Source organism: Strongylocentrotus purpuratus, unplaced genomic scaffold (assembly GCF_000002235.5).
Source record: "Strongylocentrotus purpuratus isolate Spur 01 unplaced genomic scaffold, Spur_5.0 spur5_scaffold_7, whole genome shotgun sequence".
Lineage (NCBI taxonomy): Eukaryota > Metazoa > Echinodermata > Echinoidea > Camarodonta > Strongylocentrotidae > Strongylocentrotus > Strongylocentrotus purpuratus.
Genome location: NW_022145613.1, coordinates 13,852,457 through 13,996,635, shown reverse-complemented (window position 1 = coordinate 13,996,635; position 144,179 = coordinate 13,852,457). Strand labels below are relative to the sequence as shown.

General features: G+C 37.6%; 4 protein-coding genes and 1 non-coding gene across 9 annotated transcripts; all 5 read left to right on the top strand.

Annotated features, from left to right (window-relative positions):
• Window positions 1-81,703: 81,703 nt before the first annotated feature.
• On the top strand, window positions 81,704-86,622 carry LOC585933 (gastrin-releasing peptide receptor). The gene has a single exon (XM_030974844.1). It carries the CDS (start codon window positions 82,284-82,286, stop codon window positions 83,436-83,438), a length of 1,155 nt encoding a protein of 384 aa, XP_030830704.1. The 5' UTR covers window positions 81,704-82,283; the 3' UTR covers window positions 83,439-86,622.
• A 2,488-nt stretch (window positions 86,623-89,110) lies between these two features.
• LOC585953 (solute carrier organic anion transporter family member 4A1) lies at window positions 89,111-109,485 on the top strand. Its single transcript, XM_785757.5, has 12 exons — window positions 89,111-89,431; window positions 93,443-93,764; window positions 94,502-94,810; window positions 95,754-95,964; window positions 98,385-98,484; window positions 102,718-102,839; window positions 103,512-103,766; window positions 104,394-104,589; window positions 105,368-105,539; window positions 105,969-106,150; window positions 107,096-107,160; window positions 107,783-109,485. Exons 2-12 carry the CDS (start codon window positions 93,573-93,575, stop codon window positions 108,064-108,066), a joined length of 2,088 nt encoding a protein of 695 aa, XP_790850.4. The 5' UTR covers window positions 89,111-89,431; window positions 93,443-93,572; the 3' UTR covers window positions 108,067-109,485.
• A 4,214-nt stretch (window positions 109,486-113,699) lies between these two features.
• On the top strand, window positions 113,700-135,806 carry LOC763758 (solute carrier organic anion transporter family member 5A1). Of its 5 annotated transcripts, none has more exons than XM_030974014.1 (10): window positions 113,700-113,832; window positions 125,700-126,514; window positions 126,882-127,013; window positions 127,770-128,009; window positions 128,530-128,697; window positions 129,300-129,504; window positions 130,210-130,369; window positions 131,323-131,492; window positions 131,998-132,062; window positions 132,602-135,806. In XM_030974014.1, exons 2-10 carry the CDS (start codon window positions 125,794-125,796, stop codon window positions 132,943-132,945), a joined length of 2,205 nt encoding a protein of 734 aa, XP_030829874.1. In that variant the 5' UTR covers window positions 113,700-113,832; window positions 125,700-125,793; the 3' UTR covers window positions 132,946-135,806. The 5 variants fall into 5 exon arrangements, with proteins under 5 accessions (XP_030829874.1, XP_011672649.1, XP_003723873.1 ...); XM_011674347.2 differs by lacking the exon at window positions 113,700-113,832 and adding an exon at window positions 116,031-116,634; XM_003723825.3 differs by lacking the exon at window positions 113,700-113,832 and adding an exon at window positions 116,031-117,125.
• Window positions 114,557-114,629, top strand: TRNAR-CCU. The gene has a single exon. It is a non-coding gene; the product is annotated as a tRNA-Arg (tRNA).
• Window positions 135,807-136,945: 1,139 nt separating the features above from the next.
• Window positions 136,946-141,960, top strand: LOC583853 (pyrroline-5-carboxylate reductase 1-like). Its single transcript, XM_783746.5, has 6 exons — window positions 136,946-137,142; window positions 139,041-139,105; window positions 139,538-139,717; window positions 140,467-140,679; window positions 141,130-141,222; window positions 141,725-141,960. Exons 1-6 carry the CDS (start codon window positions 137,067-137,069, stop codon window positions 141,926-141,928), a joined length of 831 nt encoding a protein of 276 aa, XP_788839.1. The 5' UTR covers window positions 136,946-137,066; the 3' UTR covers window positions 141,929-141,960.
• Window positions 141,961-144,179: the final 2,219 nt, after the last annotated feature.

Genomic DNA, 144,179 nt, shown 5'->3' with positions numbered 1-144,179 from the left:
AATTGAATCTGATTTGTTTTTGTTTTTGTGTGACTCACACTGGAGAGAGTAGCTTTGATGGTGACATCGATTTGCGTCCACGAACTCTGTTAAGGATATAATTATTAGATATTGTTAAAAAAATCGTAGAGATACTAAGTTCACATCAGTGTTAGACAAGTAGACTAGAGCTAGAGAGAGAGAGAGAGAGAGAGAGAAAGAGAGAGAAAGAGAGAGAAAGAGAGAAAGAGAGAGAGAGAGAGAGAGAGAGAGATAGCGAAAGGGGAATATGTGGCTTAATTGCACAAACATTGTTTTAACCGAAATCTCTAAATGTTATTTTAGGAGTTATATTATGGATCACTTTTTTGGAGTGAAATTCACTCTGAAGAGAATGATTCATTCAACCAATAGTTTGAATCTGTCTTTCTTTCTTTTTTTACTCACACTGGAATGAGTAGCTATGTGACACCGATTTGCGTCCCTGATCTGCGAACTTTGGTTATCAGACTGTAAGGGAGTGAAAAATCGGCTTTGTAGGGCAGTTTTCTAAAGGATCACTTTCTTTTGAGTGCAATCCAATCTTAAACGAGTGGTTTCAACGCTATTGGGCAAAATTAGGGGGAACCACTGGGAAAAGAGTGATTGAAATACTAATTTAGAGTAGATTCAACTTGAAAAGGAAATGATCCCTAATGTGACTTCTAAATAGAGATTAGCGCTTCCCTGCATTAAGGATATATTAGATATTGTTAAAAAATCGTAGAGATACTAAGTTCACATCAGTGTTAGACAAGTCGAAGAGAGCTAGAGGGAGAGAGAGAGAGAGAGAGAGAGAGGGGAAAATTGCTTTATCCTCAAACATTGCTTTCATCGAAATCTCTGAATGTATATGAATCCACAATTTGAGGAAACTCAATCTAAAGAAAATGATTCAACCAACAGTTTGGTTTAGATTTCACTGTTATTTTGGATGGATTCAACTAAAACAAATTACGATCCTAAACATGACTCCTAAAAAAGTGGATCCCCACTCTTCTGCATTACGAAAGTATGTTATTATGATTACAACGAAGATTTTTTTTTCAAAGAAATTGTGTCTTGAAAAAAAAAATCGTTGAAACGAAATAATACTAAGTTCATATCAGTATTAGACAAGTCGGAAAGAGAAAGAAAAGGATAATGTTAAAAGTTTCTCACTTGGATACTACTTTTAACTGAGGACTCTAACTCTCATTGCCTTGCCTGGAAATATAGTACATAATATTAATGAGGTACATTTTCAGCAAATGACGTGTGAGATGTCTGATCATTATGTATAAACAACATAATGAGAGAAATGCTCATATAATTATAAATATAAAAAGAGGGAACACAGATAAAAGATACTTATAACTTTGGTAGGAATATTATACATAATTATAAAATATCGCACAGATAAGGAAATATATAAAGACAATAATGTGAAAAGTGACGGAAAGAAAGAGGGAGAGAGAGAGAGAGAGAGAGAATGGAAATGGTAGGGAGAGGTAGAGAATCAGAACGAAAAATAAAGCAGACGGAGGTTGACGAAAAAAGAATTACGGAGGAGAAAGATTGATTGAAGTAAACAGAGAGAGAGAGAGAGAAAGAAAGAGTGTGTGAGAGAGAGAGAGAGAGAGAGAAAAGTAGACGATAATATTATTCGCTTAGGGACTCGCACACTAATGCGCCAACTTCCGTCACGTTTCCGATACGGATGGAAGAAATATCGTATAACACAACAATCTCTCAGGATAATTACTAGAAATCTACTTTAAGAAGGCTTAATTCTGATACCAACCGGCACTGAAGTGTCATTCTATCTCAAGAGAAGTACCTATTGTTCTCTCTTGTCTTATATTCTTACCGCACACCGTCATTGATACTCGCCGAGCTCAGCCGGTCGATAGACGGCGAAGAGCCGGGCTCCCGTGGAACGTTAGGTGCGGTCATGGTGACGGTCGTTATGTCGTAAACCGGTCGTTCTGCTTCGGTAGTTAAGAAATTAAAAACAGCAGCTGATGTCGAAATGTGGTGTAAACAAACTCATGAAATAAATTCCGATTATAATGTGAATTATTGCAGTTGAACTCTTTAGATTAGTTTGTAGCTTGTCGTAAACTTTGAAAAAAAGGAAGGGTTGTAAAAGCCATTATTTCTACAACATGTGCATGTTTTTAGGCGTACGATGAATAAAGAATAAAAAACCGTGACGATGCGTGAATACCTTTGTAAAAATCAGAAAGGAGGAAATCAAACATTACCAAAAAAAGAATGTTCCCTGCATCTAAATTTAAACCGCCAAATGTTCACGCGATCCGATCCCGGAAGTGATTTTCTGGGAAATGTATCATCAAAGATGGGACAGAAATCGGTCAATATTTTGTTCGTATTTCAGCAAACAGAAGTCAGTCAATATTGTGTTTGTATTTCCACTAACATAAATTAAGGGAGAAATGCAAATATATTTACGAGAGTTATTCTCTAACCATTGTGAAAGTTTACAATTTCATCTTCCTGCGTCTGCAAATGACGCCTCTTCTTGCATTTGATGTGTAATTTGCTGACGTAAAGTATCACGTGACTGGCGCATTCTTTGACCCAGCGTATGAATGTAAACTCGTACGAAAAGTAAAATATACAGTTCAGACTTAATAGCCTGATTGAGGGTAGGTAATGTGACAATCATTATATTTAAGAGAGTTACTCTCAATAGTTTTCCCGCGTTATCATAAAGCAAATAAGCAAAGTGTTTTATCAACGAAACACAAAGAAATTATTCAAGAAATATTAAGGTTATAAACATTCATTTAATTACTTTTGTCTTTTATATACTGTTTTAAATGTAAATTGATGTAAATATATAAGATGACCATTGTGTGACATAAACCACCTCGGTGTGAAGATGAGGGGGGAAAAAAAGTCGGAATTGCCGAGAAACAGTCTTGCGGATGAAGACAGGTTGTTTGCAACACCGTAATGAAATAAATAAAACAAATTGATGACAAGGCTTGATTGGCGTAGATAACAATGCAATAAAAATGATGCCTCATATCCAACAGTCATTATGGTGGTTGTGAGATATTTTGCAAAATCAATCCACATGAATATTGTAATCATTAGAATCATGCTTAAAAGTTGCTGCGGTGTCAATTTTCATATACATGTAGTATTGATCAATACTTTAATGGATGTGCGATTAACAGCATTCGCAAAAAAGAACACTCTCTTAGATGAATACATCACCCAACGGTCCTGAATTTGCATGTTCACCTTTAACATTACTCAATTTCCGCTGAAAGGGCGTTTCTTCAGGCCATTCGTATGGAGTTTCTGAATTTGTGATAGAGACCGGGGACATGTCTTTTCTTTTATGACGTCGACTATTAAAATTGAAGTGCCCTTTTAAAAATGTCATGAACTCAAACAGTTGTGTGCAAAAGAGAGATAAATAAAGAGAGAGAGAAAAGAGAGAGAGAGAGAGAGAGAGAGAGAAACAATAAATAACAGTGAGAAATGAAGAGAGATTCAGTGCGGGTGGGTGGCTTAAATACTACTGGCTTATCAAGTTAAAACCACAAAATATATCAACAACGCCATCAATAAACTTCTAGAAAAAAATTGCTTCAGTTGGAGCTTATCATGTTTTCGAATTTCAACATGAGACGTAGACAAAAACAAAAATGACAATACTGCAAGTAATATAAAACTGTATGTAGAGCCAGATTGTGTCTTTAATCCATTGTTTACCGAATTTTCTCGTATTGCCTTATAAATACAGACGAGATAGAGTAAAAAAACAAGAATACAAGAAAGAAGATGAACTCGCCGCGGGCCATTTTTGTTTTCGAGATTCCAACAGTTGGTATTACTTCGATTGAGATGAAGTTGGTAATCCTATTTTCAACATCCATTTGTGGTATTGGGTCTCACACCTGTGATGGGTATTACGTTACTTCATACTCTGAAAGAACAGGTGTATGTTCCGAAGTCAGATTACAAGTTCTTCCCGCGCCTGAGAGCCATTCGAATTGTCTGACAGGTACATCAACCTGCCGCTCCGTAGGTAGAAAGTTTGCGCATTTAACATTGATTTCTTAAAGGAGCTACACAAAGAAAATTTACTAACAACTCATAATTAGAACAAATTACATATGGATGGAAAGATTTTCTCTTGAAAAACACGAACAATTTGCTGAGAAATTATACAGATATCATAGAAAGGCGTAAAATGCAATTTTCAAGACCCTCCTTATAGACCCCCTGAACGTAAGTCAAACACACAATCGTAGCGAGCTCTAAATAGTGACGTCACACTCTGGACGAACAGCTCAGTGCCATGTAGCAGTATGCAGCTAGCCAGCCGTGTCCCGTATGTGACGTCACAAATATTGACGCTCTACACAGGACCGCTGAAGGCAGAAAATCTGGATCTCAAAACTAACATTTTTGAGAGTTGATTACTGCGGGCCTCAAACATATTTTGAACAGAAGAGTTGTTGTATTTGATCGGCAAGGCTTCCCCTTCGCAATGATATGAGTTTTGCATCAATTCAAAAGACTTTTGATTCTTCGTGTGGTTACTTTAAGTACCAGACTCCAGATATATTATAGTATTTATTATAGTCGCTTGATAGATGAAATATTTGTTGCCATTTCAGATTTGTACGATCATTCGAAATTTCGATTAAATCGATATTTGCTCAAAAAGTATAATGACAATAAAGAAATGTTTTTTTAAGAGTTCAGATGAACATATCTTACTTAACAATAAGAATGTCAAATTCTAGATTTCACATACTCTAATCGTAGTTTCGAGATATTTCCAGAGATAATAGCAACTCCTCAACAGCTATATTAAAAATAATTAAAAAATTGTACACTAACAATTAATTTAATTGTTTCAATAACGTTTCGTCTTATTTATTTAGGCTTGCGACGAACTATACGCTACGTGTCCGTTGCAGAAACTTCCAGTTGTATCCACTCTCAAGATATATACTTCATGCAAGATATAAGATGTCATGACAAAAAAAATTGCTTTTCCCCATAATCTAAACACCATAACAGGTGTCTATATTAAGGTACGTCATCCAGATAGACTTACAACTATTAATGCGAAAGCCTTGCAGTAATGCACAAAGGACTACGTTATTTCCTTTTCCAAGAAACTTGATGTATTTCTATTCAGATTAAGACAATCGTGGTCGTTCGTGACGCGAGCATTACGTCGAAAACAATGCTTTTATAGGATGAAATCAAAGCCTTGATAGGATGCGAGAATCGTCCCAAAGGGAGGTATTGTATTATATTGTCAATTTAGACGAAATCCGACAACTAACTCAGACAGCGAACGCTCTGACAATATTTTTGCTATTGGGCCAAGAGTACTCAGGAATTCAGACACACATACAATTTTTTCTAAGAAATCGCAATTGTATGCAAGGTCACATTTTCATTTTGCATGCGACTAGCCCATTTATGCTGCCATTGCTTATAATTTTGAGGTATCGGAAATGCCAACCATGTTCACTTAAACAATTTCAACTTGAACAATTTAAAAAATGTAATACATTTATACTGGTAGCTGTGGATATTTCTTGTGATAAATGTTATGCAAATTATGAAATAATGAATCGCAGCGATTTCCTTATAAATTTTGTTCATATATTGAAGAAAATTGAAATACCATGAAGAAACGATAGCCATTCTCAGGTTACTGTCCGGGGTCAATTTCGAACAGTTATCGAATCTCTAACTATACCTTGACCCCAACACCACCGCTAATCAAGTTTCTATCATTACCTTAGCGTAAGCTCCTAATAGCATATTAGTATATGTCTTTAAATCCATCAGTGCTCTATAAACCGATGAAGAAAAATAAAGTTCTGTCTATTAACAATGTAGCCTACAAAGTGTCCAATCATGATGTATACGTTTCGTGCATTATGTTGTTCAACTGCATGAACATCCCAAAATACAGCTTCCTCTTTTTTCCTAAAATGGTTTGGAAGTTTAAAGCTTTTCGATTCTACCTGTTAACGTGAACGATTTCTAAATGGGAAAAGTGCTGTAAATCAAGCCGGAGATATGATATACCTTGTCACAACTTATTATCCATTCTAGGTCATACGTATACCCCCAGTTCATTATGTTCGATGGGGCATTCTATAATGACCTGCGAATCACGGAACTTAATTAGGCGGTGATATACATAGTGGCTGGAAATGAAGCGTTGAAATCTGGTTAATGTATAAATCATGTTTGGTCTCATTAACGGCCTGACATCTGGTAATTTCATTTAAGTGTGTTCTTCATAGCTACCGTATCACATAAATCAAAATATCGGATTCATTTTGTGTGTCCTTTAGATAATATGTTCACTTGAATTATCACTTTATTATTTCATCCACGCCCCAGGCACTGCAAAACGTTGCTCATTAACTTTAAGTGATAATTCTGTTTGTTGGTTGAAAGTTTAAAGTGAAAATTGTTTTCTGAGACCTACAGAAACAGAACTTCACCGATCTATATCTCTGATTTTTCTGCTTTCGTTCAAATCTTCTTCTGTGTCAAGATTTAATCGTCCCTTAGGCTATTAATGTTAACTGCTAATGATCGCGACACGTGAGAGTCTCCATTTCCCCTCTTGGGTACATGGCGGCAATGACGATTGATGTCTCGCTGCAGGACATCACAAGTGCGGGTGACCCTTAAAAGCTTGTCATCCATTACACCACGACAAAGTGTCTGCACTGGCATACTGATTGGAGGGGGGGGGGGGGGTAGTTGCCCCACAAAAATTCAAACGTGTTTTATTTCTTATTCGATACCAGTGATTTGCAAATGTTAGTGAAATGACATGATTTTCCGGGGTTTTCCCTCACTTTTTTGTAAATTATACTTTTTTTGGCGCCCCCAGTTTTTGCTCATTATACCACTGAGTGTCTGTAGACATACTGTCGCGGAGATTATACACCTCGTCAATTTTCTTTCCGGCGATTTGTTTTTTGCCGCTTCGTGATGGTGTCATGATCGTGGTTACACCCTATTAATATTCCAGGGCTTCTTTGGAGGTACTTCATTATTCGCTTTGTCCTGTAATGACTTGGATTAAAATAGAACGACACCTTCTTATTATTGCAAGTTTTTTAATCTCAAATCACAACTGAAGTATTATGGATAGCAAACTAATCAAGAAAATCAATTGCTAAATGTGTTGTGAATTCCCGGGTTTCTGTAAATAGATTCGCATAAAGTTACGGCCGTTACTTTTGTATCTGAGCGTAGAGCAAAAATTATCAACTATATTAATAATTATAGGCATTTCTATAGCGCCGTCTATCTAGAAATTCTATTCCGAGGCGCATTAATTATTACCGCTGACATTACAGCGCTCCACCATTTCAAGGAATAAATTCCTGCCAGGTACCCATTTACCTCACCTGGGTCGAAAAACCAATTAATCAAGCAAATAGTTTTGACTATTACCACTCCTTTGAATTTTAATTTCCATGTAAAACAAGCATTAATAGACATATCTCTCATCTTAAGAGTGATGAAAGAAAGAAATCAACTGACACATCTCCACGGTTAAACGTAATGACGAGGCTAGATACTGATTATTATTATTACAAACAAAAAAAATCTGAACATGTTTGAAACTTCAGGTAGATAAGAACACAAAATAGTTTATTTTTGTTTTTTGTAAAGAAGTTATAGAGATATACGCTGAAGTTAAAGAGATATCAAATGAAGTTATGAAGACCAACAAATAAATAAAGAAGTTCTTCGATTATATATAAATATAGTGCATACACGGACCTCACCCCATTTTATAGCTAAATTGTAAAGGAGAAAAGTAATTTGTTTTTCGCGATAACTAAATCAGAGAGAAAGAAATACAGTTAATTTGCGTAATTATGCATATCTACATGTATACCGAAAAGGAATGAACGTTATTGGAGACGAAAATACCGGAGGTAGAAAATTCTTCGAAATCAGAGACATAATCATATCTCTACGAAGATTACACACGCAGATGAATGTATTGTCCCACTCTACCTATTGCAGCTGGAGGAGATAAAGAAGTATATGATATCCATACTCTAGAAAGGGTCACTGATAACGATGTTTAACCTATGTTTCTTTGGATCAAGGCAGGATATCTACCGTACAAATTACTTCTCACCTGTCAAGGAATCTACTCCACTGTAATTGGTAATCTTAGATTCTATAATGTCAGATGCTAATTGGCTAAGCTTACATTAGCTTGCACGCTCCTGACAAGGCAACGTCCGTGGTCCCCGAGTAATTTGACGACTCCTAATTATCTCACATAAATCCTGATTAACATCATTTCAAAATGCTCGTATCAACTCGCAACTCGTAACTCGTAAGAGAGGACGAAGAACGGATTTTGTTTCCAGTCAACTCATCCACCTTTTATAGTTCTATGTGGAAGAACATCTTTTTCGTAAAGAGGTGGTTCCACATGCTTTTACTATTTCCATGTCTTTGTTGAGTGTCCAAAGAAATGTGCAATATACGATCATGTGAGGCAGATAAAGAGAAATGGACCGATGACACATCCTTAGGGAACTCCATTTTTAAATGTATTGGCCGATAACACAAACATGAGCATATAGTAGGTATGATGCGAAGTTTTTTTTAACATAATTGTGAGTAACATTTTATTCTCTAAAATATGTAGAATATAGATTTTGAACCAAAACTACCCTGCTGGGACCATATAGATTCAGTAAACTGTAAATTGTTTATCAACAAGGATGCAACGAAATTAATCCTAATTTCCACGTTTGAAAGGCAACGAAAATATATTGTTATCTATCCAGGTACTCATGAATGGTAATTTCTCTTTTGATGATATAACTCGATTTGGAGTTAACTGCTCGATTAATGATATTTAATAGATGTAGGCCTACCTTCAAAATAAATAAACAAGCTGGCGTCATTATGAACATACAAATTAAAAAGAGGAGGGATTATCATTTCTTTATTCAGAGGTAACTCTTCTAGAGTTTGATGTTAACATTGAGTAGACACACACAAAAAATCCCTCCGAAATTGAAAAATAATATTTTTGTCTGGTAACCAGGCTACGTAAATCCTTGAACATGGAAGATGATGATAGCATTACATTTAATTGGTTTGTCCAACATTCGCGAGTTGTGTTTGTATTCAGCTGATCTGCAAGCCTTCGTTAAAATTCCTCGTCTGGCCTAAAATTCTAGGAGAAGAAGGAAGAGGGAGGAGGAGACTTCCAAACGGATACAGGTGAATATCATTAAGAGGGAAAACGTAATATCCCCAGGGTGGGTGGTGACAGGGGTTAGATCGGAGTATCTTTTAGAGGAGGGGGGGGGGGGGGGGGGGGAGGTCGAGAGGGGCATATCGTCTGAAGAAAAAGAAAACCTAGACAAATATGTGTGTGGGGCCGGGATGTTTGTAATTCTCAAATCATGGATATCAGACTTTCAATGTATTTGACCCCAGGTCTGCATCCATGAAGACAAAGTATGGTTTACATCATTATCATGGGCGATGTGAATAGCTCTCTGCAAATATTAAAGAACATGAACAATATTCTAATAATTCACTTTACTTCATGTGCATGAACCATCCTTTGATACACACAATACGTGCGGTTTTCTCTTTCTTTTAAATGAAGTGGTTTCTGTTACTGGTATCGAATTTCTGTTATGAAAGTTACATAAGAGATGAAAGACAGAAGAGGTTAGGATTATTAATACTCGAACCTGAGTCCCTAGATGACGAAGAGGATATACCACACTGGTGATGGAGACGTCAAAATGGCTTTAGATATAAGTGGAAGAGACGGTAAAGCATCTCGTTAGCCACAGACAAGATCCCCATCAACCCGGCAGGTGGAGCTCCCGGGGAATTTTCCGCCCAGCGTGTGGCCAGCGTTCCCCGTGTCACGATCGTGCATTAGCCGCAATCTTTGCAATTAAAACCGCGATGTGGTATTCCTAATATCTTTCAAGAATTTCTTTGGTCTAGAATTCGGGATCATAATACTGTCGTGATTATTGCTTGCATGATGGCAGCTGCTGCATATTCAAAACTATTTTTTTATTTTGTTGATTTTAAAGAGTTTCGTAAGAAATGTCAAATGCAAGTACTTCTTCCCAATCTTTACTAGATCCCTTCACTATCTTAAGGACAGAATCGACAAAAAATAAAACCAAAATGCAGTTAGTTTTTGATAGTGACGCTTTGCTACCTGACAGCAGGTCTACGTGAATGGACCTGCTATGAAATATAAACTGGTATTCCAGTTTATATTTCTTTGCGAATATACGCTCTCATCTTTTTCATACACAAGGCAGATGAATATTTATTGACTTAAATATGATGTCTTCAAGAGATTGATTGTACATCGTTGCACCCGTAAATCATAGAACATTTAGACATTTATGGGCAGATAGATCTGAAGTCCTTGACAGACTATATCATCGCGATGAGGTCAGAAATCAGGTATATACTAGGTATTACACTACATGTGATCATTGCACGGTAACGACGACAAAATATTTTTCATAGAACCCCATTGACGCCACTAAGTAGCCTTATTTGTCCAGCTATGTCCATGTGTCTGTTGTCATACCTCAGTGTTTGCAATCTGTTTCTACCACTTTCCATAATTATGTTTATATTGTGCTAGAAAAAAACCGAAATATAGAATATTAATCACTTTCTACTAACAATAAGATTTTATATTCAACATGATTCATAGCAATTTTGTTTTCGCAATGCATTTTCATTTAACACCACTCCATAACGTTAAATTACCATTAATTTAGATACAGATTTATTCGATAATTCGATAACGCAAGCACAACTACACTTCCCCGGGCCTGAAGACGTAAGTGGGTCATTGATTATTTGTGGCACCCCATAAAACATGATAAAAGAAATTTAATACAGATGGACGGCTCATAAACGATCCCTTTATGGCATCAGGAGAGCCAGTGAACCATCAACTTTTCGTCAAAATGAACGCATTCAGAATTATTGACAATAACAGGCAGACGACCGTAATAATACAGTGCGTCCCAGAAAAAAAACGAAACCGAGAAGTATCGATGTTTTATCATAACTTAATCACAACCATAATTAATAAATGATACATATTTGGAAAGCTTAGAGTCTCCTCTTTCAGTTGATGCTACTCACGTGATACATATTTCACGCATGAAAAAAAAAAGAAAAATTCATATTTCTAGAATGTTCATTTTCTGCTCTTTCATATGATACCTCAATCAAGAAAAATGAGCCAGGAATAACAAAGTTCTGTTTGTTTAAAGTAACCCTTACATATTCATAATTTTAAAAAACGAATTCGTTTTCACTAGGTGCCTGCCGTAGCAAAAAGCAGATTTGACAAAAGACTTAACTCCGTTTCGTTGACAATCAGCCATGCATGAAGACTCTCGTCTACGGCTGATTATCAACGAAACGGAGTTAAGTCTTTTGTTAATTTCGTTTATTGATACGGCAGGCAGCCGGTGAAAACGAATTCGTTTAATAAAATTATGGAAATGCAAGCACTACTTTAAACAAACAGAACTTTGTCATTCCTCGCTCATTTTTCCTGATTGAGGTGTCATATGAAAGGGCAAAAACTCAGCTGTCTAGAAATGTGAATTTTTCTTCGAAATTCAGATACCGCCCGCCAAATGTCTTTTTGGTTTCCTTCCTTCAAATTGCTTTTAATCACTCATGCGGGAAATATGCATTATCTAGTAGCATCACATGAAAGAGGAGACTCTAAGCTTTCCAAATATGTATCATTTATTAATTATAGTCGTGATTAAGTTATGATAGAACATCGATACTTCTCGGTTTCGTTTTTTCTGGGACGCACTGTATAACATAAAATTCGATCTTCCGAGAAGAGTAATATCTCAAATATCTCTTGTATAATAATTGCAAATCCCAGTCGGAAATCAAATGAACAACTGCCTTTAGGGCTTCCAGTATTTTAGTCCAGACAATTATTACTGACATTACACTGCATAAAGATGGGAGTGAAATGCGAGATCGTTTTCAGAGATTTGTTAATGGCCGATAATAGCGTTGGTCGGATGTCTATAATTAGCTATGCTCAAACAAACAGTGACTCTTGCTGAATGAAGAGCATCGATGAATATCTGAAAACAACCATTAATAGCTTTTAATAGCAGCATAGATTAAGAAATATATCTCTTTGTTTATTGATGGCATGCATACTAAAGAGGTAAACATATGGACGTTTGCCTCTTTATAGTATCTATCTGCCTGTCATAACAAGTTCATTTAAATATTTTTGATTAAAATTTACTTGAAGTATTAAACACGTTTCCTAAAGTTTAGAAAGAGGAATTCACTTCATTGCTTCCTACAAACAATATGAAGATGTGAATTATTGTTATAGATAGCACCTAAAACCATAAAGATAAATGACACGGACAGCTTGACCAGATGCACCTGTTTTTGCAATCTGTATATATATGTTTTCACTTTATTTTGTCTCAATTCATGTTTTTATATTGTTGTATTTATATGACTTGATTTGCCAAATAAAATAATAATAATAATAGGGAATAAGAACGCACATTTTACGGGGAAGGGAATATATGGAACATAGAGTGATAGCAATTGAGCTTGATGTCCTCAAGGGTCATGCACTTTGTCACATTTCCTTGGTGCCAAAACGGAATATAATCATTCAGATACCCAATCATATTGTTAAAAGTCGTCAATAATATATCATCCTTTGTCAGAGTCACTTTTGCTGCACCTGCCTACCAGGTACCAGGCTCTATTTTGATCCTACCAGCCGTGAAAACATAGTGAAATGAAGATGTCAATCATATCGGGCGAGTGAAAGCTTGCTCGACAAAAAACAAGAAGTCCCCCAGATTTTTGTTACCTCGTCTAAGGGCAATTAAGAAATATGAACGACCATCATGGTATTTCCTTTGGCGATTCGAATATTTCGAATTCAGGTCGAATTTCTTCCTGGTGAGACCCGCAAAAGACAAGAGAAGTAAAAAGGTATTATTTGTCTTGAACAAATACAGGCTCTCCGTGGTCGCTCGAGCAAGAGATATCTAAGTGATTTCTTCTGTGTGTCTTTTGATGTTTGTTTTGAGGATTTATGGGTGATGTGGGTTTGAAAGAGCTGGAGGTAGGCACGTGTTCATCAGGGGTTAAATCGTGAGCGGAGGAAATGGCAGGTGACTTAATTTTTATTTGGATGATGAAGATATAATTTCGCTTCGAGCGAGGTTTTTTGTTGTTCTGAGGCTGATCGGAGATTTTCTCGGGTATCTGTTGTTCCAGATTGTTAAGTCGAGCAGTAAGAGAAGATCACGCATGAATAAATATTTGCAAGGTGAGAGTCCTGAAAGTGCGATGCAGGAAAAAAATTGAAATAAGTATCTAGAACAGTTTGGATCGTCATGATTTAATTGTTATTATCATTATTATCACAATTTTCATTATTATGATGATTATTATGAAAATTATTATTTTTATCAAAACGTCATTTGTTATTACTTTACTATTAATATTTTTTTTTCTTTATGAGTTAGAGCGTTTAGAAATCCAACTACTTAAGCTGAGAAAAATAATTGATAAGAAATTTATACCTGATTTTTATATGTGAAAAAGGGTTTTATGTGTCATATATCAGTTTTTTTTTTTTAATTTGTGTATATTTTATGGGAATTGTCTTGTAAGAAGTGCGAGCATTTTCTTGATTGGTTATCACCTAGCTCATCTATCAATAACAGTCATGTACCTGTCTTAACATTCGGTACTTAATGTTGTCTTCTGTGGATGGATTCGTAGCTAATACACGCACCCGACTTAGGTAAGAGGACACCACCAAAGTGGGCCATTAACACGGTTCGAGCGGAAACCTGCCGGATTGTGATCTGATCGATTCTCTGATTAAGGAACTTATCCCGTTTTCTCTCTCATCGAGAGTGGATTACTGTTCCATTTTCCAAATAGGATAATTGGATGGAATAGAAGACGCCGAATGGGTTTGTAGGTGTTCAGAAGAGATCCTCTACATGGGCGTTATCCATGAAGCCGTTTACACTTTAACCAGAGTTTGGTAAAAATAGTTTTTACCGATATTGGTTAAAAAAAAGAAGCAAACATGCAATTTGGGTGAAATCTTCGAAAAATGGAAATTGAAAGAGCGTAGAGTAGCAGTCTCAGTAAATTCGTGTGCTTGAATTTTAATAAAACCGAACCCCTAGTTCCAAATTCCCAAAAGGTGGAATACGTGTCATTTGTCCGAGGGTTCGATTACTTAACATAAAGATAAGATAATGTCATGAAAGTGCCAAAACGTTTGTGATATGCACATGATTTAAGCAATGGGTTCCATGTATTTATCTGTGCTATAGAAATTATAGAATCACCATCTTACCACTGATAGTCACCGTTTTATAGCAACCTGATCATTGAATAATGGATAGCTGTATCCTCTACACCGTTATGACAAATCAGTACAAGGATATAGGTAGACAGTTCTGTTCTGCAATGGCTCGACTCCAGCCCCTTGAGACACTCCTGTGGTTACGATACTGCACTTCTGCGCCATTAGTATGAGGCATGACCCATAGTAATTGGACTTTATGTCACCGCATACTCAAGATCTACGTAACATCCGCAGTAATACGGGTTCATTTTGATCAAATGTCTTTGACGAATCCAGGAAACGGGTATTTCTCTAAGGGTAGACAAAATGGTCTACGATATTTTGACCAGTTATTAAAAACAGGCGCGTGCATAGCATCACGTGATTAGCAAATAGAAGTCACTTTAGTTAGCAACATAAAAGTATAACCTGATTTGTTCACGTATTTGTTTTCATTATATACCTTTGTAGATAGATAAAAATGTCTAGGACGAGACCTTTGATATAATCACTGTGATATTCCTGCTGCAGGCATAATTAGATATTGCGTATGATATCAGGGCACATACAGTTGGCAAATGACAAAATCTAACGACATTCATGAGACAAATTTCAATTGTCATGGCGGGTATTATATTTCCTTGAAATCAATAGGTTGCTTCCGAAATTCATGAAGACCACTGTATTCCCTTACGCTCAGTGTACTAACCACATGATTGGTGCTTTCATAGGGTGGGAAAGGCATGTAATACCTCCCTCATTAAATATAATGGAATAGAATCGTATTGTATCTAACGGATTGATTTCAAGGGAATCAAGATCACAGGCCATTCACCAAACTTGAGGTTGAATGCCCTCCTGGCCCTAATTCCATGCTGAATTGAAATTGGAGCTGATCATGAAGTCATTATAAGCTTAAGCCTCGGTCACAAATGCCATTACGAACTGCTACGAACGCCGCACGAACGATTTTCAGACAATGGAAATTCGGGAAGACAATGGAAAAACAGGGATATTCGTACGAAATTATCGTTCGTACGAACCTTTGTGACCGTAGCATAAGATCCAACAGCTAGATGATATCATATTTCCCCCTATAGTCTTATAATTTGTTCATTAAATCCTGATAGATTGAAATTGATATTGACGGTACTCGGTTGTTGAGCCCAGGCGCGTTTTTTTAATTATTTAAAAAAAAAAAAAAAAAAAAAAAAATCAAAGGGGGGGGGGGGGGGTTACACACATAAAAATACCGAAGGGGAGGTTAACCCCCCCCCCCCTCCACCCCCCCCCCCCCCTTGGATTTTTTTTTTTTTTTTTTTTTTAATTATTAAAAAAAAAATATTCCCATGGCTGACCTTAAAGGGTGACCTTACCCCCCCCCCAACGGTGCCAAATGTCAAATTTTCAATTTCGAGACCCCCCCCCCCAAAAAAAAGTGTCTTCTTACCCCCCCCCCCCCTTTTCAGCATAAGTCCGGTGTGTAAAGTCAATATGGGTGGATCTATTTCTTTGTTACGAGCCGAAGATTTGGGAACACGCATGTGGTCCCTCCGTTCCCGGAGTGCGGGGGGGGGGGGGAATAGGTATTGGTTTTGAAAGCAAACATGTCGAATGGAAGTCTTGCATACTTAAGTTTTGTGGATATGTCTTGATAGAGCTCACTCAATGTGTATCTGTATTGATTGACTACCGTTACACCTGTTCCATACAAAGATACAGGTGTGTTTATATGTATGATACGACGTAAACAAATCCTTATGGAAGCAATCGTCCTTAAAACTTATTCTTCAGGAACGCCACCGACCCGGTTTTCTATGTTTGACAGGTGGTCGTATTTGAATAGGTTTTATTTTCATTGGACTGTTTGTATTGAGTTGGTACATTAACCCCGGTTTTAGCCTCAATATTTATTTTCTCATTATAAATCTTATTTCGCATCCTGTATCCTTAAATTATTCACCTAGATGGTGGTAACCATTTTCCATGAGTTCAGGGAAAGAAGGGTAAATTCAAGGAGATATGTAACTCCGAACGAACCATTCACCATTCATCAACATAATAAGATGAACAATGCTGACTGCAACACTCTATTTTGATCCGGTTTTTAATACTTCGCTCTTAATTATACCGATTTTAGCACTGTTTAAGACCCTATTAACTAATAGTAGACGATATTTTTTTTGGATTGAACTCAAGTTTAAGAGGAACGTAACTCCAATCAAAACAATTACCACTGATATCAGATGAGAGAGACGGTGTGGCGTTTATCGGACCGTCGTCTGACTCTCGTGACTTTTGTGATGCGCGTGGGTTCGAGTCCCGCGTTGAGTAGACAACAAAAAAATAATTAAAATGGTTGTCACCGCGTTGTGTGTAGGTGCGCCTATCCCCTCTGTGCTCGAAACAAGCTCAGACTCAGAGGGAAACCCTCCGTTCCTCGGACTGAGCGTTAACTGGTGGCGATGTGGGTAGGAGAGTCACAACCTGTACTTATTAATACACTTCTTGCACAGAGTAGGATATAAATTCGGTGTTTAGTGTGCCTGCATACACAACTGTCGATATTCTTACATAAATTATCTTCTTGATAGGTCGCAGATAATGGCCCTTTGAAGTTTAACAGAAAAGAAGAAGGAGAAAATTCCTACTGCAGTACTCAATTAAGTTCAGGTCTTTAACACTTCGGGCACAATTATTAAAAACGATTATATGTCACCTTTAACTAATATTCGATGATATTTTGAGCCAAACTCGACGTTTCTCCAGACATACACAAAATAAAATAAAGTAAATATAAACAAATGAAGCCGGTAATCTACTTAATTTTTCTTAAGACCCTCCCCATCTATGGCTATCTCTCACGTCATACTCATAACGATTTTAATGACTTTGCCTCACATCCCCACAAAGTTGGACCAACTACACGATGTCACTCCTATCTTTGTTAGATATGAAAGGAGTTTTTTCCTCCAGAGATGGAGTTTTACGATACCTTACGTCGACAGCTTGGCACTGCTTCCAAATTAGGTTATTCAATGATGACCATAGCAGGGAAAAATATCGGCTTCTCAAAGTTGGGAAATCGCATCGCGTTGAAGAAAAGATTGATTTTCGAAGTGTCAAACATTGCATGTCCAGACACTTTGGTTATTCGACCAGCCGCAAGGGGCCTCTTGCAAAAGGAGTTGCGTTTAAAACACATCTTTAAGAAAATGAAATGTAACTTGACTTTTAACCAAATCAGCATTGCGCTCAAATGCAACTTTCCATGCAAGAGATCAAGAACAAGTTAAACAAGTTAAGAGTACAATTTTGTATACAAGCCTTTATGAATCTTTCATAAAGTAAGTTGAAAAAGATCAATGATTACAATTGAACATTTCAAACTCTTTCGGGGCACTAAGTGCCACTAATGATCAGAATACTTGTCTGTATGAATCCAACTGCAAACGCGACTGTTTAATTGCAGCATCATGAAATTAAAACGTGACAAAGACATCACTTTATTGTCTATCATCTTTTTTTAATTTTTTAAAAATTTGTTTTAATTATTATTTTTTCTTTTACAATAGTTGGAGTTTTACATGAAACATTTTTGAAATTACACAAATATTACATTGATTTGATCCCTTAGTGTTTTTCGTATACGTTTCAAGATTTCAAGAAATCATTTCTAGGAAAATATATGACGTAGGAAGATACCGCATAAAATATCAAGTGCTATAATAAATAGACCAATTTGGGTTGAATAGCGGGTACTTATCAAAAGTGATATCTTTTCGATCAATACTGCAATATGAGCAATGATTCTGTGAGCAGTTGACGATAAGGGGGTAAGTGAAAATAAACCATGGAAAAGCCCTGAACAAATAAATATCATTTACATGGTTCAATTGATCCGTATTTACTCACTCTGCTCGTTTTTTAAACGTCACAAAGCTTTGTTTAAACTATGCTCACCGTTTTTTATGGATTGACAGAACCATGAAAATCAGGTGCTAATATCGTTTTTGAGTTTGAAACATATCTCTTTTTCTTCTTTTCTTTGTTAAACCTTCCAGGGAATTTTATTTCAAATATTTACAACGTTCATAATAACATAGAAACATATGAAATGAAAACATTGAAACGTATTTGTTTTGATATAAATATCGTCATTTAGTGAAGCTAAAATAAGAAACTCGAGACCAAAAAGTGATGACAATATTTGTGTTCGCGTTTGCGCGAAATACCCATTTAATCCTGTTTGTGAATAGATATGACGTTGCTATGAGTGCCCTAGGTAAAATAAAAATTCCAGACAGCTTCGGAATTAAAATGGGCGAAGCGGACTGGATTTCCGATTATTAGCTTTTTTTAAAAGCTAAATATAGTAGGAAAAAGATGGCATTTAAAGATTTTCAGTAATGTCTCTCCGTTAACATTCGGGATCTACTTGAGAATGATATGTTCATCGAATATTGCATAATTATGTCCACAATATATTTCTGCTCAACGTCTGCACCCCGATGTATCTATCGCTTGACGAAATAGGATAAATTTTTTCAAACATTTCCCAATTCACCTATAGCACTACAAACACGGAAAAGGGGTTAAACGTAATAATCTTTCGGAATTAGATTTTTGTTGTGTGCCCCATGTTTGCTTGACATGGCGACACCCCTCACCCATCTCTCTCTCTCTCTTTCTACCCATCTATCTCGGTTATGACATCCCTTTGCACTTTCGAACTTCTTATTATATGCCGTCTTGACTTTTTCTGTTTAGATCTGCTTTTCTTCCTGCCATCAATCGCAGTCAAACACAGCTGCTTTTCCCTCCTATTGACTTGGCTATGTGTCAAGTCTGGAGAATATATTTATATTTGTCGTCGGTTGCTTTGACGCTACCGTACATGCCCGCGATGAAACGCGAAGAGCGGTTTTGCAATACCTGTTGGCCTAATTTTGTAACCTCTTTCGTACGGGATACCGAAGAGTTAGATATGAGTTAGCACAGTGTTCGGGCAGTGTTTTCTGAAACGGGAGTACAGGGTTTGAAATAGTAAAGTATGGAATTAATGACATTAATCATTTTTATGTACGCCAAGTTTCAAATGGAAAAATTGGATAATCAGTAAAGACAGAGTTGGAGGTTAAAGGACGAAAGCATTAACAGCTGCAGCAGTCTGTTGCTTAGGATAATGTTTAGCCTGGATCTTCACATAAGGTACACCTACAGGCGAAAAGTAGCAAAAACCTAACTCGTAAGGAATCTAAAAATTAAAAAACAAGGAGAGAGTTTAGCTAAAAAGGGAAATTAGCGGGTAAAAAAGTGACAATCGTCTAAATGAGATATAAGTCTCGCGTCCGATATTCCGATATATTCTTTCTGCGACTTCCCCATTGTGGAACCTCACACTTAGTGAGCGGGATGGCACCTGGGAATATCTAAAGTTCATTGAGTCAGTCCTGGAACAGGTAAAGTAGTTGACCTCAATGCATCATTTCTTCTCGTTAAACAATTGCTCATCCTTACCTGGAAATCTAAAGATCGAGGTAAAGAGTTTTAAAGGCACCTGCGGTCAGAAGCACGACTCGAGTTTAGGCCTCTCATCGAAGATTAGCCCTATTTTCAATTTTGGATGTGCGTTTTTCGTGTCACTATGCCCCAATTAGCAAATGACGTCACCAAATGATGATTTAAATTGAATCGAGCCACAAGGGTATTAACTCAGTACTTAAACAAAGAGTTAACGCCCTCTTTGCCCCCGAACAGGTGATTTAAAAGCTTTCCATTAATAGGTTTCAGTACAAACAGTAACAGTTAATGAGTACATAATATCATGTCATTTTATACATATGACACAACATTACAATAAACGTACAATCTTAACAGTTGCAGTATAAATGCAAACGCATAAACAGCTACATAATTTCCAAATGTTTCATGTTAATAATCACTGAAGAATATGAGGATATCAAAATGAAAATAAGGAAGTTTAAATGAACTGCAAGTTTCACATGAACGCTTCAATCTAGCTTAAAACGTCAAAGGATGCATCTTTTTATTTTGTTATTCATAATATAAACACGATGAAGATTTTTTTTTCATTTCCTAAATGCTCTTTTATTGATGAAAGATGAATAATTTTGTAAATTGGCAAGATTGAAATATAAAAAATTACCTGCTTTTATCACTAGTGCGGCAAATGTAACGTGGCAAATTAGTGTGACGAGGAGTAATGGATGTATGTCGGTTTGGAATTTTGATTGTGGGTAGAACATGGATGCTTTTTGGTGTGGCCAGATTAAGACGACGACGCTTTATCAGACACTTCATGACGATCTGTTGTCAAGCGTTATTGAAGCATTGGAAGTGAAAACACTAGGCGTATCTTCCAGCTGGACATCATCGTAGACCGACAACTCACGAGACCAACGGCCCACAAGACCGACGATGTCAATGTCGTGAACTCAGCAGAAAAGTTGCTGAAGGCTTTCGGGGAAAGTCGGTCTCAGGAATCACAAGATAACTTCTCAGAAGGGCTTCAAGACCAACATTTTCAGTCTCAGACATTTTCGGTCTCAGATAACTTCTCAGAAGAAATGTGAGACCGACATCAGTCTCGTTTCTCGTGAGTTATGAGCTGCCAAGTTTTAGTACAATTTTCCTCCTAAATGCCAATTCCTAGTGTTATGCAGTCGGTGCATGGCATGCGAAAGCGGACCATTTTATATGGGTCGATAGACGATAGGAAAGCTAAAGGTGTTTTAATATTATTCGAGCTTTTGACGACGATCACGTATTAGCATGAATCATGTATATTGTCCTGGATTCTGTCAACTGGGTGTTGCCTGAATCCAAATGATTAGTAAAGTGTAGACAAAATAATAATGCAGTAGAGAATGAAATAATCATGTCATTCAACACGTTCACGCCCATCCACACTTCCACGCACTCACAAACCATTCTCTTCAACCACATAGCTTATCGTTTTACTTGCCAGAATACTTACAAGACAGAAAAGCACATATCACAGAAGCGATTCCTGGCAGTATTTATTCAATTTCCCTGAAATTGTAAAATGAGAGACTTGGGGAATACATTTAAACCATAATTGGTGAAACGCAAGTTGATTTCTGTGGAAAACTTTGGTTTTGCGGTTTTCTTACGAGAGAATTCTTGAAGTAGTGTACCGCTTTGATTAGATCGTCAAAACTTGATGATAAAAAGGAAACATGCCTGCTCTCGAGAAATTCTGGTAGCTATTACTGATCAAAAGAAGACACGTGCCTTCACATTTTCGCCTTATCGTTTCATAATATGCCTGTACTAAACTAGGAAAAATATCACCATCCTTAATCATGTACTGCTTTTTTCTACCGATACAAGTTCAAGAGTACCATATTTTCAGATGAAATACAAGCAATATTTCTATGTCATTGATGTACTCACTCGAATGTCTCGTTTAAAGGTTAAAACCTTTCAGTTTCCTTCCTTCCCCCTCTTCTCATTCTCCGAAAGATCCATTCGACCTTGAACTTCCCTTAAATTTCTCCAACTTTATTTGGTCCATATTTGCCTAACCATCAGCGTCGCTTGATAACAAAAATCCCACCACATTATATCAACGGGACGGAATATTTGGTTTCACTCTTTTGTTCGTTCCCCTTTGGGCAGGCACGTTTTATACAGCTGTAGAGCTCCCAGCGACATCACGAAGTATCGATTTCAGATGTAAAGACGGAGATCGCGATAACTTAACTGACCATTGGAATTTCAAACGAAAGATTATTGGATGAGCTACCTGGCGTATTTTAAAGACCGGATCTCTGTGGGATTTTTCCTTTCGAATTCAGATATGCCATGTTTTCATTAAGTTTGTGAAAAGGGAAAATAACAAGTAAATGAAGGCCTGTATCGGATTTGTATTCTAAAAACAGTTGTTTAGCAGGTATTACCAATTGATCTCCCGGGTATTCGTTTAAGTTCAATTCCTGATAAAAAAGCCCTGCTTATGATTTCTCATTTGAATTCGCCATTCTGAGCCCTGAATCCCTGAATGCATATAAGGTATCACCTATTAAAGCATCGTTGGATGACGTCCAAAGTGAGAATAAGAAGACAAACTTACAGGACGGGGATAATCATGATTATTCATGATGATCTTATAGTCATTTCATTTGTGACCTACTGTAGCTTGATTTTAATTAGTCAAAAGAGATTCTTCATTACATCTCCAGCACAGTAAAAAAAAAAATGTCCGGGAGAATGAATGGTCAAGACAATGATGGGAAAAAGTTTAGGAAAAGGTTGATTTAACCCTTTCGTTGTCATCAAAACCTTGTACACTCGAATTCAGATTTACCATGTTTTCAGGACGTTTGTGAATGGGAAAGGAAAAAAAAGGCAATGAACGCCTGTATCGTCATTGTAAGCCTTGAAACCCTGAATGCGTGTAAGGTATCACCTATAAAGAATCGTTAGATGACGTACAAATTGAGGATAAGAAGACTAACACACAGGACAGGGATAAGCATTATACACTGTAAAAAAGAATTTGTTCATTGGTAATTTTTACGTATTTTTTCCATGTAGAATTTACTTGAAAACATTAGTTTTGCCACTTTCGCAATAAATTTAAGTCTTGCTAACTCAAACTTTCATTTTAGTAGAACATACGTGGAATATTTAAGTAAAAATCAAATACATAAGAACTTTAAGTAATTTCAGCTTGTATTAATTTAGTAATTTTAACTCAAAATCAGAAATTATACGTATTACTCAAACAATTTATGTTGATTATTCTTATCAATATTTACATAATTTATGAATATTCATAAAGACCAAATTAAACTCTTTTTTAAATAAAACAATTCTTTTTTGTGGTTGAATGAAAATTTAAGGACTTTAAAACATTTACTAATTCATTTAACATGGCTAAGCAAAGACAAGACAATTTTTAATTGTTACCCAGTTCAAAACAAATCAAAACTTGATATTTCAGGAAATTGTCAACCAATTTTCCTTTTAAGATGCTACGATCAAGTATATATAAAATTTGGAGCCTTTCAATATGTGTCGAATTGAAGCGTATGTAATAGTTTGTGATGGTGGTAGATATATATAATACGGTGAAATCTTAAATATAAGTAGTGATAGTGATTAGTGATTAATCTTAAATAGAAGTAGTGAATGATTAGTGGATGTTACTTGTTAGATTAGATGGGTACCAAATCGTGCAATATGTAATCCTATCATAGCTTTTTTTAATTATCTTAAATGATTACAATACTTAAATTATTTACGTTAATGTAACTCGATTTAACTGAGTAAAAATTTATTCAGCAAAATAAGTAAATTCTACTTAAGATGCCGTAGGTAATATTTACTTAATAAAATAAGGCAATTCTTTTCCTCAATTTTATTGAGTTATTTCGACTATTATTTTTTTACAGTGTACTTGATGAAATTACAATCATTGCATTTGTGACCTAGCTTGTCTTAAATTGGTCCATAAAGAATCTCCATTGAATCTACAGCACAGTAAACAGAATGTCTGCGAGACCGAATGGTTAAGACAGTGAAGGAAAAAATATAAGGAAAAGGTTGAGTTTACCTTACGTTGTCAAAACCTTGTAAACTCGAACTGGTAGTAGAGTTGCGGAATCATTCGTTGGCTTATTGTATTGTTTAGAGTGTATTACTGATCATTATATTGTTCGATAGTACATTCGCCAGTCTTTTTTTTGAAACTTCAGTAATAACATGAAAAAATTGGAAGTTTTGGATAGATTATACAATTAAGTTTTTTATTTCTTGTTTGGGATACAAAATCCGGCACATTAACGATGTAGCGTTCTTGCACTATTGTCCAACCACTGCTGATAGGGGGTGCGTACCCACCACTTTTTCGCGTTATGTTTTAAAAATGGGGGGAAATCCCTTGTGGGTTCTCGGATACTTAAAGGCGGAAACTGCTTTTTCAGAATAGTGCAAAGTCAAAGTTGCTCCTGTCTTGACACAAACAAAAGGAACGTAAGCATAAGAGGAGTAAGATTACAAGGTAATTAATGAGATCAGTAGTTATACCATATAGTACTTAAAAAAGAAATGGAAAATACATGAAGTCGTATCTGTTCTAGGGCAAATTTTTTAGTGCATGAGTTGGGGTATGTATTTGAATAAAGAGGAAAATGTCAAGCAAAGAAATACGTGAATAGATCGTGAACAAGACATAAACATCGCATGGTACTCAGTCATGTAATTTGATTTTTCTCTCTTGTGAAATAAGCACCTCGCATATGCACATACTTTCGATAATTACGTTATATCCATACAATTTCCAAAGTAGACGAGAAGTAGCATGGAAGAAGGGAGGGGGGGGGGTGGTATAGTCCACGTCTAAGAAGCACTTAGTTTTTCCATGACTTTCCCCAATTTTCCTTTGCAAAGGTTACTAATATTGTACTATTTTCTCGTCCCAAGGTGAGACCTTTGGCTTTCAAAAATAATTGGGCTTAGGTTTTTCAGTGTGGATATCACGGACTTGAAAAGGGGACTCGCTTTTTGCAATGGATTGTCCTCAAATTTCACTCTAAGGAGATTAGAATAAACTCATGAGATGGGATTAAAGCTCCGTTTGTTACCATGGTTACAACCCGAATATTTGATACCATATCTTGAGAAACATTGTTCTCGCCTACTTTGCTTGGCACAAGAGAAATATTAGACCAATAATTGTTTAAATGCCTTCTACGGGAAAAGACTTACATTCAGGAAATTCCACATCTAATGTAACAAATCCTATTCTCTCTTGTTTTTCTTCTACTTCTACTTTATTTTTTCTCTTAACCCTTATTTTCTTTTAAAGAGATCTTTCAATGAGTTGTATGCAGTGACATGCCATTTGATACCCAACTCAAGTGGGTCTATTCTGGAATGCTACATCTGTTGAAAGGTCTACCCCAATTTCTGTACAGCGACCTGAACATTTGATCCGACCTGTCAAAAAGTAGAAAACAAACAAACAAACAAGATTTCTGTTATGATTCATAGATTAATTCTTAATACAGGTGCAACTTCAATAATGACAGCATACATGTTAATTATAAACTAAGAGCTAAAACCCCGCTTGAATTTCACATGTAAGCCTTTGTTTCTCATGCTACGAAGTTCGATAATGAAGGCAGTACTACTATTTGCATGAAAATATTTACAATTATATCATGGGTGATAACAGTCGGTCAGGAGTGCAGGGTGATGAAAATGCCCTTTATTTTCAAAAATCTTAGGCCAGCTCGCGTTAGGTCAGTAATTGTATTGAAGGTACTCAGCGGTCCGCATCATATTACTCTGACCCACCTGAAAAAATCAATTAAAAAATCATGTGGTCGTTACACGTGATATCCTCAGTTTATCTTTATTTTTGTTTTAAAAGATCTTCTCTTTTTGCCAAAGAAAGAAAGACATTGGTACACCGAAAAAAAGAAACAGTAAATACTTAAACTAACGTACAAATTAAGAGAGTTGGGAATGTGACATCAAAATGACGAAATGCACAGTGCAATAAGTGGACTTCGTCAAAGCGTGCGTGTGCGCGAGGAAAGAAAAGTGCGTGTGCGTGTGTGTTTCAGCCTCGATGGGAAGTTTGGATCGCGCGCTCCAACCTCATCTCCCCGATATCATTAACTGCCTGGTAGCGTTGAGCTCATCACCGGTTCGCCATGTCCCTTCGGAGAATGGCAACCATCCATCACCTTCACAGTCGGTGAGACGTTCAACGTGGAAGGTTCGCGCACGGCGTGTTTCACAAGTCGTCAGCATCGGAAGTGGACGAACTGCAGGACAAGTCAAGAAGTCGTGTGGTATCCCTGACACAGCCGCGGTGCCTGTTTCCAACATTTCAAGAACTCACCAGAAAATATTTCAATTACTGCACATGCTGCATGTCATCTGAGCCTTCACTTAACCAACAGTTTAATGAACGCTTCATGCATCCGAACTGGACTTACGACAGATACAACTACACTGTATATAGTTATTCTACTCCTTGATATTCATCTGAATGTGGATTTCTGTAATCCGACCCTCAAATACACTCTTGAAGACGCTGACCAATTGCAATATGATAGGTTAATTTCTTTTATGTTGCAGGAAACCTATTGCTCGGTGAACTAAATCGATACTTATGAAGTTCTACTAACGTCTCACGAGCCGGAGTAACACTTGTCAAAGCACAGAAGTGTAATAGAAAATACTCGTTACATTCGGATCATATTACAGGTAAGTGACGTTCTTCTTTGACAGTGAAAGTTTTTTGATAAAAGCTGCAATATATTCAACTCAAATGTTGATTTCGAATTTCTTTCTCAATTTTGCAATTATACATAATATGTATTTGAACTCTTCATTATTTGGGAAATGCATACTGCAATGTTTGCTTTCCAAAAAGGCCCCCCTTTCCCACTATGCTTTTAGGTCATTGTTCTGTAATTCATACTGTATTTTGTTTCAATTTTCTTTTCTTTTAATCATTACTGTGTAATAAAAGACTGATTATCTAAATGTTATTAATGATTATCTATGTATTAATGAATTCATTGCTTGAAATTATTTTAATATCGTATAGAAATATATGAACTCAAACTCTTAACGCCCTAAAATGATGAATAACAAAATGAAATCTCTATTAAACAATTGTTCTTCACCTTGGTCTGAAAGCCAATGAATGATATCGATAAAACCTCAGTCGATTGGCCAAATATGTATCTAGTGGATAAATAACAAATTACTTAGTTTGAAAAGTGCTGCAGGATATTTCATTCAAAGGTGAGGTGGAGTAACAGGGGAATAAAAGATAACTCAAACACGTATTACAAGTTACCTTCCACCATTCATTTGTGTACATTTCGTTAATATATATACTGACGGAATGTTGATACAAAATGAATTAATAGAACTCGAAATTCTTCTTATTCAACTGGATAATAAAACAAAAATCAACCTACATTTTCGAATCATTCTGACACGTGTCTTTTGGTGAACTTTATTATCCCCAAATACCCAAAGGCTTCCGATCATATTTTCTAAATATATCCTCGGTGTTATGACATCCTTGTAATGTAACCGCCTGTAGCATAGGATAGGGAATGGAATACATTGTAGTACATTCGTTTAGTGCTTTTTATGTGAAACATTTGCGTCACTTGTGACGCAGTGATGAAATATAGTACCTACATTTGTAAAAACAAATGTTTTGGTTTGTGTGGACGTGAGTGCATCTACCTCTATTTGGATCTGGGTTATGTTTGGGTAAAAGTATTTTGGATTGATGACCTTAGGCATGCAAGGGACCTTATTGTTTCTAAAAAGAAAAGACCTGAATCATACCTTTTGGGAAAAGTTGTCCGCCACTACATCACATTGACATATGCAATTCGGCCAATTTGAAGTTTCCCATACGTAAAGTAATTACAACTATAAAACTTTATAACCTTTTTCCACTTTAAACTTCCACCAGACTGCGTCTAAGTTTTTTTTCCTGGTTTTATTTAGAGTAGTTTGATATTAAACCAAAAAAGATTATGTACTGCCCTTTAGGTCCTAGAATCTGGGTCGGTCTGTCGGATTTTTGTTCATCTTCAAAACTTGGAATGTCGCATAAATCTCGCTGGTTTCTAACTGGTGCTAAATGGTATATATACACGTACACGAGGTCGGGGTCTACTTGTTTTAATACTTTAGCAGGATTTCGACACTAGGGCTGAAGACTAGTGAGAATTTGGGGATAGGTTGATGATTTTATGCATATATATCCCATTTAAACAAAACAAAATACTTATTTTTGTTTTGATTAAACATTTTTTCTGTAAAAGACGGCAACAAGGTCGCAAAGGGCAATGCATCATCTTTTTGTAAAGCCTTAAGCTTGGGTTTCCCTTCAACGGACTTCTAGAATTGTATCATGTTCATAACAAGTATCGAATCGCCTGTTGATGTTGCACTGAATGTAAGAAAAAACACATCCATCGGCACGTAAGAGAAATGATCAGCTTTTGGTAGAAAAAGTATCATATTTATTTATAACGAGAATGATAATAACGATTCCAGTGCTATCTAAGATTAAATTGTAAAATGATAGATATTTTCCTGCCTAGAGGTTAATTCCAAATAATTTCCTGATCATTGACGTCACTCCCTATACAATTTCTTTCAGTCGAATTTTAAAGAGACCTTTGAACATGTATTTATAGTTAAATAGAGCCTTTAACGTGCTTGGAAAAAAGAATTTCTCATGCTAGCTTCAGATTATGAAAATCCTCTACCATTTGTCCACAGTCATGGGTAGAATATTGATTACAGACAGAAATCGGTCACTAGACATTTGCGCACTTACTTGGCTTACAATTAGGCGTTAAAACCCCTGCATGAAAGAGGTCGAGCTTAGATGGCGTTACGGAGCAGAAAGGGGGGGGGGGGGGCAGCACTTTTGGATTTACAGTCTGCAATGCATTATCTCACCGAACTGAACTAATTGTCACATTTATCTCATTTAAAGCTTACTGGAGATATGAAATAAGTTGGCCATATTATGATATCAGAGTTATTGAATAAGACCTTAATGTTCCCAAACTAGAATTTAAAACAAATTTTTAAAAGGAATTGACAAAACATCGGGAGTTTAAAAGTCACTCATGTGTTCTCATCTCCACTGAATAGCTATATGATGTTAATTTGCGCATTCCTTCCTTCTTTCCCTCTCTTTCTTTCTTCCCATCTCTGTCTTGATCTTTCATTGTCTCTGGACTATTTTCTTCTCGAAGTCTCGATTTTTTTTTAAATTCGAAATTTCTTCACATTTTACAGCTGCAAGATTTGTAATGATACATACAACATAATCTTCTTTCTGTAAGTCATGAATTATGAAATTCGAGATCCCACATTAAGGTGAATAACCAGGTCAACACTTGTGTCAGTGATTTCGTTATCCCTTCTGTACATGATATGTCATCAGAGTCAGGTTTACTGCAGATTCAGAACAGTTATAATTTCACAAATATTGTATCAATATTATTAACAGAGATTCACTCGCATTAGATATATTTGCACAAGGCAGCAGATTGTCATTTCACTTTCTTGTTTACTGAAATCCCAAGGCACATTAATATTTCACTTAATCCGGTTCCTCTGTCATCGAGAAAAGGTCGTCGATTCTTGTTTACATATCTTTTATGTCAAAGCAACAACAGTGATATCAAGCTAGTATAAGTATCTAATAATTTTAAGTGTGTACGTTGGTGTCATTCTTCTGAACAGCCACTGAGTTTTTGAATGAATGGTTCATCCTCCAATCTTGGATTTCCATTATTTTTGGTATGCGTTAGCTGTTCGATTGTTTCAATTTCCGTCCGTTATTGCATTGTATGGATTCAATTGTCCGCGTCGTTCTCTGTTTGAATACTGGATGAAGGATAACGTGATTTATATTCAGGAGGAAAACCGTTTTTTCGAAGCGTCGCTCCCTGTTTTCAAATTGATAATCTTGAAGTCAACATTGTCACCGCAGAATACATTATGGTGGATTATGGAATCGATGGAGCCCGAATTATGCGGTCCTTAAAACAAATGGAAGAACCAAAGAATAGCTTTACATGCAGGCATATCGAAACTCATTGTCCTTTCGTCATCGAGTAAAACGCAAGGATGAAAAGAAACAAAGAATCGTAATTATCGCAAATATTGTAACGTGAAGCAAAGTACTTATTACAAGTCGTACAACATTCATAATTCCAGTTTTGCCTTCATCTCAATTAATAGAGCGTGATACGGAAATAATTGTGTAAACATTACGCCAATCGTGTGTGGGTCCTGCATGTGGGATTCGTTGGACCTTTAGAAAACACTCTTTATCATGTTTAAATGAAACAGAGTGCACGATAGGCAAATCTCTCCATAGGCATAGGAATGTTTTAATGGCTAAATTCATCATCTATTCTTCTTCTTCAAAGTATGGGTTTGAAGGTGTGCTTGGGGTATCAGCTTCGCAAAAAAAATTGTCTTAGCTCCAACTCTCATGGGTTATGCGGCCAAGGTATGCTCCTTTCATCGCTCCGTGGAAAATACAAGACATCGTTGTCAACTCTTGATACTTTGTCTGCTTTAGTCAACAAATGTAACGAACAGTGCGTTGCCACAGTCGACACTTTTCATACTTACAACTATATTTAATATAATTATACAGTCAAAACAATGTGGTAGCTAGTAAAGGGTTTTAGAAGGCGTTGATTTAAGAGAGTTTAAACTATAATTGAGGAAACAGCAATACAATCATCAAAGTCTCGAACACGCCCTTCGCCGTTCCAAAACACCCTTCCCGGAGTTTGGTTTCCACTGGCGGATCGATGACGTAACAAAGAGGTCGCTGATGACAAGAGTACGCTAATCAGACTCCCGTTACCACCCGGACCTAACCAGTACACACGAATCGATGTGTTTTGCAGCTGAAGGTGGATGAGGGTGATATGTCTGGATTAAACATTAAGAACATGTTTAACGTTCACGTACAGCATGGAACATTTCTAGAGCAGAGACTCGATTGTAACGGGATAACTGACGCCTTTTGCACTTCGGTCACACCGCTATCAACCGATCCAACGGTTAGGGTAGGGTATGACGGAGGTAATTACCCTTAACCACGTTGCATTGATTTGCTTTTTACAGTTTATAAGGCCTGGACCCATCCATTTCTCGTCCCTGTAGTATCTGTGAAGATGGACTCTGTCAGGATATTGGATGCACCAACATAATTCAATTGACCCCTAAAATTTTCACGTAAATTCGTTCTTAATATCAGAATTCCTCTCTTAAAACTATCATAAATACAATGTGATTTGTCACAAAACTGCAGACGGGATAAATCGTTACTGAGCAAATTACAAACATCAAGAGGGGTATTTCACTTGCACACTTTGCACACTTTGTAAAAATTGGTATGGATTGACTCGATTAAAAGCGTGTAGGAAAGTTATAGTTTTAAAAACTATTAAACACCGACATCACAAATAAATCCTGAACATTTTTATACAGCAACACAAGACTAGATTATTTCGTGATGAATGTAGGAATGAGTCAAAGCTGCCGTGCTATTGCTAATCATGTTAATCAGTGTTTCAAAATATCCAAGGTGTTGTTTGCTCTGTGTTTTTAAAGACATATTTCTGTTAATGATTACGGTTTTATCTGCCATTATATCCATGACAAATACCCACACCCACTACCCACATACTTTAAAAAAAAAATTCAAGTCGTTGCAAAGATTATTTTTAAGATATGAATGTGTTAGCAAAGAAAATAATACTAAACTGGAAGAATTGTTGAATATACTTTAATTTTTAGCCTATGTTATGTTTCACTCAATAATTGAGTTATTACTGTAAATATGTATTACTATTATGGAAATAAAAAACCTCGCTTGAGGATGAGAGAAAAAAAATCCATGACAAATGTATATTTAATATATTTTGCAAATTCATAAATCTCTGGAGACGCCTGGCATTTGATATGTACCCAAATTACTCAGATTGTCCTTGTATGGACATGCAAACTAGGTCACCGGAAAGTATAGTAGACAAAAAGTCCCTGTTTTCCATTAAAGTGGAAGAGGAGCTATTTTGAATGGAATTTTGTTTACACCAAATGGAAAATATATGACGTCACACACCATGACCGCATCGGCAACGGGAAATTCCCCATTTTAGATCTCAACTGTGAAATATCCATAACTATCTTTTACGTTGTCTGATTTTTGCCCAAGGTTCTACTAATATGTTACTGTACTTTGTGTCTGTGATGTCATCCAAGTCATGTTTCTGTGAAGGATTCAATCACCTGTAATGATGCACTGGTATTCTAAGTAGTTGAAAGATAAGTAAAAACCCCAGAAAGGTATTTCATGATTGGCCATAAATACAGGTTAGGGTTTTCACAATCATCTTCAACAGACGACCGCAGACGAATGTGGGATCATTTGATCGGATTTAAACCTTGTTCGGATATGGTGTGGTTAACCGCGGCGGGTCTTTTTTTAAAAGTAATATACAATGACGTAAGTGTAATATGCTTCTTATTTCTTTATCTTATAACGCAGAGCTCAGTAAACCAGCGTAGGACTTCATTTCGTGCGTAGTTGCAATTCATTTTTACGTTGATTCAAGAAAGAGATCCCAAACAAACAAAAACCCGCCGCGCTTTACCATTTTAAATTTGAACGAGCCTCTGCGTTAATTATATTCTATCATTATTTAGAGTTGTCGTCGAGTGCTTTAAACATATAATTTGAAGATGCAACGGTCGTGGGTTTGACAGCGTGTCCACACACAAAACAATTTATCCCGAAACTCTATAACGAAACGTCGTATAAAGAATCATCGTATACATTTCAGAGTGTCCACACACAAGAAACGTCGTATAAATAATCATCGTATAAATTCCAGGATGTCCACACACAGAAGAAAGTAATCCTGAAACTCTACAGCGCAGTTTGCTACTGCGGTCATGAAATGGAAGCGGAAATGAGAGGTCAGGTCTCCTTTCGCGCGAGGTCACGTTAAGCCCCGTCCAGTTAGTTACACTAGTTACACTAGTTACGTCCATACACAATACCTTCCGTGGTTAGGCGTGATTAGGCGTGATTCTTTATTGAGTTCTAGTTCGAAACGATGCCCAAACCTGTGTTTCGTTATACGACGTATCGTTATACGACATATCGTTAGTGAGCGTCCACACACACACAATTTCATCGTATAACTTTCGCGAAACTGTATAACTATCGCGAAACGGTATAGCTAATCACGCCTAATCACGGAAAATGTTGTGTGTGGACAGGGGGTGAGTCTCAAATATGGCACTTATGCCCTTTAACAAGGTATGTATGTACATTGCCTCGTTGCACCCAGGTGTATGACTGGGAACTCGATAGGACGCGATCTTGAGTTGTTATGGGAAGCATCTGGGCATCTGTAAAAGCGACTAGCCAGCTGCCTCTCAGTATTCAAGACATATAGTAATAAGCGCTGTACGGATGTAATATTTGTTTTTATTCTTACTAGTTCAATTTCAAGTCACACGGGGAATAATCCTCACGAAATTTGCATTTGAACGTAAAGGAGGCGAAGAAGACTCATTTCATAAATAAGCCATTACTTTGATGACAGTCAATACCTGTGAAAAGAATAAAAACACCGTAACCGCAAATTAACCAAATTGGTTGTGCAAGTTGTATTGTAACAGCGAAGTGACTGGAAAAGGTATGAGCATTCCTGTTCAGTGAGTATTAACTACCAGGTGTGTCTGGGAAGGATAGCAAATACCGGCCGAAGTCAACAGATGAATCCTCCTCAATATTGATCAGTGTGATACAGCATGATATGGTATGGCTCAGAGGAAATATCGACTGATAATCATCAGCAATGTGAGACCAAAGCGGACCAAAGTCCTCTCCTTTTGGGTGAATCTGCCTCTTTTGGGTGTATCTGCCTTAAGTTACGTGAATTGCCTGAGCGCAGCATACAAGGTACGAGTAAAGTCGTGTATGGTATGTGTAATTGGGTTTTTACAGACGTGTATCAATCAGATATGATTATTCACGTCTGGGAACCGACCCGTTATCGTCACCATCCGAAAGGCGTGACTCAGTTTCGAACCTGCGTCCTGCTGAATCAGTTTGTTAGTTCAATTGTTAGCTGGATTACAGGATTACGAAGCCACGTATATAGCTGCTGTGGCCTCTAAGCAGACTTATGCCCGCTGCACACAATGCGTCATTTCACTTTCGTAATGACCTTCACTTACCCGAGAAGGTAATTATCCCATACGGCATTAATCCAACGCATTGTTTTCACAATTCATGTTGCAGTCACTTTCTTTACGATGTCAATCTTACGTCCGTTGAACACGATACGTCATTTCACATGCGTTATACCTGCATTAATCAAACCTTGTGAGTGCAATTAACCCATACACCAGTAACTCAACGCATTGTTTTCACGGTTCATTTTGAAGACGCTTTCTATACGATGTCGCTTATAATTATATATGCCCGTTGCACAAGATGCATCATTTCACTTGCGTTATACCTGCGTTAATCAAACCTTGTGAAGGCAATTAACCCATATACCAGTAACTCAACGCATTATTTTCACGGTTCATCTTCTATCCGAGGTCGGTCTAATATTTGCCCGCTGCACAAGAGGCGTCATTTCACTTGCGTCATACATGCGTTAATCAAACTTTGTTACGGTCATTAGCCTATACGCCAGTAATTCGATGTATTGTTTGAGCTGTTTGTTTTGCAATCACCTTTTCTACGATGTCATTCTCACAAGGCGCGTCAGAGACTGTATAAGTCACTGGCGCTTTCCTACGTCAGCCAGTTAACATCTCGGGTGCAACGGGCATTAGGCCATGTACATTTCCTTGTGGAAAGGACTTGGGTGTGGAGCTCGGCCTGTTCTTCGCAGTCCTGATGATCCAATCTAGATTAAGTCTAGAAACATCGTAGGCAACAAAAGGCTGCACCGATTGGAACTGCCGAAAAACTTTGTTGTAGGACTGCTCTAACCCAAGACTACTCAACTTGGACCAATTCTTTTTATGTAGATGTCCTGATTAAGAGCACTTACGTTTCCATTATGATCTCAAATATTTCCCTTTATGTACTGCTACGTGTCTTTCCTTATATCAGACAGGCCTACTATAATGGTGCGGTTTTCAACAACGCTCATTTGAAATAAAATTGTACAACTGGTATTAATTCGACACCTAAATATATATCATAAGTCCGTAGGATTTTTCACAATCTGCCTTTAAGTTTTCGCGCTGTTAAAACAAAATAATTCCATCACGAAGAAACCAGTCCCCACCTCATGGACAAGGGAATCGACCGATTACTTAATGGCCGATTGAAACCGACTTTATAAGACATTCCGCAAAATGTAACATTTAGAAAGTTTTCAGCAACCGTCTAAATCTGGTTCAAAAGTTGTTTTTTCCCCGTTGCTTAAGAATCTGGCCATGTTACAAATTAGGCAGTTTTCGTGTTTAGGTATATGGTGACGTGGAAGCCGCTCGTGGCTATCATGGGTTGAGCTATATAGTGCGTCCAATTAGATGAAAAGTCAACACTCGGGTCTTGGTAATGTGTAGATAAATGACATGAAATTAGTCTCGATTTTCCACGTCGACGCAGATTATGTGACAAGAACACAACATTTTTTTCTGGAGGGTACAATACGGCATTTCAAACCTAATTCGATTTTCGTTGGGCTTTCGTAAACTAATTCCGTAGGGAATCAGATTGCTTTTGTAATTCTTGTATAATTGTATATTTGTTTTGAACCCGAGTCGCTTTAAGGACCTATGTGCAAGAGCTCTGTTTTTATTGTCAATCGGTCAGTTTTCTTATTCGTATCTCTTTATAGTAGTGATAATTGTCAACATATTAGAAAACTGAGTTAGTATGCGGGGGCACCTTTTCGTGTGGTAAACATCGGAAAAGGTAAATATTTTCGGAATGGATTGTTAGATTTTCTGTCCGAGTAATGCCAGATTTTTAGATGAAAAAAAGAAGAAGATCATAGGATCTCAACACACCTTGCAGTACGATTTAACGGTATATCCACATAATCCCTGGTATATATTCTTGTTGGATTAGCGACATGTGAGTGTGCTTGAGGGATAATCTTGATCAATGCTCTAGACCCGCGATATTGAGATCGCAATCTAAGTTTAATCCTCGTCTGGATGTTGCCATGGAAACTTGATTGGATGCGACTTATCTTCATCTTAAAGGAAGCTTGTATTACCGAGACCTTGACTGCGAGTCTACTACAGGTATATTGTCATATGACGGGGTTTAAGGGATGCTTGAAGACGTGTTAATGACCGCACAAATCTGATGGCTTCACGAAAAGTCACGATCCACGCACGAATGTTCCGAAATTTGTACACTTTCAGAGGCTTCTTGTACTGAATACGATATTTGCAGATTAACTTTGAAGTGACATGTTGGGCATGCGTACATCTCTCCGAAGGACCAGAATTATCAGACAACGACGGTTTCCTCTACGGTTTTCCTGTAGTTTAAATGGCATTCCCAAACCCCAAGGTTTGCAGAGTGGTCTTTGGCTTGTGTAAATGGGCGTTTTGTCAGATTTTCTTGCACTCTGCTGCGTTTGAAAGTAAAAAGTCCCAATTTTAAATTTCCATGTAATAAGAACCTGATGAGGTTAGATTATGATTTTGAAAATGATTTTCTTAAAATCGCAACCGATGGTAGTGAATGATGTGAACAAAGACACTTTTTAATATAGTGGAAATGTTGTGCTCGTATCCTCTTCAAGCTTCCAATGCCCTCCCTTGTGTCTGAAATAAAACGCCAACTTCCTTTTTTGGTATCTTACCTTTTTCCCGGACCAACCAAGTGCCGACTCACACCAGGACGGTGACGAACGTTTCTTGAACTCACGAATAATGCTGGATAGTGTGAACGCGAGTCTTGACGATGAATACATAGGCCTATCGGTCAATTATCCACTGTGTGATTGACATTGTCTCGTGTGGTGATGTTATTTGCAGGATATTATGACATGAATCATAGGCGTTTCTATATGAAGTAAACAACGGTTAAGAAAGTAATATGGTCATATTTTCCCCCGCTAGGCAGAGAAAAACGCCTCGACATATGCCTGCATACCGCTCGACGCTGTCCTCCGTTGAACTTTAGGAGAAAAGATGGGAGCTTTACATGCAATTAAAATGTCATTATCACTTCTGTCTTATCATACTCTTTTTCTGACTTCTTAGTTTTTCATTACGGTGAATGCTCATGTTTATTTGTTGCGCGTAGGAGGGTTTTATTTACTGTCATTTATAGCATTATGTGTTTTTTTAAAGAAGATTATCATTGGAATACGCAGGATTCCAAAAACAACACATGTCATCAATAACTTCTTGTTTTTGTCACGTTATGTGGTGTACTTTTTACGAGAACAGTTATAAATATGCTACTGGAAAACCAATTTTTGTTGTTGTTGTAATGCTAATATTTGATATCCTGAGTATAAAAACACTTTCCCTCCTCCTTTTTATGGTTATGTGCCCGTGATAAGAATTAAAAAAAAAAGTACGAACAAGTTCAAGTAAATCCATGACCATAAAGTGATCGCTTAATTAAAAAACGAAAACAAAACTTTTTTAAGCAGGCAGCTTAGAAGAGCGAAAACAGATGAATAAACCACCATAAAAACTAAAACGTATACAAGATTTAAAACTTTTCCACTCTCCACCCAAGAGATGTAAATGGGTACCCAGTAGGAATACATTATTCGATTGCCAGAGCCATGGCCGCTCGGCTAATGCCCTGGAATAATAAAATCGTGTAATGTGGTGGTTATTTTACCTGACAGCTAAGAAAGCAATATAATTGCTTGTTAGTGAGCAACCAGAAGACCGACGGCTTTAGGTCCTGTCCGAGGGACCTGGTAATGAGGATGAATGCCTTACCAAAGGGCATTAGCGCATCGACATGGTTTCGAACCCGGGTCATCGGATAACGAGACCACTGCTCTACCGACTGAGCTATCGCGCCTATCGCGCCTAGAAACATTAGTATTTAGCGCTACATAAATATTATTGTTATATTATTAAAATTATTACCATCATTATTATTATCATTATTATTATCATCATTATTGTTATCTTTATTATTATCATTTCAATGTTATTATTATCATTACTTTAATCATCATTACTATAATTATTTAGCTGTAAAGATACAGGGTAACGTGAAGAAAGAGGTAAAGTCAGTCAAGGAAGAGAAAGGGGAACATTATGATAAAGATATTCCAAGAAAGACGAGGAAAGAGAGACAAACAGACATGGGAAAAGGGCTTTATAATTTCTGAGAGAAAGATATACAACACCAAATTTGAACGATCAAGCCAGAAATAATGGATCCAGCGCCAGTGAAATGGCCGCCATGGCTTTCGCCCTCGTCGTCCATGAAACCTAATGGTGGATTCCTGTGACCTGAATATAAAATCACCATTTACGTGATTCACGCGACATTCGACACTCAATCGCGAGACTAAATTCATCCCTATTTTACCCGAATTAAGAGATTATTTTCATAGGAAAAAGAGTCACTTTTCGAACGTGACTGGACTCGAATTTACCCGTAATTGACAAAGAAGTCCCAGTCTTGAGTGATTTGTCAAAGATAAGATTTCTCAAGACAATGTGAAATGCAAAAGATTTAATGACCACATGACGTTCAATCAGATATGAATTGAATAAAATTACATAGAGTAGTCTATTCGTCGTACGGGATTTTATGCCAATTTTCGGGGAACATGCGCATAGTATAACCTAAAATTGGGTCATATTAAGAGGTTTTGACGCTTTAGATTTCCCGGTTCCATTGTGGTAACCATAAATGATTTACGAAAATATCACCAGTCTTTGAATTGAGATTTCTAAAATGTGTAACATTGGATATAGTTGCTTACACGTAACGTTAATGAAAACTCCAGATAACGTATTTATTTGTGTTTTGTATAATGAAAAAATAAAAATTGAATGAAAAAGAGCATTGTTTACGAAAAAGTCAAACATACTCACAAAGAAAAAAAAATCAATAAGGAACTAATAGGCCGGCATGCAGATGATATACAGGGTAGAGAGAGAGAGAGAGAGAGGGGAAGTGAGGGAAAGAGAGAGAGAAAGAGAGAGAGAGGAAGAGAAACAGAAAGAGAGAGCTGAGGGGAGAAAGGATAGAGAGGGAGGGTACATGGTAAAGGGGGAAGGAGATGAGGAAATATAGGAGGCAGAGGGGAAAGGAGGAAGGGAGAGTAAGGACGGGAGATAGAGAGGTGAGCGGCAAGGGGGGGGGGGTGCAGGGGTGGTGGAGGAATGAAAGTGCGAATTAGGTGGAGCTGTAAGAGGAAATAAGAGAGAGAAAAATAGCGTAACAGAGAATGCACTAAATATACACTACATGAGATCTGGGTCAGGAATTTACCATAATGATACAAGAAAGTCCAAAAAATCCCTTTTCATTCTTATTCTCCAGAGTTGTCCCAACTCACCTTGCATTCCTTCGTACTTCACCAGGAGCTACAGAAGCATTTTCATTTTATGGTTCACCTTGATGATTCACATTCCTTGGGGATACAGCAATTAAAGTGACAAAATGACGCGGCCTTATAAACAGATATCACGCATCAAGTGCTAGAGACGGATAGTATGTAACTGCAGAGCATAATAAACATCATTAGTGTGGCTAGTTTGACAGCCAAGGGGTTTCATGTAGCACGATCTGATATCATCATCCTGCGCGATGTCAGAAGAAAAAATACAATTAGTCTCGTGTCATAGCAATAGCAGATTTGTCATGTGATACGGATCTTTCATTACCTTACTGCGTTTAGATCATGTCTTACCTGAACGCCCGACTCTAGAAGGGGCTCTATCGGAGGGTATAGCGGCCAGCAGGTCCGGGGACAAATGCAGGCATTAGACGCTCAAGGCATGCTTCAACGTTTGACGTATGCACGTTAGGCGGTCTTTTAGCTCGGGACGTTATCAGGTAACCCCATTTAGGAGGCCGATATTTCATCAATGACTAGGGTACTTTATCCCATAAATCCTACCTTTCTGGAGGTTCTATCCTCCTCATCATTATTACGTCCAAGGTGATGGTGAACAAACAAGAGGGAATTGGCCTTGTCAGGTCTTCCTTCATACCAAGATCAAATTCTTCAAAAGTCTTTAACATTTTTCAACGCCTTCCAATTTGCGCGTGCGTGACCGGCCGGCCGTGGTAGACTACGCGAGGCGTAGAGTGCGGGCTTCAACATTTACACATCTAACAAAGATATACACTGTTGCCCCCAAAAATCGAATAATTAAAAAAAAATCTCTTCTCATGAAGTGAGAGAGAAAATTTGGTTTCTTCTTGTTGGATAAAGTTTATATGTTTTCAGAACTTTATGTTTCAATTTCCATCACTCTTTAAATTGATCAATACATTTTGAGAAGATAAAAATGTTGTTTATCAAGAATAAATCATTTGGTCACGATCATTTCATAAAAAGAAGTAATTCCAACTTTGTGGACAACGGTGTACATTGTGTCTGAATCTGTTTATGTAGTTTGGGGTGGATGTTGTCGTCTGACAATTCTTTATATAATATTAGTTGTTCATTCTACATTTTTTTTAACATTCACAAGTAGGCCTACATAGATAATACAATTTGAATATCGCCTAGTTAGGCCTACCTAGTGGGCAATAATTGTTTAAAATTTACGTAGGTTGAATCCGCTTCAATGTCAGTTACTTAAAAATTCTGTATTGCTATATTGACAATCATGAAAGTATTACTCTTTTGTAAAGCGAAACTTGAACGTCACCCCTACTGCTTTAAAAAGGATATCTAAGGTTACTCAATATTAAATATAAAGTTTTCTTCGACGCATCAACTAAAGAAGAAAAAGACAGGAAAATAGTCTTCGACTAACTAAAAACCTGTAATCCTGTGGAGTAGATTGCTACGTTACCATAGAAACCCATAGTCCATCTTTTAGGTCGCACACCTGCTAGTATTGAAAAGTTGTTTTTCTTCCGGAGGCTGTTCTCCTCTATCGGTTGTTCCTCTTGTTGTTATATTAGTACCGCTGATATCAAAACCATATTTAGGACGATGCTGTTTTGGTATCAACCACGTTCGTACCGGCAGCTGAATTTTCAAACTATTGAGGGTCGCTTCGAAGCCTTTGAAAGCTCTCCATCCCTAAATATCATCGTACGAGCTGTCATTCGCCTTCATTTCCCCGCACGTTTCCTGCAACATTATTTTTAAAGAAAAAGATTAATTCGGGAAAATTTTAAAGTAGCCTTTGAGCGTTTTCACTACTTTTATCAAAAGTATTACTTTCGAAATTCTTCCATATATTACTGGTCTATTTTACGACTTTGGACCAAATTCTGATTCCACATAATGGGTTAAGTTCCATTAACCTACAAGTGCTTTTCTTAGTTTTAGTAATATTATATTACCTGCATCAACCGGTAATTCGGATTCGTCTTGAGCTATAATGCTTCGTTTTTTGTGAAAGGTATGAGGAATTAATTCATGTTTTAAACTTCGTTGTGGCTTTGATAACTGGCAACCCTGATTTTACAACAAAATCAACCATTGAATATTAATTCGAGACAGCTTCTTCAAAAAAAGCAATAGCATTATCAGTACTTGGGATCATCTTTAAAACGCAAATACAGCCACAGGGCTATACGGCCGAAAATCATTTTTCTGTATAATTATTTTTAACACACTATTGAAGTGATCGCTACAGGCGAATCCACGCTACATCATCCTTTGTGGGTTATTAATCGTTGCGTGGGTTCGGGATGTGCATAAGTTTATTAATTTCTGATCACCATATTGTAAGAATGGTTTTCATACGTGCTTCTCTCGAGAATATCAACCAAAATTAATCTATGAGTAAACTTGACGTTAAAGAAGCCCTGTAAACGCGATATGTCAAAGGAGATTGTCTTTTATCGGAAGGGGAATGTGTGAATCGCTTGCATTTACTTCGTGTAGTAAATGGTTCCATTGTTTATTTATTATTCTTGTCAGTAAAATACATGATTTTTTTGGCAGCGATGAATAGCGTCAGAACTCCTGAGTTCGCTCAGGTGCCCCAATAATGATTTAATATTGGTTGAATTAACAACTATGACACATATACAAAATAATATATGTAGAAAGAAAATAAATAATCTAACTATATATACTTCGATGCTATTGAATCACTTATGTTACATTTGGGCCCTTGAAATACGATTGTGGGCACCTGAGATATATTTAGTTATCAAAGACTCATACCCAGAATATATCATTGTATTTTGATACCGAAATAGGGATTTACTGTGATCATATTAGCTCAGAAATGATTGAAAGCAGTCCTCTTCACTGTCTATAGTTGATAGTCGGGTGGGCCCTTTTGACCTCTTAACCAATCAATCAATCAATATTTTACTGCATTGGTCGAAATGGGTTTTCCACACCAAGCGAACATTTTCGGGCAAAAAATTGTTCTGAAATTTATTGAATCGCCGATGGGCCTCTATTTTTTTTCCCGCACTTTGGGCACGAATTTCGGAAATCAGTCTATGGCTTTTTTTAAAGCATTAAAAACATACTTCGAAATCCACAAAAAAAAACTAGATGAACACCATTTGTCTGTTGGGGCCGTCTGTATACCTAACTAATATGGTTATTTTGAGTACGATTTACAGCCCTGTATTTAAATAAATCAAAAAAATAGTTATACATAGGCACTAATTCTTTTTTAAAATTGTCTATTCTTTCAGATTATCTATGTCTTGGAGTTTGGGTCGATTTGATCTTAGTGGTATAGCTGTGAATATAATCTGATGTTGTTAGGTAAGAAACTTTTCAATTTCCAACTTCTGAAAGTGTGAAAAATCGTTTGTTGACCTTTGATGTTTTAGTTAGTAATCGATATTAGTAAATATAATAATTTTCTTGTTTAATTTCACAAAGGTATACAAAATTGAAAGCAAGACTTGCCATCATAACAATTTCATATAAATAAGTAGAAAAAAATTGCTAATAGTTGAGCTGTTTCTTTCTAAATATGTTCGTGACGAAATAGGCAATTTATTATTAAAGTCACTGGGGATCATTTGTATTATTTTGTATCGGGAGTTGCCTTGTAATCCCTTGGTGGGTTATCCTGAAAACAAATGCACGCAGGGGAATTTTGAATCATTCTGGAGAAATAATTATTAAGATACAACTACATGTATCGCCTTTTAGCCGATTATGTTATTGTGTACTTCATCAAGGAACACCAGGCATGTCATATAGATTTCTTATCAAGTTCTGTTTTGTCAGTACTTTGCTATTTCCATGTAACATTCTTATTCCCAAAGATCCTCATTTATTGTATCAGTATTTAGTTGAGTGCTATCAAAATGAAATTCATTTCAAAGGTTTAATGGTAGTACCTTGTGTGGGTTTGTAACGGGCTTTCGGCATCGCTCAAATGGAGCTTAGAGTACACTAAGCATCCGAATCCACTTGCCGGGTTGCGGCAGAGGAAGCGATATAGAGATAATTATTTTCTTTGTACTTCCAGTGATGCGAATCTGGGTCTAACGAAGTCTAGTTATCATCACTTGGATGTTGTTCTAGCAGTTAACTCGGAGTAGTCTGAGTGAGTGAGATTGCAGATTGTGGGGTCTCTCTTTTTTCATCCGCCAAAGAATTTCCCTAATGACCGTCTGTCAATTCTCTCTTCGAGTAACTGGTAGTGAACGATGTTAAAGAGAGAGAGAGAGAGAGAGAGAGAGAGAGAGAGAGAGAGAGAGAGAGAAAGAGAGAGAGAATGAAGGAAAAGGGACTGGAAAGGAGGTGGAAGAGGGTGAACTAGAAGATATGGGTAGAGAGATGGAGGATATGGGAAGGAGCCAAATAGAAATAAATAAATCGAAAGAAGGAGGGATAAGACAATTATAGGGAATGAATGGGAGAACTACAGAGGGACAGAAAGAGAGAAAGAAGAGAGAGAGAAAGAGAGAGAAATAGAGAGAGAAAGAGGAATGGAATGGGGGTAGGAATTTAGTATGAAGAAGAGTGAGAGAAAGAGAGAAAAGAAAACGAATAGAGTAAAAAAAAAAGGGGGGGGGAGTGATGGGTAAGATAAATAAGAGGAAAGACGTCGAAAGAAGGAGAATAATGAAATTAGAGGTAATGCAATATATAAAGATAGAAATAAAGACAGGAAGATAGAGATACAGAGAAACATTGAGATAGGGATATAAGTTGTAGTAGAAGAGAGGGGATGTAATGAATGAATATTGGCAGAAAGGATTATCACAAGATACTTTTGTGATACGAGAGATGATTACAAAGTGGCAACGGAGGCGATTACTTTAGATTAGATTGATGACAAAAACTCTCAAGGAAATTTTTGGAGAATGATATTCATACTGAAGGGACGATGTGAAATGTAATTGTATGTAAAAGAACGGTTGGCGGGAATGAGAAAACGTCGATGTTTCTTTAGGAAAAAAAAAATCAACATGTTTCACAAGTTTCTTAACGTAGACACTACCTGTAAGTTTATGAGCAACTTAGGGAAACTGCAGTAAAATTTACGTTAAGGCTTCGACAAATTCTTCTCGAACTATGCTCTCTTGTCAAGGAAGACGAATCAGAAAGAATCTTGAAGACAGTGAAAAGGGATGAAGTAAATAAAGAGGGAAGTGATTAAAGCCTTTTGATAACGTGGATTCGGGGGAGGGGAGAGAAAGCATAGAACGAAGGAGAGAGAAAATAGAGAGCGAGGGAGAGAAAAAGGGAGATAGAGAGAGAGAGAGAAAAAAAATGAACGGGGGCGAGAAAGGAGAGGAGAAACAAGAAAGAGAAAGAGAGATGGGGGTAAGATCGATGGTCAAGAAATATTCTAAATTGTTAAGTATCATTACTCGCATCGAAGGACACAGCTGAGGAAGTGAGAGAAAAAAGGACATCGAGCGCTATCTTTAGAGAGAATAAATGTATAAGGACAAGCTATTTTGTCCTATATTTATCCAAGCACATCTAAGAATTAGGTATATCTGGTCATTGTAAGACAAGTTAATATCGCTTCTAAGAGCTTAGATAACACCACAGATTATATGAGATAAAATGACTTCTGTTTGGAGCCATAAGGGCATTATAACTCATATATTTATATACATTACTAGATGCCCTTCTGGACCTCAACAGACGTGATGTAAATTTAGGTTTATTTGAAGAAGTACATAGTACTCGGTATCGTATGCTTTATGGGACATCAAAATGCCTTGGACTTTCCAATACATTAATACATTCATTTGTGATTATGGTTCTCTGACTTTCAACCCAAGCTACACCGACGAGTATGAAACCAAGAATACAGCCAGACCGAACAGTTTATACAGTACTCCGCATGGCCCGGTTGTCGGTTGCTTTGGAATCGGTTTGGCAGTTTGACTGGGGTGATTGACTGGGGTGATTAACTGAAAAACGGTTTAACTTGAACTCAAAGTCTAAGTTAAATCAGATCTTCATTAAACCGGACATCGACTGGAGTGTAAGTTATACCGGACTTCAGAAAGGGATATCTAAAACCGCGAATTCAAGGGGTGATTTAGTCTAGAGCTAGATTGGACTACACCACAACCGAACCGCGGTTTGACTTAAACCGAAGTTCACAATACGGGCCATAAGTTGTACCATTTGCATATTGTCGTATTCAAAGTAAACCGCGGATTTATCATGTTCATATAGCGGAACTGCAATTTTTATCATATAATTTGATTCTGTTTCAATGAACTTATGTAATCATTATTTTAACTTCTGAAAGGCAGATTTTATATTTTTAAATTTGCTAAACAAATAACTTAATGATTAAAGTCATTTTCGTGCGACTTGTATGCCTATTCAATTAGAATGAAATAGATGAGCATTAACTATAGTATTAAACTACGATACTCTCTGAAGTAAGGTTTAAAGAGTAACATATATTTCTGTAATGTTTCAACAAACTAGCAAATATCAGGCTGTAACACTATACTATGCCAGCGCAGAGAGCATAACACGTGCAGAAGTATAATATACATTTCCTTTCCTTTTTCATTCGATGGGAGGGGGGGGGGGGGGGTGCGAGCCGCCTATGCCCATTGAAGCTATGCTAGACTAGTATAGTGGAGGTCAAAAAGTTGTGTAACATTATCTGAGCTACACTGGAAATATGGATCCGTACATTAATGTAACCTAATAATACATAATAATACATAATCACAGTGCACAATCTTCAAGGCCTTGAGGCAGCACTTTCCTTGGAAGAAGAAGAAGAAGAAGAAGAAGAAGAAGAAGAAGAAGAAGAAGAAGAAGAAGAAGAAGAAGAAGAAGAAGAAGAAGAAGAAGAAGAAGAAGAAGAAGAAGAAGAAGAAGAAGAAGAAGAAGAAGAAGAAGAAGAAGAAGAAGAAGAAAAAGAAGTAGAAGAAGAAGAAGACGAACTGCCTAGTAATTTGTACAGGAAAAGGAAATACCAAAGAAAACGTGTTGAATACAGGCTTGTAGCGCCCAACTCGTAATGTCATATGAAGAGATTCATGTGCCTGCTATCTTAATGTTTCAAGGACAATTTCCGGGAAAGCTCAGTGTAAATATCTGAAAGCAACTCGCTCTATGCTCAAGTTCAATGGCACAGCAAACACCCACCCAGACACGCACACAGCTGTATACGTATGTTTTACTCATTTCGGTTGCGCGTTGGAATTCATTATTGATACTAGTTAATTTAATAATTGAGTCTCATTTGATCATGGCATCCACATCAGTAGTAATGCTGCGCTTTAAGTGGGCCCTGCATTTTGTGTTACTCCAGCAATTGCAAGGTAATCATTTACACCTGGGTAGAGAGTGGCAAAAGTAGTTTAATATCTTGTCAAAGGACGATAGTTGCCGGGCTGTGTGTGATTCGATTCCTCAACTCTTTGATTGAGAGTCAAGTAAATGAACCGCTCACTATACCACGAGACCTCCATCAATATTTCTTGTCAGGATGTTAATTAGTTCTCACTTCTCTTTTGTCTGATATTCCACTTAAGCACTGTCGAATTGACACTATCTTCCTTCTTATCGATTTAAATTTAACTAAAGCTGACGAAAATGATTTTGGAAAGCTAACAGAACTATACATAGGGTTTTAGATCGTCTCAGGCAACGGATCGAGCAGTTCCATAAATGACATCCAGTGTAATTTCTACGCCAATTATCCAACGTCGTTTCGAACCACGATGCCTCGTTGAAATACCTTTCATGTACAAATGGACCGAGGTGACAAATTTCGGAATGTCGAATACCCCCGTCACATCGGGACCGACAAAAGACCGGCAAACAAATCGGCAAATATGATATTATCCGAAACGGCCAACAATCGGTCGGTTTGGAGAAGGTTTTGATGGTGGCGTGAGCGAGATATGTTTCTCTAATCACACACAGGCAATACCGACATTAAACCGAATACAAGTGACATTACTCCTATTAGCTCAGGATCGAACAGTTTAGAGTCGGTTTGGGGTTTGACTAAATGATATTCTAGCCACACTGGCAAGACCGAAGCAAGACCTACAGATCAGACACAATAATGCCATTCAGCGAATGGCCCAGAGTCGGTCGGATTGAAGTCGGTTGGGATAGACTGAGGTTTGGATATCCTAGTCACACCGATAAATCCGACACTAAATTGACACAAAACGGAATGAAAACTTACATTACCACTGTTACCTCTGTCACAACGCCAAACCGACTTAGAACCGACTCGAAACAGACCGCTTTTTGGTCCGCTCTGATGTAGGTCTGGTCCGGCTTGTTGATGATCTAGGGTATATATCGGATAGGAAACGGTTCGGTAGTGTGACTGAGGTAATATGCCAGATGTCCAATCTCTCTTCCAAAGACAGCTGTCAGAGCTGGATAAAGCGAAACTAATCTTAACGAGTGTGAAGGAGGAAGGGGGACAATCCTCGAGTTAATTGATTAATCTTCATCAATCAAGCTAAAAAGAGAGTAGGACGAAGCAGTAGGGCGGATATATCAAGCGCTTCATAACAACAATGTGGCTAAGAGGCCCGACTACTTAGCGGATTGGAGATTGAAATCTATATTTATTGATAAGATTAGCATGATGCTATTCAGCTGTCATCGGATGTCACATCTGTTGTTTGGGTTTTGAAGTGCACGTTCAATTTACACGTAATCTTTTCCAAAGCCTAAGTAGGGCCCTTCTTTTGATAAGAGCAAGATGTCACTCGTCGCATTTATGGAGATGCAACTAGTCCAGATTCAACAAAGCATCGGTGTGCAAGTATATCTACTTGGGCATGACATCATTGAGTTACCAAATGCATATTGCTGAAGGTAGAGATATAATTATGTATATATATATATATAGAGAGAGAGAGATAGAGAGAGAGAGAGAGAGAGAGGGAGAGGGAGAGAGAGAGAGAGAGAGAGACAGAGAGAGAGAGAGAGAGGGGGGGGGGAGGGGGGGGGGGGGGGGGCAGAAGCGTTGCAGAGGAAATGTTTAAATGTTAACTCGATGGGCCATAATCAGAAACAATTGATTTTGTAAAATAAGCTCATTCTGATTCATGTATGAGTGTTATGGAACAAGCAAAAGCATTTATATCGCCACCTCCACGTTAGCATTGAACCATGTTTTTTTTAGAGAGCGAGAGAGAGAGAAAAAAAACTTAATGGTTGAATCTTCCTAAGATGTGAACATGTCTATTATCAAATATTTAACCATTTTACTCTGCCTATCATAACTTCAGGTCATCTTGAGTTCTGGAAAGGGGACAAGCACAAAATTATTAGAGCGTTAAAGGAAACGAGGAAATAAAATCTTGCACTTACGACACTGGGGGCAGTGGGAGGGGCAGGGGGTGCACCCTATGATAAATTCGAAAAAATGCTGGTAACGAGAGGATTTCTTTGTAATGTGTATAATGCATATACTTAGTACCCTCTTTTAATGCATCAACAGTTGCCTTCTGTTTTCACATACAGTCACAGCTCTCTCGATTACAAATTTCTATTCAAGTTTATTGCTTGTTAATTGGTTTCAGAGTTTCGCTTTATTAGATTAGATGAGACTTGTAGGTAACGGTTGTTTAGCCGTCGGGACTTTTACCTGTCGAGTAAAAGTTGTATTGATCTCATCCAAAGAGATATACAATCGAACAGATAAACGATATCGAAATTTCGGTTATGAATATAAAAGTCTCAATATCGCGTCATCCTTTTTTGAATCGATGCGCCAGAAAATGATACACTGTTATTTGATGATGAGTTTTATATGTGTAAAACCCGGTGCAGACAAGTGTCAACACTAGCCAAAATGTTCAACATGTCTTTGATAAATACGTATGCCTCTGGGCATTTTTCTTTTGTCACGTTGTGAAGGCCAGTGAGACTTTCTTGTGTCTGTATATAAAGGTAGCTCATGAAATTGGAAAAAAAAATTCTTATCTCTTTTCATGACACAATTTTGACACTATGGTTTACTCTTGGTAGATTAATGTATATATCCTCAGAACTTTATTGATCAATCTGTACGACTCTGTAGATTGATAATAAAAGTTCTAGGAATATACGAAATCTATCTATCTGGAAATAAATCATTTTCTCACTATCACTTCATGAAGAGAGGAAAGACAAAAATATACAAACTTTATGGACGACAGTGTTTAATACTTAAAGCATTTATTTCTTTTTTTCTGTTATTATTAGTATTATCAATTATTTGGCGTCACCTGTGCCTATTATAGGAGGCGAAAAGTGAACTGAATCACTGTAACCCTCAGGTCTCTCCTTCTGGTATAATCGATTGGGGTGTGCAGGTGGAACCCCACACTGGGCTTCCCCCTACTCTTATACGAATAGTGCAGTGTGTTCTTAATGTGCAAAGGTGGTGACTCTCTCTACACGGGTCCTCCATTTAACATCCTATCCGAGGGATGTATTTACTTTATTCCTTTCTAATATTTCATGTTCCATTTTTTCCATTTTAAGATTATCTTGTGATTTTTTTGTGAGTACTAAATCAAATATAGGCAAATTTTGCTGTTTTCACTTGACAATTTTGTCATCTGTTTGCATTTACACGTTATTGATTGACATTCGTTTTGGTAAAGGTAAAATATATTTTCTCTCTGATGGAACATTGTAGTTTTTTGTTCTCGAAATAAACCCTTAAACTTTAAAAATAACATTTAAGTGTTATTTTTCATAACATATTTCATATCGGTGAACTTTAAATTATATTACATATTGCAACAATTACTTCTTTTGAACAATGAAAATAATGTAATCATGAACAAGACTAAATGAAAGGGACGCACCACTGTATTTCTAATGTTTTCCATTGAAGAAATCGCGCAAGTTTTATGTTCGAAACTTTTCATGATATAAAATGTATTACACAGCATAGGCCCTAGTTCTAGGAATGGGTTCGTCGCAGAAAAGGCATTATTTATCGATGTACTTGACAGATTGAAGCCCACGTAATTGTGTATAGACGTCTGATTCTCCATATTCATCGATCTCAAGCAAAGAAAGAAGCGAATGTCGAGAGAGAATAGTCTGTAAAATAAAACTCTGTCGCTCCTCTGATTAAAGAAATCCAAAACCAACGTTTTTTCAATGTAAATTTAATCAGATATTGAGGAAAGTAAGTGTCCCCTAGATCTCCATTCACTCAAATCAAGTTTCAATCAATATATACACCGTAATGAATTTGTTCTCGGTGCATCAAGTCTATCCACAAGTTGACTTTTATCTGCTTGGTTTGAAAATTGGTTTTCCTGTTGGATTTTATCTATTTATTTATTTTTCTATTCCAATTTTTTTCTCGTTATAGCCTTATTCATTACTATTGTTATCATTATTGTTATTTCCATTATTATTACTACTGTTATTGTTATTGTTATCATGATTATTGTTATTATTATTATTTTTTTTAATTTTATTAATATCATATATATTTTTTTTTTTTGGGGGGGGGGGGAGGGGGGGGGGGGTTGTCTCTTATGTAGAGGTTTAATTTCCCCGAGGTATTTTTCTGTTAATACGATTTTATGTATAATATCATCATAATCGTGTAATTTATAAATGAACAATATTGAAGGTTGATTAGGCAGATCTGATTTGATAATTAGGAGAAAGTCTGGTTTTGGTCAAATTTAGGTCTCTCACGCAAGTTGTGCATTGAAAGAGACTACGTATGGGTCTTTCTCCCATTTAGCGTTCGTTCACCCTTTCGGTGTTACTTTAATGTATGAGAATAGGAAAAGACTACTCTATCTATGTGGCTACTAAATCAATATATTTTTCAGTCACGTGTCTCACTGGAATACTTTTGGAAGAGAGCAAATGCTAACACGTAATAACGAGGTTGCCAACTTCGAGGTTGCCAATATTCTTTTTTCCCCTTTTAACGTGGACCTATACGTGACTTCATGAATGAAAAGAAAGAAACTCGTTGTGGTTGTTTGCGGCGATAGCCATTATTTTATATACCCATTTACATTACCCAAACACCATTTTGAAAAATCGTCGATTTTTTTTGGGTGGGAATACCCTTTACACTACTGAAAAAACCCATACAAAAATCGTCGAATTTTGCTCATAGTGATTTTGTGAGTAGTTCGAACGCGCCACTCGTCGGTGACCTTCGTTACCGTGGACGAGAGGAGAGTCACGTGATCAAAAAGTCGGTTTCTTACCGAATGTTGTCATTACAACAACAAAATCAGTGAAGCTTCGGCAGGCGTTTAAAAAAACCACACTCCAGAGTAGGATTTTCTCATTTTAAATTTGTCATCGTGTTTGCAGATAGTTGCTATGCATCTGTCGGCGGAAAACCGGAATGTGACCAAAAAAGAATAATCAATGATTTGTGGTTGCAGTATAAATGCAGCTCACGAAGAGGCCGGGAGTAAATAAGGAGGCCTTAACGTGGTCAATGTTCATACATGAAATGATATCGATTTAAAAAACATTTTGTAAGCAAAATGTGATGTAGTTATATGTGATATAACTACACAGATTATGTACACAGACATGGAGTTTTTATTATAATAAAGAACTGTCAATATTATTTAAGTCCCTAAATCCATTACTTGATCCTGAATATTTCTGAATGTCGAATACTTGAAAAAAAAACACCTGAAATTATAATATGTAATGTATAGATATAGAAAGAAACTGAACGCTCCAACATTATATCAATCGAACTCACGAAACTCTGATTAAAGGGATCCGGTAACTTTGTCTCAGATTCTGGATTTAGCTCATGATGCAATGATAATTATATACCTTTAGGTCAGTCAGGAACCCCATGACTTTTACAAGCCGATCGCATGTCTGATTATCAAGATAGTTATGACTGGAATTACAAATTTTGAAAACCGTTCGCCTGACGGTTTTCATAACACTACAGTCTATTGGGGAAAACGAGTAGGGTAAAACCGGTCACTTTTTTGAGGCACTTCTTGATCATTTTGAAGCGCAATTTTTTTGGGCTTCAATATTACACCATATCACAGACACTGATAACACGTAGGGCCGTGTATCTCAGATTTAACATTGTTAAACGATCCCTTTAAGAAAGTATAGAACCAAATAGCAGATGAGATGCGGATTGAAAAAGAAAGTGAGAAAGAGATAGACGGGGTAGTGGGAGAGAGAGGGAGAGAGAGAGAAGGGAGTAAGAGAGAAAGAAAGAAAGAGAGAGAGAGATAAGGGAGGTGGGAGAGAGAAAGAGAGAGAGAGAGAAGGGAGAAAGAGAGATAGAGAGAGACAGAGAAGGTAGGAAGAGATAGAGAGAAAGGAGGAAGAGAGTGAAAGAGAGAGACAGAGACAGACAGACAGACAGAGAAAGAGACGGAGAAAGAAAGATAAAGAGAGAGAGAGAGAGAGAGAGGGTGGAGAAGGAGAGTTAGAGAGAGAGAGAGAGAGATTTCAACTCTTTTTGTTTTGGTCATAATTTCCAATTTTTACCTATTGCAAAGGACAGAAATTATATCCGTCGATCCTCCATCATAATACTTGTACAAAAATACGCCCTTTACTTTCATATTCATAATTGCTTTCTTAACAATAAAGGCCAACAAACCAATCAATCAGAAGGTTCTAATATTTATCGTTGATAATTATATGCATACCATGAATATCCTGGCTAATTTCGGAATTTCGGAAATCCTTTTTATGCAATATAATTATACAAAATGCTAGAAAAACAAGTGATAATAAGAAGCCCGGGTTTTAAGGAGGAGACAGTCCTGAATAACATCGTCATTCACGAAGCCGGAATTGGGCATTGTGTTGGCGGTTATAATTTATTCATTGAATCGTAATACCGCAGATATTTTGAAGATTTCTTTCATTTCCTGTACCTTCTTGGTTCGATAGTTCGTCTAATTTTATCACGGTAGATATAACGCCCTCTCACCAGACAGGGATAGTCTGTTCCGATAGGAAATTAGGGTAAGCATAAATAATGATAACAACGGGGGAATGGTTGTTTTCCTGACATGTATTGCATAATTTTTCATCTTAAACGATTTCGTTTTTCAAATAAGATTTGATGCTATAAATTCAATAGTCAGAACATCATTCAAGCTTCTTGGTGCGTTTTTGTGAGTATTTTATGTAAGTTATTGTCCAACAAATTTCAGCATTTTTCATAATAAAGTCTTCTCGGTATCTTTTTATTCGACTTATTTCTCAGTCATTCGATGTTATTCAGCCAAAAAGTGTTTGCCATATATTTATCGATAACCCCCCCCCCCCCAATCAACCAAAGACAAATTTAATAGCCCTTTCTATCACACTTTGAACGAAATGTGCAAGCATTACAAAACATGTTATGTAAAAACGAACATGATTTCTCTTGGCAATAGGCCTACAATCGGAATGGCCCTTGGGTTTATATATAATTGTTTGCAATCTTATTTTGATGCTTATTCTATCATGGCACGGCTAAGTCATACCTTTAATCAAATTTACAGTTTGTTATCGCTTAGATGGGACTATACTATGTCCTAGCATCGAATGTCCTTCACATGACTTCTTTATTTGTTGATAGACCAGTATTAAAATAAGCCTGTATTAAAAGAGTTTCAAGCATCCTCTTTGATGGAACCAAATCGACAATTATTTACGTTTGCCGCTGAAGAAATAATTATTTGGCAAACATCACACTAATGTGTGATGCGATCGGGTATCTACTTCGCTAAATTGTCAGATTTTGTCATCAAAGTCTGTTTATTTGGATTGTTTGTGTCGATTTTCCTGTAGCTCGAGGAGCTTCATTCTTTTGTTGTGGTAGCGATTCTTGTTTTGAAAGTTGATAATTTGCCGCGATGAAGCGTCATTCCATAATAATATTAGCCACATGTGTATTGCGCACATATCCATCCTGAACCCACGCTCAAATATGACGCGACTCAACCACGTTTTTGTTTTTATATGATGCGTAAGTGTATTACATTTCACATTTTTGTATATTTTAACTGCTCAGTACATACGGGAAGGACCTTTGTTGCGCGCACTTGCCATTTAATTAGAAGTTAAAAAAATAACCGCGGTGGCTTTTTTTGCGGCGGTTAACCGCGTCATATCTAAACGAGCCTTTAGGGATGCTCGATTCGCCTAAAAAGTAATATAATCAACCTGACTTAAGCCGAGCTTCCTAAGGCGCTCTCCACCCAGGTGTAGTAAACGAGTCTATTAGGAATTATTCCTTAAACCCTTTGAGCGCCTCAGAGAAGCTGGGCTGAAGCCAGGGTAATCACAATGTCTTGCCAAAGTCATTCGAGCTGCACCGGGACTCGAACCGCGAACCATGTGATTATGAACTTGGACTATCTTATTCGGACTCGTCCTTCCATCCTTTCTGACCTTCCCCTTCATTCACTCCATCTTCTTGCTTTTCAAAGATGCATCGCGAAAAACAAGAACAGCTGCTTCGATGTACTGGGGCTAAAATGAGAGAGAGAGAGAGAGAGTTAAATTGGGGGGGGGGGGGGGGAGCAAGCAAGAAATAAGGAGAACGAGCTATCAGTAGAGAGAAGGAGAGCATAGAGAAGAAATAAGAAATATAGGATTTTAAAAGAAACAATGCTACAAAATAGGTTTGTACGATAAAGACAGTAAGATTTGGGTAGGGTATTGTAAAAATAAATGAACGTAAGAGAGGTGTCAAGGTGTTCTGGTGAGAAAGAAACATGAGGAAGGAGATGGAACATTGTATAAAATCTGTTTGAATATTTTGCTGATGACGATGGCGATGGCGTTCGACGTAATTCCAGGTGTAAATGTACCGATATAGAGTGATACAGATACAGATAAAGAAAGAAAATTGTTATAAAAAAATGTAGAGAAAGGCAGAAGAGAGAAAGAAAGAGAGAGAGAGAGAAGGGAAGAGAGAGAAAGAGAGAGTGGAGAGAGAAAAGGAGAGGGAGGGAAATCGTCAACAAACCATTATATTTTGTTCACCCCGGGGCCACCAAATCCATCGGTATCTCTACCACTCTCTATCGGTACATGTACACCTGGAATTACGTCGAACGCCGGCATCCCGACATGGAACCCAAATCTTTGCCTAATTCCGCCGGATTAGTACGATGGAACTATGCATCTGCGCCCATCAAAAGCACCAAAAACACTAGAATCAAATAGCATAAGAAACCGCTTATATCTTTTCTACGTAATATGACTATAAATATCGCCTTGATTCCTAAGGGCCTCCGGATAATTTTCGAGTTGTCTTAAGTCCCTATATCGCGTTCATCGAGGGGTATAGCGATGAACATTGCCCAGTAATGTGGAAGCCCATGTAGAATTTGCCTTTTTTAAACATAGCTGACTCTCGCCGATGTTTTGATGATTATGGCCAAACTCGAAGAAGTGGAGGCATTTTTTAGGTCGATACAAGTATTAATCCAACTGGTAAACATGTATTGTACACTTCACAAGAACCTTTGGCTAGCAATTTTAAAAGCTCACACTTAACTTAAAGAGAAGGTTGAGTACTGGTAAAAAAAAGAAAATTATTTCTTACAGAATCAAACGAAACTTACACTGAATGTTCAAGATTACAAATAAATGACATGTGCCAAACAATTTTGGAAGAAAATGTATACTGGCTGAGTAATGAGCATAGAAAGACAAGGAATCAAGGTAGTACCAACCCCGACAACATGCGTGTTGTCCCATACATAGCTTTCTGTGTATGTGCTTGTTACTTTACCAAGACTCGGTCAAATTTATTATGATTTTGATGACTCCAGAACCTTGCAGTGCACACCAATACTTACATGCTACATGATCAACTGTTTCTGATCCTTTCCACACCTTTTCTTTCACAATGCAATCGCATTACCAGTACTAAAGTTTATCTTTAAGTCCGACAATGTGATGGCAACTTCGAATTTCGAAAAATTATTGTACAACCTTTTGCGTGTAAATAGTCTTGTCCATCTCTTCTTGAAATGTGCGAACATTACATTGACGTACAGTCAAACTTGCTTTAGTGACCACCTGTCTACAAAGACCACCTGTCTTCAAAGGCCACATTTGTTGATTCCCTTGAAAATGGTTTCTCATTGAATCATGTACTAAAGGAACCTGTCTTGAAAGACCACCTGTCTACAAAGGCCGCTTTTTGTGTTTCCCTTGGGCGGTTGCTATAGACAGGTTTGACTGTATTAGGTAATTCAAACCTGATTTCTATAGGCTACATGATAGGATATTGAATATATAGAGTTTATTTCTCGAAAGTCCTGCTTTGATATTCTACCTACACATCAAAGGAGAAATATTGCCCCCCACCCCCCAAAAAAAGTACTTTCTATAAAAGCAGAAAAGTGAGAGAAGTATATTGAACAGGGTTTATGAATATTATAAATCTATGATGAAAGTTGCCGGTTTGTTAAAATTCACGACGCTGTGACGTCATCTATACATTTCCCAATGTCATTTGTTAAATGTTCGCTTACACAAACGTAAAAAAAAAGATTTTCGTCTTTAAAACAAATGTTTCATTGATGACAACGTATTTTTGCATGATGTGCATACCTTAAGCATGTTTAAGAAGTTTATATTCTCTTGCATAATGATGTAAAATTAATTTTCAGTATAACGAAGTTAGCTGAAAGTGACTAATTGTGGTTAGGATTAATCACACTGTAGACTACCCCTTCGCATTACTCTGGCAATCTCTCGATCCCAAGCTCCTGTTCTTTTCCTGTCTTTTTGTCTTTTCTTTGTCCATCTCTTAACACCAGCTTGCAGCGTCTGCACAAGATGCAATCCAATACAGACCATGCATCTTACAATAGTGACATATATATTCCTCAACCATCTTAAATGGACAAATTGGTAGTTTTCTTTAATTGAATTCCGTTTTTGATGAGTGGCCAGCTAATTAAAAATTGACGGTCTGGACCAGTTGTCACCTTCGTTTACGCTCTGATGCGTAAAGCGGATCGGTGTGTGGCGCCAGGGAATTATTCACCATTTTGACGTGCCGAAGCAGATTTACCTCAAGCGGTTTTAATTGCAGATGTTGTGTATTTCTTTCATTAGTAAAATGTTACGTCTGACAACTTTATGCATTTTCTTATAGTGAGTTAACGGTTCGTGTAAGAGATCAATTTGTTTTCATGTGTTCCGTGTCCTTTATTAATTCATCCCCATTGAATTATTCAACTGCCTATGTTCTTCAAACTCACATGCAGAGTCTTTCAAGCAGAACACAATTTATCATCGTGGTTGTAGAGGGATAAATAAGTTTTTTTTTAATATTTAATCATGTTAACTAAGCCTAGCCTGAACACGCAAACACCGTTTAAAGGTGTTAAGGGGTTTTAAATATTGTTAAAAGCACCATCCGCAAGGGTAAATTGATAGGGTCAGTCATGGAAGTGTCATCTTACAATGCAAGAAGGGGTTTGGAATTTGAAACCTCCATTAAACCTCAAATTTTGATGTCTGAAGCTTTTATCTTTTAATTTTCTTTCTTTTTAAAGTCTAATTAATATTAGTAGCTCTTGTCAGCAACTTTTACAAAAACCATGAAAAATTAACTTTTTATATATGTTTACATTCTAAAAGCTGTTTTTTCATAAGGATGGGAGGAATAATCACTCTGCTTACCTATCACTTTACGAATGAAATGTGTCTTGTTTCATCAGAAAAAAAAAAAATATGTCCATACATTATTTCCATAGGTATTTGGCATTGCATACATTTCTTGTTTCGTAAATATTAACCTATGGTGTGACCACTGCATAGATATACTATCTAAAGATGAAACTGTATATAGGTCCCTGTATAACAAAACGATTTATTCAATACCGGCAGACATGGATTTTATCAAGAAGTTGTCATATTATCTTTCCCCCGTTGTTTCTTTAATACCGGATTTGGACCGTAGCAATTAAAGCCCCTCCATAACATCGGTCATGCGCCGCCTATTCCCAATATGCTTTCTCATGTCGGTGTTCGTGATATGTCTCTACCAGTTCATACAGAGAATTGATTTTTATCCTCTCGGATTTGTGCAAAGCCGAATAACTTGATATACACCAGACGAAAGCATCGCGATTTTCATTGAGAATTCGTAGCTTGGGTTCATATTCAGATATTCGAGATTTCAGACGCCCGTTCCGGATCCAGCTTAAGCTCCACTCGAATGAACACCCTGACTTGATCTTGATTATAAAAGAAATGTCAGGACTCCATTGACACTTTTCGAACATCGTCGAAAACTCTTAAAAATTACGGGTAAAATATCCGAACATGAGGGTAATAATAATGCCCAACTTGGATAATGTGTCAAACCCCCCCCCCCAAAAAAAAAAACTATGACCACCTTTTTCTACAACTTACGCAAATCACCCGTAGTTGGACAAAAATAAATTACTCAAAAGTTCGTCAGGCACACAATAATGCTCTCGTGTGAGCCATTTTGGTTTTCTAACGGTCAAGGAATTAAGAACCACAGGCAAAGATTAGAATTCTCAATCTCTTAACTGTTACCACCGCAATTGGCGCCTACAACTATATTAAAACACAGTATTGCGTCTGCTATATAGCGTCGTCTTTGTAATGTATAAACTAATCCATTTGATAGATTTGATTTTATGACCTTGTTTCTGCATATTAAATTTACTTTCTATCTCTTCATTCGTAACGAATGGCATCCTTTCTCAATGTTTACAAAGATGTACTTTGTTTTGTCAAGATCTAATGAGAGTCTTTTTATTCAACAGAACCAACTGTATGATTTGTTTACTTCTTTATTTGTAATTAACATTAAATTATATATATTTTGGAGAAGTTATCACACAGGTGTCATCTGCGAAATAATGAATAATGGAATACTTTAGATTAATCTATCATATCATTTATATAGACAAGGAACAGTAGGGGTCCGAGTATGAAGCCCTGTGGAATTCCATATTTAATAGGTTTACATTGGGATTGGACTCTATTGACTATGCTGACACCTATATTACTAAATTAATGTTTTTAACCCATCTAAAGCTATCCTCTTTTACCATGTAAAAAAAAGCATGTATGAGTATCAACATTTAAAACAAATGTACGCAAATATAAAAAACGCCCATTAGAAGTTTAAAAAGTCTGTAATTTTCCAGGTTTTTCGGCCTACTTGATCTACGGACGGGAGCACTGCATGGTGTGACAAGCGAGAATCTGCGTCCGCGTCAGTTTCTCCGTGCATAGACTCCTTCTCAGACTCCATTCAAATATTCTCTTGTTATCATAGTTTGTATTTCTGAAAAGAACAAAGGCAAAAGGATACAGTGAAATATAAAAATAAATTGACGATTTGATGTTGAAAGACACCATAATGTTAATGCCACTCAACATTTGTGTAGCTTGTATATTTATATTTTTTTTTAGGAGAATTGAAGCGGCTGAAGAACCTCGCCTGTGACACCGGCCTTGCGTATTTGGGACGATGTAATATCGACCCTACGATTTGGGATTTATTCTCGAATGCGCAAACCGTTCCAGAAATCATAAACAATTCATACGTTTTGAAATCTAAACCCATTAGAGTCCATTTTGTCGCCTCTGAAGCGTGGGAGGACGCCAAAGCCATGAAGAAATTTTGACAAAGGGTCATAATTAAAGATGCCCGAAACGAGGTTACATAGATTTGAAAACATTGCATAAAGCACTTTAATACGTTTTGAAGTATGTTCTAATTTACCCTTGTATGTAACATGCATTACGAATTACAATGTTGGTTCATTATGCACTGTGTGAAATGGATGAATAAATCAAATATATAGAAATAACTGTCATCCATTACCTAGGACTAGGATAATTACGACCGGGCTCTTTGTCTTTATTTTCCTAATCCCCCTCTCTCTCCTTTTTCATCTTTTGACTCTATTTAGCACAAAAGCGCTGCTTTTATTCAACAAATGATTGATGTTTGCGGTTGCATTAGTGAAACTATACACGCAGGTTATTAAAGTCACAACAGGATGATTAACGAAACCTGTCGAGTTCATTGTCCGTCTCATTGTGACTTTGAGCATTAATAACTGATGCACGAGCTTAAACATGTATTATATTTTTCAAAAGAAGACGAGTCTACAGCATTAGTATATAATCGAGAAATTGTCCACAACCCCCATAAAAAGGCAAGAGTTGCACAATTATAGAGGCTGCCATTTGATTTATTGGATGACGTCATATCATGTGCACTATGATTTTGAAACTTCATGTATATCTACTTTTAAATCTTTCCATCATGTAATATTTCCCACATCCACCATACCTACTGATCATAATTTATATCATATATTTGCACTTTACCATTAGAGCCGAGTCGGGAGGAGGTACGACCGGAAGAGTGTACCATCCCTATGTAGACTTCATATTCTCTAATCACTTCCAATCAAAAATATTCGTCACCTAAATCAATTTCTAAGTACATTCAACGCATACGTCCGTCGTTTGTCAGTTGAGAGCCAGAAGGACGTTCGTAATAGTTTAAAAGGATCTGAGTTAATGCCCTTCTGGCCTTGAACATGATAAGATTGAAGCGAGCTTCTGTTTGATCAGACGCTGCTTCGCAATGTCAATCATTTGATATGTGTTAGAAATTTGATTGAAATATAAACAGACGATCATGCTCAGCAGGTAGTGAACGATCAGTGTCAGCTACGAGGATGACTCCATGATTTTATTGAAGGTAGGGGGAATGGGGAGGGTTCCAATTCCTTCTAATTCTGACGAGCAAAGTAAGGGGGTCAGTCGGGCAAAAGTGTGGTCCAGGACACAAAACCTCTGATGAGGAAAAGAAGGGTGTCTATACCAGATGACTTCACCCCGTACAGTCAAGATATGAAAAAAAAGGGGTCAACCTAAAACTAATTGCAACAGAAACGATTCCACTTGCATATTATCTGGAAAAAACATAAAAATAAGATACTAAAAGTTGACAAAAATTGTAGTGGTGGATCAGTGCCTAATTTGCATAAATTCAAAATGGCCGCCATGTCGGACCCTGGTAGACACACAAAACCTATTTTAGCCTATATCTCTAGATCTGATACACATAGAAAGCTAAACGTAGTGTCTTTACCAATGTTTTGAGGGTCAAGGAACATGATTATAGCATTATAAGCAGCTTACAACTACTCTTTCACTCTTAATTTGCATAAATTTGCATATAATTAACCCTTTTAAAAGTCAAAATGGCTGCCATGTTGCATGTTTAAAACTATTTCTCATCTGATACTTATAGAAAGTTGATTTTAGTGCCCTTATCCATGTTTAGGGGGTCAAGGAACATAATTATAGCATTACCAGCAGCTTAGAACTACTCCTTGACTCCTAATTTGCATAAATTTGCATATAGTTAACCCCTTTTAAATTCTAAATGGCTGCCATTTTTTCATTTTTAAAACTATATCTCTAGATCTGAGACACATAGAAAGCTAAACAAAGTGTCTTTACCGAAGTTTTGGGGGTCAAGGAACAAGATAATAGCATTATAAGCAGCTTACAACTACTCCTCGACTCCTAATTTGCATAAATTTGCATATAATTAACCCTTTTTAAAGTCAATTTGGCTGCCATGTTGCATGTTTAAAACTTTTTCTCATCTCATACTTATAGAAAGTTGATTTTAGTGCCCTTTTCCATATTTAGGGGGTCAAGGAACATAATTATAGCATTATCAGCAGCTTAGAACTACTCCTTGACTCCTAATTTGCATAAATTTGCATATAGTTAACCCCTTTTAAATTCTAAATGGCTGCCATTTTTTCATTTTTAAAACTATATCTCTAGATCTGAGACACATAGAAAGCTAAACAAAGTGTCTTTACCGAAGTTTTGGGGGTCAAGGAACAAGATAATAGCATTATAAGCAGCTTAGAACTACTCCTTGACTCCTTATTTGCATAAATTTGCATATAATCAACCCCTTTTAAATTCTAAATGGCTGCCATTTGTTCATGTTTAAAACTATATCTCTAGATCTGAGACACATAGAAAGCTTAACGAAGTGTCTTTACCGATGTTTTGGGGATCAAGGAACAAGATAATAGCATTATCAGCAGCTTACAACTACTCCTTGACTCCTAATTTGCATAAATTTGCATACAATTAACCCTTTTTAAAAGTCAAATTGGCTGCCATAATGTTGCATGTTTAAAACTATTTCTCATCTGATACTTATAGAAAGTGATTTTAGTGCCCTTATTCATGTTTAGGGGTCAAGGAACATATGAGCAATGATTATATAATTAAGGTGCATGTATGATTAAATATTTTCTTTAGAGTAGCTCACAATATACGTCACGGTGTTGCCAATTTATGTTTGCTTGATTACAACTTCAAAAATTCATAATTTTCTTTAATATTTCTTCTTGTATTTTGCTCGAACCTTCACTGATCTGTTTCTTTAATTTTTCTGCTTCTGTTAAAACCAACTTCTAATCAGGGTGGACTTCTCCTTAAAGTTTGGTGTTTTAACCATTTTCTTTGGTTAACAAACTTGACTGTACCATTTACTTCAATTCAATTTGTTTATTCGTCCATGTAAAAATATAAAAATAAGCTTCGGTCATATAGCGTGATGGATTTAAAGCAAAAACATACACAATGATATGAGAATCACTGTGTCAATTCAAGTTGCAAATTCCATATTCCACAGCTTACTAATAGGGTGTATTGCACAAATGAATACATGAATTTTTGAATATCATTACTAATTAAAAAAATGCAGTTATACTGATTTCATAGTTACAATATTACAATAGGCTTACTTAGAATTATTGGATAAATTAAAATTCTATAGTGTAAATGCGAATATTAAAAATAAAAATAGAATTAAAGCTATATATCTTATTTCGCCTAAATGATGAGATTTCAGAATAAACTTTGGAATACCGTTGTTAAGTACAAACTGCAGCTACACTGAATAGACTATTACAATTTGAATAATATTCAATTAATTAGATCAATAATACTAACAATAACTGTATTTATAGATTAATTAACAATTATTACATTATTGCATTGAACACAGAAAAAATTGCATTTATTAAGATATTTAAATAACATAAAACATTGAAAATTTAACATATAGGCAAGAGAATGGCAAAGAAACACCAGAACTCTGAATAATCTGACTCATAGCTAAAAATGCCTATTATTGAGAACATTTACTTGGTGTCTTACCCGAGTCCTTATGGTAATATAACTTGATGATAGAATTATTAGCAAATTAAACTATCACAGAGTCTACATTATATTTACAAATGGTTTGCATATAATTTATAAATAGTTACATATTTACATATATTTGCATAATTGCATAAAATTTAATATTATTAGGTCCATTAAATTTAAATAGGCTTCCACAAAGCGTAATTAATTCTTTATTTTTTTGTTCTGAGAATGATTTTTTTTTTAATGGAACTGAGCAGATTCCCTGTTTCCATGGTTAAGGAACCGTTAGTATTGGGACCTCCATAGCCAGTCGCCATAAACTAGGATAAGATCACATAAATTACTATAAGATTAAACATCTGAGAAAAAATAGTTATCATTCTACTTTTCCTGCTGTTTTACCGGGGATGCTTTTTCAAATATCATCAACATTCCAAAACTTTGTTTTAAACTTAAGCAAAATGACAAGGCTCACCTAGTGTTCAGAAAATTAGAGTGGTTCTTAATAGTTTGCTAGGAATGCTTTCTGATTAAAATAAGGACCTATGCATTTATACCAAATACATCTTGATGACACTAATTTGCAAAGTAGAAAGAAAATCATGAAAACAAATGAGCATCCATATTAGAATATGATGCATTTATCAATCATTGGATGTAAGGTGCAAATATTTATGGTTGATTATCTGGCAACCTGTGGATAAAAATAAGAATTAGAAGTTGTGCTTCTTAATGTCTCAACCATTTTGCAAAAGTATCTACCATTTACATTTATATTTCTTCCAAGAAAAGTGCTGCTTCAAGGCCTTGAAGATTGCGCACTGTGTGTGTATGTGAGGAGCCTGTGTGAACCTGCTGGCCAGGATCCTTGTGCATATACAGTATACCGGTATACAGGGTACAAGTAAAAACTTTTAATCCCGCGGGGGCAGTTAGGGGTGCTTCTTTCCCAGTGAGGACTTAAATGCCTCCAGGGAGAGTAAGCAGGCTGGATCTACTGGAAGGTTGTTCCAGTCCTTGGTAGTTCTGGGGAAGAAGGAGCTGATGTATGCTTGTCTAGTACACAGTGTCGCTCTGAAGCGGGATCCGTGACCTCTTGTTACAGATGTTGCTGCCTTAAGGTATTGTTGCCATTCAACGTCAACAAGACCAAAGCGGATGCGATACAGCATTGCAAGACGGCTTTGCAGACGTCCACTAACTAGCGAGGGCCATTTTAGTTTGTTCGTTATAGATGTAACACTGCTGGTACGATCGTAGTCGCCACAGACGTACCGCGCACTCCTGCATTGAACAATTTCGACCTTGTTGATGTTTCTTTGGGTGTGTGGATCCCATGCTGTTGCAGCATACTCCACTATGGGCCTAGTGTATGTGACATACGTAGCCTCCTTGATCTTTTGGTTGCAGTGTCGAAAGTTACGGCGCAGGAAGGCACAGACAGAGTTTGCCTTCTTGACTGTGGCATCTACATGGGCATTGAAGTTCAACTTCTGATCAATGTGGACCCCGAGGTACTTGGCTGAGTTGACCTGCTCCAGCTGATGACCATGGATGGTGTATTGGCCTAGGAGTGGCTTCTTCGTGTTGGTCACTCGCAAGACCTGGCATTTGGAGGGATGGAATTCCATCTTCCACGTCTTCTCCAAGTCCTGGAGCCTGTCTAGATCTTCTTGCAGTTTGTCACAGTCCTGGGTCGGTCTGATTGGTTTGTAGAGCAGACAGTCGTCAGCATAAAGGCATGTGGTTGAATGCCTAATGCTATCTTGTAGGTCATTGATGTAGATCAAAAATAACAATGGACCTAGGACGCTACCCTGGGGTACGACAGATGTGACCTTGGCTTCAGAGCTGAGTTGGCCCTCCAGTATGACTTGTTGGGTACGGCCAGTCAGGAAGTTCTCGATCCACTGAAGAGTAAGGCCGTGTATACCACAATGTTTGGCTTTGAGAAGGAGTCATTTGTGAGAGACCTTGTCAAAGGCCTTAGCAAAGTCTAGTAGGATTACATCATACTGACCCTTGTCTTCCAGTCCTCTAGCAAGGTCTTGGATGGTGAGGATCAGTTGTGTCTCACAAGAACGGCGCTTCCGAAAGCCATGCTGATTTTCAGATAGAATGTCATGATGGATGAGGTGGTGGATAACTGCACAGTGAACAACATGCTCACACAGCTTGCATATGATCGCAGTCAGTGAAATCGGCCTGTAGTTAACCGGGGATGACTTGCAGCCCTTCTTGTAGATGGGAACTACAAGTGCCTTCTTCCACATCGATGGAACGCATCCTTGATGAAGGGAGGCTTGGAAAAGCAGGGTGATCGCAGGGGAAATTCGATCGGCGGTTTCCTTCAACATTCTGGCAGAGATTCCGTCTGGCCCTGTTGCTGTTACTCGACAAAATCAAAATTGTTTTTGCAACCACTGGATTATTTATTTGGAATGGACCAGTCATCTGCCAGAGCACAACAATTGTGTTGGATTCAAAGAATAAAAGAAGCCGATAAACAAGGATGGTTTCAAATTCTTAAATTTTATCTTTAAAAGAACAGTGATTGTTCCTGTTTAACTGTAACTACTACTAGGTCGAGCGTACTCGCACTGATTTGACAAGCTTTTTCCATTCAGTTCTATTCTCCATGATCTTTGGAGCTCCTGTCTTGGTAGACAGGTGTCTTTTGCTAACTGGTCAATGTAAGTCATTGCTGGGCGCCCTCTGGTGCGTTTGCCCCTTGAGGGCTCCCAGAAGAGCATTTGTGATATGATTTCACTCTTGCTCCTCCAGCAGTGCCCACTGAAACGAAGGCGACGGTCTCTCAGTCTGGCTTTTGCTTTTCGGATAATCAGGTCTTGTTTTAACTGATCAACCCACGAGCCAAGGTACTGAAAGTCTTGGACCTGCTTCAGCTTTGTCCTGTCAGCAGTACAGATATCGCCTTCACGAAGGTTGTACATCATGAATTCTGTCTTAGTACTGTTTATTTGTAGAACGACTTGGCTTGCTGCAGACTCCACTTGTTCTAGGAGCTTCTGTGCCTTTTCCAGATTGTCTGAGATTAGTGCAATATCATCAGCAAAGTCGGATAACTATGGTTATAAAATGTTAGACAAAAACATTCCTAAGTTCTACCGAGCTATTTTCTTTGACCCCCTAAACATGAATAAGGGCACTAAAATTAACGTTCTATGAGTATCAGATGAGAAATAGTTTTAAACATGCAACATATGGCAGCCAATTTGACTTTAAAAAAAAAAGAGTTAATTATATGCAAATTTATGCAAATTAAGAGTCAAGGAGTAGTTCTAAGCTGCTGATAATGCTATACTCATGTTTCCTGACCCCCTTAACATTGGTAAAGACACTTCGTTTAGCTTTCTATGTGTATCAGATCTAGAGATATAGTTTTAAACATGAAAAAATGGTAGCCATTTAGAATTTATAAGGGGTTAATTATATGCAAATTTATGCAAATTAGGAGTCAAGGAGTAGTTCTAAGCTGCTGGTAATGCTATAATCACGTTCCTTGACCCCTTAAATATGGATAAGGGCACTAAAATCAACTTTCTATAAGTATGAGATGAGAAATAGTTTTAAACATGCAACATGGCAGCCATTTTGACTTTTAAAAGGGTCAATTATATGCAAATTTATGCAAATTAAGAGTCAAGGAGTAGTTGTAAGCTGCTTATAATGCTATAATCAAGTTCCTTGACCCCCTAAACGTGTATAATGGCACTAAAATCAACTTTCTATAACTATTAGATGAAAAATAGTTATAAACATGCAACTTGGCAGCCATTTTGACTTTTAAAAGGGTTAATTATATGCAAATTTATGCAAATGAAGAGTCAAGGAGTAGTTGTAAGCTGCTAATAATGCTATTATCATGTTCCTTGACCCCCTAAACATGGAGAAGGGCACTATAATCAACTTTCTATTAATATTAGATGAGAAATAGTTATAAGCATGCAACATGGCAGCCATTTTGACTTTTAAAAGGGTTAATTATATGCAAATTTATGCAAATTAAGAGTGAAGGAGTAGTTGTAAGCTGCTTATAATGCTATAATCATGTTCCTTGACCCCTTAAACATGGATAAGGGCACTAAAATCAACTTTCTATAAGTATGAGATGAGAAATAGTTTTAAACATGCAACATGGCAGCCATTTTGACTTTTAAAGGGTCAATTATATGCAAATTTATGCAAATTAAGAGTCAAGGAGTAGTTGTAAGCTGCTTATAATGCTATAATCAAGTTCCTTGACCCCCTAAACGTGGATAATGGCACTAAAATCAACTTTCTATAACTATTAGATGAGAAATAGTTATAAACATGCAATTTGGCAGCCATTTTGACTTTTAAAAGGGTTAATTATATGCAAATTTATGCAAATTAGGAGTCAAGGAGTAGTTCTAAGCTGCTGGTAATGCTATAATTATGTTCCTTGACCCCCTAAACATGGATAAGGGCACTAAAATCAACTTTCTATAAGTATCAGATGAGAAATAGTTATAAGCATGCAACATGGCAGCCATTTTGACTTCTAAAAGGGTTAATTATATGCAAATTTATGCAAATTAAGAGTGAAGGAGTAGTTGTAAGCTGCTTATAATGCTATTATCATGTTTCTTGACCCCCCAAACATTGGTAAAGACACTTCGTTTAGCGTTCTATGTGTCTTAGATCTAGAGATATAGGCTAAAATAGGTTTTGTGTGTCTACCAGGGTCTGACATGGCGGCCATTTTGAATTTATGCAAATTAGGCACTGATCCACCACTTCAATTTTTGTCAACTTTGAGTATGTTGTTTTTATGGCTATTCGAGATTATATGCAAGTGGAATCATTTCTGTTGCAATTAGTTCTTGGTTTTTTCCTATTTTGACTGTACTACTACCCCTGAGCTACTTTTTGTGTGCGTGATGTTGAGGAGGGGGAGGAGTTATTACTCCAGGGTAGAATCCATTAGCAGAATCATTTTCCATCGCAGGCTTCGGGGCAGGGGGAGGGGGCGGATGCGGTGTTGCGACAAGCGAATGTGAAGACACAATGGAACAAGAACAAAAGGGGTCAAATTTTATTGACAGCATCTGCTCCAGCATGGCGTAGGCGTCCATGTATGGGGGAAGCTCACCTAGGGGATACAGAGTAAGAAGTCCAAGGGTGTTTGTCCCAGAAAAGAAGGAACATTCCAGCTGTATATGGATAACATGTAGTGCGACATTAAACTGAACAGTCGAACATTTAAATGTTATCATAGTTACTGACAAACAAACTAAACCGCCCCAAATAGTAGTTGTAGGAGTACTAGTGGTGGCAGGCGCGGATCCAGGATTTCTTAGGGGGGGGGGGGGAGGCCCAAATTTGAAATCAATTTGAAATTTAGTGTGCTGAAATTAAAAAATTGTGCCAGCCGATATTTTGCTCAGTGGGGGAGGGGGGGTGGATGTGAACACTAATTTTTCAATTTCTTTTTGGCCCTCGGAAATTTGAAAATCGCACCGACCGATATTTCGCTTAGTGGGGGGGGGGGGGGGGGGGGTGGCAAGGCCCGCTCGGCCCCCGGATCCGCGCCTGAGTACTGGTGGTTGTAGCAAAGCATAATTATTATGATATTGATGATTAAGAGAAGGAGAAGCAGAATAAAAAGAAGACAAAAAGAAGAACAAGAAAAATTAAATGTTATACATGTCAATGTCATGTGCTCTGTTTCACAAAGTTAATATTTTTATGGTTCGGAGTATGTGCACAGCTCGGATTATGAACCAGACTGCATGGTCTACCAAATTCTAAGACCAGTTTAATAATCAAATTAAATGCAATACAGTGACATCAAAGGGAAATCTAACCTCGACAGCAAATTTTATTAAAGAGAGCAAGATAAAACAGTAGCAAGCTGATGAAGTTTAAACAAAATCGGAAAAACAAGAAAAAAAAGTTTATGACATTTTAGTGTCGAAAAATTGAGGTGTTATCAAATATGTCGAGTGATTATTGCTTGTTTGTGATGCCCATGTCTACGGTGTTTACATTTTCCTTCAAGGTAACTATTTCAGTTTCTCTGGTTTCGTTTAAATTTTCACCTTACTAATTTTCTGATTTTCTGTTGCTATTTAATACAATTTGTTGAAAAACATGTTTAATTGCTCCTTTTTTGCCGTTGATCGAATTGAACATGTTCAAAGCTGTCAATCAACCCCAAATGCAAACCTATATAATAAGAAAGGCTACGAGTCGGAAGCAATGAAATAGCTGTTACTCAATTCAATATCTATAGGCAATCTTTTACAGCCAGTTTAAATGTAATTTGAGTGTTGATAATACAGCACCTTGCAATCATTCATGTGAATGTATCAAGCTTGCTGGTTAAAGCTGCTCCAAATGTCAATGCAGATTTTTTTATGTTCCTTTTGATTTGATAACACCGAAAGAAAAAAATATTAATGAAAATGTCAGACTTTGCGGTATAAAGCCATTATTTTGTATAGCTATGACTGTGTAAATTATTCCTAACAAATGTACACTCGCTCAGCAATTAACTAATTTTACTTACTTGGCTAGATATTTCTTTAGACTTTTGAAATAGCGATATTACCTTGATTTTCAAGTTAGATTTCCAAATTGAGATCATTAACACTTTGTAGCAGTACTTGGTATTTTATATAAATTTTACTTCAACAAAGATGGCACCCCCCCTTTTTTTCGTAAAAGAAAATGGACGGGCTTAATACGCGAAACATGTGAACACTTTAACACATTGTTGTCGATGACGCAGGCTAGAATTTGATCCAATAGTGCATGAACTTTTTAGTTGGTAATCAATTCATGTTTCCTCCGATAATCCTTTGTATCACCTTCCATTAAGCCCTCCCCCTTGGGGTCTGTTGCTCAGTTTAGCCGGTAAAAAGATTCCCTGAACGAGCCTGTATTTACACAGAATGTTCATGTGAGGGGATGGGTGAAAAGGAGGCGAGGATCGAAGGAGAGGGTTTCATTTGTACCGTTGGCACTTTGGTAGTGCCCTTGCCTTTTCATCATGTCGTCAAAGCAACTCATGTTGTTATTTAATGTCCTTATTTTCGGCATTTTACATCAGTAGTTTATACAGGTCGGAGGAAAACCAAATAAATGAAGGGAATTTGAAGTTGAGTTGAGATCAGAAACGAGGATGATTGTGCTGAATAGAGAGAGTTTTAGAATGGCCACAAACGGACTTGCTGAAAAACAGCCTTGTGGCTGATAGCAGGTGTTTTAACCCTGGATAAATAAAACAAACGAACAAACAAACAAACAAACAAACAAACAAATATAAGAAATTAAGACATGATTGAACAATGGTCCAATTTACCTTTCCGTTTACAAATGCATTTTCTCTTCTCGTCTCGATTCTCTTTCTATCCGCAATTTTTTCACGTTTACATATGATGATATAAATATCGATGTACCGACTCAGAAGATGGGGAACAAAATAACGGCAGGTAAATCTGATCATTAAACATTTTGATTCTCCGCTTGCTAGGCGCTATCAACATTATCTGCTATAACGATATTCATTTCGGCATGTCAAATAAGACATTAGTGAATCAGGTTATGAGACCGATGCGCTCCGTTAGTTCCTAAAAAAATGTTTTCACGCATCTGGGAAATCTAGTCAAGGGCGACGTAACGCCTTCTCCACTTATTACTCTAAATGTGTTAAAGTTAAGAGAAAAACATGCTTTTCGTCGCCTGCCTGCAAGAAGGTAGTAAAAACGAATTATTGCCAATCATGGGATTAATGGGGTTCTTGCGGGCAGGACCCGTTTTGCAATATGATATAATAGGTAACGCGATTATGCATGAGTTTAAATCATTCACACCTCTCATCAAATAACATTCGAATCATACAGACCAATACAAAAAAAAAAAAAAATACTACAAATAAACAAACAAACAAATAACTAAGAGCAAACATAGAATAAACAAACAATACAACAAAATATCCAGGTGAGTTTCAACGTGCGTAATCGATGTTTCCCGATGTTTAATATCTCCCGTTACTGAATTCGGTTTTGTAGCATGGGTTTTACAGGTCTTTGAATGGGCAATGACATCATTTTGAGGGGGAGGGGTGCCTCTGTACACCCCGAAGCTACGCCACTAACTCTTCGAAGTTCATTCTAATAGTTACAACCTACTTCAAATATGAGTGACGTCGAAAGTAGGACAACTCACTGAAATTCGGTCAAAGACAGAAGTAGCAAACCATTCAGGCTGTGCCCAATGTGTCCTTATTTGGTTGTTAGTGAAACTAAGCCTTGTTAAAATGTATTTAATGCCTTTTTTTTATTTGATGAGTCCCATTTCTCCTTTATCGCCCATGAACTTAATCGCAGCTCACCCTTTAGCTTCAATAAACGGAGCGATTTGTATAGCTCCCTTTCCTTGTTTATAGGTGTTTTATAGAAGTTCCTGTGTCAAAAAGCGTGCTAACGTTTAATAGGTTAGATTCCGTTCTTGCAATAGACAATCACTCCTTTGCCTTGCGTCTTGAAAATAAAGTCAAATATTCCCGATTAGTTAGATGTAATTTATTTCCTTGGAGGTGAATACACAAATTAGTGGAATACTGTCGATCAAAAGGGTTGTCAGTGCTCAAAGTTCCTAAAGCCTATTAACCACAAACCTGTAAACGAAGCTTTCGAATAAGGGACATTTGGATACAACAAACATCTTGGGAGAAGGAATTTGGTTTAAATGAACCTGTGGTAATATGAACATTGGGAGTGAAAAACTTTCGAGTTGTAAAGTGACCTTCGAAATACCGAACATTTGGAAAAATGACTATGCATATGCAAAATACGCAGTTTATTTAACATTTATGCAAGCAGAAAATCGCAAACTAATGTTTCATGAAGTCTCTATTCTTTGTATTTTCAAAATATTAATCCACAACCGATTAAAGATCGAAAAGCACTGTAAAACAAAAAAGCAATGCATTTTTTAAAACACTGTTATTCAAGAAAACGAAACATGTTTTATTTGAACTATGTTAAGATGCTACGATGTTATTTCAATCGATTATATATGATTTGTTCAAAAGCATAAATTTATCAAAAAAGAAAAAAAAAAGAAAAAAAGAAAAGAATATGCACAGTAATATCAACCTTCTGAATAACGGCCATTTGGAATAATGTACATCCGGTAAGACGAATCTTTTCGGATTTTAAAACGAACCTTGATGATAACGTATCTTCGTGATAATCCTCATTTGAAATTAAGATCCTTGCAATCGATTGTACTAGCATTATATTATAAGAACTAGCAGGACCCGCGGAAATCCGCGGGATCCTAGAGGGGGGCGGGGGGTGTAAATAGATATATAGAGACTGTCTAAATTAAAACCACCAAGAACTTTATTTGCCATTCAGGCCATTAAGAAATATACATGTTAAGCGTCCCCGCCCGCTTCCTTTTTGGGGGCCGCCTCCTATTTTTTTTTTTTGAAATTTTTTGAAAAGTTTTTTTTTTTTTTTTTTTTTTTTTTTTTTTTTTGGAAAAAAAAAAACAGCGTCCCCGCCTGCTTCCTTTTTGGGGGCCGCCTCCTATTTTTTTTTATTTTTTTTTTATTTATTTTTTTTTTTTTGAAAGAAAAAAAACATGAAAAGCACTGCTAAAATGTATTTCTGATTTTAAAAAAGAAAAAAAAAAATTGTCGGCCGCCATCTTGAAAAATAGCCTGAATGTCAGGAAAAATGTACGGAGCGGCCATTTTGAAAGAAAAGAAAAAGAAAAAAAAAGGGCCTCCTCCTTCCCATTTTTCGAAAAAACAGGAAGCTAAACATGTTTTTTTTTTAATTTGGCCTTATATAAAAATTTAAAAAACGATCCAACTGTACCGGTAGTTATTCTTTAAGCTACTGGAACTGCGTAGAGTTCCGTAGTGTGGCGTACCGACTACGAAGAAATTAGGCTGCGTATTAATGGGGAAATAGTCCCTGCGTAGGTTATGCGTAGGCTGGCGAAAAAAATTAAACAGGTTGAATTGTTTTCGTTCATCTTGCGTACCCCTTTCCGTCCCTCAGCATATAGTAACGTAGGCCAGCGTAGTTGTTACGCAACACTACGCAACTCTACGTATTGACCCCACGCCAATTAGTGACCCGCAAGTGTCACAAATAAAGTATTAAAAATATGCTCATCTGACCCTATACGCCTAAAACCCCCGAGCTTTCGGGGGTTTATGGCCCCTTGAAACTCGTGGACCCCACGCCTATATTATATATACACTCAACTCGCTGCGATCTGATCTCTCCCCCCCCAACTTTGAAAAACGTAACCCCCGAGCTTTTGAGGGTTTATACCCTTTGAAACCCGTGGACCCCACGCCTATATTATATATACACTCAACTCAGGACCCGCGGAAATCCGCGGGATTCTAGAGGGGGTGCGCAGGCAAAAAATTAAGTTTTTCATTTCGGGCCGGGGCTCCATTTCAAATTTTAGGGAAATTTTCGGGGGCTCTTTTTTCTGGGGCTACTTTTTCATTAATTCATATAAGGATAGGCCTACACTTTGTTGAGATTTGTTTAGTAGGCTATTAGGTTTCAGGCTTCCTACTTCATAATTGCCTATTTAAAAAAAAAAACATTTTTCTAGTTCAATAACTAAGTTTTCATGCATTGATTTGATGCAAGAACTGTAACATAATAGACCCTAGATTGTGATTATTTCTGACCATGAATTTCGATAATCATTTTTCAAAGTAAAATTTTCACAGGAAAATCAAACAGTCTTTTAAAAACGTAGACATTAGAGTCTAGTAATACTTTTACTAATTCTAAGCTGAGGTTTCGTAAATCTATTCACGAAACTATATTGAAATCGCGGCAATAATGATGCAAACCAACAGATAACAATTTCAAAGTGTCAAATCTCTTCGACTCGGATACAACTCACACACTTTCAACTGCAACTCAGCTCATCTCACACACACTACACAGTGGCAATGCACTGTATTGTAGCGTGTCAGTTACGGTGATTTTGTCTGATTTTCTTTACTTTGAAGAAATGATTATCAAAATTACGTAAACATGGCGAGAACATCACAAAATAGGCTTTAATTTCATACCTCTATTTATGGAAACTTTATAATATTGCAGCAATCGTGAATTCGTGATGGGAAATTGATTGCAGTTTCGCGATCTTTAGTGGTTCATGGTCTAGATTCAGCTTCTACCAAAACCAAAAAGAGCGCCAAAAACTCGAGCCCTACGCTCCGTCTCGATCTCGCAACTGCGAAAATGTACGTGTTTTGGCGTACTTGCGTGCGACATGGTAAGCCAGGTAAGGTATGGAATATGGTTCGAGTTTTTTTACGACCGATTTTTGTGTATACAATTTTATACGGATAGTCATCGGTCGTGTGTCAATGTTGAATATCCATGAGGTAGCTCTGTCGTCACGCATATCCTGCATTATGCATGTCGCGTCTGTTTTCGCCCTGGACGTCGACACGGAGGAGGACCTCGGGCGGAGTATAGCCAATTCGATAGAGTAGACTCTCCCGCGGACGACGGCACCGGGCACGGGTACCCCGAGGGGAGGGTTCAGGAGGAGATAGCCGCACCAACTTGGGTCGGCGATCTCATTAAAAAACAATAGAATACAAAGGCCGGCGGAGACGTCATGCCCCCCCGCGGAGCCTTAGCGTATTACTATTATAGATGCTTTAATTATAGAAAGATGCTGTACTGTTATTTGTCAGTGCTTTATTATCTAAACACGTTTAAACAATTTAATGTAAGTGGAGCCAACTGCGTGGGTATGACCTTGTATCTTAGAATATCGAACTGTCTTGAAAGCTGTATCATATTTATGCTGGTGTGGTTAGTTGAGACTCATTTACTCTAAACAAGATCCTAACATGAGGAGAATATAGATTAGAATAATCAATTTGAAGTTAGGGGACCTAGGAAATCAGCTTCTTCTTTTTCTTCTCTGGAATCCCATTTCTCGATATCTTCTCTCAGTTTGCTGCTCATCTTTCCCTCGTCCCATTTCTCTATCTCTTCAAGTAAAACTTTTTATTTCACGCTCTCCTTTCGATCTTTTTATCCGTCGTTGTCTCTTTACCTCTGTCAGGGGCTTCGGGGCACTCTCAAAATTCCTGTTCCCTTCGTACATATATATTTCCGTTGTCTCTCTGTGTCTCCCCGTTTCTTTTCCTCCTTTTCCCTGTTCATCTCTCCTTGTCCGTCTATCTTTCTCTGACAATCCTTGGGTCTCAATATTTCTGTTTTTCTCTTTCCCAACTAATCTTGATATTTTTTCATCTTGTTAACTCATTCTTCTTGTTTTCTTTCTTTCCCCTACTCCCTTTCCTCTATTGCACAAACTTTCTTTTCACGTTTGGTTCTAAATCAATTTCTTTTTTTGTTATTACTTTACTTATCTCCAAAACTCTGCCTCTCTTTCCTCATCATTTCCTCAATTCCGTTCTTCTTTTTATTTTCAAATCTCTTATCATCTTTGGCTGTGTTTAAGACTTTCTTCCTCTCTAAAACCTCCATCTTGTCTATCGGTGTCTTTCCTTCTCTTCCTCCAGTGCCTCCATGCACCCCATCTGTCTCTCTTCTAACTCTCCCTTTCTCTCTCTTTCTAATTTTCTTCCTTTTTCTTTTTCTTTTTCTCTTTCTCTTTCCCTCCGCCTTTTCTCGTCATATTTATTTTCTTCACCGGCACCTCTTTTATATCTCTCCACACACTCTCTCTCTCTCCACTCTCTACCAAAAACATACACCTCTCTATTTCCTCACCCATTTCCCCCTTAATGGCGTCTGTACTCCGTAGTAAACATAACCTACATCATGTACATCTTAACATAACAAAACAAACGGAAATATTAGGTCTTCTGTGTTCCGTGTACTTGAAAGCTTGTGTTTGTTGAATTCGAGAGTCCTTTCAATCCCCTGGCGGTTGTACGACAGTTCCTCCTGCGACAATTGCTCCACGGTAATGTCCTGCACTATTTAAATTCCTACCGGCAATTCTGGACCTAACACTATACGTATGTAACCCTAACCTTAAACCTGATCTAAAACCCTTACACTAACCATATGATTATAACGAACTAAAGCCACGAGCTACTTAATTGCCGCTGAGGCAAAAGTCGGATCACCCCCTGTTGTTATCACAGCGTAGAGGGTCTCATAGTCAATGGTAGAAACAGTACAGGAACATGGAATGTTTTATTCTTCAATAATCATATTTTTTAGTGAAGGTCGATGTAACTAGAAACAAAATTACTCCAACAAATTAAAAAATATCGATCGGAAGTTATTTCCTAATACATTTTGTTGAGCATTGCGCTTTCATTGAAATGTGCAAGAAAAGACAAAACAACACAACAAAAGCAGCAATACAAACAAATTAGGCACCATGACGGAGACAAATGCGAATCGACTCGCCACAATGGAAGTAGAACTCGAAGAAACATCCCTTTGAGAATATCCTTGACGAACGAATTTCAAATTTTCGCACAACAAGGATTAAATGTGCGTGTTTTTATCTTTTGCGTGGGTAATTTAACTAACTGATTTACTAAGGATCTATATGTAGCTCATAATGTTTGTAATCCCACCTTAAAATAAAGTTCACTTCTGGTCATGCAATTGCATAGTGTAAGAAATTGTCTGGATGTAATAAGGGAGTTTACAGATACAATCTGCGCATGGGCAGATAAAGGTCATTTGTACCAAAATGGTAAAACCCACAAAGATGAATACTGGATATGCGCTCATGAAAGTTATGTAACATTATTCATGTATGCACCAACGGTACATTCTATGATACGCAGGTGGAAGTATTCTTTTCAAGAGGTCAAACAAAAGGTATTCATGAAGCACATCTAGGACTTTGGCAGTTATTATTCTAAGATGCTCAAAGTGGAACTTCTCCATGTGTAAAAGATCTGTGGATATTTGGGGTCATTTGTACCATGTGCTATCTGTAAACTCCCTTATTGGAAAAGGTTGATCATGAAGCACGTAAGAATACTTCGAGACTCTGGAATCCTTAAGATGATAAGAAATTATCACGTTCTTGCCAAAAAAATTCCATGCAACGTACACACAAATGAGTAAATAGGACTACAAAAAAAAAAGTAAAATCAACATGATGAAAGAGGGGTCCACAAGTTTTAGCCATGTTTGCTATAAGTTGTCATATTGTCGAATATATTAGAGAGCCATCCTTTTCAGGGGAAAAATTACCACGCTACCAAAAAACAATGTTTTGTTTTTCTTCACCTTTCCCAGAGTTCAATCTCCTCTTCAATCTATACTCTAATGATCACTTGTCACGATCCCCTTGGTCCCCTCTATTGTATATATCCACACACACGTCAACACACAACTCACGCACACCCGCATTCATGAAGGCACGCACGAATACGCATCAAAATTCAGTACAAATCAATATTCTCTTTTACTCTAATCTGCGCAAGAATCCACCAAGTGCATTTAAATCATAGTGATCATCATGAAAACTCATGTCTACTCCAGGGATTGATAATTTAAGGAAACAAAAAATATTCTTATTAACTTTATCATACCTAGTAGGTCAATGATCATACACACTTCACCGATTTCGATCATTATAGGCGAAATAGTCCACAAGAAAACGAACAGAAGGGACACATTACATCACTGATGCGCAGGAAAAAAATTAAGATTCAGTCCAAGTTTCATCATGTTTCTGCTCCGTCACGACGAAGATGCCCGAAGCGACAGCAGCGATGATGTAGGAGGGACTCACAGATATCAATTTGCGATGGCGACGTGAGTTTCGTATATTTTAGTCTTTTTGTCGTGGAAGTATTCTTCTGTCTGATGAGACACTAAGTTTTGAGATGCCGGGATGGATGAAGGACAAATACAAAGACTTTGTGTCTTGTAAATTATCTTGATTTCTTTGGGGGAAACTAAAAGAAAAACCGGCAACATGACGCCGCATTGATAGGTCAGGAAAACTTCTCAATTACTTGTGGTTATTGTTTCCCTTCGTTCCTACGTCACAACGCTTCTTGGGTTTTCAATGTTTTTTTGTAAACCTTACACTTTCATGAAACATATAGCGTTTCAATGCTAAAGGACAAATTCTTGCGTAACTTGAGCACACCAGTCATTTCTCTGATTTTTTCTTCAATTCAGATTGAAATCTAATAATGTAGTACAAAACAATTGATGTATAGTGTGAGGTTTGAAATGATGAAAAAAATGAGACTCGATTTTGCTGAAATTCACGTGCACGGCACACATAACTGGTTACATTGGCCTTTACATACTCGGGACAGGAAAGTTCGGTCTAAACTTTATAGCTTCTTTTCGTCATACTTTTAAATATCTAAAATCGTATACACATTTAAGACACATTCCCATTTGGAAATTGCACATTCAGTTGTTGAATAACCTTCTTCAAAATGTTTCGGTTTTTCCTTATCAGTTTGGAGCATTTTGTAAAGTACGCAATATCAAGTCTCAGTGTTAAGTTTTTATCTTATTTCAGAATTGCCAATTGGCTGAAAAAGACGAAGAGGTATCAGGAGTTTCATATCTATTATAATCACATTGCCTAGATTTAGTTTGATGCCATACCCTTTGGTAGTCACGTGATCATGTTTGTCGTCACCTGACTCGCTTATCCCCCGAACAGCCAGCCAGCTGAGAGGCAATGGAAACATGCAGAAAAAAAAGAAGTCACGTGAAACAATAGTGAAACAATTCTACGAAGAGGTAGAAACATCCAGCAATTGATTATGTTAGTATGGGAATTCCGCTCATGATTACTGATTCTGTTCATGTAAATAATGATACGTTAATCTATCCTTAAGACGAAGCTTAAGTCATTTCTATCAGCCTCGTGGGAAGGAACAAGAGGGGGCATCATACTATTTATTACTTCGAGTATCAACAAAATCCCGAGTGATAGATTGGTTTAAGTGGATCAGTATGTTCGGTAATTAAATGGATAAAACCATTATTGTTATTCGGGACTAGCTCCGCATTAACCGCGTACATCATTCTCACATGAATACAAATAAACATGCAAGAGGAAAGAAGATAATACGTATTTAAATAACTGCTGTTAATCGTTCCTACTTTTGTCAATAAAGTATACAAGCAGCGAGAGAATAATTATACGAAATCCCCATTTGCACAAAAGGAATATTTAATATCACGAACTCAACATGGTTCAAATGGTTTCAATATTGCTAGATCGCCTGATGACAGCTCAGTTTCGTGATGTAGCTTTTATATTTTCCACTTATCTTTGGGAATAGTCTCTGTCATGGACGGGTTCCACGTCACACCGTAGCAAATTGATATTTATTTTATGGTCACTATATTTGCTGCGCTAATTATTTTCTTACTGACAGTGGCTTCCTGATACGTCATTTGGGTGACATTTTGTCTGACCTGCCCTTTGATACACAAACAGTATCTCGAATCGGGTTCATAAGAATATTTCCTGCACTTTCCTGAAATAATGAGATGAAATATCAAGAGAGTGATATGCCTATTCCTAATTTACCTGGAGTAAATGTTATTGCCCTCCTTTTATACTTGTTAAACCAAACCCGTCTCCTCTAAATCTATTTTGTTGGAATTTTGTATCATCGGTCAATATACCCTCAGCCGTTTGTTATTAAAGTCACACCAGTCCCCCACCGACCATTGAGAATATTGTCGGTGTGTTTGTTGTTCTAAATCCCAAATAGAGCTGTTCGTATTCTCGAAAGATTATACGGAATGGAATTAAGACGTGATACGGGAACCAAAATGGAAACAACGATTGTGACGGGGCCCATTGCCTTCATTTTGTGAGATGAATTTTCGTAGGTGAATCTTCCACAGTATTGCCTAGATGGAGTAATCCATTGACCTCTGTAGTAAATGGACGTCAAGATGATCTTCCTGTCTTGTTGTGTTACTTAATTTTTTGGATCATTCAAATAAAAATCACTGTAGTGACCGATAGCAAGATGCAGATGGTATAATCTTATTATTAATATAGATGGTATTGATTGAGGATTTACCTAATTAAGTGTTTAAAAATCGTTTGACTGCTTTGAATAAATATGAACTCAAGATATTTATGAAATAAGTTTTGAATTTCCGGTTTTCCCTCATTAAGAAAGTCGGGACCATGCCATTTCCAAGTATTATTTTTTTTACAAAGCAATGCTAAAAATCATTAAAATATTGTGGTCCTTATCGAGGTCTTCTTTCAGTTGAGGAGAAAGATGTTACTTAGAAGTGCATTCATTATTATAGCCCAGCCTATATCAGCAACGGCGAACTGTTTAAAATAAATATGTATTATGATTCCGTTAAGACACATGTCTGTATCTTTTAGAAGCAGTTTTTAATACGATAATACGATCGTAGACGGAGAAATAACAAGAAATTCACGTTATTTCTATCTATAACAAAAAAAAAATGAACAAAAAAGAAGGGGAAAAAGAGATGAAAATATCATCATCTACAAAAGTGAAAAACGTATAAGAAATGTGATCAGGTTAAGAGGATCACCCTTCACCATGGTAATATTATATCATATATCACCAATCTGAGCGACTTGACGTAGGGCAACACGCACATAACTCTTCTATATTATATTTCCTCTTAAAGGCGACATCCGATTATTCCGCCATGTGCTTTGGACTAATTCGACGTCATGTTTACGACATCAAGCGATCATTTTTGGTTTATCCTTAAACATTACTGAGAAAATTTTCCCAGGCTGGATTTTATCTCTCAACAATTTGTCCTTCTTCTTCTCTCTTCACTATCAGGTCTGTCTGCGGCACTCCAGACGGTATTACGCCCGGGAATCAGAAGGATGGTGTGCTTGGAGCCGCTCGACGCCGCCAGCCTGCTCTAAGAAGTGTATTTATATTCTGTCCTTCTGTGGCAACTGGCATTTTCTTCCAAGTGTTTCTCCCGCACCATCGTCAGCATCATCATCGAAAACTTAGAGACGTTAACACACCGCTCTTATAAACGCAGTGAATTAATTGGCATGAAAGAGTAATCTACAACGTCCTGGTAGGATGTTTTGGAAAAGCGCGTGACAAGTACTGGAACGGGTTAGACCGTGTTAGATTACTTCATACTATTCCGTGAAATGGAATAATACTTGTTGCAATATCATAATTTACAGTGATCTCCATATCAGATCTCCAAGCTACGGTATTCGACTATTGAAGCGACCACGAACCCCCCCCCCCCCCAAAAAAAGAGGATTGAGTGTTTTTAAAAACTGAAGTCTCAATATTATAAACATATTTTATTGAATGATTGATAGTTCCATCCAGCTAAGGAAAAGATAAAATATCGGAAAGTGGATGATTATCAAGTAAATGTTGAAGGTCGGCCATGGATTCAATGAGTGAATTCACCAGCTGGTCCAGTGACAACACCAGCAACGAAACCAACAACTGGTCGTTGTGGTGTAGCGATGTAGACTACAGTTACCTTGCCAGCGTCATCTTCATTTGCATTATGATGCTCATGGGGACCATCGCTAACATCGGTCTCTTGGTCATCACATGCCTCAACAAATCCCTGAGGACTCCTTCCAACATCTTCCTCATCAATGTCATCGTAGGTGACCTGATATACATCCTGATGCGTGGACCTGTCTACGTCAACAAGCTCCTTCAGCCACTTTGCTGGAGCGCCGGACTGTTTGCCTGCAAGATGCATACCTACTTCGAAACGGTCGCGCAGTATGTCTGCATCCTCTCCCTGACAGCGTTGAGCATAGAGCGTTACATGGCGGTTGTCAGAGGTCTGGAGTCCAGGCAGATCAACGGCAGAACCGTTAAGGTAGTGGGTGTCCTGGTGACGTGGATCGTGGCCCTCGTCCTATCTATCCCCATGGCTCTATTCTCCTACATCCCCGCGTTCGTGCCGATATGCAGCACTGTCCGCCTGGGTGAGCTACGAGGACTTCTCTTCGACCTGTATAGCTTCTTCACCATGTACTTCGTACCGTTACTGGTGATCAGTACCCTCTATGTCTCTATAGCGATGACACTCTACAAGAGCAGTCATACCATGCTTAACAATACGAGACAGGACGGGAATAACAGCAGACAGACTTCCCAGCGACGTCGCCTCGCCATGATATTTGTCCTTATCACTGTGTCCTTTGCCATCTTCTGGATGCCCTATTTTGTCTACCGCCTCTACAAACAGGCAATGCATAACTACGGTAGGGACAAGCCGCACAGCAAAATATTTGACGAGATATCCGCTATTTCGGCGCTCTTGAACGCGTGCCTCGACCCGTACATCGTCTTCGCCATGAGCACGGTCTACCGTAAGAACCTCTCAAAATGTTGCCACAAGCAGAGCAGTTACTGCTGCGAAAAGAGTGAGAATTTGAATATGAACAACCACAACCGGGGCAACAACTATCATCGACCAAGTGTCACTTTGTTCACATCGTTGAGGGCGCCTCAGAGTACTTTTGTTGCGCTACGACGCAATTCACCGTCAACTATGAACTCAGACACCGCTCTGTAGCAACAAGGATAGACTATATGGATTTCCTTGTTGATCAAATAAAACAAATACATTCAGAAAAGTAACTCGGCGTGTGGCTATCAGGCAAAAATACAATAGCCCATGATTGTGGCTTTCAAAACTATCAGAGTATATAAATGGATTTGTTCCAAGACGCCTTATGCCTGATGACAAACAGTAATGGATTTTTTCAGTTTTAAAGCCTTATGATGAGTGTAAAGGAAGAAGATTAAAGCATGTTTTGATTTATCCGCTCCCATATCAGTAATTAAATCGAAGAAGCATCAAGAATATGACTTGAGTGGGGTAATTGATATGAATAATCTGTGGAAAACCCATACCCTAAACTGTCAAATGTGATTCATGACTGTTCGAACCAGTCGTTTCTTGCGTGACTGAATATAAGAGACCTGACTGAATAAAAGAGACCTGACTGAATAAAAAAGACCACCGACCGGTGACATGACTTAACATAACACTAAACGTAACGTTGACGCACGAATTGACATAATAATTTAACATAACGAGACGTACAGCAATTTCTGTTCGGACATGACTTTCCTTTTTTCAGATATCATTTTTTTCAAACGAAGCGAATTAAGAGTCGCGCCCAGTCAGCCCCTGGATCCATCTGCCATGCCTGTGTTACCCGTTGACAAAATAATATAATCACCAGTGACATAATGTTCGTCTTTGTTCATGAACCTTACTACCCTAAAGCCCGTTGCACACGAGGCGTATTTGCCTGACGTATGATTGCGTCAGCATGTAGCGCAATCTTTGACGCACCGTGTTAGAACGATATTGTTTTTAAACGTGGGATAAATAACACAATGGAAACTATCATTTTTATAACTGACGTATGAGCTAATAATAGCTTCACTTGTTCCATTAGCGCAAGTATAGTCATAACGCAATCAAATTGACGCATGGAATGTAACGTGCATTAGATTCAAACTGGGGTTTCTCAATCAAGCTACTCTGGATATCTAATCAAAAACTTACTCTCATGCGGTGTGCGGAAAATAACGTGGTTGTTTTTGTTATATTAAAATGTATACAATAATCTATGATGACGATATTTTATAAAATATTATATTAATTGTATATTACTTATGGCCGTGTGTATTCACTCGTATTGAAAGTGTGATTAAAATTGAGTTGTCTTTGAATATTTCATAATGTATCTTAAGATCATTCAGGGTGGTTTAATATCTTTGACGATGTGTACACATTACTATTGTTACTAGATAATCAGTGCAGTACTAGGCATTGTATGTGCATTTGCAATCATTATAAGAAACATTTTGAGCGTCATTTTTGACCGGTAAAGCATGTTTGAAATTATAAAACTGTTTGTCTTTTTTCTAATTTTGTTCGAAAAGAAGATGTGTGTAAAATCGTGCTAATTCCCAACATAAATGTTTAGTAATAGCACTTACTGATCATAGATACACTATTAGGTTGGTGTACCTTTGTCTAATTAACCAATCTGTGTTAGATTCTTCCAAAAAATACGTTTTTTAATATCTTTTATATATATATATGTCTACCAGATTATCAAAATGTCATCATTACCACGAATTTATGTGAATGTAGAATTACCAGCTGTGTAAAATAAAAGGAACTTTTTGTAGGAAATATCTTTGGACCAGTAATGACTGCCAAGTAGGTCCGCGGTAAAAAGGTTTACTTGAATGAATTTGTGCACAAAGCTCCTGCATGAAAAGCATTTAATTGCGCCGTTTAAGGACAGACGGGTATATTATGCAGAGGACGGCGCCAACGAAACATTGATGTCAAAAATACAATTTCTACACATACCAATGGTGTGTATGTTTGAGCTTTTACAATTGGATGAATCATTTAAAAATGAACGAATCTATGGCGCAATTGAGTGACGCATCGTAACTATACAGCGAGATCACGAGGCGTCAAACTGTTCTGTTCAAATTAGTATAGTACCGCTGGTCTACTCCCTGTACCATACATTAGTCTGATCATTATTATAATACAAATGAGAGTAGTGGCCTAACGCCTCGACTTCTATCAACAGCCCCCCCCCCCCCCCAAACCAAACCAAATCAAACCAAACCAAACCTTGCGCTATTAAAACTGCGCAAGGTTTAAAACGGCTTTAAAATGATTGGAAAGTCCTTGCACCTCTCAGTCTGCATCTATAGGTGCTGAATCTATGGCTTGAAAATCCTTGATAGGCGCAATGGAATTGAAGCATCTGGACGTAGCCGTCATTATTTGAAACAGCTTGACGTACGCATTTATTGCGTATAGTTTTAAAATTTATGTGGCATTAGAGAGAGAAGAATGAGTAGTCAATGATCAGTATGTTGTAGTTTTTTTTTATAGTTAAGAGAAAGAAAATGTAGCAATAAATTAATTCAGAACTTCTCTAACTATTTAGATTTTGCACACTATATTACAAGTACTTATTAAACTGAAAATTGTCTTTTAGATTATCTGTCTGTATACCATAATTGGGAAGACAAAAAAAAGGCCCCATAAGGCAGAAAATGAGTTTCATCTTCATTAAGAACTAGGATTGAATATTTTTAATTTGCCATTAGAAATTCTTTGTAATAAAATTGTGTGATGCAAACTTCGTATTTTTGTCTGAATTCTTAATTTAACTCGGTGTTTATTTTTCGGTTTTCCCTGCTTTACGAAACTAGAAAAGTACATACTGTGTCCCCCTGTAATTGATACCGAATTCAACAGCCCGCTATTTGGCATTATTTTGAATTAGAATCCTGAAGAATGGTGATCCTATCATAATCTTAAGGTCTCCGCTATAATTATGCTCAGCGTTTTTATCGTGAAAATAGAAAGGGGCTCTGCCTCGCATTGGCTTTTCAGGCGATATTTTTTTTTATAATGCTCTTTTAAATTATCATGAAAAGAATGAGAAAGCTAAGAAATTATTGTCACCTTTCCCAGAAATCAGCCTTCTCTTTAACTTTACAATCATAGTTTTTGTTATACGAAATCCTTAGTCAATGTCGTGTTCCTAGAAAGTAGCATATATTCTATTATCTAGTTTAGTCATATGATACTACTTTACTGTCATGACTTTTACATGTAGTGTAACATATTGATAGATCATTATGTATTTATCGTTTGATGAACTCGGTGTTATTTGTAAATAAAAACGTGGTTTTATCAATGATAAAATGATTGTTTATTTCAGCATGTGGGAATTAAAATGTATCAGACAGGAAAGAGTGTGTGCGAGAGAGACGATGATAGAAAGAGTGAAAAAGAGAGAGAGATAGAGAGAGAGAGAGAGAGAGAGAAATGTTGAGAAAGATTTGTCAGTTTATAGAGGAAGAGGAGATGGTGGAAAGATGCGCTATAAAAAAAACGTTTAAAAAAGAAGCGAGAGAGAGATGGTGGAAAGATGCGCTATAAAAAAAATGTTTAAAGAAGAAGCGAGAGAGAGATAGGTATATTGGGATATAGGAGAAAGGAGAGAGAGAAAACGAGGGAGAGAGAGAGAGAAAAAAAAGGGAGAGAGAAAAAGAGAGAGAGAGAAAACGAGGGGGAGAGAGAAAAAAAGGGAGAGAGAGAGAGAGAGAGAGAGAGAAGAGGGAGAGAGGGAATAGAGAGATGGAGAGGGAGAGAGATGTTGAGAAAGATTTGTCAGTTTATAGAGGAAGAGCTAGGGAGATGGTGGAAACAGAAGCGCGATGAAAAATAATGTTTAGAGAAGAAAGGGAAGCGAGAGATAGAAAGATAGATTAGGATGTACGGGAACGGTAAGAGAGAGAGAGAGAGAGAGGGAGATACAAAAAATAGGGGGTGGTAGCGCTCTCTAGCTGTACATAGCTGTCAATCAACTAAGTTTGTCCATATTTTGTTCGGTAGCTGGCGCTATTGCTATTTCTACTTTTTGTTGATTGAGTTGAATTTCAGATATTTTTTGATGAATTTATTAGGTTTTTTTTTGGTTAGTTGTTTTACCTGACAGCTAAGAAAGAATCTGCATGCTTGTAAGTAAAAAAACCAGGGAACCGACGGCTTTAAGTCTTCTCCGAGTAACTTGTCATTGAAGAATAATTATTTAACAACGTGCGCGTCGACTTGGTTTCGAACCCGGGACAAGACCGTTGTTCAGTGGCGGATGCAGGGGGGCCGAAAAAATATCTTAAAATCAGCCCTAAATTTAACCCAAAATGTACTGAAAAAAGGGACGTGCCCCCCCCCCCCGACCCCCCAAAATTGTATTAAAAAAAAAAATAAATAATAATATGAATATGGCAATGGCTGACCTAAAAAGATGACCTTACCCCCCCCCCCCCCCAACGGAGCAAATTTAAAAAATTAAAAATTTCTTGACCAAAAAAAAAAAGGTGTCCTCTTACCCCCCCCCCCCAGTTATTCAGCGTAGACAGAGAGTAAGTGAGAGAGAGAGAGAGAGAGAGAGAGGGGGGGGGGGAGGGGGAATTATTATTAAGGGCCTGGTCGGTTTTTGATTATAACTTGTGGAGTTATCTGATTACAGACGAATCGTTACCAAAATAGTGTTATACGATATTGGACAATTTTTATAAGTTCTTGAAGTGGATGCAACAACAAATGTTAGGTTATGTGGCGCAACTTCGCTCATTGAGGATGCTTTCGTCTCTTTCTGATAACTTCTTAAGTCCCTTTTTGCTCCTAAATATTTTACTGAATGAGCAATTATTATACAAAAAATTGCCAGCGCCAAGATATTCTTTTACATCAGATATTCTTTAAAAATAAATGTTGTGATACGAATATTTCAAAATGTTTCAAAACCCTCGCTAATCAGCGATTTAATAAAGATTTATGTTTTTTTTAGAGTACAACATATTACTAATGAAGAGCTCCATCGGAGCATACCATCGGGTTAATGGTTTATTCTGGATAGATACGACTCAAGTGTCTATCTTCTCAGAAGCTTATACTGTTATAGAGCAATCTCTATACTCAATAAGAGTGATCAATGACATTCTCACAGTTCTCTCCCTCCCCCTCTCTCTATCCTCCTCTCTCCCCCCCTCTCTCTCTCTCTCTCTCTCTCTCACACACAGTCTATCTTGCATTCTTTCTCTTTCTACCCCTTTCTAATTATTCGCCATTCGATGGCACAGGAGGCGTGTCCCACACGCCTCCTCCAATCCTTAACACATAAACCAAGTGTGATAGGGTGGTATTCTCGAAAGCGGACTAAGTTAAACTTGGCTTAACTTTAGTCCACCTTCGAGAATACCGAAAGAGTTATTCCACATGGTTTAAATTAGGTTTAATCCCTGGACTAAAGTTAGTCTGCTTTCGAGAATACCACCCTGAGTGATCTGTCTACTATGTTCGGATTGTCCCCATTCATTAAAATGTTAGTCTGGTAAAACAAGCTTCTTACCCTATAACATTTGTATGTAATCAATATTGTTCTGTTCATAATGAATTGTAAGAGTATACCATTCTTTCAGGATATAGGTCAATTTACTGTATGACTGCTCTATTTCATTTTAATTTGTGTATTATTCAAGTTAAAAACAATAATATGTGTTTTCCACGCACACAATTATATGAGGTAGACTACGAATAAGCACGATTTACCATACTACACGCGCCCCGGATGCGACGAGCGCGCCGCATAAAATAAAACTCATTTGAATACTATTATTGAATATACATCGTGTACCGCGTAAGATAAATAGCCGGTGCAACGTGTATACCGACAAATGAACGTGCCCATAATACCGTCAAGTGCGTTGACATATCAAACGGCATTCAAAGCCATCCTATTTCTTCTATTTCAATGAAAATTATCAGTTACAAGTGTAATCTGAATCCGGAATAAGCCAGCACGTGCACGTGTTGTTTGTGATGACACGTTATTTTGGCGATCACGATCGTACGATAGAGGATGCTCTACACTGACGGTGTGTGATGAATTGCTTGTCTGTTATTCCTCGCGTAGAAGCAGCAACAGACTGTACGGAATACGGGTAAGTGCTTTTGTTTACATGTTGTATTGTGATGACATTGCAAGCGTATACCAATTACCCAACTAAACGATTGTCGTGCGTGTGACCATAAGTATCATTGGTAATAACATTACATAGACTTTGTCCGTATGTTTTCTTATCTCAGTAATGTATAGGTCGGTTTGAGATGTGCCGCCAAAGCAAAATCCACATTTTTTGAGGGCGAGAAACATATATTAATACAGTATACTCACTTGCACCATCTCTGCATCATCTGTGCGCCAGAAATATCATTGTTTCTAATATGTTACGGGGGAGAGAGAGGGAGAGAGGGGGAAGAGGAGGGGAATGTTGGAATATTGTCTTTGGTTGATTATAAAAGTTTGTCAAAAGATACTTGTAAATCTGCGGTACAATTACATGTTGTGAGAGTCGAGGCCAAGTGCAGTTTGTTTCTGATATATAATGCCTAATATAAGCTCACCCATGTAATACAGACATAATATATAGATGCATTGTTATAACAGTCCTTGAAATTGCCTTTCTGTTTGCCTTTCAAAATTATGGGCGATAAACTCATTCAGGCGCGGATCTACGGGGGGGCCCAAAAAAAAAAAAAAAAAAAAAGGAAAAAAAAAAAGGAAAAAAAAAAAAAAGAAAGAAAAAAGAACGCACGCTGGAGAGAAACCCTTTCAAATGCAAATATTGTGAGAAGATATTCAACTCATCTGGTAACTTAACCAAACACATGATAACTCTGGATATAACTGTGTATTAAACTGTTACTTGATTTAAAAAGACGTTATCATGCACTGCTTTTTATGGTCTCCATTGTGTTAATAGATGCCAGGAAAACATCACTTACGGGGTTCAAATAAACACCCCCCCAAAAATCGGCTCGCCGCTAAGCGGCTCGTGGACGATGCTCTGCATCGTCATTATTTTGGTCAACCCCCCCCCCCTTAGCAAAAATCTAGATCCGCCCCTGTCATTGTCTTCATCTCAGATCTAAGGGGTCGATAGCAAAATTGAGGCTATGAAGATGAAATGCCGTATTACTATAGTAACCGAATTTTTCCTGTGTGGGTGTGGATAAGTATTTTAGGGGTTTCAAGGGATCGAGGAGATATAAACTGAAGGAGCCAACGTTCTCCCAGATATTGCATATTATAGTAGGTTTATCTCTTACCAAATCGATAAATGATGTGTGTTTCTTCTCTACCCATCCGTTCATCGCTCCCCTCCCCCCTCTCTCTCTCTCTCTCTCTCACATCCAGTCTCTCTCTTTCCTCCCAATCCTCCCACCTCTCTCCCCTCCCCTCTCTCCTTTTAACGTTACTCTGATCACACCTTCCCACTCGCTTACTCTCTCATCTCTCACTCCCTCCTCCTCTTTCTCTCTTTCCCTCTTTCCCTTCTCTGTTTTCTCAATCATAGGCGACATACGAATTTTCGGCTATGAACCTTCGTCAAGTAATGACGAATTTATTCAATACCATACGTAATAAGCCTACGTATATATGGAACTCGATATGAAACTCGATAGTCGTGCAAGCACATAAATACAAGGTTATGCTCTACACGCAACAACTGTAAAGCACCACTCATATCGAGTGATTTCAGCATAATAATAAATCGTCATGATGATAACGGTTTCCATGAAACGAATGTCACAGTGCGGTACAGCATAGTCTAACATCTGTTGTAACAATTTGAAATGATGCAGTTTGCTGTACACAGAGCGCTTATCCCTAAATAATGACAATTTACTATATTGTTATTGGCCGTATTTGAATTTCAGTATAGTTTAGTATATAACTGAATAAATTTCCGTATATTGATCCAGTAGCTCAGTATATCAAGTTTGCCTCGTAGCTTCTTGTCTATGGCTATTACAGTACACTAATGAAATATTATATGAAGGTAAATGAAATGCCCAAATATAAATATTAAATCTATTTTATCGCAAAGTGTATTCATTGCAGACCTATGATTTCAGTATTACTGCGCAAATGCCAGATATTATAGTATTGATAGGGTACATACTAACAATAGCTCCTTGAGTTTAACCGTTAATACATCAAAAGACAAGTAAAAGCTTTAAAAAAAAAATCAGTTTAGCAATTTAAATTGTTCTAGTGATAGGGCCTAATTTGTTTTTCGGTTTATTGTTTTTTCTTTCTTATGCCTGTTACATGTACTCTTTTCTAAGCGCCATGAGCACCGAAAGGTGGACCTGTGCGCTATACAAGTAGCCACTATTATTATTATTATTATTATTATTATAATTTATAATCCCAAAGTAATCCAAACTATGCATAATCATAAGTCTGCCTTTATTGTGGAATCAGTTTGTTTGTTGCTGAGTGTAGTTGTATCTCTCTCTCTCTCTCTCTCTCTTTGCCCTATCTCTCTCCTTTTCTCTGTATCTCTTTCTCTCCCTCTCTCTCTCTCTCTCTCCATTTATGTCTTTCTTTCAATTTTAGGGTCGAGGTCATGCTTTGTGTAATATAAATTCATTATTAATTCCGTCATGCAGACGAACGTGTAGGAAATTCTTTGCTATGAATATAGTAATATCTGCTCTCACGAAAGTGTTTTTAATTTTGTTTTATTATATGAAATGTAAATTGCTTCATCATATCGAGTTGGAGTTATGATTATTAGAATAGCACGAGTCACAGAATGAGTGGAAGGAAAGATCATGGTGTTTCATGAGAGGCTATGCAAATTTATTCGTATATTATGTCCCATAATTCGAACAGTTAGAAATTCATAACAATATATCTTATTCCTTATCCGCCCATTCTTAAACCAACGTTTTTCCCCTTATATTTCTGTTCATAACTAGGCCCAATGTCTAGGTTTTATTTCCTCCTATACAGTTTGGTGTAACCTATAAGGCTATCACTCTAATGAGCCAATATTTCATACAGCGCAGCTTGAATGTTTCCTGAACTCAATCGCCTACTTTGAATTGCCCTATAAATTTAGGTAATTTGCATTATATTAATTTGTACAGGTATATTAATCCGATATTCTCTAGAATTATCCATTCATTTTAATGCATGCACCTAGCCTATATTATTATTCAAAAGAAAAAAAAACCCATGTTTTTTGTTGTTGAAAGTTTGCAAGGTCCTCAATGCTTCATACCGCGGACGTGACTTAGTAATGAATTAGCTATCGGTATGATCAACTTTATGCAGTTTGGCTCATTGTCAAGTTTTTTTGCCTTGAGATTTTTACACCTTTTCTTTAAAGTATGACCTGTTCTCATGTTCTCGTTCTTGAAGTTTGACGTCATATCCAGGACAAGCTCCTGATAATCGTGTTACTTATCTCCCGTCATGTGATTTTTCAAACAGACTTAAAGGGAGAGTTCAACTTCAATATAGAAATTATTTTATGTATCAGCATATACTCTCCATAACAAAAAAGGGGTTAAATCTATTGTGTTTACCTATAACTGAGACTGTAGTCATTTCGATTATTATATCAATCTGCACCTTTCCGTTGTAATGCGAATACAACAATGTGACTTCTATGAAAATGTAGCCTACTGTTTCATTGTATCCTCGAAAATATTTTTCCCAGCTCATGTAATTTAAAGTGTTCCATTTCTATGCTTCAAATTATATCCTTTCCTAGTTCATCGTCTGATCTTTTCGTATAGTAATCAGGGTGAAGGTATAATAGAACAATATAGCTGTGGCGCGTAGCATGAGTCCACCCATAGAGGGGCACTGGAACATTCGGGGGGGGGGGGGGCACACCCGGTCTTTCTCGGAAATTATATGCGAAATTTACGAGGCTACTGTTTAGGGGAGGGTGTGGAATGTGGTCAGGGCGTTTTCTTCTCTTGTCATTGGCATCTCATCTCTGTCCCTCCTTCGATTTTAAATCGTTACTTTTTTTTCTTCTTCACCACTCGAAGTGGGAGTGGGGGGGGGGGTGGCACATGTTAGCTTCGTCACTTCATTGTAGGATATTTTCATAGTGATGATTATATATATTTGGTTCTTCTCTCAGCAAATTTCACAGATAATTTTGTTGACCATCGGCCATTCTGGCAGACCAACCCAGACAAAAACTTGTGAATGAAGACGAACTGCAAGCGAACGCTAATCCTTCGCATAGTCCACCAAAAGTCAACAATTTCATGGACGGCAATCATGAAATGGCAAAGGGGCACGATCGCGAGGACGAAGCGATGACCGAACAGAGGACAGAGAAACAGCATAGCGAAGTCGTCGGTGGTATGAATATTGATGAAGGCGTTGTCGGTGGGGTCGACGATGAGGAGCAGAAGGTACAGTGTGGCATCGGGGCATGGCATCCCAAGCACTTGCAGGTATATATAGAGTTTGGTTTCTTGAATAGGGCGAGTCACTGCATGCTATGTCATTTGTTTATCTATTTAACCCCCTTCCCCCCCCCCCCCCCCAAAAAAAAAAAAAAATAAATAAAAAATAAAAAAAATAAAAAATAAAAAAATAATAATAATAAAATAATAATAATAAAAATAAAAATAAAAACGAAACAAATAAATAAATAAATAATAACAATAAAAATCTTTCTATGATAGTGATCATTGACATTGGTTATTTATACCAACAATAATAGTCAATGGCCATTTCAAGCAAATTTAATTTTAAATCAAATATTAATTAAGAAACAATTATCCGGGGCAATTCGTATGGAATCACCCAATAACTGAGCAATGTAGACAGATTGAGTGAGGATAATTGAATGGCCATTGGGGCAGTTTAATTACAAACATGACAGAATGATTTTAAGGATCATGATGTGACCGTTGACGGGTATTTAAATGGTTTCTCAAATATTCATTTTCCTTTTTTGATTTGTCACATATCTAATAGTAACATAAATTATCAAAGTCCTGTATATTTCATTTCTCGAGATATTAATCAACACAGAATGTTATACTTAGCATCTCTAACTGTCAAAGCCGGAGTCGTATAAAATGTTGTATGTCAGGGAATTGTCAGTTTATCTCTCTGCCCTCCCTTTTCTTCCGTAATAAATTCCATTATTTATCTTCACACACCCTTTTCTTTTTCTCTCAAGTTCTGTAACAGTCCGATCGGCTTCCTCATCTGCCTGTGTTTCTTCGGCTTCACCCAAGGCATGACCGTCAACGGCATCGTTTACGTGGTGACGACCACGCTCGAACGCAGGTTCAACCTCCCCAGCGTTCAGAGTGGCTTTATCTCGAGCGCGTACGACTTTGGGGTGCTGCTCGTCGTCGTCTTCGTGACGTACTTCGGGGAGAGGGCGCATAAACCGAGGTGGTTGGGGATAGGGGCTTTGGGTTTCGCGGCGAGCTCGTTCCTGTTTTCGTTGCCGCATTTCACAAGTGGGACATACGAGTACCAGGTACATACAGACATTGTTTTTGAGATGGTAACTTATTTGAAAAGTTTAAGACCATTCTTATTATAGGTTCTTTAAATCAGATGCTTTAAATATGATATTGATTGTTGAATTACAATGCATTTCATGTATTTTTTCACTTGATTTTAATAATATTGTGAATCCTGGGGTACACTGAATCAAGAAATGAATGCAACACACTCTTCTAAATGAGTATAGGCCAGGTTGGTGCCCGGCACCATGATATTGGTATGATCTTCGTGCCATCAACAACACTCTTTTGATCCATTGATTTCACCTCCACCACATTCATCGTTGTCATCGCCATCATCATCATCATCATCATCATCATTATCATCATCTCCATCCCGCTCATAACAACCTCCATCACCCCCAACCACCTACACCATCTTTCATACCAATCATCATCATCAATCCCCATCATTATCAACATTATCATCATCACCGTCATCACCATTACTTAGGTTGATATCATCACTTCCATATTTTCATCTACCTTTACTTCCATATTTCCATCTACCTTCACTTTTGTAAGTAACATCATCATCGTGGCCATCATCGCTTTCATCATCGCTTTCATCATCGCTTTCATCATCAACGTCACCCCCATTTCCATCATCTTCACCATCAACACCACCATCATTTCCATCAGCTACTTATACCTTGTAGCATAATTATTATTTTTGTATGGTCGCATCATTGTGTGCTCGACACCCTTAACCAAAGATATGTTTAAAACATGGTCCAACCAATATAGGCCCGAATTCACAAAGGAGGTTTGTCGACGAAACGCGTCGAAACGCGTCATATGACGCACATAAACCTAGGCTTATAGACAAACTCCTTTGTGAATTCGGGCCTGAATTTTCAAGCAATACCTGCTAAATCTTACCCACCCCTCTCGTATCCATGGTAACTCATTCAGACGGCAGGCATTGACACGTGCTCGCTGGATTCCAATGCAACACTCGACGAAGATCGAGAGTGTTCGGCAAGCTCCGGGGGACTCAGTCGCTACATCGGTGTCTTCATCCTGGCCCAGCTGCTCCACGGGTTCAGTGCCTCTGGTATCTACACACTGGGCGTGACCTATATTGATGAGAACGTCGAGACAAAGCGATCAGCTCTCTATGTCGGTATGTATTCTGGGATCGTTTTCAGAAACAACGGATGAGATATGCATTGTATTGTATTGTATTGTATTTATTTTCCGTCTTTTAAAAAATATCAACAAATATACATTTATAATCATAAAGGCAAACTTATCAAAAGGAAGACGGAGGGATTGCCCTACTCAGCGGTGTTAGCGTAACAATGCTGTTTTACAGAGGGGTCCATATAGACATTAAAAAAAACATGAAAATAGATAGTACAGAAGTAAGGAAAACTTACAGCAAAATAAGAACTTACAATAATGATAAGAGCAAAATGCATCCTGGGGGTGTTTCACAAAGACTAAGGTCGACTTTAAGTTGGACTTAACTATGGCAGGCCATTTATGCCACTGGTTTCTCTCACCATTGGTCTCTCAATCATGCGATCTTGAGATAATATTTTTTCCTTCAATAATGAATTGTAAAAAAATGTGAATTCTATAGATTTGTGACCATGATTTGTACGTCTCTTGAGAGACCAATGCCAGTAAATGATGAGAGCAAACAATGGCATGAACGGCCTACCATATAGTTAAGTCCAAATTAAAGTCGATCTTAGTCTTTGTGAAACACCCCCGGGTCGATAGATGAAGGAGGCTAAGCTACTCTCCCATTACTTGATATTACTTCGTAACACACTTACACATCTATGGTTGAGTCATGAGCTCTTTAGTAAGTGAGAGAAAATGCTGGATATTTACTCTACCGGTAATTAGTTTTATGAGTTGCTTTATAATAGGGCAAGTATTGACTGAACTGAACAGTACTCGTATTTCTTACACAATTGGCTGTCTAACAAATTAGGTTTGAGATACATTTGTCTTTCTTTTTCAAAATATTGGCACATGAAAGTATAATGAAAGTCACCCCAACATCAATCAAGCATATTATCTTTTCTAAAAGAGGCTCGAATTTTTGTTCAACATCCCCGACGTCCCCCCTCTTTCTAGCGATGACTGTGTACTGCATCTGTTTCTGATATTACAAGGTTAAATGATAAACAGGAGTGCAGAAATGTCTTCAAGTTTTCCTAAAGCCAGGGTAATAATCGGGGCAGCGCCAGGAGTGTCACAACGTGACGGACACGTGCGCTATACAAGAAGCCACCATTATCATAATTTCCACAATCACAACCTTGTTATTACAAAATTATTATTACAATTTACATTTAATTCCTGAGAGCCTATTAAACTTTAAATCTCTACCAGTCCATTAACATCCCCTCTGAAACTGCAGTCATCTGTATTCTCGTTATCACTTTTTTTTTGAGTGATAGAAAATATACTAGAACGTTTTAAAGAATATAATCCTGACAGAGTCCTGATGCTATGGCGGATAAAGGATATGTGATCGATATGCACCCTGCATTGTACTTTTTTGCTTCAAAACACATCATGATACAATATGCCAGGAGAAATTTCAAAAGTACCCTGGATTGTTTGTATTTGCATGGTATACAAGGATATATTTCGTTTGATTACGTAATAACTGACACATCTGTATCTTTCGTTCCCTGTAGAGTTCTGTTTAACTGTTTTTATATAAATTGCATATTCATTAATGTCGCGTATTGACCGAAAATTTCTGATGGATGCGCGATTTAAATTCATATATATTGTTATTCATATCTTAGAGATATAAACAAATTACATTTAAAAGTAAAAGTAATGTTCCCTCCAACAACCAATGCTTTATTTTGCTAATACGATTGAAAAGCTCACGGCGTAACTGCCGCAAAGATTGTATAATGGTTTCAGTTGATTGTCGTACTAAATGTGAATAGAAAAATATAAAATACTTCTGTGATAAAACAGAATAATGAGATAATTCTCAAAAAACTTTATTTTATCGTTATTGCTTTATTCTGTTCAGTGAATTTGTTTCTAATTGTGTAAATTTTTTGTAAATATTGTGATTTCCAATAAAAAGACAAATAAACAAAAATTAAAAAATGGCGTAAACACTACCTCAAAGTTTTTGGAAATAATCAACAGGAGGCTCTTTCCAAAGTCGTGTCCATCACCTTCTTAAATGTTAGAACATTACAATGATGTATTTATTACCGTTACGATATCCGAGCGTAATTTATATGGGATAATACTGTAGGGTATTGTAATTGATCTTGAGTTGATTTTTCGAGAGTAGTTTCGATCGTGTTTGTTCTAGTTTTTGCTTTTCATTTAAAGCCTATCTGCACTAATTTGGCCAGGAGGGATTAGACCTCCGGCATGGTCACTGACAGGTGGTTATCTTATCAAATCAGCTCTCAATTAAAAAAAAAAGCAGGGTGGGACCGTGGGGACCAACGGTCACCGCTTAGGCATTGTTTACTATATAGAGGGCACAATTAGCTATAAGTAGTGTAGATATGCTTTAAACCACAAATGTACTTCTTTATACAGGATTGTTTCAGGGTATGTCAACGCTGGGCCCAGCTTTAGGGTATCTCATTGGAGGTTTGTTCTTAAATCGCTATACAGATGTCACAGTCGACCAGGCGAGGTAAGAAAATCAAGAAAGTATATATGATATATAAATAATAGATTTATGTCATATTTGTATATTCATATACGTCTGTAACAGTTTATCCTAGATGAAATATTCAATGATTATCATTATTAACGTTTTGTTATGACAGTTAAGATTGAAAAGAGAACATGTGAAAACTAATACATTTTGAAAGGACCTTCCACTCTGACTTTTATCGGTACCAACACAAATTTAGCAGAATATTGGTTGCGGATCGATTGGGGGGGGGGGGGGGGGGGCAATTGCATCAAAGCATTAACATTTTGTATTTGATTCTAATAATTTCTTGACATGCCCTACCTATAATTATAAGTCAGTATTGTCCTACAAAAAGATGATTGCAATTAATCGACGTGAGTATTCTGAAAAGTATACTTGTAGTGGGAATTGTAATGATAACATCTGATTGAAGTAACCCTTTAAAATGAGTTGTGAAACTATAGCTAAACTCTATTCAAAGCATTCCTAGCCGAAATCCATGATTACTACACAAACACAAGTAAAGCCATTGCAACAACACAAGCGAGACTCGTTTAGCAGTTATCAGCGACCTTAACAAATCTGTCATATCGTTTCCTTGTCTCCAAGCCGTGAATCGTGAAGTCGGAACCTCGTATGTATTATTACAATGCAGAGTTCCGTTTTCACCGGCTTTTCCGGGAGATATGATATGACACACTTTCGTTTACACAAGCAGTAATATAAGTTTGTTTTCGGTATAATCCATTTTGAACCAATTTGCATATTTCTTTGTGGCCTAAAGACAGCAAGGTCATGTGATGACCGTTGGTAGAAGTGTTTTGTTTTTGTTTTATAGGAGTGTTGTGGTCTAGTGGATTTGTTACCGGACACTGAATCATAAGGGATAGGGTGCGAGTCCCAGTCCCTTCATGATCGTCCTTTGGCAATACATTGATCTACATTTTCGACACTCGACCCAGATGTAGTGAGTGGGTACCTGGTCGAATTATCGATTGAAATGCACTGTGCGCTCATAACGGCTACCGGACCTAAAGCGTGGGTAGTAATTCTCATAAGTCTTTCCAGGGTTTTTAAACATCGCTACGTGGATCAAACTTGCACATCAAGAGAGATATTAAAGCCCAGGACAAAACCAGATTAGTATTAGATGCAGGCCATAAAAGGAATGATATTTTAGACCTAAAAATAAAACAGCATAAAGAACATTTTGTTTTAGAAAAATCGTACATTAATTGGAATAGATTTTAAAATAGAAATAAATTGTGATAACTATTAATACACCATTTATCATCATACTACATGCATGTACTGTGCTACCCCCTTTTCCCTCCTCTATCCAATTCAGCTCGTCTCCGGCTGGCGTAAAGACGAAACAGCATCGACAATGTATTCTTTTGGACATAACAAAGATATGTTTTTTTAATTTGAGAATGCAGAAGACTCAAGAATATGTGTGCTGTGTAGTGTAGGCTGGGAGGGAGAGAGAGACAGAGCGATGTTAGCAGTAACACTGAACTTTATAGGGACCCGAATGGAAAAGATCAATAAATAAAGATTATCTTTGACCTTTTCAGTGTCTGTTGAACAACTTCCGTTGCGTAGCCATGAATCATATGGATAAGAATACATTCAACTGTTTTAACTTGAAAAGGAAAACAGGGTTCCTCGTATAAAATACCGACTGGGGTAAACCCCTCATAACTAAGTACTATGGATAGCCCTATTTCGATATCATATTTTATGGGGACATCGAGAACTTTATGAAAACGAGATTTGTGAAATATTGTATTTTAGTGAGTTGTAAATACGGAAAAAGTATGTTTCAACTCTCACTAGAACAAAATAAATCTATACAAAAAAATATGTCGATCTATAATACAGATGTGTTTAATAATATATAGATGACCAGTCTAAATGATTGGAAGCCTGAGTTGCTCATGACATAAACAAAGCCGCTTTTCAGGATAATTACCCCCTAGACAATCACCCCCCCCCCTCTAGAAAATTTCCCCACCCTTACAAGTACCCCCCCCCCACCACCAGGACAACCAAGGACAAGGGGGTTATTGTCCCGCTGGTAATTAAACGGGGTGATTGTACAGGGGGTAATTGTCCTAGAACCAGACAAAACTAGTTGATATGCAGTTTCATAAATATTCACAAAGCAAGTTTTCACAAATCAAGAATTGCCTTTACCTGCGTGTGAATTGAATTAAACGATGCTTCCCACGCATATATTTTGCATAATGAAATTGAATGTTGGTTTTGACGGAAAATTGATGCATGCAGAAACAACCGAAAGTATTGCATGTTGGAGACTCTTAATAGATGTCAGACAAGCCGTTGGGCTAGAAAATGTCTTATTTTAGCCGAGTTATAATTATGAGCACATCAGGAAATCCAGCTATTATCCGATTTGGGCTTTAAAGATACTATGTCCCTTTTGCAGCCAACCTCAAATGCTGTAGAACTTTGCAGGAATTATGAATATGTCATGTATGTCCTATCTGTGAAATTTAAACGTTAGCAGTGTCCCCATATTCAAATTATGCAAGGAAACCCGTTTACTTGCTAGACTTCACTGTCAGACACTATTGAGTGACTGACTGGCTTTTTTCTTCTTTGGTAATAACATACATGAAAAGAGTTGTTAAGGGTACATGAGCATTTGTCTACATTAACCCACTTCTTGTGATGGCCAAGATTAAACTGATTGAATCTTTGCGCAGCATAAAACGTATGACCATTCGGTACAATTGTCTGAAAATCAAGACTATTACTTTTGGGCTCTATAGCCCTAAAGTCGATTTGACAACTAATAGTCGTTTTTTTCCCACTTGAAGACATTTTCAAGCCCCACCTTTTTTAGGGAAGTTCTTAATTAGTATTATCTTTCAAATGCAGTTGGAATTTAACTTTTTCATTTTTGGGCCTGCAAATGGGACATAGTACCTTTAAGAGTCGTCTCATTATTCTGGGCATAATAAATTTGCTTCCTTTGTTGTTATAAAAGAGTTTGTTTATATTTTGCTGGTTCAAGCAAAATCTGTACAGAACTGCAATGAGCCATTTCATATCGAAGTGCATGCAATTTCAATACTACCTGAAAACTCTCGATCAATTATGAGAGTGAACAGTCGTGGGTACTCATTGGAAATTTGACACTAATGGGGAATTCACCGAAATCGAACTTCATCAGTTCATTTTAACAGCCGACAGGACGTACGCAATGTGTGTATAATTGTTATTAAACGAGTTTGCTACTTTTCTTGGTATTCAAAAGAACCACTCTGTAACGAAAAATTACTCATCATGAATTCATCATCGGAGGAACGCTGTCCGATCTATCTCTAGTAGCAAGTTCAGAGTAAGGCTTAAACAAAAAGTTGTTGTATTGCCCTTTGCGACCGACCCCATAATCTTGAAATCTACGGTCGGCTTTTTATTAAAGTTCTATTTTAACCGTTAAAAAAGATGTCCAATGCATCAAAAAAACATGTATTTAAAGCATTCAAAACTGAAAAATATCAGCCCAAAGAGGGAAAAAACGTTTTTTAAAAAGAAAGATAATCGACCGACCAACCCAGGTGCTGGAACCCTAAGGGCAATACTCATCTTTTTGTACGTCTTATTTTCAAGCGTGCCATGAGTTTCGCTACGAGTTTTGTATGTACAAACTTGAGTTCTGGTAAAAAAAAAAATGAATTCTCACAGAATCTAACAAAACTTACACTGAATGTTCAAGATTACAAATAAATGTCATGTGCCAAACAATTTTGGAAGAAAATGTATACTGGCTGAGTAATGAGCATAGAAAGATAAGGAAATCAGGGTAGTACTAGCCCCGACACCATGTTTGTTGTCCCATATACATCTATCTGTGTAAGTGATTGTTACTTTACCAAGACTCTGCCAAATTTATGATGATTTTGATGACTCTAGAACCTTGCATTACACACCATTACTTACATGCTATATGATCAACTTTTCTGATCCATTCCACACCTTTTCTTTCACAATGCAATCGCATTACCAGTACTCAAGTTTATCTTTAACATTCTTAGCAATTCCACCGAACCGGTGAAAGCGAACTGTGACGCATTACATATGGAATTCCCGAGAGTATGTCTTTCTGTTGAATTGAAGGAATAAATGCAAGCTATCAACTATTAACATTGTGCGATTCTTTGTAAAAATTGTAATTTTCCACATTGTTTCGTATAGCTTGACGATATCCTCAGATAGTCCTCTATGGGTAGGAGCTTGGTGGCTTGGCTTCATCTTAACTGGATGTATGGCTCTGACCATCGCTCTTCCTTTCCTTATGTTCCCAAGATCTATGCCTGGTAAGTCGTTGATGGATAGAAATATGGATGTATATATATATATATATATATATATATATATATATAATGCGTTGATATATGAGTTGATTGATAGGTAGATAAATGGATGGGTGGATAGGTAGGTAGATAGATAGATATATGGATCGACATAAATATATATTTATAGTAAAGATAGATAGATGGATGAATCGGTGTATAGAGAAAGATAGATGTTTAAATAGATGGGTTTAACGATAGATTAACAGATAAATTAATGAAAAGAAAGATGAATGGATAAGTGGATTAATTCTTTGAGATAAGCAAATAGATAGGTTTAAAGTTAATAGATGAAAACATGTATTAAGTTCAAATAAATAAACAGATAGATATAAATTTACATAATATAGAAAAGGGAGATATCTAAATAGATAATATTTTACGATATAATGGATCGATACTCGATAGAAGACTTAATTCTTGTTATTATTATTATTATACTTATTAAAGCAATAAAACCATGTCTATACATAATTATGGTTAGATAATAGAAAAAAAATGTGTATGGTTTGTTTAGATTTATTATTACAACATCTCGTTATGTAGATGCTAGTACATGAACTATAATCGTTTTTGTAATTCATAAAGCTGTATATCGTAACCTTACATTTGAATGTTCACATATCTCCTTTTCAGCCGCCAAGGAGCTCGCACTGAAGAGAGTATCACAAGCCCAGAAAGGTTCAGAGTTTGCCACCCGAGCGGGGTTCGGCAACGCGTTCAAAGACTTTCCCAAAGCTAGCCTAAACCTGATCAGGAACATACCTTTCATGTGTGTGAACGGAGCCGCCGTTACCGAATGGTTTATCATTTCGTCTCTGGCGACCTTCGGGTCAAAGTTCATGGAAACACAGTTCAATATATCAGCGAGTGACGCCGCGTTAAAAACAGGTTAGTGCGTTCGATTTGTTTTGTCATTATAAACTTGATAGCAGCGAGATGATTTACAAAGAAGTCTTTAAATTATGCATCAGCTGCAGTTTCATTCAGAGGTTTTGGAAAGGAGTGGGGGGCTTAATTGGCCTTACCCTTCACAGTGATGACGTTCTGTGATTTTTGACTTTGCATCCATTTTTAGGACAAGAAAACTAAATACAGCATTACGATGAATGATAGTGGATTGGTTTGTTCTAGTGATAATTATAATCAGAATTATGACGATGATGCTGATGACGATGATGAATCTTTGATAATGGTGATTAGACGGTCATGGAGTATTCGGAAATACATTTATACGGGCTTTTGATTCAACACTCACCCATTTGGCCAATAAACTAAGTCTTTAAAGCCCCTCTAAACTAGTTTGGCCAGGAGGGAATAGACCTACCTGCATGGTCACGGACAGGTGGTTATCTCATCAAATCAGCTCTCAAACAACATAAGAAAAAGGGGATCATGGGGAACCAGCGGTCACCGATTAGGCATTGTTTGCCATATAGAGGGCGCAAGTAGCTATAAGTAGTGCAGTGGGGATTTAAACGGAATTTCACAACTCCTTCCCCCTCATCTCTCTTCCAGGTTTTCTGGTTATACCTGCCAGTCTGTCTGGTGCCTTGGTAGGGGGCTGGCTCGTTACCTATTTCAACTTTCAGTACCGCGGTATGATTCGCTTCTGTCTTGGGAGTCTTCTTTTTGCCTTCTGTATGCTCCCAGCATTCACCATCCAGTGCCCCAATGTGCCTTTCGCCGGAGTCTCCATCGCCTATTCTAACGCGTGAGTTTTGTATTGTCCGTCCACGGACCTGTAATGGTAAGCGTTTGTGTTTCGAGGGATGGGGAGGGACCCCGCCCCCCCCCCCAACTCTGGAAACGGAGGGATATCATTCATGTCACCCAAATCTCCGGTAAAGGGGTACTTTTCACGCAACAAAGTCCGGCTCGTAATACACAAACAATCGGCCCGTATTGACTTCAGCATCAAATGGTAAATGATAAAGGAAGGGAAGGAAAAGAAGAACTCAGCATAAGAAAGTAATAAACAAAAGAAATAGAGAGGAGAATAAAATATGTACAGATGTTGACCTTTTCTCAAACTCTTCGTCACCTTGAAAAACCTCACTCCCCATGATTGGCGTGGAAACGAATGATATACATGTACGGTCAACTGCATGAATTTCTAGAGACACAATTGGAAACTTATATATATATATATTATATACCTCCTACAAGAGTATTAAAATATTGAACAATTATTTATAACTACATGCCTATTACCAATATCAAGCATATTGTTACATGCACTTATGAGAATAATTCAAAATGCATTTTATATATTTTCTTCTTCCATTCCGCATTTTTGGGGTGGTCTAAATCTTTTTACTTCTTCAATTTCTTTATTGTTGTCTATCATCGATGTCGTCTGGCTGCGTATGCCCCCATCCTCCTCTCTTTCCTCTTCACTTCTTCACCCCTCATCGCTTCATCCATCTCTTTTTCTCTCTCTCCACGCTTCATCACCTCACCATATTTTTCATTTCCCCCCGCTTCTTCAGACAAAGTGATGAAGGAGATGGAATGCTCGTGAGTAATCTCACGTCACCCTGTAATACGGGTTGTGGCTGTCCCACCACGTACGATCCTGTATGTGGGACCAACGGTGTTTTGTATTACTCGGCGTGTTTTGCAGGCTGCTTGGAAACGGGAGAGATAAACGGAGTTGAAAAGGTATGCAAAGAATGATTCTATTAATGACGTTTATAGAAAAGAAGAATATAGCTCAAATATTTATACGAGCATGATACCGAACTATTCAAGTATTATCTATGGTATTTGCATCCAAAAGTTCCCATTTCGAAATTTCATGATAGAATTATCGTCAGCAAACTGATATATATAGTTCTTTCAATAACATAATTAAATGTTATATTCTACACAATGTTAATCATGCTATCATTTGAAACAGTGGCGTAGATACTGGCGTTTATCCTCTTTTCAAAAGAAAAAGAAAAAAGAAATCGCAGAAAAGAAAAAGGGGAATTGAAAGGGGAAAGATGTTGAGAAAAAGATATGATGGGACCTCCTCCATTATTTTTTCACTCTCAAATAATCGCATTATACCTACATTTCATGTGTTTTTCAATATTTACTAAACAGATGTACACAGACTGCATGTGTATCGGTAACTCCACCACCGACTCAAACATCACCGGAGGGTCGGCGGAGCTGGGTCGATGCCCGCAGTCGTGCTCCAAAGAAACCCTCTATATCTTTCTCACCTTTCTCCAGCTCTTGAGCACCTTTTTAGCTCTAGTTCCCTCCACAATGGCCTCAATAAGGTACGAAATTTTCAGACTTCAGATTAATTTTATTGGTCCATTTGGAAATTCAGTTTGTCGGCATTACGTAGAGCACATGAACAAAATACAATAGAAAATAAAATTCACAAATAGATGATACACAGTAGTAAATTTACAATGGCGTAGTCAGATGGAAACACGGATATATCGTTTTTACATCGTGAAATAATATAAGAAAGTAAATGGATTTACAACAATTGAAAATATACGATTGCGTAGAATTTGGAAATATATTATTATTATTATTATTTTGTATTATTATTTCATATTATCATTATTATTAACTTCATCATTATTATTATTATCATTATTATCATCTTCATTATAGTCAATGTTATTATTATTAAATAAAACTTGAAATAACATATGATATCATAGGGTATTATTTATTTATTTCCTCGTGATACTATTACATTGGTTGAAACGATTAAAGGGCACAATCATTTGGTAGATGTAGCCACCAACTTCACAAAGATGTTTATGTCATCACTATTAAATTCATAATATCGTTATTATTATAATATCTGGTCATAAATTTATTATATGCATTGTCGCATTGACCATCATCTTATTTCTGATATATTCTTATCATTATTGTGCTATCATTAATCAGTGTGACTAGTAAACTTTTCCTTCTTCTTCTCATTCAGCATTTCTGAAGTTCAAAAAAGATTTGAAAGTGTGAAGTTGTATATAATGATTATTACTGTAATAACTTTATTCATGTAACATGTATCACATTGTCTCAGAAAACGCGATGTCAAATAGTGAGTGAAAAATATTATGTGACAGATTCACACTCCTAATACCCCAAACGACTACGGAGAATAACAATTTTGAATACGGCGATGTTTTTTGTAATATTCTCTGATCACTTCAACTATATTTTATTACATTTTCGTCACATTGCATGCTATTTTTCAGATGCGTATCTCACGACCAGCGGTCCTTTGCACTTGGTATTCAGTCTCTTTGCTTCAGAGCTTTCGGTTAGCAAAATTTATTTTATTTATTAATTTAAAAATATCTATTTGTTTTAATGAAACAACTTAAACATTGTGATAATGTAATAGCAAGTGAGACGTGAACATGTTACTGAAAATATGCAATATTGTGTTCATGCGTTAATTAATATTTTTAAAATCTTTTATTTTGGCTGATTTTCTTTTGTTTTGAGTTTTGTTATTGTTTTGACTTGTACTTTATTAGATGTTAAGGAAAAATTGTTTAGATGAAATAAAACCATACTATCGACATTTCTTGACATTTTATATTATGGCATAATCAATCTGGCTCTTTAGATTGTTACATATATATATATATATATATACCGTATATACCGTAAACACAGCGCTCATAACTTTCCATGCCGGTGTTATCATGAACAATATCATACCATATTTTTAGGGTATATTGTTTTGGTAAAATTTTTAATGGACTTTGGCATCTATCATTATAATCCTCTTATTTTAGTTAGTTGTAATCAATATCAATACAATGGGTTTACAGTCCTCCATTAATTGATTTCTTGAAAGTCTTTGCGATCTTGTGATCTTTGTTTTATTTGGTTTCGGTTATTTTTCGTCTGATTTCACCCCCTTTTTCATACAGGAACCATACCCGGTCCGGTTGTGTTCGGCGCCCTCATCGACAGAGTTTGCGTATTGTGGCAAGACTCGTGTGACGGTTCGTCCTGCTTACTTTACGACAACAAACAATTCGGTCTCACAGCGCTGTTGCTGTGTATGATGTTCAGACTGTTGTCCATTTTCTTCTTTATAGGAGCATTGGCGACCTATAAACCCAATGACAGTGAGAGGATAAGAGTGGTAGCTGTGGATGAGAACGCGGGAGAAAATGCAGAAGGGGCGGTTCATAAAGATGATGCCGCATGATACTGGATTTATAGGTCTGTTGGGGAATCTATATCTGACATCGAGTCTCTTCGGGAAAGACATCATTATATTTTTGTAAAAGATTTATATTCATATTTTGAAGACTTAGCCAGATTACGGGGAGGATAACGATGATGACATACTTTCTAGCCTTTGTGCTCATCTGTTTTAGCTGCTGTATAAAAGAATTTCAGTTTCAGTTTCTGGAAATTAAAAAAAAAAAGATGATGAATCTTGATTTCATGACCAGCACGTTGTTCAGTTCAAGGTTATAATTACCTCTTACTTCAGAGCACAGCTATTCATTCCTGGAGTCTAGCAATCACAAATTTTAAACGATATAATAACAAACGTCTTAACAAAGCCGAGTGGAAAATTATATTCTCCTTGTACCGCTGTTGAATCTCACGCGCTACGGACAATTTTATCGGACTAAAAAGAGAGTATCCGCATTTCTTTTTCAAAAAGTTCAGACGAGAAGGTAATCTTCATTTTGATTTGGCCTTATGCTTACAGTCTTACAGTACATTTCATCTCACAGCAGTTAAAATCACAATCAACTGGCCTTGCTCATCTCCCGTCCGTCCGTTATCTTTCAGATTCGTGCAACCATTACGAACACGACTGCAGAGACCTTCGACAAATGAATCTGTAAAGGCAATTTCAACAGCCTTGCCTTTCACCAATTTTAATGTACATTTATGAGCATTACAATGTACTTTTTTTATTGTAATCCGAATATGATGATAATGAGTTATAATTAACCATGAGTTGATTTCTCGAATGTCATCGCAATTTTTGTATACGGTAGTTCTGTAAAATCCTATGTAAATTTTATTTCATTGATCTGTTTTTTTTAAAAGTTTTTATTTTACTCTTTTGTTCTCTTGCTGCAAAACTGTTTTCGATTCGCCTTTTCACAAAATAGCACACAAAGAATTTAATAACTTCACGGAAATGGAATGGATATTCATGTCAAGTTTAAATCACGAATTAAACTGGGTGTTTAAATGAAAGGTGCATCAAATTATTAATAAACTCAACGCACTCGGAATAAAGAGGATGTGGGACCAAGGCCACAGTTCGTCTTAGTTATGTGTGATGTCATCATGTCAAGATGTTTCATATTCTGTCTAGTAAGGTCAGAAACCACTAACGTGTCGCGGCCTTGTGGTTGTTGTGAATATTTCGGCCGAAAGCCAGTCTGATTGTCAATTAAAGATTCCCCTATACACAGGCATCGATTAGAATATAGCCTAATTATTTTCTTCTCAGGGAACATTGATGTAAAAACTAGATCAAAATCGTTAGCATTGAAGAAGTAAGCATCCATCATGCATCCGTCATTTTATACATTTGCTTATACTATTTTATGCTTTGAGAAAAATTAAATGAAGACTTTATTTGAAGAAGAAAAAAGGGTGTAAGCAATGAACAAAACTACAAATACATGTATGGGCTGTCATTGATAAAACCACACTGAATTTAGGACCGGTGTCAGGGGCAGATTCATGTGGGGGGGGGGGGGGGGGGCGCCGCACATTCCCCATTTTACCTTCCAAAAAAAGAATTGAGGCTGCATTTGAAAAAATATTTTACTATGTACTACACACCTATTGTTCAAAGTAGAAATATGGTTGCTTAATATATACATGTATTATGTAATATATTATTAATATAATTAATTGTTGCTATTTCAATGATTGAATTGTATACTGTTTCAAAGCTACCGCATACACCTTTGATACGACCCGACTATGACTGACTTTCAAAAGAAATAGTGATGCCGAGTGTGGTAATCTGAATATAGATATATCGAAAATGTATGGCATTTGAAGCCTTGGTCTTGGAGAAAAAGACAAATCGGCAACCAGTCGTGGGTAAACCGTGCGATTGGTAGACGTCACTAGTACGATCCGCAGCTGATCGGGTCTTTTCTTCGACTGGAAGGCTCACAGCACCCTGCATTTTCAATACAACTCTTATGTGTCAATATTGAACCTCAATGAAGAAGAAATGTACTGTTTTTTAATTCATTATCAAATCCTATTTCAATTTCTTTTAAAATGCAGTCACAGTCGTGTTGTATGATGGGATGTGATGGTTTTTAAATTTGTAATTGTGTGTAAGGTGTGTATGTCATTCCTCGTGTTTCTGATGGTAAATACGAGTGAAGAAATGTTTTTATTTTAAAGTTCTGTAATACATCTATTTTTAATTCTTAAAAAAAAGTTGTTGAATCATTCTCATTTTAATGATTTTCTGCGCCATTTTAAAGGTACTATGTCCCTTTTGCAGCCAACCTCAAATTCTGTAGAACTTTGCAGGAATTATGATTATGTCATGTATGTCCTATCTGTGAAATTTAAACGTTAGCAGTGTCCTCATATTCAAATTATGCAAGGAAACCCGTTTACTTGCTAGACTTCACTGTCAGACACTATTGAGTGTCTGACTGGCTTTTCTTCTTCTTTGGTAATAACATACATGAAAAGAGTTGTAAAGGGTACATGAGCATTTGTCTACATCAATAACCCACTTCTTGTGATGGCCAAGATTAAACTGATTGAATCTTTGCGCAGCATAAAACGTATGACCATTCGGTACAATTGTCTGGAAATCAAGACTATTACTTTTGGGCTCTATAGCCCTAAAGTTGATTTGACAACTAATAGTCGTTATTTTCCCACTTGAAGATATTTTCAAGCCCCACCTTTTTTAGGGGAGTTCTAAGTTAGTATTATCTTTCAAATGCAGTTGGAATTTAACTTTTTCATTTTTTGGGCCTGCAAATGGGACATAGTACCTTTAAAAAAGGTATGTGTGCCATTTTAAACAGGGTATGTTCCAACGCGTGCATTAATATGTCAAAGGTTATATGCAACGGTGGTTTTCACAAATCATTATTTAATGTGTTGGTGAGTTCCTCGCTTTTAAAATACATGATCAATGAAATGTTTCAAGAGTAGTAACACAATAATTTGGTTTAGGTTTTATTGGACGGTGTAGCTATTTATTGAAAGTTATCCCCATTATAATTATACCCCACTGAGGGGGGTCTATGATAAGCCCTCTGCCAGCGGATAAGAATGAAATATATTTGTTAATCCAAACAATGATATTGACACGTGCGCGCAGATTCGGTAACTGGATAACCGATTTCCCCATTCTTTTGAAAATACCCTTTTTAATGAACATTTGGAATGACAAAAACATGGTAAAAAAAGTGCTGTCGGATAAAATGTATCCAATATGGCGTAAAATTTACATTAAAAAAAGAAGAAGAGTAAATATATATATCAACTGTGTTTTTTTACGAACTTTGTCATGTTGGACTCTCTTTATTTTCTTTGATTTCTACGATAGTCGCATTTCTATATTAAAACTGAGAATGAATCTGATATTGATATACATTTTTTCTTTACAGTCAAATCCCTTATTTTTGTTGGGGTGGGTCGAAGCTTGCAGGTCAAAGGCGGGTTGGGTTTTGGGGGATGTTATCAGGGGCGTAGACAACGGGGGGGATGAGGGGGATGCATCCCCCCACCTCACAAGGTGGGGGGGATGGCATGTACAATCATCCCCCCAGGTTTTGGGGAATGATATTTGCTTACTTAATAAGTCATAATGATGATAATAATAGTAATAATAATAATGATAACAATTATAATATTAATAATAATAATACTTATGATGATGATGATAATAATAATCCTCATCATTATTGTAATTGTGTTTATTATTAGCCGCATTCACACGGTGAAAGCCAATTCAGACGGTAAAAAAAAGAAAATCTTACAAGTATTTTGTGGTTATCTTGTGGTTTGGAAACCACAAGATAACCACAAGATTAAACAGGTGCGGATCTACGGGGGGTTTAGGGGGTTTAACCCCCCCCCCCCCTTGGGCGGCCCAAAAAAACAAAAAAAACAAAAAAGGAAAAAAAAAAAAAAAAAAAAAAAAAAAGAAAGAAAGAAAAAGAACGCACGCTGGAGAGAAACCCTTTCAAGTGCAAATATTGTGAGAAGATATTCAACACATGATAACTCTGGATATAACTGTGTATTTAACTGTTACTTGATTTAAAAAGACGTTATCATGCACTGCTTTTTATGGTCTCCATTGTGTTAATAGATGCCAGGAAAACATCACTTACGGGGTTAAAATAAACACCCCAAAAAAAATCGGATCGCCGCTTCGCGGCTCGTGAACGATGCTCTGCATCGTCATTATTGGTCAATCCCCCCCTTTGCAAAAAGCTAAATCCGCCCCTGAGTCATCCCCCCCAGGTGTACGAACCTGTCTACGCCACTGCTGGCTACCCCCTCGCCGATAAACACCCAACGTACAGTAACAATTTATTTCGGAGAAAAACAATTACGGGTATTATATATGATTTAAACCGTTCCTGTTGCTATGGAATAACGGGGAAGGAACCACGATCAAGGCCGAGTGATGGTCGGGAAATACAGCGTCATTTTGTTCTAAAGGTTTTTCATGTTTGTTTGTTTATTTGATTGTTTCAGTAAAATTCTCTCATCTTTTTTCTTCTCCATTCGATGGGGGAGGGAGGGGGGGGGGGTGGGGGTATATGTGCCTCTTAGTAGTGCCACTAGCTGTGGTATATTATCTTTGTTCCTTGAGGATATCACTCTAAGTAGACCTACACATGCAGTGGCGCTGGCAAAGGGGATACCTCCTTTTAAAATTGTAAATTTCTACGTGTACCTCATTTAAATTCATGTATGATAAATAATATTTAGGGTGTGATTTGAATGTGTGTTATTGTTGTTGTTGTTGTTTTTTTTTTTTTTGGGGGGGGGGGGCAGCATTTACCTCTCGCCCTCTAGAACTGCTACTAGCAAACAACACTTTTTCCAAGGTCAGACTTGTAGGAATAATTGTCCTTAGTATCTTTTCCAAAGATGCTCATAGGAGTTCAGAATCTACTTCTTCAAGTCATCATTCCTCAAAATTTTTTATTTCAAAAACCTACCTGAAATGAAGGGTAGGTAGGGACTACATATACAGTTTTCCCCTTGTTGTAATCAGAACAGTCATGGGTAGCCTACGCATTCTATGTTGTCTTAATTGATTATTTGAACCGGTTATGCTTTTAATGCAATAATTAGATCGATTAAACGTCATCTCTTAGTTATCAAAAATTAAAAGAAATAAGGGCTCGGGAAAAGAGGGGGAAAGGGGGGGGGGGGTGAGAATGAAACGAATAACATTAAATGATAAAAACAGAAAGTAAAAAAGAAGAAAGCAATAAGAAGAAAGAAAAAATGTAGGTGAAAGAGAGAGAGAAAACAAGGCATAATTATGTAGAAAATGAATGCAATAACTGCAAGCCTTCCCCGCCGAAAGAAAGAAAAACATTTCTGGAACTGCATAAGAGAAAGAGAGAGAGGGAGGGAAAAAAAGAGTCGGAGGGAGAGAGAGAAAGAGACGGAGGGGGGGGGGGGGGGGTAGGAAGAGGAGAGAGAGAGAGAGAGAGAGAGAGGGAGGGAGGGAGAGAGAGAATGAGTGTTGGCGTCTGTTCTTTTGTGAACATACACACAGTACACACATTGGTAAATTTTATACCATTCCGAATCCCCGTTGAATTTTTACGGCGTTTTCTTCCACACTCCACACACAATTCAATGAATACCGGTAGAATACAGACACACACAGATTTCGTCCCAGATCAGCTGTTGTTCCACTTTCGTGCATTCGAATCGACTGTATTTCAACGGGCTTGGCGCAGCTAAAATCAGCAAGGTAAATATGCTGTTTTTTTAACGTGTGTGAATAGACATTTTGCCGCTTTTCTAGGCATTAGATCAGGGAGTTGAAATTCCAACTCCCTGATTATATTTGATATTTATAAAAGATGTAGCACAATGCAACAACTGACCTCGATAATATGGTTCCTAACATTAAAATATATCACCACTCCCCCTTTTCTTTCATTTCCACCTAGCATGTTCATGTACATGTACATGTAAACATAATCGCATTGTAATCATTTCGATTTTCTGTTGTAATTTCAAGAACAATGGGCCACATTGCTTAAGTTAGCATTAGATCTATAACATGTGTGCCGGAGATTTAATAAAAGTACACTAATCAATTATAATCAAGGAGATAATTGTATGATATGAGCACAATGCTCTTATATTTCATTCGTACTAAATAACAACATTCTGTGTCCTAATTTAGTCTATACAATTTAGTCTTGATACAAATACTACTTTGTACTATGTACGTCCATTATATTGGGCGTTTTTGTATTATTGTTATATACCCAGACAGAGATATGATTTTTCTTGTAAATGTTAATTCTGTTGTGGTTCGTGTGGTATATGCATTTGATTAAGTTATGCGTGTATGTGTGTAAAGAATATATTTACGGTCTTGATACAAAGACTACAAATTACAAACCACCTACAAGCACACCCTTCTAGTTATACACTCAATAAAATTGCTAACGTGCGCGTGAGCAGCCTCCGTGGCCTAATGGATAAGGCATCGGTTTCCTAAACCGGGGATTGTGGGTTCGAGTCCCATCGGAGGTGTTTATGTGGAATTTATTTTTCGTTTACAAAAGAACATTATTTTAAATTCTGTCTAGATGAACAATCTTTGTGCAAAAATGAGCAAAGCAAGTAGCATAACGCATAGTGTAAATGTATATATCCAACAATACGCTTTATAGCAGTAAGAATAATGTGAATAATGACAAATACTAAAAGGAATTCTTGTTTAGTTATTGTACATAATTTTCTATTTTCTTCTTGAATGATAACACCGGTGTTCTTCTCTATTACGTCTCTTCTCCCCCCCCCCCTCTCTCTCTCTTACTCACTCTTTCTCACCTTCCACAGAGATGCCTTGGGGTGGTGTCACGTGTGTGCGTTGATAATCCAAGTCCCATCCCCGTAAGGTTGTGTGTTGAAAATGAGAAGTGCCATAAGAAGTTTAATATTGCGAATACTGTCGCCATGATTGATTAATTGATTTTATTCGTAAGGACCGCTATCCATAACGCGTGACAACATGAATAGCGGTCCTTTATGAATAGCGGCCCTTGTTGTTGTTGTTGAGATTAATGGCTAGTTTCCATCGTCATTGGATGATTTTCGCCAGTTCCTTATAAATAGCGGTCCTTATAAATAGCGAGCAGATCCCTAGAATTCAGATGTCACCAGCTCCTGCTTTTTCAGATGACTGGTCTGGGCCAGCTGTGATTGGTCAATTAAGGAACAGCTATGACACCATCACTGCAAAATGGTTGTCTGTTACATACAGTGATTTTTGCAACTTTATATTAAAATAGTGAAAAAATGCTCAAAATTGGGAGATGTGAACACTCACCATTGTTCTTAGATAAACATGTAATATGTCCTATGATCATTTAGGACAAAATAAAGTACTTCCCAGGTGGGACAACGGAACTGAAGAATGTTGAGGCTTGGCCCATGGTACGTACTGGGAAGCTGTTGCATGTCCCAACTGATGAATACAAGCTTGATTATGATAATTTTTTAAGATTATAATCAGGCCAAATACAACGACAAAACCTTAAAGGCACAATGATGTTGATGTTTTATAATAGTTACAATACGTATTCAGAAAAGATTCTAAAAAAGCATCCGTGTTATGACAGGTCTTCGACCTACATTGGTAAACTTCTTGCGGGGGCCCGGGGGGGGGGGGGGGGGGGGGGGGGCTTCCGTCTCGTTTGTTGCCTCTTTGTCATGGGGTATCCACTGGCCCATAAACCAAATCTTCTCTCAGTTAGGCCCCTCGGCCATTGTGTTTCACGAACGAGAGCTCGCCATTGTCCTTTCGAGTTGACTTGAAAGATAGCCAACACAATGCGACGTCTGATCCCATTATCGCTTCTCGTCACGTGTTCTATTCTACCATAGTACCTTGTTTGATAAAGCAATCGAAAAGCATGTAAGAAGAAGAAACCCAACGTACGGTACATGTTAGCTTGATCATTGTAGGCTAAAGTCAGTCAGCAGACAGCAAGCACGGAGCGTGAAATCCCATTTCGACATCTTCAGTTAAAAACAGGCATAGAACACTATTCGGAATCATACCTGTATAATCGGTATAGAGATTGTGAAATCGGAGTAAATGATCAGTAGATCAGCGCTGGACAATACATACACCTACATAGTAGGCCAATAATATCACCTGTGCCTTTCTTTGGACCTCATAGAGTATACAGGAATGACAAATGTTTATTGAGTCGACATATTCACAAATAATTATCTTTTCATGAAACGTAGCTTTGACAGGTGGTGTTACGTCTTCCATGATTGTGAGTCTAACATAAGAAAGGGTCCATTATTGTTCACTGAGGTCTGTCAATAATTATATTATACGGCTGGAGAAACTGTATATGTGTGTGACAGAGGACTCCCTAAAGACGACTCAGTGACTCGTTGATATTTTTTTTCTTCTTCTGACATTTATAACTACACCGCCTCTGCGATCCCTGCAATCACCACCAGCACCACCACCGTCAACACCACTGACAGCTAGCTTGGTCGCCATCTCCACCCCTTGGTAATTTCATTTTCGGGAAAACGATCTTGAAATTTGTAATTTCCCTTTTTATTACTCCAGAAAGGGGAATTGATTACCCATGCAAGTCGTTTGCTGACAACAAGCTCCTGTCAATATTTCTTGATCTGTATATATCAGATCTATTCATGTTTTGATGTGACAAACAGTTTCAGATTACAGGAAGGAGGAAAACGTTGTTTGCAGCTATTTCAGGACGTGTCGAGTAGTTCAAGCGATTCTTCTTTTTGCCAAGATTGAGGAAGTAGATATAGTTATCATCTTAACGGACGATTGAGGAAAATCCATGAAAAATAGCATTTATTGTTGTGATCACTTCGTTTGGACAAGTCTGCATTAAAGACGTAGTTCCGTGCATAATCATCTGGAAGAGGTTTATAACTTTAGAAGGAGGACATTAATACTGACAGAGACTTGCTGGTATAACAAATAGAACTTCAGACAAAATTCATATATCGGATTTATCCCAGTTGGTAAGAAGAAGCATAATACCCTTACTTAATTTTTGCTAGCGTTATTTTTTTAAGGGTCAACATTTTCTGTGCTTTAATTTAATGTACTGCTTAGATCTACTGGTAGTTGAATATTCTGCTTTAGTTTGTTTAAACGTGCTATATATTTTTTTTTTATATCTAATGCTCGGTCTCACATGCTTTTTTTTTACACGTAAGAGGTCAGCCCAACAAAGCCCGATGAAAAATATTGTTTTCTGATCTTAATATACGGCGCATGCATTTTATCTACTCACATAGAGTTACTTAATTGAAATATATTGCAAGCCTTGAATACTAAACAAGATTACACATGAATTTGCTATGCTCTGCAAGATGACACATACATGTTTTGATATCGGTGCATATTACGAAAGGCATGTAAACAGTGCAGCGTAGCGTAGTTCAAAACTCCAAGGAGAATCATGGGGGCAGTTAGACACTTGCATATCAAATATGAAACGATAAGACCACTGATTTGGGGCATGGTGTGGGATGGGAACGTGTGTTCTTATTGTTCCTCTCCCCTCTTCCTCTTCCCTACTCTACCCCCTCTCTTTAGCTTTATGTCCTTTGATGGGGGGGGGGGGGGAGGGGGCGGGATACCCCCATGCCTCCCTTAGCTACACCACTGTATCAATGTACATTGTACCCACTGATACTCAGATTGACATTTTAACTTGTTGAACATGACACGTCACATCTGATATCGAGAAGGACATGACTTTGACACGGCTGCATTATCGTATACAAACAGTCAGCCTTGATATACTACCAACCCCTGCAGGGGAGTGTTTCACAAAGACTAAGATTGACTTAAGTTGGACTTAACTATGGCAGCCTTGGCAGGCTATTCATGCCACTGTTTGCTCTCACCATTTACTGGCATTGGTCTCTCAAGGGACTTACAAATCATGGTCACAAATCTACAGAATTCACATTTTTTGATAAATTCATTATTGAAGAAAATCATCATCTAAAGATCATAATGGTGAGCCTGTCATATAGTTACATGTAGTTTAACTCAAAGTCAATCTTAGTCTAATACCCCCTGGATATGAGTGGGTCTAATGTCCTAGGGATGCGCCTTGTTGACAGGGCGGCAGTTGTCGAAGTGTCTTGGATGGTAGTTGATCGAGAAGTAGTATACTCCTATGTACACTATACATGTATTGGGATTTCCAGTCGGTGCCCTGGGGTATTTTTTTTTTTTTTTTTTTTTTTTTTTTTTGGGGGGGGGGGGGGGGGGGGGGTAGTAGGCACTATAGGCAGTTGTCCCAAAGTGAAGTGCCTTTAGGGATGGTACTCCAGGTGTCAGTCCTAAAATCTCTCATTTGTATATCTGTCCGTTTACCATTCATTTGCAATGGAATATGCACGATTTGTTCAATCATTTCAATGACATCACAATTTTCCTTGTTGATGTACTCTACTCACATTTAGCATTGCGAACATTATCCTATAAATGCACGCCATTGACTGTGTACGTACAATGTATTATCGACTTGTATATACTGTACTTACGGTAATGCGTCGATCGATTCGATGACCTTTTCATTTCACGTTCAAATCTTTTTCTCTCATCGATTTTTCTTTAGTCTGGCGTCCAGTTCATTCAAAGTTTACCACTCTTCTAAAATCATGTTATTGTATCCTCTCTTGCCAAGGTTATATAGGTTACTGTTTTGTTCAAAGAGAAACACCACAAGCCGTCATGCGTTACATGAGTTTCCATGGAAACTAAGTGGTCAGAGTAGGCTATTTAGAGGGAGATTTGATTTCTATAGAGGGTATCAAAAAGCTTTTTAATGAATCATTTAAAAATTGCTGTAATTTTTTGTCTTCCATTTAATCTTGGGGCACTAAGTCAGCGTGACTATTTTGTACAATGCACATGCATGTCTGATGCAACATGTACAGGGGTGTATATTATTACGACATTGTAACACTACATACTCCCAATCAATTTGTTTGCCTCTCTTAACACTTGTTAGTACCCCCCCCCCCCCCCTCCGACCATCAAAAACAAATACTCCGGTTTTTAATTTCAATGTATTATTCACTTCCCCTTATGGCGATATTTTGGTAACCGTTTCCCCTTCCAGCTATATTTCTCCTGTTCCATCGCTAAATCAATGCAACTCCCTCGTATTTCTACATCTCCATCAACTCTTTCAATTTTGTGGATTCCATCGATACTAGACTGGTGCATACTCCATGCATGTCAATGACACCTTGTCATTTCGCACAGTCGATCTCTAACTTGGGAATATTATACTCTAGCAATAATTCTTCTCTTCGGTCCCATATTACTCTCATCGGTGATGTATATCAAAGTTCATGTTTACTTCAACTTTGGACCCGGGATATGATGTCATGTAGGAAACAAGTTGCATAAAAAGAACACCATCGATCTATTGCTGGTAAGTTTGCCATCAATGTTAAGTTCAAAGGCAACATCAGTCAACAGCCAATCAAATCAAAGTTTCCATCAATGTATGTCAATGGTTTTTATGCAATGGACTCAAATATCTCGGGCATGGATTCCATGGCGGGGGGGGGGGGGGGGGGCACAGTAGTAAGGGCCTAATAATAATACATCACATTTATAACGTGCCTAATTTCTAGGCGTTATATATTAATTATTACCCCGGTCATCGGATTCAGGCTTACCCACACACAATGTATGCACATTCTCCACTCCCTGGGGAGCATTCCGATCAGTTGCCATTTTTCGAGTGCACTCTTGCTCATCCAACCACATTCACTTTCCAATCCTACCGGGCTCCCATTTAACACCTGGGTTGAGAGTGGCAAATGTAGATTAACGTCTTGCCAAAAGACATTAGTGCTGCGGTAGGACTCGAACCCCGTACCTTATCTACAGTGGGGTGACTTATCCACTAGACCACAATACCTGTAATAAGTTGATGAACGAATCTGAAGCCACCCAGTAAAGGGAAGATGTGTGCTCTTTACACGTTGACGTCTTTCTCTTCTTACTTCTTATCTATCATTTTTCTTATTTTCCCGTTTTCGGATCAGATGAGGTGGGGTTGCCATATGTGTCTGTGCCTCCTGTCCCTACGCCACTATACCTGCACCGGGAGCGAGTAAATTGATGCTCCTCTTACACAAGATTTCATCACGATTCCCAATACAACGTTCCTGAAATTGATTAATACTTGGGGCAATCGGATTTTCCAGGATAATTCATTTCGTTAGAAGGCGATTTCATTATGCTTCCCTTTCAAACTCAGAAAATGGCGTCCAGGATGTAAAAACCGCGTCGACATCTTCCGAATCCCCCATCCTCTTTTGCATCATTCTCATCTTCAAGATAACCTTGTGCGACAGTTTCGGAAGGGTTGCATTATGACTATTATAGTGTCCAATATCGCCCCTTGCTTTCTTGTATACAAGACCGGCTATGAGAACGTCCTCATGCAATATTGTTATATATTTATATACATTTGTACAATCTCCATGTACATTATAGTATTAGAATTGTGCACATAACATTTATTGACATCAAAATATTAAAAATTCTGTCATTTTACTGCATATTCGCTCTGTTCTAAACTATAGCAGGACTGACGACTATACCCTTGCCATCGCATACACGTACATGTAGTTGTGCCTTCCTATGAGTAATAGCTTATTATGAATATTATCAACTCAGTAACTCTCTATTATATCACTGTTCCTAAAGCTCAGCTGCATTATTATCACAATTCAATTTCCCAGGTTTACGATCCTTTGCAGCCTTTGTAGAGAACCCCGTCGCGTGAATTCTAAAGAGTTATGACCATTTTTGAACTTTGAACAAAATAAATGCGGGTCTTTGTCAACTGCCTGGCAGCTTATTCCAGTTTGGGATAAACAACATTTGCATACAATAAAATACTGGCAGAAAGCCTTGTACGTATATGACTGTATACGATGGTGTATATATAAGCAAGATTATTATGTGGTATTTACGTTCTACATATATACTTGAAACAATTACCTTATGATACCTTACAGTATATTGAAATGTATCATTTAAAAGTTTTCTGATATTAAAAGTTGATGGTTGATGAATCTCTGCCTAAACATACATTATGTACGCCTGATAAAAAGATGGGAACATTGGAATATTGTTATTGTTTAGATACATTAATAAAAGTGTTCGAATCGCTCGTTATGGATTGCTTTTGAGTAGTCATACCTCTATTGTTATTTAGGCATGATTATGGTTGACGAGGCTTAAAAGGAACAATGATAATCTAAGGAACAGTCAAGGGGGTAGGGTCTCACAATATGAATCGCGTTTCCTAATGCGACGGTATGACCTTGACTCCCTTAATGAGCAGGTCGTGCAGATTGGTTTCTTACCAATAATATTTAATACTACAATAGTACCTGTTATCGAATTCCCCATAGGTCATTTTGATAATTTATGGGCCTATGGTTCATATATACTGCAATTATCATGCAATCACCCCTAAGAATAAAAAGGAGGCCTAGCTAGTTAGAGCAAGAAGTTGCTGGTAACTTGGTAAGAGAGAGAGAGAGAGAGGAAGAGAGTTAGAAGTATAACATACGAGATATTAAATTATGTCCAATATCCCATCCCTCTCCGACCCTGACGCATTTTACCCCCCCCCCCCCCCCCCTTACTCGACACAAGCTACGCCACTGTTTATCTTTATATACCTCACTTAAGAAATCCAGCCATCTGATTGGTCGAATTGCATTCATAAACTTCAACTGTTCCTGTAAAATTCCCGGTAACCATGCATAAAACATTTACTATTTTTAATAACCATGGTTATTAAAAAAATAGGTCAGCCTCCATGGTTACCCCATAGGTTTACATGTTAAAAAATGGTTTGAGCGATCGAGGATACCGTATGTGTGCGAAGGATTGGTCGGTAATTTCAATACAATTGAATCTCGATCGATCTTACCGACAATTTTATCTTGCATTGTTGACATGAAGACGAAAATAAACTTCCAAAAACAAAAAAACAACATCTGCCGATAGATCTTGATCTAAGTTCGTGCCAATATGCATTGCAAAAGTAAAAGAAGGGTGCTTTTGCGAAGCATTCATCACGCCGAAGCCGGTTTCAATCCACTTTAATGTATATATTGTACAAAACTGCCAAGCTCGTGAACAGCGCGCGATGGCCGAGTGGTGTAAGGCGTTGGTGTAAGATTCATCACTCATTGTACGCAAGAGTTCGACTCTCACCTTCGACAAAAAAAAAAATTATTTTTTATTTTTTATTTTTTAGTCTATTTTTTTTCGGCATATAAAAGTATTAATGACTGCTTTAATATTCGAGAAATAGTTGTTTTCATACGCTCTCGGGAAGGTTACAATTGGGCTATTCCCCTCGGCAAGCCTCGGGGAATAGCACAATTCTAACCTTCCCTTGAGCGTAATAAAACAACTATTTCTCTCAAAGCAGTCATTAATACTATACTATAACCTTACGAAGCTGCATTCGTAGACAATAGTCGTTAAACTTTGTCACTTTGTCGGTCTATTGACCCTACGCATTATAATGTCACAAAAGATACATGTACCTTCTGCACAATGATCGTTGTAAGTTTATACATTACGTTTGTACGTCAGTTTGCTCAGTTGTGTGGATGATATAACACCACCAAGGACTCTTTCATGTGTTGTTTATTGTAATATATCGTAGTAATGTGAGGAGAGGCAGGACACTCATGCATTTATAGGCAAAGGGGATCTATCAACAAGGTACGTTTTCTTTGATATTTTGTTATTATGGAGTACATGCATGGCTGGCCTTCGAGAGAGAGAGAAAGAGAGAGAGACACCGATTTTTTTTTTTTCGGGGGAGGGGGGGGGGGGGGGGGTAACATTATTACACATGAGAAAATGAGCACTGTATTTAGATGTGCGACATGGAATCTCCATGTACAAACTCGGTTGAAAACTTACAAAAAACGCAAATTATATGTAACTATAGGCATGATACATGTATACAGTGTATGTACACCGTGTGTACATTTAGAGAGGAATCGGTTTCTTTACATAAAGTCATACAAACTTCGCTCTAAACCAAAGTTCACCGCCAACAAATAGTGGTTGACAAAGGAAACGGGTAGAGTCAAAATAAATATATTCGATGTTTTAAAAGGAGACTGGTTCACAAACTATCATGACTCTTGACACCATTTCTTTTTTTGAACATTATCAAATGAATCATGTATACATGAGGCGAAATCTTATTTAGTCTAGGTCATCTAGTTTGAAAGCAAATATATATATATATATATATATAAAAGTGCGGGTATTACATTAAAAGGGATTTCCTATAATGCTCGAACAATATATTGCATCCATATTACTACATTTTATGAAACCAGAAATAGAGCTATGATGTACTCTGGGGTTAATAGGGGGGAAATTGATATGGTTTTTGCAGTAATATTTTAAGTAAGTGATGCAGACTCCCCCCCCCCCTTCTCTCTCGCTCTCTCTCTCTCCCTCTTTCTCTCTCTCTCTCTCTCTCTCTCTTTTTGGTTATGGTGAATACAATATAAAAAAGCCTGCTTCATTCCCGCGGTGGTGTGCACGAAACCATGACAAAAAGAAACCAAATGAATATATCAAAATGTAACAAACAAAAAAAAGAAACTCTTATCAACAAAACATCATTGATTCAACCTAGTTTCCAAATTCATCTCGTGTTTACGTTATTTATTCGGCGATGTGCCATACTGGCTTATCACGGGATATGAGGTTTTCTTCTTTCAGTCATATACGTCATAAACACATTTTCTTGTTAGATTATTGGTATATTAGTACCTTTAAACACGGAGGTCCATGTTTTAACCCACACGTAAGGTACATTGTAAACTACATTGTACTTGCCAGGTTTCAATGACATTCTAGCAACGGAAGCGGAAACTTTACGTTTAAAGGATCAAGTTTCGACTGATTCCTAACCTGCTTTGATGACCACCTGTCTACAAAGACCAATTTGTTTTGTTTCCCTTGAAAATTGTTTCTCATTGAAACATGTATTAAAGGAAACTGTCTACAAAGATCACCTGTCTATAAAGACCATTTTGAGGTTCCCTTGGGATGTTGTAATAGACAGGTTTGACTGTATATACTTCTTGTATTGTTAAGTATCTGTTCATTGTTGACTGTGCTTTTATATATATTATCAATGTAATTCAATTGTGACTCCCAATAAGCTGTGAGCAGTCTATTTTGCAACAACTTATTTTTCTTTTATTCTCAAAACAAAACGTGACCCCACCAATTTATTCCCTTTGCAAGTCCCATTCTGATACAATGCGAGACAAACATGACTGTATCAAACAATCTCATGATATTTGTAGATAGGCCTGGATACCTTTCAGGCGGCACATGCCCCTGGGAAAACCAAAAACTATCGCATTGTATACAAAAGAAGAATTTGCCCAATTCACCAACATTCACCATTCACCAACAAGGACGACCAGAATCGGCATTTTGAGAAGTATATGTGTTCTTAATTGACGAAACTGAACGGTCTGTTAGTCGCATGTTCTATCAGACTTCATTGGTTGCATTCAGTCAGGGGTATCTCCTATTGTATCTACTCTTTCAAACCACAGAAATGCAAACATCAAAGATCATGATGAAAGGATTTCCTTTACACAGTTTTAATCACACATAATTTGTGATTATCAGCTTGGACTGGAATATATTGGGCATGAAGACACAGTCACATGCAAACAAGGATAAAGGAATACGATTACAGGTGCATTCTATTTTGTTCTTTTTAAAATTAGTTCTAAAAATGGAATAACGTTACAGGTTCGTGCTGTTTTCTTTAAAAAAAGCTCAGGTAAAACACTGTTTCGAGAAGAAGAAACATGTTGGTCCGAATAGCTTCCATTTGTTGAAAGGGAGACGGGGATCCGTGTTTAGGAAGAGTTTGCATAGTCAAGACAAAAGCAGTCTAAAGCACTGTGGATTGAATTAATTAAGGAAATCGGTATACAAGTTTATAATGGGCTTGTTTTTCCATTTACATCTCTCTTTATTTCTTTATTTTGACTGCTCTTTGAATTACTCCTTTTTTTTGCCATTTGAAGAAAAAGGGATCTATCAACTGCGACGCTAGGGAACTATGTCGGATAAGATTCGCGATTTTTTTTCTCAATCTATTTTCCGCTTTAAAGTCCTCGACCAAAATTAAAAGATATTAGACCTTGATATGTACTGATGTGAACGCTATTATCGCAGAAATATTCGCCAAGAGTAGTATTCCGGAACAATACTGTTACACGTTTAAAGAAACCAGTAGTTACAACAACAAAATATCATTTCTCGGAAAAACCAGCTTTTCCAAACTAAATGTTACGAGTATTGTCAAACAGTGAGTGTACCATCATTATATGCCGCAAAATATGGACAAGTACCATTGTTTTTGTTAACCTATGTCCATTCAAAGGCTTATCGTTATTTTTTTTTAATGGCTAGGATAACCCCTAGGATCATATTTATTACTCGTATCTGTTTTTCTTTTCCTGCAGATGCCGCGAAAACGTACAGTGAGCCGTCCGTGCCCCACGCTGTGGATAGGCAGCCCATCATACAAGTTTTAGAAACTCTTTCTTAGTTCGTGTTATGTCCTACTTCAAACTCGATTTCACAACCATGGAATCTGACCCAGATCTCAGCTCAGTAAACGAACTCAGTGATGAAGAAGAGGAAAATACTCTCCTCGATCGCATCCCGCCTCCGCCTGTCGACAAGACGCACAAGGCCCGTCAAGGGAGCCGAGTCATCAAGCCAAAGGAACGGAAACATATTCTGATTGCTGTTGTAACAGTACTCGTGTTCACCACACAGTTCGCCTGTAGGGGATACCTGACGGGGGTTCTCTCAACCATACAGCATAGTTTAGATATCTCACAAGCCGAAGCATGGCTCGTCGACATCGCCTTCGACTTTGGCGTGGTCATCGGGATCGTCGGGTTGCTCTCCTGCAGGAGGTGCGTCAACCGACCGCGCTGCGTCGCCGGTGGTGCGTTTCTCATCGGCGTCGGGCTCTTCGCGTCGTCCGTACCGTACTTCATGCTCCACCCGTCCCCGGCCTGGCTGTCATCGCCGGTCGCCTCTAAACTACCCCAGTATGAACTCTGCGACCTTGGCAAGGTGCCCGATGACGGACCTGTCGATAATGGCCATGAAGATGAAACGCTGGATTACATCAAGAGTTTGAGTGGGAAAGAGCTGGCTGTCATATGCGGGATGCTTGTGGCTGGTTTAGGAGCAGCTCCTCAGTGGGTTTGTGGATTCACCTATCTGCAGGATCGTACACAGAAGCACCCTATCGTGATTGTCAGTAAGTAGAGTTGTCAGCAACCATAGTAAAGACAGTATGTGATTTAAACAGGATTCACGAAGGAAGCTATTATAAATGTCCAATCTATGTCTACTCATGAATCGACTTTTTGATAACATTACAGTCATGTCAAACGTATTCTGATTGAGGTTTTGATTGCATGGTATTAATTTGAAAATACCCAGTTGGTATAAATATACAGTTAAATAATTAGATATTCTCTCATCCAACATCCATGCATGATGATAAATAAATAACTAAACTCTAAGCCCATACTATTTTGGCAGATGTCAATCTGCATCATTAGACCTGCAATATATATACCTATATATATACTTCATATATTTTTTTATTTTGTTTGTTAAAGCATTGTACATGATAGGATCGCTCCTAGGGCGTTGGACTGGAAGCCTCTTGGCTTTCTTCATTGAGCGTAAAACAGAACCGATGAGCTCGTACGGTGCCATATCAAGATGGTGGCTTGGCTTTCTCCTGCTCGGTAAGTCATCTTCTTTCTTCTTCTTTACGTGCCATGTCCTGAGACGTTGGCGACCATGGAATGCCACAACTCTCTCCCATATTCTATGAAGTAATTCATTCTCCCCGAGATCAATTCCACTTTCAGAAATCCCACTCCTTAAGCTACCCATCCACAGAATCCTCCTTCTACCCCTACTCCTCCTCCCCTCTATTCTTCCTCGGTAAGTAGTATCCCAATTGTCGCTTTCCCAAAGCTAGGAAGGGGCTTGAAACTAAAAACTTTGGTTATGGGAAATGGCCTAACAGTCAAAGTTATTTGGACCCTGCACGAGGGTCATACCATGTAGTTTGTCCCATACGGCACATTCGTTTTATTCATTTATTTCATCCAAATTGGAAAGTCTCTTTAATACGTACGATCAGTGACTATTATGGTAGGGAATCTAGTGATATGGGAATTGGCCACAAATCAATGTGATTTTTTTTATGGAATGAAATGAATAGATAACAATATTACATGTAACTATGTCATAACATTGCAAGGAATCGCCCCTAGAGAAGGAGATAATCCAGAGACATTTTACCATCTCCCAATTTCAGCTCCATGGCAATTACTCTTTTTAATTAGAAAAAGTGTTTGTCTCATGCCCCTACGGTTACAGGTTACAGGTTACAGACCAGATGATCCGTTAATGCTTTGTCCTCGCTTTTGTACATGAAAGGAATACATAGTCGAGCGAAAATTACGACTGTATCTTCTGTCTCTTCTCCACAGGTTTGAATGGTTTCCTCACCGCGCTCATTCTTGTGTTGTACAACGACGTAGCGGAGGGAGGGGGCTCGAAGACGACTCAGAACGGGCGACATAAACGACTGAACAGCGAGTCTTCAACGGTGGGGAACAACGAACAATCTTCTGCCATTGGGTCACCGATGGGGGCGCCTGATCAGAACGACAGTTTCTACTACATGCGACTGGACGACGCCGGCAACATGCCGACAAGCACTAGACACTGTAAGAAGATGTTCAACTTTTCGTTACTGTCATCTCTCACCTGTATGAACCTTAAAGTATGTCAGTTGAAGAAACCAGTCATGTTAACTATTATTTTAAAATTAGAGTGCGAGTCTATCAAAACTCCTGTGAGTCAGAAAGGGTTAGGATGATTTCTCCAACATCTTGACGCACACTTGTACGCCAATGCTTTGTTGAAACATACACACGGAAGAAAGTACCTGTTTTTCAGATGTTTAAAGGCATCTAAATAACAATTTATTGACATAAAGTAGGTGAAATTATATCACGCATAAGAAGCCGCTTGTTACAGACTTATTAAATTTTTTAAAATGAATACATAATAGTTTGTCACATTACAATTTCATCGCTGATGGTTTGTGCCAAGACAAATTTAGAGACCATTATGTAAATGAACGATTCCAAAGATATCTTGTCATAAATGGTGATTTTAATAATTCGTTGTGATGTAAGTTTTAGCGAGACCCTATAATAACTTTTTCTAAAAACACTCTTACAGCTCACATCGCTGAAGCCTGTTGCACGGTTTACAAGCAGAGCAACCTCGTTCTGTTGTGCATAGCAACCAGCTTTGAGGCAGCAATCCTGACGGGTTTCCTCGTCTTCCAGCCAAGGTTCTATGGGATCGTATCGGGTATCGGCATATTTGATGCAGAATTCTACTTCTGTAAGTATGCCATTATGGAGAAGGCAATTACTACTGTTTATTGATTGTGACGAAGAAGAGAGTATTGTCTATGAATATTGTTTATGTGACTTTTGCTTAGAGATGTAATGATTTCATGTCCATTTAAGAAAGTTTAAAATAAGGAAGGAAAGTCGTAAATATGATACCCGGTAATTTGTTGATAACATGGGCAAAAAACCTGAGCTTTTTTGAAGAATACATGTATCAATGAGGAGCAAGTCTATCTAAATGAAATCATTTCCATCTGTAGCTCTTTCTGCAAAAACTTTTGGAAGTCTTCTTTCAATAAACAGAGAGGTCTCGACGTTCACTCTAAGAGGTCACACTGTCCGTTATCATGAGAAAATAGAAGGGATTTAAGATTATGTTGTAGTATTTTTTCTCTGAAGTACATGTATGTCCAAACCAAGCAACAGTGATGCCTTTGAAGATCGGAATCGTTTGTGAGAGCCTGAGAAGGCTATCGTTTCGGACACTTTTGGCACTCTTTCCAAGTCAGTCAAAACCCTCAAAACCCTTTCTTCTTACCCAAAATATAAATACTTTATTATCATGATGTCTTTCCTCCTTTCTCATCGTAGCAAGTGCGGTACTGATGGGTCTCTTAGTCGGTGTCATCATCGCGATCGTCGCCCTGGTGGCCATGAAGCCCTCTATCTATCACATGTGGAGAGTGACATGGATCATGTGTTTGGTCACCATGGGTATCATGTGGGTGCTTTTCCTCTACAGCTGCGACGAGGCCCCCGTGGACGCCTACCGGGAGAGTCCTGGCGAGCAGACAAAGTGAGTCCCTGCTTGACGGTCTTGCCCTAATAATAGTTGAAGTTGAGGTAACGATTCGGAAGTACTTTGTTTAAGTTGAGTATGAACAGTGTCCAAGATTTAATCCACATAGAAAAGCAGAAGATCTCAAAGATTTACTAGACTAAAATTTAACAAGAGGGTTGTATCAATAAGAAAATGGATTGATCAAATTTTGAAGTGTCTCAAAGAAAGATATTACAATGTTATACAAAATTAATCGCAGAACGGGTGGGAATCCCTCAAACCTAGATTACATTTTAATATGATTAACTGTGCATACTTTGCACCATGTTGACCATTGTTAAACATTTAGGAGGTAGAAGAGTCTCGTCACCATCATAACACTATGGGCTTAGATTAACTCAGAACTAAACTTGATACAGTAAACAACTCGTCAAAATGATAGTATAAGCTGATTGATATAGAGTTGCAATCGATCCGTATTGACGGCAAGTCCTCTAATTCATCTAAACATTAAATAATGTTAGACACTTACGTAAGTTTACGATCGAGTTGAATCAGTCATAATTTTAATAAAAACGGAGCCATTCCACTCAATGTACCGGCGTCACTCACTTCAATTTTTTAAAAATTTGTTTAATGTGTGTCTGTTTATACCAACTCTCTCCTCTCTCTCCCTTCTCTCCCCTCCCCTTTATCTACATTTATTTCTTTTTTTAACAGGGCGGATGATTTATCAAAGTGGGTTGACCTCAATGAGACCTGCTCTGATCAGTGTAGCTGTCCAAACCATGTCTGGCATCCCGTCTGTGGTTCTGATCACGTGACTTACATCTCCCCTTGCCTGGCTGGTTGTCAATCACTCACTGGAAAAGCCAAATTCGTAAGTCACATGTTACTCACAGAATTAAGCTGGAAAAAATATATTTGCTATGGTATCAAACAGTATGGACGTAGTCATACAGACTCTTTTAAGTGATGGCAATTACAAATATAACGTGGTAGGCTCTTTATTAAATCGAGGTCTCTTTTCGGCACAATTTATTGCATAAATTAATATACATGTATTTTCATCTGGCAATTGGCATGTTCGATAAGCCACCTTCTTCTCTGAATTTTGGTGAGAAGATTGAAGAAAACTTGGACCCTTTGGAAGAAAAAAAAATCTGATTCACGCCACTTGGGTGCCGTAGTTTCAACCAGATCATCTCTTGTCAGCAGGGGCGTCACTAGAGGGAGGGGGGGGGGGGCGGGAGACACCTCCACCTATCAGGATATTGTCTGTAAAATTGCGCTGCCGTCTAGAAAAATGAGAAAATGTGGGAGGGGAAGAAGAGAGGGAAAGAGAATGAAAAGAAAAAAAAGAAAAGGAAAAGAAAGAAAAGAAAAGAAAAGAAAGGAAAGAGAAGAGAAGAAAGAAAGAGAAAAAAGAAGAAAAGAATGCAGTTGAAACGTCCGACCAGTATGCAGGAATGTTCCGGATTCACCTCGAGTGCATTTCGAGTGCCGTTGGAATCTATTTCGATGTTTTCGGTACTAAAAGAATCCAACTGCATTCATGCACTTCGAATGCGGTCGGAATCTTTAGATTGCCGCTCTAATGCGGCTCGAATGCAGTTGAAACCAGGGGCGTTGCTATGGGGGGGGGGGGGGGGGAGGGGGGGGGGGGGGAGGTGCGACACCCCCATCTGTCTGGATATTGTTGGTAAAATTGCGCTGCCGTCGGGAAAATGAGAAAAGGGCGAAGGCAAAAAGAGTCAGAGCCCCTTTAGTTGCATTAACCAAATATTGGCCTAATGTTATTTCTTAGTTATTTGTCTCTCGTATTTTTTGCAGAATTTCACCAAGTGCGTTGGTATCGAGGGACCTGACGGTGAGATGGGGAGTGCCACCAGCGACCCTTGTCCTGCTGATTGTAATCCTCTCTGGTCTCATCTTCTTGCCGTCTTCTTCATCTTTCTTCTCACCGGTGTCAACTTCCCCATCATCCTCCTCCTCGTTATCGGGTACGTACAGTTTGGGATTGCCAACCGGTGTCTTTCTTATTTCCATAATCTCTGCCTTTGATGCACTTAGTGCCTGTCGGGCTAACTCGGCACCGCGCGGTGATTCGTTCTCAAGAGTTGACCTGCTGTAACTTCACTGTCACACGGGACCTTTTAATATAGATAGTATTTGCAAAATCTTAAGTTTTAAAAATTACAAAATCGACCTATTCGCAACTCTTTCACACATTCCTATATCCAATCATCTTGAAATGCGTTTTTTTTTTAAAAACTTCTAGTTATCGAAAACTTCACGCAAATGTCCAATATTGCGATCTATGCAAGCTTCCCTTGCTAAACCAGCCGTCATTTTCCGCCGGATCCGATCGATTTGCTCCTAGTGCAGAGTACGCCTTAATGATCACTCAAACGTCATAAAGTATGTACTTATAGCAGGTTTAATTATTTCATAGTATTAATGCGATGTTTAAGGTTATCATTTCATTTTCCCGCGGTTTGTTTTCAGGACGGTCAAGGTCCATAAGCGGAGCCAGTCATTGGGAATGATGGTCATTATGTGGCATCTTATTGGTAAGTAGGAAAGGTTAGACTATGTTTGTAAACCTGTGTTTATTATACCTAATAAAATCCTGGGCCCCGTTGCACAAAACTTACCACTGATGGTAAGTTTGCCATCAATGGTAACTAACATGGAAACCTGCTTTTTATTCCAGGAGATCATAGGGTGATGAGTCATTCTCTGTTGCTTCCCATGGACTTAAGACTATCTTGATCAGCTAGAACTTTCAAAAAAGACTTGAAAACCATGCCGATGAAGAAAGCGTATCATTAATGTAATGATAATGATTTGATCCTTGGTACTTTCGTAAACTGTATGATTCTTTTTTGTTGCTAGTGCTGTTGTCAATTTTGTCATGATAATCTTTTGTTGCTTCTTATTTTCCTAAATTGTAGGTTTTGTCAATGTCTACATTTATTAACTGTTCATGCTTGTATTGCTTTTTAAGTCATTAATGATATACCAAGGGTGCCTCTTTCAGGTAGGTTTGTTATTATCATCAATAATTATAGTATGACTAAGTTATCTTCTTTATGCCCTCATGTTCCAGGTGTTTTACCGGCGATAGGCTACTTCAACGCGATCTTGGGCCAGGCCTGCTCCCTCTGGCAGTCTAAACACGAGTTTGTCGGCCAGCACTACACCGACTGCCTCATGTACCATCCTGAGAAACACCACTTCTTCTTCGTCTCTCTCGTACTCTTCCTAAAGGCCTTCGCTCTCGTGTTCTACGGGATCTCGTTCAGGGTCACGGCGAGATTGAAGCAGGACGAGGATGACGTCACAAGTAACCGCGATTGGATTGGCTACAACGGCGAGAGGGCGAGCGTGGAGCTTGGGAGAGTCGATCGAAGAGGAAATGCAGCCACTTCATCTTCCCCAGCATTTTTGTAATGAAGACAAGTCTTTCATATTTTCAGCATTTTACAGATGAAAAAAAAAACTTTGAGAAATCAAGTCAGAATGAGAGAGACCTCGATCATTACACCATGTTGGATTGAATTTGGGCCTTATCTTTTTGATTAAGTTATTTCGTCGGTGTTGTTATTTTTGTTGTTTGGTCTGTACCCGGGGTCTGTACTGCGATTATCGACCCATTTTGTGTAATTGACATCGTGAGAACATTTCAGTTTTCATGCGGAAGGAGAATGAAAAACTTTTCTTTATTCAAGAGAGAAGAAAGCAGGCTGTTGTGGAGTGAGAGCGGGATCGAGAATGGTGGGAACCAAATTCAAGAGGTTACGTTTCTGCCTGGTCGGCCATAATTAAGGCAACGTTCAGCGAGGAGACCACAATAATCGTCTCTTTAAGAATGATGATATTCAGGAATTCGGAATGCCCTATTCCAGTCGTGATAGATATGTTGCAGAAAGTCATGGGCAGATTACTATTTACTTTTGCTGTCATCAAGTAATTTGTTGTTATTTTTTCGTCATTGCTTCTTTTGTGAATTTCAGATGCTTCTTTGCCATTTATGTCAGCATATTTTAATATTTTAAAGAATGTAAGCATTTTCTTCACCAATATAAGTTTGTATTTATCATGCAGGTCAGCTCACTTTTCTTCATCGTCTTTCGTTAAAATATTGTTTCGTTTCATTCAGATTTGAAATAAAAAGGATCATTGTATATGTCGTTATAGGACATGACTTTTGTACATTATATTTAAAGTATATTTTAAATTAATGTTTTAAGTGGCATGTATAATGTTTTGTTATTTATTCAGTTAAAATTCATACACATGATTCTCATAATACCAGGTTATTCCATGGACGTACTAAGTTCAGGGACATAATTAGGCCTATTAGCTTTCTCCATCTCACTATATACAGACCAACCTATTACGTTGCCATCTTTAATTTGTCTCTCCCTTTTGATATTGTATACCAAATACACGAGTCAATTCGTAACCACCGCAATGTTTAATATTTTTAGCTTATTATTTGGCAACGAAATTATTCAAACCATGTGCTTTCTTAAATGAATTCTGTTTCGAAACCTCGCTTCGCTAAATATCCATGCCCGTTTAATTCTGTTTCATGAGTTTGGTAAATTTGTCATTGTACATGTATTTTCAATATAAGTTACCTTCGAAGCAAATGCTGATGCTTTTGTGTTTTTCAATTGTTCATTATAACAAAGTATTACATTGTATTTTATACACAGTCATTTTAGAGTGATCATGGACTACTTTTAAACAGATTTTTTACGGAATAATTATGACTATCATTCAGGCCTGCTATCATTTATTATACCAGCAGTGCGCAACGTCAATTTTACGTTCAATTCAAAATAATGTAAGTAATGGAACCAACCTTTTAAATGATTAACCGTCTTGCCATTCATGGTGTACAATTTTCTACCCTAGTAAATCGATATTTTTGCTATAGGACAATGTCATTTCATTTCACATGATTCCACAGAGTAAACGTGTACAAAAATCGAGGCTAATGATAATGCCTTTAATAGTACTTTCATCATTTTTTTCGAGTACTATTGTGAACTTCTGGCTTCCTTATTAGGTGAAGATTGACAATCTGTTAACAATGCTGCTGAAATCGCGCACATTTTCATGCTTATACAACGCAGACATTGCTTAATGTGGACCTGCAATCGTTGTATTATTTTTAATTGCCAACATTTTGTCTTAAAGTATTATTTTGATTGTGTTGATTGTTGATATGCATGTATATAGTAAGCATTGTTTGTATTCGCTGTGCCCAATATTCTTGTTTCAACTGGAATTGTCAAATGCCACATTTTATCGAGTTTCGAGTATTTTTTTTTAAAGCGCTAAGTGGTTTACTATTTATTAGCCTTTATTATGCAGTTCATTTCATTTCATTTGATTAGGGTTTATCGTCTCACTGTAAAAGCAGTAGCTATGGGAACAAAGAAGGATTTTCATGAAAAATTAGTCATGTCCCAGCCGCCCCGTAAAGATAAAAGTCAGATGGAGGGTGGGAGTTTAACCCCCTCCCCCACCTCTCTTCGAAAGTGATGTTGATGAAGGGCATTTTTCTTGTCGACAATTTGTAATTATGAGAACCTTCGAACGAATGCCTAAATTTGGGCCATCTAAATGTAAATGTCTGTCGTAGCCCTACCCTAAAACACGACCTCCGTCTCTCAGTAAGCATAACAAACTGTAACATTCTTTTTTTTATGAAGAGAAAGAAAATCATCTTCAAAGTGATTTACTAATATTTATGCACAATCCATTAGTATTATGTGGGATTGGAGAATGATATCGTGGGACTTTTTTTTCAACTCGATGTTATGTAATACAGGGGCGATTCCATGCTATGTATCCATGACGATATAATTATTTGTATCCATTGATTTTATCGAAAATGGCAAAATAATTAGATATGACCTTTGTCTAATGGTAATTACATGTATATGTTACCAGAAACTACAACTAGTCAATAATCGGTCATATCAAAAGATCTTCATTTTTGGATGAAATAAAGGATATAAGACTTGTGTCGTATGGCGGAATTACGCTCAATCTGTATCCTTACGTATGAACATGTATAGTACAAATAATAATCATTGACAGTACTCGACTTTCTTTCTCTCAAGCTTCAATAATAGTACTGTGCGGTTTATTCCATTTTTGATTGGTGTATATATTCGAATGAATATGTAAAATATAGATCGCTGTTATAGTTGTATTTTTGATAAAAGTGGATGTGATTTTTCGGTATCCCTTATCTAAAATAAATCAATCAAAGATGAGGTGCAAACATCAAATCGAGTTCGTAATCGTGTTGTTTTTTCTTCTTCCTTTTGCTTTCATTTATCCTTCTCTTCTCCTTTCTCCTTCATCACACCTTTCACTAATATTTCGCGTTTTTTATAATATCAAGCCCCAGTGCAATATAGTTCAAAGCATAAAAACAATCTCTTTTATTGACACTATCTTCGGGTGGTAGAGGTTCTAAAAGGTGAATGGGGGTGGGGTTATTAATACCCCTATCGTTTTTGCGACTATATATACACCACAAGCTTCTTAAATCACTGCTAGCCACCCCCCCCCCCCCATCGGCGGATCCGAGGGCTTTAAAAAAAAGATGGTAACGTTAATTTTACCTTCAAAAGGGGGGGGGGGGGTGTTGAGAAAAAAAATAGAGCTCCATACCCCCCCCCCCCCCGTCGAACAAACCCTAAACCAGTGCTCGCTACGCCCCCACCCTAACCCCCCCCCCCCCCGCTTATTCGGCCCCGCTAAATAATTTCTCGGGCCCCCTTCCTCGCCGCCGGCAGGTTCCGCCCCTGCCCCCCTTTTTGTGCTGGGCCGCCTAGATCGACCCTTCGTCCTATAGTACATGAATATATGATGCTTACTAATTAAACGAATCTGAGTTATACAAAATCCTGTAAAAATCCTAAAAAGGGCTTTATTTTATTCAATTATTTCTTTCATATTCCATTAATTATTTTAATATAGTGAACAAGTAGGGGAATCATGGAAAATAATGTCTCTGCATGTGTGGCCTGGGCCCTGTTTCATAAAACTTGTTAACAATAACATGATACAATATTTTTGTTTGTTTTAATAGCCCAGTAAAAATCGTACATTTCATAGATATAAGAGTAGATTTATCATCGATCTGTGGCAGATGTTATTGACAATAGTTTTATGAATCATGATCATCATTGTCATCATCATACCACCCCTAGCTCCGGTCCCCCAAAACAACAACACACACATGCACACTAGCTTGAATCAGTAATATCAATCAATCATCAATGTTATTAACTTCATTAATCACTCATCATCATCATCATCACCATCATGTAACCGATGATCGACAGAACATTATTCACCTATTCTCTTGGCATTTAAAAAGAGTTTCTTTTTGTAGACTACAGTCATGTTATTGTTTGTCCACGTTGCATATTGCATCATCGCTCGTGTTTCGCTGACAGTTGCGCCTTCTGTACTTCAGGGATCAAAGACATATATTACCAAAATTATTCTGAAGACGTTTAGTAGAACATCTCTTCATTATGTCAATCGGAACAATAGGCTTCGTAGGAGCTGGAAATGTAGCATTAACGCTAATAAAAGGCCTCCTTTCCGCAAGTAAGTGTCTATTTTTCTTGAATGATTGAAGTGGTGTAGTCCCAAACATGGGTATTTGTGTATTGTTTCCCATGTTTCCCTCCAAATAATATACTGAAACAGCGACCTCAGGCTCAGCTCAAAATGATGATAACGAAAGATAGAATAATGCAGACGGACGGAAATAGATAGATAGAGAGAGAGAGAGAGAGAGAGAGAGAGAGAGAGAGAGAGAGAGAGAGAGAGAGAGAAGGAGCAAAGGGCGAGGGGAGCTCCGAGGCGCTAGTTCAGAATCATATCCAGACTTTGACCCGTAACTTCAAATTCGGCATGAACGAAAATCAACTAAATCTTCATCAATTGTTCAAATAATGGTCATGATTTAAAAGTTGGTTGGTAACTTCGAATTCGGCATGAACGAAAATCAACTAAATCTTCATCAATTGTTCAAATAATGGTCATGATTTAAAAGTTGGTTGGTCAAATAACAAAAAGAATGTGTCTTTCTCGTCTGAACTTTTAAAAAAAAAGGCAGATAGAGGCAGGGCGCGTCTTTTCCCCCCGTTCCCTAGCCATCCTGTCGCTGCATTTGATTGGCTCAATAGGACCTGTACTTCATGCGCTAGTCATCAATATTCATGATACGCACGCACAGAGAATCTGATGCGATAATCGGGAGGCTTACCATAAACGAATGACTACCCAGGTCTTAACTTGTCCATAATCATTACGACATACTGGTTAATTTAGTCCAGAATCTGGACGATTTAATTTTGAATTTGATCTCCACCTCACCGTACCAACACAAATATTCGTATATTCAAATATTAATATGCATTCTAGGATGGCTATGTTACAGAAAAAAAGATGCAGGCAGGGCATACTAGACCAAGCGCGTAGCCAGGATTTTATTTTAGGGGGGGCGGTAGTGAGCACGCGAAGCGTGCGAATCACTTAAAGAGCGCGCAAAGCGCGCTCCTTAGGGGGGTGGGTGCAGCGCGGAAGCTTTGAAAGAAGACGATTCGTTGTACCTTTCTCAACTCATAATCCTTGTCTGAATTCAGTCCCTCCCCTCTCTCGCGTACGCGAAGCTTAGACGTTTCATTAAATTATTAGAGAAAGAAGACGATTTGTTGTACCTTCTCGACTCTTAATCCTTGTCTGAATTCTGTTCCCCCCCCCCTCTCGCGCGAAGCTTTGACGTTTCATTAAATTATTAGAGAAAGAAGACGATTCGTTGTACCTTTCCCGACACATATTTCTTAATTTGAACTCAGTTTCTCCCTTCCCGCGCGAAGCGCGGAAGCTTTGACGATTCATTGTACCGTTCTCAACTCCTTTTCCCTTTTTCTTCCTACGTCCTCTTTCTTTTTTTTCTTCTCTTTCTCTCTCTTTTTTTTTTTGGCCGGCGTTTTTTTTTGGGGGGCGACCGCCCCCACCGCCCCCCCCCTGGCTACGCGCCTGTACTAGACTATTTACTATTTCGCAATTTTTTTTTCAAGATGGCTGCCATGCTAGTTATAGCTGGCCAAGCCAATTTATTCACTGATATAAAGATTTTAAAAAAACAAGCATTGAGAAAGGAAAACTATGACTATGTCCATAATGCTCCAGTTTTATTCGAGGAGCAAACATGTTGGCAAAAGGCCTGCATGATTACAGTACCATGTGTGACTGAAGAAAAAAAAAGAAAAAAGAAAGAAATACTCTTTTTGCTGTGTGAGATTACCGAGCCCTTTGTCCAGTCTGTCACTTAGATACATGTTGGCTCCAATTGTATGCTCCATGGGGCTCTCTGTGAGGCTACAGAAAACATCAGTTGTCTCTTCCCTGTGGATTTTTTAATACGTAGATAGGGGGCATGCTGTTAACTGATAAAAAATACTCAAGTTCGTTTTGTTTTCTTTACTTTCATCTAGGTGCTGTAGGAGCAGAGAGGATAATGGCCAGTGCACCATCAAACAGGAATCTACAAGTTATAGGGGTAATTTTTTCTTGTTACACTATTTGTGCTAGTGTGTATTCTTTATTTTTGTCTACTGCCATTGTTTCTTTTTGTTAACTCCCCAAGTAGGTCATGAATCATGCACATTCATACATGTATACTTCCGTAATTGATGACTCAGATACACAGTAAATATCAAAACAAGTGGGGCATACCACATTATCCTACTCCTTTAAATAACTAAACACAACTGATGAATTTCTTTTCATAACTCAACAAATATAAAAATAGAGAAAAATCAAAGTTAATTTAGACAATGACAAGCTAATACAAATATTATACAAATTATGAACTGAGTGATCAAGAAGAACATGCTATCAAAATGGTGAAGCTTCAAGGGTCTTCTTACAGGTATTATTTATCAGTCATAGGTTCAACAATTTCTACATTTTATGCTGTATTTTTGTACAGGATCTTGGAGCCAAGACAACCAGTAGCAACAGAGAGATCTTGGAGACGGCTGACACAATTTTCTTGGCCATCAAACCAAACCTAGCTGGCGCCGTCATCAAAGAAATAGCTCCATTCGTCAAAAGAGACCAACTCTTCATATCACTTGCTGCAGGAATCTCATTAGATTTTATTGAAAATGTAAGATATGTATTCATTTGTTCAAAATTGCAGGTACAGTCAAACCTGCTTTAGTGACCACCTGTCTACAAAGACCACCTGTCTACAACAAGCACATTTTTTGTTTCCCTTGAAAAAGGTTTTTCATTGAATCATGTACTAAAAGAACCTGTCTACAAAGACCACCTGTCTACAAAGACCACTTTTTGTGTTTTCCTTGGGCGGTCGCTGTAGACAGGTTTACTAAGATACTGCAGGTCAGGTCAGATTTTACAGTGGTTCTGATTTCTGCACCTGTTGTGGAGAAACGTTTAGAGTTTACAGTTTGTCTCACAGTCATGGATTTTATAGAATCTTACAAAAAAGAGAGAAAAAAATTGTAGCATTATAAGAAACAGGAAATAAAAAAGGTTCTTTACAACCTTTGCTCATTTCTTTTATGATACTATACATTGCTTTACACCAGGGCCCCATTTCACAAAGTTTGTCATCAGTGACAAATGACAGTTTTTGTTATAAGCTACTGAAATCCTTGCTTCTGATTGGTTATAAGCAAATTTGTCACTAATTTTTGTCATTTGTCATTGAAAAAAGGGTTTGTGAAACAGGTCCAAGGAATCCCCTATGAGCAGTTTAGTTCTGCTTTTATTTTGTTTTTATAAATAGTGAAAAATGTACTGAGAAAAGTAAAAGTAATCTTCAATTTCTAAAATAGAATAATATATATATCAAGGATTTTCTCTGCACTTCGTAATAATCCCTCAATACAGAACCTACCAGAAAGATCAAGGGTTGTCCGGGCCATGCCCAACACACCCACCATCATCCGGGAGGGGGCTACCGTGTTTGCGTGTGGTTCGCACATCAAAGAGGGCGACAATCGCTTGATCCAATCGCTCTTCTCCAAGCTAGGTATCTGCATCGAGGGAGACGAGAGTATCATTGACGCAGCGATGGCTGTCAGTGGTTGTGGGCCGGCCTATGTGAGTTATATCAATACATTGACAGGGGTGTATTCTATGATTATAGTTGTCACTTCTTAGAGATGTACTATCAACAACAAAAAATCAGGGCAGGAACTTTTGAAAGGCATGATTGATCATTTATCTGCTAATTTGAAATGCTGGTATACTTCCTTATAGTAGAGTTACTGTTATTTTGATTATTCAATCTTTACACAACTTTTGTTAAATAACAGAATTGGCAATGCTGGTATAATTACACTTCTTTATTGAGAGTAATTTAGAATTTTTGATCTTTGAAGAAAAAAGAAAAAAGAAACAAACAAAAATGACCCTATTTTCCTAATACCCAATGAATAGGTGTTAAGAATTACATGAAGCTTTCCTGTGTTTAACTGACAACCAAATAATCATCAATCAGTTATTTGAATGAAGGAATGTTAACCGGTATTTTCTTCTTTGCTCCTGCAGGCCTATGTAGCTATTGACGCACTTGCAGACGGTGGAGTTAAGATGGGGCTTCCAAGGGACATCGCTATCAAGCTAGCAGCTCAAACACTATTAGTAAGTACCATGTAATTAAAAAAAATATAAAGGAACCATGCCCACAAGTTGATATAAAAAATAATAATAATAATATTTATAGCGTGCCTTGCTTTTTCAAGAGTCATCCCTCTTGATTGTATTCAGATTGCCTCCTGCTCCAAATATGTGCAGCTACAATGCAAACAATGGGTAAAGCAAATAATAATAATAATGATAATGGGAGCTTCTTATATAGCGCACCTGTCTGTCACGTTGTGACGCTCCTGGTGCTGCCCCAATTATTACCCTGGCTTAAGCAAGGCAGCCACTGCGGCGCTCTAGCATTTCAAGGAATTAATTCCTGCCAGGTACCCATTTACATCACCTGGGTTGAGTGGATGTGCAGAATAAATCTTTTATACACAATTTACCACATGAAAAATGTTGTTATTTTGTACCCTTTTGCACATGATTTAAATTTGATATCTACTTGCAAAAAGGTAAGATCCATTTCAAATTTTGTTGCTCACTTTGCTCTCAGGGTTCAGCCAAGATGGTGCTGAGAGGCGGCAAGCACCCATCGCAGCTCAAGGACGATGTGTGTTCTCCAGGAGGTACAACGATCGATGCCATCCATGAACTTGAGAGAGGTGGATTCAGGAAATGTCTTATAGAAGCAGTGGAAGCAGCGTGCAATAAGGCTAGGAGGCTCAACGATGCTATGCTGTATTCAAACAAGAAATGATGTCATCAAATATATTGAAGGAAAAAAATTAACTGTGTTGGTGATCATGATGTTTGATTTTCTCAAACAGAATTCTGAAGTAAACCTGAGTGAGCAGTCAAGATTTTGTTATGATGCCAATTGAGGGAAGAAATGAAAAAGGGTGTGATCCAACTGGGAAATGGTCCTGAAATTTTGATTCCTGGAATATTCTTGGAGTTTCTGATGTGCGTTTACATTGCAGTTTGAAACATGTCTGCATTATCAACTCGGGAAATTTGTATCCTCTACTGCACATGCTCAGAAATTACACAACCAAGCACTCTATAGATAGCGTTCTGTAACAGACTTTTGAATGTTGCAGTCAGACTGGAGAAAACAAATTCCGGAATCTCAATCGGTATTCCAGGAATGCACCTAATGATTGTCTTCCACAAATGTCACAATCATGTATTCTTCTGTAACACTTGATTATCCCCCCAATCTGTATAAAGCTAGTCATTGATTTTTGAAGAGGTATGAGAAATAGAATGAGTCGTATTCAAAGAAATATGCTTTAGTTGAATCTACAGCAATATGTTCCGGGACATGTATTAGAGTGAGTCCGTATTGATAAGACATCTGTATGTCTTCTCTTGCACCATGCAGTCTCTCCCACACCACTCACTCATGTACAAGGTTATATATAGGTTGTCTTCCTCCATTGGGCAGGCACTTGGTACTTGGTAGGTTTCCTCCAAAAGACGCCGTAAAGGTGTTTAAAGTTGATACTCTATTAAAGACAATCCCAAATACTGAGATAATTACATAAATAGAAAGCTTTTAACCCCATAATAACACCAAATGGTGTCCACCCGACAAAACAAGTTTAGAATAATGAATTTATTCGAGTAAACTCTACCAAAATATCTAAGTCTGAAACCCGGAAGTGCACGTAGAGTCGGCCTCTATCCGTGACGTCACGAACGGGAGTCATGGGCTCAGTGAGAGTGAATGGCAGTGATATCCCTACGTAAATGCTATCCTGTCAGAGCTTAGATTTGTTGTTGTTAAGGAGTATATTTGATGGATTTTCTGTTTTCATTTGAATGAAGAATAACGAAGCAACATTTTCCAGTCGCTGATTTCTTTTTATATCCTCATATTCACCTATTTGGTAGAGATTTAAGACGAGTTTACTGCTTAGGAATTAAAGTTAAATCGTGCACTTACGAATAGGCGGATGCATTATATTGTCATCAGATGTACATGAGCAGTTTTGTAAAACGAATAGGTCTAGAACTATGATCATAGATGTGTGTGACTGCCTCAAAAAAGGATACAGTACCAGTTAAACATTTTATGTTGTAAAATATCAAACTTGAACGAGATCATGCAAGCGCGCTTCCTCTATAATATTTTGGCGAGTGATGCGGCTCTTGCATGAACGTTCGTGGAGCTAGCAGAATTGGGAGGTAAGACCAAGCCGCTGCTCTAGGCGCTGCTTGCTTGTGATGGAACGTACGTGCGCTAGTTATATGTTTATCGGCAATTGCAAGAGAATGAAAGCGACGTTGCCAGCTAAGAAAAACAACTAACAAAGACTTGCTCCTGACTACCGGTGTCAGAATTGGTAGATGAAGGATGTTCAGGGCCAAGGAAGGCGAAAGACATGGGAAAAAGGAAGAAGAAACCATCGGGAGATCGCTGTAGTGTATGGTAATGAACTGTGCATGGGTAGACAGCTACTGTTCACTCCGTGCCTAGGCCGATTTCAACACCAAAACAAAAATTACATGGTGAAAATATCGACTAATAGCACATCGTTGGCATGTATATGTCATAATTTTTAAAAGGGGAATTGATATTAATACTATGAAGTACTAGGGGAAGGTAAAGAATTGTACATAGAATTATGATTTATTAGACTTTTCAGCCTTTGAAACAAAAATATGCAGAAAATCGTATCACTCTGCACATGCTTGCTATGGAACATCCGGGTACGTGAATATACTCTCTCCCGGACGTGAGGTCATAAATAGTAGACCAGCGTCGTGACTGATTTTCTATGCAAAGAGAGGCGGATATTTTAGACATTTCAATTGAGGATTTCGAGTAGACAGAATTTTTTTGTGATATACTAAGTAATTGAAAAACTTAAAAATAACATATACTTGCCGTAGGTAACAAATTAAGGGACATTTATTTGCTTAGAGTATCAACTTTAAACTGGAGGTGCGTACCTAAACAGAGCCTGAAAATGAAAAGTTGGTAGAGATGCAATCAAAGGAAT

What these genes read in the sequence shown, in the direction of transcription:
- LOC585953 (XM_785757.5), top strand. Translation starts at nt 93,573, where the DNA reads ATGGACGGCAATCATGAAATGGCAAAGGGGCACGATCGCGAGGACGAA. An exon ending in GTGGGACATACGAGTACCAG is followed by an intron (nt 94,811 to 95,753) that starts GTACATACAGAC and finishes TAACTCATTCAG; the next exon opens with ACGGCAGGCATTGACACGTG. An exon ending in TCCACAATGGCCTCAATAAG is followed by an intron (nt 106,151 to 107,095) that starts GTACGAAATTTT and finishes GCTATTTTTCAG; the next exon opens with ATGCGTATCTCACGACCAGC.
- LOC763758 (XM_030974014.1), top strand. Translation starts at nt 125,794, where the DNA reads ATGTCCTACTTCAAACTCGATTTCACAACCATGGAATCTGACCCAGAT. An exon ending in TGATGCAGAATTCTACTTCT is followed by an intron (nt 128,698 to 129,299) that starts GTAAGTATGCCA and finishes TTCTCATCGTAG; the next exon opens with CAAGTGCGGTACTGATGGGT. An exon ending in ATCCTCCTCCTCGTTATCGG is followed by an intron (nt 131,493 to 131,997) that starts GTACGTACAGTT and finishes GTTTGTTTTCAG; the next exon opens with GACGGTCAAGGTCCATAAGC.
- LOC583853 (XM_783746.5), top strand. Translation starts at nt 137,067, where the DNA reads ATGTCAATCGGAACAATAGGCTTCGTAGGAGCTGGAAATGTAGCATTA. An exon ending in AAAAGGCCTCCTTTCCGCAA is followed by an intron (nt 137,143 to 139,040) that starts GTAAGTGTCTAT and finishes ACTTTCATCTAG; the next exon opens with GTGCTGTAGGAGCAGAGAGG. An exon ending in TAGCAGCTCAAACACTATTA is followed by an intron (nt 141,223 to 141,724) that starts GTAAGTACCATG and finishes CTTTGCTCTCAG; the next exon opens with GGTTCAGCCAAGATGGTGCT.
- LOC585933 (XM_030974844.1), top strand. Translation starts at nt 82,284, where the DNA reads ATGGATTCAATGAGTGAATTCACCAGCTGGTCCAGTGACAACACCAGC.